The sequence below is a fragment of the Jaculus jaculus genome, chromosome X, assembly GCF_020740685.1.
Source record: "Jaculus jaculus isolate mJacJac1 chromosome X, mJacJac1.mat.Y.cur, whole genome shotgun sequence".
Lineage (NCBI taxonomy): Eukaryota > Metazoa > Chordata > Mammalia > Rodentia > Dipodidae > Jaculus > Jaculus jaculus.
In genome coordinates, this window is record NC_059125.1 from 96,320,017 (window position 1) to 96,464,195 (window position 144,179).

At 39.4% G+C, this 144,179-nt stretch overlaps 2 protein-coding genes and 1 pseudogene across 5 annotated transcripts; 2 read left to right on the forward strand and 1 right to left on the reverse strand.

The window, feature by feature from the left end:
- Positions 1-37,680: 37,680 nt before the first annotated feature.
- Positions 37,681-38,278, reverse strand: LOC101615442 (annotated as a pseudogene).
- A 4,008-nt stretch (positions 38,279-42,286) lies between these two features.
- Gprasp1 (G protein-coupled receptor associated sorting protein 1) lies at positions 42,287-111,784 on the forward strand. 4 transcript variants are annotated; one of them, XM_045140044.1, is made up of 5 exons: positions 42,381-42,418; positions 44,297-44,388; positions 106,403-106,527; positions 106,812-106,888; positions 107,184-111,784. In XM_045140044.1, exon 5 carries the CDS (start codon positions 107,493-107,495, stop codon positions 111,462-111,464), a length of 3,972 nt encoding a protein of 1,323 aa, XP_044995979.1. In that variant the 5' UTR covers positions 42,381-42,418; positions 44,297-44,388; positions 106,403-106,527; positions 106,812-106,888; positions 107,184-107,492; the 3' UTR covers positions 111,465-111,784. The 4 variants fall into 4 exon arrangements, with proteins under 4 accessions (XP_004659030.2, XP_044995979.1, XP_044995977.1 ...); XM_045140042.1 differs by having other exon boundaries at positions 106,403-106,479; XM_045140043.1 differs by lacking the exons at positions 42,381-42,418; positions 44,297-44,388 and adding exons at positions 105,355-105,391; positions 105,778-105,866 and having other exon boundaries at positions 106,403-106,479.
- Positions 44,387-46,583, forward strand: Armcx5 (armadillo repeat containing X-linked 5). The gene has a single exon (XM_004658974.2). It carries the CDS (start codon positions 44,556-44,558, stop codon positions 46,257-46,259), a length of 1,704 nt encoding a protein of 567 aa, XP_004659031.2. The 5' UTR covers positions 44,387-44,555; the 3' UTR covers positions 46,260-46,583.
- Positions 111,785-144,179: the final 32,395 nt, after the last annotated feature.

Consider the following 144,179-nt stretch of genomic DNA (forward strand, 5'->3'; position numbering starts at 1 on the left):
AGCAGTACTATGCAGGGATTACAAGTAGCACCTGGAGTTATTGGTGCAGATTTCACAGGAGAACTTAAAATTATGGTGTCTTCTCCAAAAACAATTTTTACAATATTTCCCGGTCAGAGAATAGCTCAATTGTTGCTCCTTCCAATGATAAGAACAGGAAGGGTCACTAATGTTCAGGGTCGAGGGACTCAAGGATTTGGTTCATCAGATGCTTACTGGGTTCAACCTATCAGTAAGGAACATCCAAAACATCCAGAGCTGATGTTACTATTTTGTCTGGCAATCATTGGCCTGTTTCTTGGCCTAAGCATCCTACAGGGACTCAATTGAGAGGTATTGGATAATCCTCTTGTCCTGAGCAGAGTGCTGCAGAATTACTTTGGGAAGATGAGGAAGGAAATACTGGGTATTGTAAACCTTACATTATAGACAGTTTGCCTTTAAACCTTTGGGGAAGAGATGTTTTGAGTCAAATGAAATTGTTAATGTGTAGTCCTAATGAAGTTGTTACTGCTCCAATGCTTAGACAGGGTTACTTTCCTGGTAAGGGACTAGGAAAATGGGGACAAGGTTACTCATCACCTATTCAGGTAGCTTCTAATGCAAATCATCAAGGGCTGGAGTATTTCCCCTAGTGGCCACTGGTCAGGCTGTGCCGCCCCACGCAGAGCCTATTTGTTGGAAATCTGATGATCCTGTATGGGTGGATCAGTGGCCTTTGACATGGGAAAATCTGATAGCTGCTCAAACGTTAGTTCAAGAGCAATTAGAGGCAGGGCATATAGATGAATCATCTTCACCCTGGAATACTCCAATTTTTGTCATTAAAAAGAAATCAGGAAAATGGTGGTTACTACAAGATCTAAGGGATGTAAATGTTACTATGCTTTTAATGGGAGCATTGCAACCTGGTCTGCCTAGTCCTGTAGATATTCTGGCTGACTTTTCTAAAGTGATCATTGACTTGAAAAATTGATTTTTTTTACTATACCTTTACATCCACAAGATTGTTGCCATTTTGCTTTTAGTGTTCCTTTTAGTAATTCTAAGGAGCCTATGAAAAGATATCAATGGAAAGTTCTCCCTCAGGGTATGGCTAATAGTCCAACTTTATGCCAGAAATTTGTGGCTAAAGCTTTAGCTTCTACAAGAAGCAAATTTCCTCAGATATATATTATTCATTATATGGATGATATTTTATTAGCTGGAAAGGAAAAGACAGATGTTTTGACTTGTTTTTCCTATATGGAACAACAGCTTACTATGTAGGGATTAAAAATTGCACCTGAAAAGGTACAAGATTCCCCTTTTTCTTATCTTGAGTTTTATTTATACCCAAAACAAATTAAACCACAGAAAGTTACTCTTAAAACACAGAACCTTACCACCTTAAATGATTTTCAGAAATTGTTAGGAGATATTAATTGGATTAGGCCTTATTTAAAACTTACTACTCATGAATTAAAACCTTTATTTAATATACTATAGGGGAACTCTAATCCTTCTTATTTTCGTTCTCTTACACCTGAAGCTTCTAAAGCATTAATTACAGTACAAAAGGCTATAGAAGAACAATTTATAACTTATATTGACTATAGTAAAGAGAAAAGTTGTGATTACTTGTATTTCCTACCCCATATACTCCAGCAGGATTGTTGTGGCAAGGAGCTCCTATACTATGGGTACATCTTGCATCTTCTCCTCCAAGAACTGTCACTCCTTATTATGATGAGGTTACTAAAGTAGTGATGGAAGGAAGAGCTGAATCTATTAAATATTTTGGTATAGAACCACAGGTTATCTGTCAGCCTTATAATTCAAAATAGGTTTCTTGGCTTTTTGTCTTTTCAGATACTTGGGCACTATCCATGGCAGGTTTTGCAGGAAGCATTGATAATTATTTCCCTAAACATAAATTAATTCAGTTCTTCATGCAACATCAAGTCATTTTTACTTGCAATACACAATTTTCTCCTATTAAGAATGCTATGTTGGCCTTTACAGATGGAACTTCTTCTGGCCTATCTGCTTATTCTTTAAATGGACAAACATATCCTTTTAATACTCCTTATAAGTCTGTGCAATTTGTAGAACTGGAAGCCTTTAAAGCCCTATTGAAACATAATATTTACACTGATAACCAATATATTGCCCACTCGGGTCCTTATTTAGAAACCTGTAGTAGAATAAGCCTTTCTTCTACTGTTTAAAATTTGTTTGCACAGGTTCAACTTTTGATTCCCCAGAGCTTAGCACCTTTATATGTAGGACACCTTCGTGCTCATTCTGGCCTCCCCAGACCCTTAGCTCTGGGAAATGCTATTACAGATGAGGCTACTAGAATTTTTTCTGTGGAAGAAGCTATTAATGCTCATAAGCTTCATCATCTTAATGCTAATACTCTACGTCTTAAATATAAAGTTACACATGAACAAGCACGACAGATAGTTAAAAGTTGTCAACAATGTCTTACATTTTTACCTGTGCCACACCATGATGTCAATCCTCAAGGTTTGACTCCTGGCCATTTATGGCATATGGATATAACTCATGTTCCTGAGTTTGGAAAAATGAAATTTGTACATGTTTCTATTGACACTTATTCTGGTTTCATTTGTGCTTCTGCTCAAATGGGAGAAGCTGCTAAACATGTTATTGCTCATTGTCTTTATTCTTTTAATATTTTAGGAATACCTAAACAACTGAAAACAGATAATGGACCAGGATATACAAGTGCGGGATTGAAGCACTTTTGTTCTTCATTTAATATTGAGCATGTTACTGGAATTCCTTATAACCCCCAAGGGCAAGGTATCATTGAACGAGAAAATGGAACATTAAAAATCTGGTTACAAAAAACTAAAAAGGGGGAAATGGCACAGGGATCAGTAACAAAATGGTTAAATCATATTTTATTTATTTTAAATTTTTTACTTTTGGATGCAAAAGGGTTTTCTGCTGCTGACCGTTTTTGGTATGCTCAAACCAAGACTAATTATGCTAAAGTAATGTGGAAAGATCCATTGACTAACAAATGAAGTGGACCTGACCCTGTATTAATATGGGGACGAGGATCTGTTTGTATTTTTTCACAGAAAGAAAATGGAGCCAGATGGTTGCCAGAACATTTGGTCCGGTATGCAGGCCACGAGATCAAACAAGAGGACACTGCTGATCCTGATAATATGGAGTCATCTACATCTTTCTTACAGTGACCTCTACTGGACCTATGTTCCTGACCCTCCTATATTACATCCGGTGACCTGGGAGAAAAAAGAAATCATAGTTCTAGTCAGTAACACTTGGCTGCTAAGCATGCCATCTAGTAAAAATATAAAGTTACATCAAGTAATTATGATTTCATATTCAGGGCATGGTCTAGGTATTCCACTATGCTTTTCTACGACCAGCATAGTGGGATGTTTTGAATTAAAGGAAAAAAACATTACTGTAAAGCATGTACAAGAGCATGTACAAGGTATAAAGAAGATTAAGCAGGTTCAAACAAACAGAATTTCTATTTGGCTTCCCTATGGAAATCAAGTTACAGGGGATAGTCCACCAGAGGACTTTATTCCCTGTGAGGGAAATACACCTTGGTTCAATAACTCTATACATTGGAGCAAATGTGTAGGAAAAAAAAATTATCAGGTATAATGTTTCTGGATCCACTAGATATGTTAAAGATTGGCCAGGATCAGCAGGTTCTATAGGGAATAAAACTGTATGGGTCAATGACTGGACTCCTGGACTGTCCTCAGGATTGTGGTGGTCAGACAATGGACATCAGCAAACTTACATGTGGAAAATTGCTGCTGCTATGGGAGGTGTCAAGGTTACACCTGCCAGCAATAATTCAAATAGTCTTCCGAAGGGAACTGTTATGGCCTGTGTTACACCACCTTATGCCCTGATGTTAGGAAATATAAATATTACTTGGCATCATGGGTCTGAAGGAATGTTTAATGTTACCTGTGATAATTGTAGTCTGTCCAATTGTGTTTCTCATGATTCTGAAACTGTAATGATTGTCAAGCAACCTGCATTTGTTATGATTCCTGTTAATCTTTCAAAGCCTTGGTATTCTGACAAGGGTATTCAAATTCTAGAGTAGGTTAAAAATAGTTTAAGTAGACAAAAGAGAGTTGTAGGTTTAATTATTGCTGGAATTGCTGCATTTATTACATTATTAGCCTCTATTACTACTGCTGCTGTTGTTCTTACACAAGAAGATAATACTGCTTACTTTGTTAATAACCTAGCTAAAAACGTTTCTGTTGCTTTGGGAACTCAGGTAGCCATAGATAGTTAGAAGAAAAGATAGATGCCTTGTTTGATATAGTGACCTATTTAGGAGAGAAAATTCAAGGAATGAAGATCAGAGCTCGATTGGAATGCCATGCACATTATCAATGGATATACATCACTTGTAAAACTTACAATGTTAGCTATGAAGATTGGGAAAAGGTCAAAATGCACTTGGAAGGAATTTGGCACCATGATAACATTTCATTAGATTTGGTTAGTTTCCATTCAGAAATTTTAGCTATACAGAACAGTCATCTTGATTTTGATGCCACTAAGGCAGCTAATGATTTACTTGCTGCAATTAAGTCTGTGTTGCCTAGTTGGGACTCTCTAAGTTGCTGGATAGGCAGCTTTGCAGCTGTGGGATCTTGCCTTCTGCTTCTCTTATGCCTATTGCCTATTTTCTTCAAGTGTCTAATGAAGTCTATTGCAAAAGTTCGCACAGAGGTCCGAGGTGTGCACTACAGAACACATCCTTGGTTCCCTCAGACCTTATACTAATTCTTCCTGAATTTATTTGGCTGGTAGCCTGAGATGGGTAAGATCAGGGGAGGAGGCATCCAACCTAAGACAGATCATGTATTAAAAGATAATACGTTTGTCCAATGATGGACTCCCCTCCTTTAGGAGCTTCATAGGATTCAGACCTATGCATATCAGCTCACAATAAAGTGAGTACAATATGGGCACCAACATGGGTGTGAGGCAAAGCACTGCAAGGGAAGGTCCCTTTTTGACCACTTCTGAATTCGCTGAGAGAAAAACCTGACTTGCATGGAGGTTGGTTCCACACTTAATATGATAAAAAAGGCCCTGCCTCCCCTCCCCAAAAGGTACCAAGGGCCAAGATTGTGGTACAAAAAAATGCCAGCCCACGGGAGGGGTCAGGTCACTACTCCCCCAGTTGGTAAAAGCCCACTGCTAAGTAGCAGGTCTCCCCCTCTTTTGCATAGAAGGGAGGAGGTGGTGGGAGCTGTAGCTGCTCTTTGACCTTGGGAGCTAAGGATATCCTTCTGGCCCTGGCAACCAAAATCAGGCACAGCCATTTCTTTTAATAAATAAAGAAGGGGGAGATGTCGGGAGCTGCAGAGGAACTGCAAGCTACAGGTGGTCTTTAATCTCTTAACACAAAGGCCTTATCCTGCAGCCTAGGTGAGAAGGCAGCCCAGGTGAGGTGGCGCCAGTCACAAAGGCATTATTTAACATAAGACATAGGCACCAGACATAGGGGCATTACCACATGGCCCTTGCAAAGCTGACCCTAGGCACATAGGCATCTTCGAGAAATTTTTATCTTCTGCATATAAGTTTGTGTCTGCCTGAATAAACCTGAGCCTTGATCAGAACTTGTCTTGGCTTCATTCCTTGTGTTCTTGTCTCAGATTCATTCCCACTCCCTCCTTCGGGGTTTGTTTTGACCTTTGTGCTGCAGGCAGGCACATGAGATAGCTGGGTCCTATGGCAATTCTACTCTTAGGTTTTTGATAAACTTTCATACTGACTTTCATCATGGTTAGACTAGTTCATATTACCACCAGCAGTGTCTGAGAGTGCCTTTAATTCTCATCTACACCAGCACTCTTGTTGATTGTTCTTTTAATGACTTACATTCTATCTGGAGTGAGGTGGAATCTCAAAGTAGTTTTCATTTACATCTCTGAGGACTAGTGATGTTTAATAGTTTTCTTTTATCAGTTGGCTATTTGTATTTCCACCTTTGCAAATTTCTTTAACTCATTTACTTGTTGGTCTTATTGTTTGGTATTGCTAATATTGCTTTTGCATTCTTTGTGTAGTTTAGATATTAATCTTCTGTCAGATGCATAACTGACAAAAAATTTCTCCCATTCTGTAGGCTATTTTTTTTTTCACTAAATTAACTATTTCCTTTGCAGTACAGAAGATTTTTGACATTGAAGTTTGGATTTCTGATCCTCCTAAATTCTGAAACAACAGAAGTGGGCCAACACATTGATTTTCTTTTAAATTTTATTTAATTTTTAAAAACCAGTGCCCTGTATGTGTGTACACAAATGTCCTAGTGCATTTGGTCAGAGGCAACCTCTGGTGTATTCTTACCTTCCACCTTCTATGAGGTACGGTCTCTCATTGTTGACTACATCTTTCACCAGGCTTTCTAGCCCACAAGACTTCTGTAAATCCCATGTGTACACTTTCTATCTTTGCATAGGTGTGCTGGGATTATAAATGTGTATAAATTTGGATTTATATGGTTTCTAGGGATCCAAATGCAGGTACTCATACTTGAATGGCAAGTACATTATCCACAGTGCTGTCTCCATATTTTAGTTTAGTTTAGTTTTTGTTTTTCAAAGCAAAGTCTGACTCTAGCCCAGGCTGGCCTGAAACTTACTATGTAGTCTCAGGTTAGCCTTGAACTCACAGTGATGCTCCTACCTCTGCCTCTAAAGTTCTAGGACTAAAGGTGTGTGCCACCACCCCTGTCTTTCTTATTTTAGTTTTTATTTTTATTAATTTATTATTATTATTATTATTATTATTATTATTATTATTATTTGGTTTTCCTAGGTAGGGTCTCACTGTAGCCCAGGCTGACCTGGAATTCACTCTTGAGTCTCAGTGTAGCCTTGAACTCACAGCAATCCTCCTACCTCTGCCTCCTGAGTGCTGGAATTAAATGTATGCACCACCACACCTGGCTTATTTTATTTTTAATATTGATTCATTCATTGAGTTTAGCTTTTAAGTTCCTTATAGATAGTATATGTTGATCCCTTGTCACATGTTCCTGCTATAGATATTTCCTGACATTCTTTAACTTTCTTTTAATTCTGCTAATTGCTTATATTACTTTGCCAGAAGCCTCTTACTATGATATAATCTAGTCTGTCTACTTTATTATTTTACTGCCTGTGCTTTTAGAGTCCCATCTAAAAATCACTGGCTACATCATTGTCTGTATTTTGTCTTTCATCAATACAGGTACCTCAAATGAATGAAGATAATGTTTCCGTTATGTTCTGTTGTAGATATTTCATATATTCAGGTTGAAGAGTTAGGTCTCCATGGTTATTTGTGTCAAAATCATAAGATTTACAATGACCTAGGAAACAAATTCTTGGGGCATGCCAGTGAATGACTTTCTAGATTATGTTAATTGGGATGTGAGGGCTCAACCTAACTTCAGTGAAACCATTCAATGGTGTTGGGTCTGATACTTAATTAAATAGAGAGGTCAAACTCAACATCAGCATTCACCAGCTGCTTATGTTCCTGATGCAATGCCTTCAACAGTATGATGGACAGTGACCTCAACTCCCTTAAGTTGATTTGTGATGAAGTGTGGTGACAGAAACGAGAAAAGTAAATAATATACAAAGTGGGGGCATTGCAGTGATAACTCTGATTATGTCATGTGTAGGCCTTTTGAACTGGTTTGTTTGTGCAATGTGGAATAGTAGAAGTTTGGAGTAGAAAAATCCCTAGAATTCTGATATCAGACCTTAATGAACCATTCTGATGGGAGCTTGGAAGATGACCAGGCAAAGAAAATACACATATGATAGACACCTGGCTCACGAGGCTTTAGAGATCTATAAGGAGTTATCAGGAACTAAACTACTAGTTTATATTTTATTATGGCAAAGAATATGGATACATTCTGTCTATATACTGAGAATATAGGTGATGCTGTATCAAAAAATAATAGATGAATTTTTGGGTGCAGAAATTTTAAGATAATATAGTGTAGCAGGCAGCTTCAGGTGTGCTGAGATGAACTTCCAGACAGGCACGGTTATGGCGGAAGGGATTTATTGAATCTTACAGATCCAGGGGAAGTTCCACAATGGCAAAAGAAGCTGCCCTGCTTTCACAGGACCAAACACACAGAGAAAAGCACAAGCCTAAACAAACCAAAAGCTACATAGCACAGCGCACTTCAAGAACTCCAACTTTGCATATCTATAGATTGAACTCTGAAACCTACTACCACAACTTAAGATCTGCCCAGTGACACTGCCTCAGGTCAGGTGACTGCCAATGCAAACTACAAACTAATAAATCACTGAATATATTGGGGGCCATCTATTCAAACTACAACAGTCTGCCCCTGGGCACCAATAGTTTCCTAACCTTCACACATTGAAAATTGTATTCAGTTCAATTTCAAAGGACCCCACAGTCTTGACCAATTTAAGATAGTAAGTCCTATAAAATCAAAAAAGTTAAATGCTTCCAACATATAAATGCACAGAGTAAAGATTTTCAACTGGTATAATACATAGCAAGGAGAGACTAAAACAACACAAACGTAACCATTATAAAAAAAAAAAACATCAAACTTCTGCAGTTCAAGTTCAATGAAACCAGAGACTGACAGTGTCCCGAATTTCCAATTTCACCCCTCCAGCTGGACAGAGTAGCCAGGGAACACTTTCATCCCATGCCAACAATGTGCTCTATAGTACCTCTTTCATACTCTCGGTATATACAAAACATCTTCAGGTCTGATTAATGCAAACCATGGCCCATCTTCCAAAAGCTCTTCCAACCTATTAGGGTATCCCACCCTGCCTCAAACCACATCTCACCAGTAGCTCTTGGAACCATGTGCAACTCACAACCATTCCATGCATTTTACATGCTTCTTCAACCATTACCAGGTTGTAGGACCCAGCAATAGTCTTAATTCAGGGACAAAATAAATTATAACCTTGAAAAGCAGGTTCCTTCTCCAGTCAACTCTTTCCAAAAGAGTTTCATTTCTATGACAGTCTTTCCTCAGGCATCCTTTCCATTGTTTTAATGTACTTGGGCCATCTTCCTTAAGATTGCTAATGTGCTTGACATTTGCAGGTTCCATAATCTAAGGCCAGTCTCAGTGCCTGTAATTTTAACTGCTTGAGGTTTTCCAGCTTAAAAATCTTAAATCTCTCTGTCCAGTTATCTTTAGCCAATCACATCAGTCCATTACAAATTTAACCTTGAGATAACTCTCTGGGCCTGGGCAACAGAACACAGCCAGCCCATATGCCAGTAGCCCAGTTCCAAAAAAGTCCTCTGTAGACTTTCCTTCCCATAAGAAAGTTCATAAGCCAAGCCTCGAAGTTCAATACTGTGTGCACTGAGAATTCTCAAACTGTCATCAGAATAGTCCATAAAACTTGACCTACCACTCCAGAAGGCATCTACAATTGCAAGCACCAAGTCCATGCCCATTCCTCCAAAACAAAAATTCCAAAATACCAACATTCACATGGTCAGTTCATCTCAGCCTAGTCCTGGGTACCAACTTCTGCAGCAGACAGCTTCAGGTTCACTGAAACAAACTTCTAGACCAAGCATGGTTATGGAGGAAGGAATATTTATTGAAGCTTACAGATCCAGGGCAAGTTCCATAATGGCAAAAGAATCTGGTCTACCTTCACAGGTACAAACACAGAGAGAAAGCACAAGCCTAAAAGCCACAAGCCACACAGCACATCACACTTCAGAAACTCCAGGTAGACACACTTGGCATATCTTTAGATTGCAATCTCAAACCCACCACCACATCTTAAGATCTGCCCAGTGACAACAACTCAAGCCAGGTAGCTGCAGATGCAAAGTACAATCTAATAAAACACTGAATATATTGGAGGCCATCTGTTAAAACTACCCCATATTGCATTCAGGCCGTGTTATGGCTAATGCTCAAAGGATTTATGTAGATCTGTAATGGGAGAGCACAAAAAAAAGTGAAAAATATGAAGTTTGGCAAGGAGAGAAGTATAAGCACTTTTACAGTTTCTGACTTAGAAGGCAGCTGCAATTGTTAAGGGGAATAGCATCATTAGGGAGAAATATACTATGTCCTGGGACAAAGGAAAAGTCCTGAAGAGAAGGCTGCACCTTACAAAGGTTCCATCTTATGGAAACACAAAGTCACTTGAAAGTAGAGAGCCTAAACTGAGATTACCACTGATATAGTTCTCTGCTAACAAACAAACAACAACAACAACAAAAAAAAAAATCAAGGGAAGTGTTTACCAAAGTTCAGCTTAGACAACAACTGTAGTCAAGGAGACCAGGTTCCATTTCAAGATGGGAGCATAACTTACATTTTTTATAATAAAATTTTCAAGTGTAAGGGGGTCTTAGAGGCTTGCACAAGGTTCCTAATTAAGGCAATGTGACAGTCAGATTCCCAGCAAATATATTCTGACAGACCATCATATGATGCTGGAAAGTTAAAGCCTAAGTACAAGTGGACATCTAAGAATGTAGAGATGATTGGACCATGGGAATTTCACTGAAGGAAAGATGAAGGCTTGGAGTTTAGCTTGCCAAAGAGAGGCTGAGTGTGATGCAGGATGCAGAGATGAATGGATATAGCTACATAAATCCAGTGAAGCCCAGATGATTTCATCATCAGCCCTAGACACTGGACACAGAGCACATTTCCAATTGCCCAGTGCTGAGCAACTAGCCCATCATCAATGGTGGTAATCTCTAACAGTTGCAGTGAAAGTGGCTGTAGTCTCTGGGCCCAAGACCCATACTCGTTCACATTTCTTTCTGCACTAAATGTTCTATTCTTCATATCCATCTTCTATGTTGTGAAATATCAGTTAATTCCTTCCAAAATCAGCCTTGATCAAGCTCCCAGGATACAGGTAGAAAGCATTCAGCCTCCTTGCCTAAATATCACATGAATTTCTACTAGCCCAGGACCTTATAAGGTCTTTGTTTTCCCCTCTGAAACCTTGTAAGCTGAGCCACCACAATACACATTACTCTCTGTTTTCTAGCCTTTCAGACATTCACCAAAATGGCCCATTAAACTCTGCTGATAGCATTGTAATGCTTCTTGAGTACAAAGCTCCAAATCCCTCCATATTCTTCCCCCAAGCAAGTTCCAAAAACACTAAAATGCATAGTCATTTTTCCTGCAACAATGACCCCACTTCTTAATATCAATTTCCTTTAACAGTTGCTTTCTTGTTGTCAGGTCAAAACATACAACCAGAAAGAGTTTATGGAAGGAAAATGTTTAGTTGTGTGTTGCAGTTTTTAGGGACAGGCATTTCATCATGATGGGGAAAGTATTGCCAGAACAGACAGCTGGTATTCCCACATCTCCACATCAGCAGGGTGGAAATAGAGAGTGAGCTTAGCATGGCAGAGTGGGCTTGGCTATAACAACCCAATGTCCACCCCTAGTGACACACCTACTTCAGCAAAGTTCATCTCCCAAAAGCTCCACAAACTGGGCATTAACTATCCCCACATGATGCTATGGAAGACTTTGTACATTCAAGCCACCAGAGAATGAATTTCTAATTGAGGAAGAAAGGCCAAACCTAACTTTGGTTAGCATCATTCCATGAGCTTGTGTCTTAGTTTGAGTAAAATGAGTGAATAAGCTGAGCCTCAAAGTTCATTGCTCTGCTTTCTAACTGGATAAGATGTAACAAACTCTTTCATGTTCCTGCATCATGCCATTTCTTCCATAATTGTAAACCCAGACTGTTACTTAAGATAAACCATTTCTTTTTAAAGTGTATTTACTCAGGAATTTTTGTCACAGGAAGTAGAAAAGACAATATAGCTTTTGATCCATTTGGAATTATTTTTTGTTTATGAAGGATGGAAAGAATCTAGGTTGACTATGCATATTCATATCCAGTTTTGCTAGCAAAATTTTTTGAAAAGGATTGCTTTTCTCCACTGTATATCAAAAAGCACCAGTGTACATAAGTGAAATGATTGTGAGTTTTACTTTCTGTTCCATTGGTCTGAATGACTTTTACGAACTTTTTATTAACAACTTCCATAAATATAGAAAATGTACCATGGTTATAATTATTTCCTACCATCTTCTCTTTTTTCTCTCCCAATGTAACCTGCACAGAATCCCTTATATCCAACATACCCCTTTCTCTCTTGATGTCATAATTTTTCTTCCCTGTTATGCAGACCTTGTGGAGGTAGTGCCCAACAACTGTGGGGTCATGAATGCCATAGCCACTTTGTGTTGGACAGACAGTATGGCAAAAGATTTATCCCTTTATATGGCTCTTAAACTTTTTTTTATATTTTATTATTATTGTTGTTAACAACATGTTTCCTATGGCTACATCATCTGTTGGTACACTCTTTTTCCCTCATCCCTACCCACATTCCATTGGGGACACTCCTAAGTGGGGTTGCAGGTATTCCACATGGGATTGTGGTTTATGCTTTGTGGGAGCAGCACTCATTTATTTGCGGGGGTGGGGGGAGGAATGCCTCTGGGCATGATGTCTCAACCTGTGGCTATTACAATCATTCTGTCCCAAATTCCAAAAAGGTTCCTTGAGCTGTGGTGGGAGAGTTATAAGTCTGCTTCAGTGATGAACTCTTAGGAGCCTCTGGATCTCTGTTTTGGTAAGTGTTGTGTATCTTCAGGATCTGTCTCCTATACGCTGTTGCTGAATTTCAGGTTCAGCATGGAATCAGCACTCATGCTCATCTCCCCAATTCCCCTATGGATTCAGCTGTGGCTTGGCTGAAGTGTGAGGGGTGGTTTATCTCCTTGGGTCTCACTACCTTCTGAAAAAGGAAAACAGATTCTCCAATGGAGAGTGAAGTTAGCTTAGTTTAAATGGGATACATTTAATAAATTTAGGGAGAATTTGTTATCTGTAGCCACTCTTATCCAAAGACTAGTGAGAGCTTGACACTGGAGAGCATAATCTTTGTCTGCATAGGATTTTGATCTGGTTTCCAATTCCAGACAGGGGTTCCTTTACACTAAGTGCATCTCTTAGCCAATCAGAAACATATTCCTTACCCACCAAGGCTTTGTGCCACTATCCCATTGGATTGTACATCCTGTCCAGGTGTTTGCTTCTGAGTAACTTAGACTTCTGGTTGCTCAGACCCTTATTAGCCACTTTCCCCCAGTAGCTCATGTAGTGCTTTCTAGCACTGGACATGGTAATGGTCAGGATCTGGCTTTCTTCTGGTTTCCAAGCAGGTCTCTTCTATGCTCTATGTCAGTGGCATACAGTGTCTTCAACAAAAGTGTCTTTCCTTTTGCCTTAGGCAGGTAATCAAGTGCTTTGACAGAAAACTGTCTTGGTTTGGGGAACTTATAGGTTTCTCCAATCAACAGCTCAATGTGGGTAGCTACTAATCTCTGGTACTGGGAATTACAAGCCAGACACAGAAGAAAAAAAAAATTCTTTTAAACTTGGAGTTCATCCCACACATCCCAGGGCCCTGCTTTACAGGTGCTTCTGCTTTACTCCTTTTTTCTCAATTTTTATTAACATTTTCCATGATTATAAAAAGTATCCCGTGGTAATACACTCCCTGCCCCCATTTTCCCCTTTGAAATTCCATTCTCCATCATATCCACTCCCCATCTCAATCAGTCTCTCTTTTATTTTGATGCCATGATCTTTTCCTCCTCTTATGATGGTCTTGTGTAGGTAATATAAGGTACTATGAGGTCATGGATATCCAGGCCATTTTATGTCTGGAGGGAGCACATTGTAAGGAGTCCTACCCTTCCTTTGGCTCTTACATTCTTTCTGCCACATCTTCCGCATTAGACCCTGAGCCTTGGAAGGTGTGATCAAGATGTTACTCAGTACTCCAGTCACTTCTTTCCAGCACTGTGATAACTGTCTGAGTCATCCCAAGGTCACTGCCATCTGAAAAGAGAAGATTCTCTACCCAAAGTGAGAGTAGCATTAAAATAAGGGTATGAATATTAAGAGAAGTGCTTATAGGGCAGTTTCATAAGCATAGTATATACATTTATCCAGACATCAGCAGATGTTAAACCCCAGGGTTCATGACTACCCCTTTTTTAAGTTTGCTGTATCAGGGATGTATTCTTTCCCATGGAGCAGGCCTCCAGTCCAATTTGGGGGCAGTTGCTTTGCACCCATTGGCTCATTTGGCCTGGCTGGCCAATTATAAGGCTTTCAGTGTCCACTGTTGAGCATCTTCACTGGTGGTATCACTTTCTCCCATTGAACTGCATGTAGATTGGCTTCTTCCAGCTTGCTGTCAGCTGGTCTACATGGAGGAGGTTATTGGCTCAGTTCCAGCAGGAATTCTCAGTGGCCTTGCAGCCCAAGTATGTACAGTATTCAGCAATAGGGTCTTACCATCTATTCCTTATGGGAGACCAAGGGCCTTGGCAATGGCCTATAATGTTTTGAGGGCATCAGGAACCTCCCTGGCCAACAACTCACTGGAAGGTATCCCCTCCCTGGCACTGAAAATTTTCTGGCAATGATCTACAGCTCATGAGTGATCCATTGTCCAAAAAAGTATGGTTACATATGGTTTATTTATATCCTCTTAGATTTTGATTAGCCCTCCCTCCACCTTTCCTTTACTCAATCTCTTCCCCTGACCTCACTTTGGGCCTTTTCACCCCCATTAATCTATACTTCTACTTACATATATACAATACCAACCTATTAACTACCCTCCTCCCTTCCTTTCTGTTCCATTTATATCTCTTTTTTAGCTTACTGGCCTCTGCTACTGAGTTTTGTCCTTCTCACACAGAAGCCTAATCATCTGTAGCTAGGATCCACATAGGAGAGAGATTATGCGGCGCTAGGCTTTCTGGGCCTGAGTTACCTCATTTAGTATAATCCTTTCCAGATCCATCCATTTTCCTGAAAATTTCATAACTACTTTTTTTTTTTTACCACTGAGTAAAACTCAATTGGAAAAATGTGCCATATCTTCCCGCTATTATGAATTAAGCAGCAATACACATGGTTGAGCACATACTTCTAAGGAAATGAGATGAGCCCTTAGGATATATGCCTAGGAGTGTTATAGCTGGCTCATATGTTAGATCAATCTTTAGCTGTTTTAGGAACCTCCACACTGATTTCCACAATGGCTGGACCAGATTGCATTCCCACCAACAGTGTAGAAGGGTTCCTCTTTTTCCACATCCCTGCCAACATTTATGATTATTTGTTTTCATGATGGTAGCCAATCTGACAGGAGTTGAGATGGCATCTCAATGTACTTTTAACCTGTATTTCCATAATGCCTAGGGATGTAGAACATTTTTACATGCTTATGCACCATCCATATTTCTTCTTTTGAAAACTCTCTATTTAGCTCCATACCCCATTTTTTAATTGGCTTGTTTGATTTCTTATTATTTAACTTTTCATGTTCTTTGTATATCCTAGATATTAATCCTCTATCAGATATATGACTGGCAAAGATTTTTCCCCATTATGTAGGTTGCCTCTTTGCTTTATTCACAGTGTCCTTTGCAGTACAAAATCTTTGTAATTTCATGAGGTCTCAGTGGTTAATCTGTGATTTTATAGCCTGAGCAATTAGGGTAATATTCAGAAAGTCTTCGCCAAGACCAGTATGTTGAAGGGTTTCCCCTACTTTTTCCTCTAGCAGTTTCAGAATATCCAGTCTGATGTTAAGGTCTTTAATCCATTTGGACTTAATTCTTGTACATGGAGAGATAAGAATCTATTTTCATCTTTCTACAGATACATATCCGGGTTTCCCAACACCTTTTGCTGAAGACGCTGTCTTTTCTCCAATGAGTATTTTTGGCATTTTTATCGAATATCAGGTGCCTATGGCTATTTGGACTTACATCTGGATCCTCTATTCTGGTCCATTGATCTACATGTCTGCTTTTGTGCCATCATCATGCTGTTTTTGTTACTATGGCTCTGTAGTATAGGTTAAAATCAGGTATGGTGATACCACCAGCCTTATTTTCATTGCTCAGTATTATTTTAGGTATTTGAGGGTTTTTTCTGATTGCAAATGAATTTTTTGATTATTTTAGTCTATTTCCATGGAGAATGTTATTGGAATTTTGTGGGGATTGCATTAAATGTGTAGATTGCTTTTGGTAAGATGTTCATTTTCACAATATTGATTCTTCCAATCCAGGAACAAGGGATGTTTTTCCATTTCCTAGTGTCTTCTGCAATTTCTCACATGACTGTTTTTTAGTTTTCATTATAGAGATACTTTACTTCCCTGGTTAGGTTTATTCCGAGGTACTTTATTTTCTTTGATGCAACTGTGAATGGGAGTGATTCTCTGATTTCATCCTGTGTATGTTTGTTGTTAGCATATAGGAAGGATACTGATTTATGTGTATTTATATTGTATCTTGCTACATGGCTACAGGTGCTTATCTGCTCTAACAGTTTTCTGGTAGAGTCTTTATGGTCCTTTATATATAGAATCATGTCATCTGCAAATAATGATAACTTGATCTCTTCCTTTCCAACTTGTATCCCTTTTATGTGTGTCTCTTGCCTTATTGCTATTGCTAAGACTTCCAGTACTATATTAAATAAAAGTGGGGACACTGGACACCCTTGTCTTGTTCCTGATTTTAGTGGAAAAGTTTCCAGTTTTTCTCCATTTAATAATATGTTGGCTGTAGGCTTCTCATAAATAGCCTTTATTACTTTGAGATATTTTGCTTCTATTCCCAGTCTCTGTAGGACTTTTATCATGAAGGGATGTTGGATTTTGTCAAATGCTTTCTCTGCGACTAATGAGATGACCATGTGATATTTGTCCTTCAGTCCATTTATATAATGTATTACATTTATCGATTTGCATATGTTAAGCCATCCCTGCATCCCTGGGATAAAGCCTACATGGTCAGGGTGAATGATCTTTATGATTTATTCTTGTATCCTGTTTGTTGAGAATTTTTGCATCTATGTTCATGAGAGAGATTGGTCTGTAATTTTCGTTTTTTGGTTTATCTTTGCCTGGTTTTGGTATCTGGGTGATGCTGGCTTATAGAAGGAGTTTGGTAGGATTCCTTCTTTTTCCATTTTTTTGGAAAAGCTTAAGAAGCAATGGTGTTAGTACTTCTCTGAAGGCCTGGTAAAATTCAGCTGTGAATCCATCTGGGCCTGGACATTTTTAGTAGGAATATTTCGGATAACTGCTTGGATCTCCATGCTTGTTATAGGTTTATTTACATGATTAATTTCATCTTGATTTACTTTAGGTCGATGATATAAATCAAGGAAATCATCTACTTTTTCAGATTTTCATACTTTGTGGGGTATATGCTTTTCTAGCATGTCCCTATTGTTTTTTGAAATTCTTTGGCCTCTGTTGTGATGCTACCTTTTTCATCTCTAATTTTATTAATTTGTGCCTCTTGTATCTTTCTTTTGGTCAGATTTGATAAGGGTTTATCAATCTTGTTTATCCTTTCAAAGAACCAACTCTTTGTTTCATTGATTCTTTGGATTGTTTTTTTTTTGGTTTCTATTTCATTAATTTCTGCCCTAATCTTAATTATTTCTTCCCATCTACTGATTTTTGGTTTGCCTTGTTCTTCTTTTTCCAAGGCTTTAAGGTGAAGCATTAGGTCATTTGCTTGAGACCTTTCTAGCTTCTTAATATAGGCCCTTAAAGCTATAAATTTACCTCTTAGGACTGCCTTCATTGTGTCCCAGAGATTTTGGTATGTTGTGTTCTCATTATCATTTGATTCTATAAATTTTTTGATTTCCCTCTTGATTTCTTCATTGACCCATTCATCATTTAGTAGTGTGTTGTTTAATTTCCATGATGTTGTGTATGCACTATTGCCTTTCTTGCTATTGATTTGTAGTTTAATTCCATTGTTGTCAGATAGAATGCAAGGAATTATTTCAGCTTTCCTGTATTTGTTAAGATTTGCTTTGTGTCCTAATACATGGTCTATTTTAGAGAATGTTCCATGTGCTGCTGAAAAGAATGTATATTCTGCAGCATTTGAATGAAATGTCCTGTATATATCTGTCAGGTCCATTCCTTCTATGACCTTATTTAATCCAGATGCCTTTCTGTTTATTTTTTCCCAGGATGACCAGTCAATTGATGAGAGTGGGGTGTTGAAGTCACCCACTACTACTGTGTTTGTTATTATCTGTGACCTTAGTTCTTATAGCATTTGGTTGATGAATTTGGGAGCCCCCATGTTAGGTGCATATATGTTTAAGCTTGTAATGTCCTCCTGTTGGAGCATGCCTTTAAACAATATAAAGTGGCCTTCCTTATCTTTGCTAACTAATGTTGGACTGATGTCTACCTTGTCAGATATTAGGATACCAACCCCTGCTTGTTTTCTAAGTCCATTTTCTTGAAACACCATTTCCAAACTTCAAGCCTAAGATAGCGTCCATCCTTTGTGGAAAGGTGGTTTTCTTGGAGGCAACAAATTGATGGATCCTGCTTTTTAACCCAGTCTTCAAACTTATGTCTTTTTGTTGGGGCATTGAGGCTGTTGATATTAAGAAATATTATTGAAAGGTGTGTATTCATTTTTGCCATTTTTTGTAGTTCTTCTGGTTTTACCTTTGCTCTGTTTTGTTAACTAGTATTTGAGTATTGTTTGTTTTTTTCCCGGTTCCTTATATGTGTGCTTTTCTTTTTCTTCAGCATGGAGGATTTTTTAAACTATTTTCTGTAGAGCTGGTTTTGTCTTCAAATTGTCCTTTAGCCTGCTTTTGTAGTGAAATGTCCTTATCTCTCTGTCTATTTGAATGGATAGCTTTGCAGGATAAAGTAACCTTGGTTGGCAGTTGTTATATTGCAGAACTTGGAATACATCACCCTATGACCTTCTGGCTTTTAAAGTTTATGTTGAGTAATCTGTTGTAATCCTGATAGGCTTGCCTTTATAGGTAACTTGATTATTCTCTCTGACTGATTTCAATATTTTTTCTTTGGTTTGTGTGTTTGGTAGTTTGATTATAATATGGCAAGGAGAGGTTCTTTCCAGGTTGTGTCTGGCTGGTGTTCTAAAGGATTCCTGTATCTGCCTTGGCACCTCTTTCCCAATTTGAGGGAAGTTTTCTTCTATGATTTTGTTGAAGATGTCTACTATGCCTTTGGAATGAAATTCTTCTCCTTCTACTTCTCCTTCTACTATGTCCTGAATTCTTATGTTTGATCTTTACATAATGTCCCGAATATCTTGAAATTCCCACTCATACTTTCTATTAACTTGTCTTTCTCTTTAATGGACTCTACTAAATCTGCTACCTGGTCTTCTGGTTAGATATTCTTTCCTTTCCTTCATCCATTCTACTGGTGAGATTTTCTACCGAGTTTTAAATTTCATTAACTGTTTTCTTTATTGCTAGTAATTCTAACTGGTTTTTCTTTATTATTTCTATTTCCTTATTTATGTCTAGTATTGACCTTTTTATTTCATTAATTTGGCATCCTGTGTCTTCTTTGCTTCCTTTGATTTATTCTTTGAGTTCTTTGAACATAGATATAATCATTCTTTTGAAATCTTTCTCAGGCATTTCCTCTAACTTATTCTCACTGGAGGTTATTTTTGATGCATTAATACTTTTTGGTGGATTTATATTGTCTTGATTTTTGGTGTTTTTTTGTTATAATGTATATATTTTTGCATCTTGGATTATTTAATGATTGGATTTTCTAGTTAGCTGGGTATTATTAGATGTATGAATCAATCTGGTGTTATATATCTTTATGGTAGAAGCTTAAGGCACTAGGTGTGGCTCTCAAGACTCTCAGAGTATCTACAAAAGTGAATCTAGGTGTTAGGTTTGCCTACTATGAGAGTATTCAAGTAGGCTGAGTGGAACCAAATGCAGATAGTGTCTAAAATTTAACTAAACGATATACACTTTCAATGAAAACAGCACAAAGTATTTATCCAAGAGTAGGTATTATGACAACCAGATCCTCTGTCTGTCCCTTAGGCTGTGTGGTGCCTCAACCACTCCCTTAATCCTGACAACAAGGAGGTTAAGATTTCTGGTCTGTAGAGGGTTCCAAGTCAACTTGTGACCAGGTGAGACCCTTCCCTAATGTATAATAGAATAGGAAACAAAGCCAATATAAATCAAGAAGCAACAGATAACAAGCCCAAAATACAGCTTATTTAAGAATGGAAAATCTGACCATCCATCAGATTTAAAATATAATTTATCCTTATACGGAAGGTGCAATTAGCACTTCTGGTTCAGGCCATATAGCAGGTTTATTAGGTATGTCCTGACCTGGTGTAATCCCAATTACCTTTTGGGATGATTTTGGCCTCAGTTATGCTTGGGTCCTGCTGTTGGTTGAAGTAGGCATGGCCATGTCCCTGGACCACTGCTCTGTTCACTGGAGCTGGGCACTGGCGGTGGGGGAGGGGAAGCTGTCAATGCTGCTCTAGTTCTCTCAGTGTTCAATGTGTTCTTCTACCTTGTGATCTGCTGCTCCGTTGTTCACTACCATTCTCCCTTCACGTTTCTTGAGTTTGCAGAGAGCTTCAGTGTGAGTGGAAAATCCCTTCACCTGGCTTTTTCTGCTGTTCAAGCCAAGCCTGGACCCAGGCTGGAGCTCCACCACCTCGGTCCTGTGTGTGGACCTGCCAGTGCTGCTTCTGCCAGCCTGTGTGGGCTCTGGATGCTCTGGATCTCTCCTACTTCTTCGCTGCCTTTTCAATTTCCCATACACCTCACTTTTTGGTAAAAGTATGTATTTTGCTGAGGTTTTTTTTTTGGCTCCCCCCCCCCCCGCCCAGGCTGCTTTGGCATGGTACCTATGCTGCCATCTTAACTGGAAGCCTCCCTTTACTCCTTTTGATGGTTGTATCCTTTAGGCTATCTGCAAGGATAAAGTTTTCTATAGTACTAGCTCATTTTGGATATATTTTTGTGTTCATCCCCCCACCTTTCCCCCAAGTCTTTCCATCCTTGTTGTCTGGGCCTTGAGCTGTCTATCAAGTATGTCAGAAACTCAAGCAGGTCAGGTTAGGATCTGCATATATGTGACACCGTGCGGTGTTTATCTTTCTGTGATTGATCTGTTCCAAGCCTGTCCATTTTTCTACAAATATCATTGTATCATCTTGGCTTTTACATTCTTTTGGACACATCTTCTATAGCCGTCCCTGAGCTTTGGGGTTTGGGATGGAGATGTCTCACTTTATGTTGAACCCTTCCTTATCTCTTCCTGCTCAGAACTTTGAGGAGGATTTTTTAACTTTTTATTGACAACTTCCATACTTATAGATAATAAACCATGATAATTCCCCACCCCCCCTCCTCCATTCTTCCCCTCTCAAATTTACCTTTCATCAAATACCCTCCACCTTTCAATTAGCCTCTCTTTTGTTTTGATATCATATTTTCCTCCTATTATGAAGGTCGTATGTAGATAGTTTCAGACACTATGTGGTCATGAATATCAAGGCCCTTTTGCGTATAGAAGATTGTATTGTAAGCAGTTCTCCCCTTCCTTCGACTCTTCCATTCTTTCTTCCCCATCTTCTGCAAAGGACCTTGAGCCTTGGAAATTGTGAAAGAGAAGTCTCAGTGCTAAGCATTCCACTCTCAGTTCTTCTCAGCACTGTGGTTACTTTTGAATCATCCAGTTGTCTCTACCATATAAACAGAGAAGCTTCTCTAGCCAAAAGTATGAGTAGCATTAATGTGTACATAAACATAGGTATTTAGAGGACAAATTTGTGGGCATAATATATCAATTTAGCCATAGGACATTAGTAGTTTCTCTCTTAAAGTTTATGACCTCCTTAACCTTGGGCTTTTAAATAGGTTGTCAGTTCTAGGTGTGAGTTCTGTCCAGGACCTGAAATCCAATCAGGGAGCAGATAATTTCCTCCATAATAAGACACACCATCATTGCACAGAGTGGCTATTTTATGTCATTTTTATTTATTTATTTTTTATGTTTGAGAGAGACAGAGAGAATTGGTGCACCAGGACATCAGCCATTAAAATTGAACCCCATATGCTTGTGCCAGCTAGTGGACCTGTGCAAACTTTTGCTTGCCTGACCTTTGTGTGTCTGGCTAATGTGGGATCTGGAGAGTCAAACATGGGTCTTAAGGCTTCACAGGCAAGTGCCTTAATTGCTAAGCCATCTCTTCAACTCCTATGTCATTTTTAGTTTCATAAATATATTATATTTTTTTCTATTACTCTAAAGAAAACTATAGGCATTTTTATAAGTGCTGCATTGAATCTATAGTCTGCTTGGGGTAGTATGGTACTTTTACCAGTGTTGATTCTTTTTAAAAATATTTTAAATTAATTAATTTATTTATTTATTTACAATGAGAAGAGAGAGAATAGGTGATCCAGGGCCTCGAGCCACTGCAAACAAACTCCATATGCATATTCCACTATGTTCATCTGGCTTTACATGGGAAATTAAGAATCAAACCAGGGTCTGTTAGAGACAAGCCCTGAGCAACTTCTGACCTTTCCTCATCCCCCCACCCCACCACACCTAACTAATTAATACCCTGCCTGGCAACTGCAGAGACTTGAGAACTGTACCGTGAATTCTCGGAGTAACCACAAACTGTCCTAGGCCAAAGGCCAAGAAGATTCTGTAACTTTCCACCACCTGCCTCCTCCAGCCCCCCCCCCCCAAAACCCTAACCCTAACCCTTTAAAAGACCGCTCTGGCTCAATAAAATTGGACTCTTGACAAGTGTACATTTGCTTGAGTCTCTTTCTCTCTCTTGCCCATCTTGTTTCAGGTTAAGGTCCTCCTCGCCCCCATGAATAACTAGGTCCTGCGGGACAGGACAAGGGTCATTAGGCTTTTCAGGCAAGTGCCCCTATTGTTGATTCTCCTAATCAATGAACACAGATATCTTTCTATTTTTGTAGTATTGTTAATTCCTTTCTTTTGTGCTTTGTCCTTCTGGTTGATGTGTTCTATCAAATAATTGATTTGTATATCTTTTACTATTATTGTATACCTGGAATGAATACCTTTATTGAAGAAACTAATGTTCTTATACCCTTATATCATGGTATGCACTCATTTTATATGGGGTTTCTGATGTATTGCTGAAATTGATTTGGGTTTTGTGGTGCTAGGGATTGAACCTAGAGCTGCATGCATATTCTAGGCAGTATCCTATAACTGAGGTATCCCAAACCTTTTTTAATCTTTTATTTTGAGTCTTGAGTCTAAGTTTATCAGGCTGGCTTTGAACTCACTCTGTAAATGAGGCTGGCTGTGAGCATTAAGTCATCTTCCTTGGGCTTTCAGAGGATGTAGGATTACAGGCCTGTGCTTCCACAGCTGGCTTGATTTATAGAGAATTTGTGCACTTGTGTTCATTGGGATATGAGTCTATAGATCTCCCTCCCTCTCCCCTTTCCTTCTATCCCTATCTCTCCCTCTCCCCTTCCTTCTTTATCTCCCTCCCTTTTTTATGTTTATTTCTTTTGGCAGGGTCTCCTAATATACCCCAGACTAATTTTGAATTATAATCCTTCTGCGTCAGTCTTTTGAATACTGGGAACAAAGGTATGCACAATCATGCCATGTTATAGTTTCTTTTCTAAAAACTATATGTAGTTTTTGGTATCAGGCTGACTTTGGCTTTGAAGAAACAATATTTGCAAAGTGCCTTCAATTAAAATTATTTAGAATAGTTCCAGAAAAATTGGGATTGACAATTCTTTCAGTATTTTGTATAGCTCTATTATAAACCATCAGGCTATAAACATTTTCATATAGAATTTTTTTTATTTCTTTATGTTTCAATTTGTATAGTTTGTATATACTCATGAATTTATCAATTTCTTCAAAGATTTCCAGTTTTGGTTTCAGGAGATAGCTCAGCAGTTAAAGATACATGTTTAAAAAACCTACAGTCCCTGTTTTGACTCCCCCATACCCACATAAAGCCAGATGCACAATATGGTGTAAGAATCTGGAGTTCATTTGGAGCAGCTAGTGAGAGGCCCTAGTTTGCCTATTCATTCTCTCTCTCTTCCCTCTTTCTCAAGTGAATAAATAAATAAGTCTCTTTCCTTTCTCTCCTCCCTCAACTAAATAAATATATCTTTCAAAACAATTTCTAGCATTTGGCATATAACCATTTATAGTATTTTTCACTTTTAATTAATTTTATTGAATACCAGTGGTATTAGAATAATAAAGTAGATACATTCAAGCAAAATACATTATGGTAGACCAACATAGTGGTGTTCCTTAATGTACTGATGCTTGTTAATGGGTTTATAGTCATTAAAGGATGTCGGGAGCCATTCTGGCTGGACTTGTATCTATAGCTCTGGGCTTTTGGCAGCAACACTTTAGTAAAACTATAGCAAGGCTTTAGCCATACTATAGCACCTACATGTAAGCAAGATTATGTATATTCAGTATCAGAAGCCATTTGGCTGGCCTTAATGGTCTTTTGTACTGAGAAGTGATTGAAGTGCAAAAACTCTGTAACAGAAAGGGTTTTTTTTTTTTTTTTTTTTTTTTTTAAGAAACTTGTGTGAGACTCATGGAACATTTGTCCATGAAAAAAAAAAAACTGTTTGTAAGAAGATATAAAAAGGAATGCTGTGAAATAAACCTTGCTTCAGTACTGGCTTGAGTCCTTGCTTCAGCCCTGGACTGGAGTCCTCACTTTTAGTCTTTCTTCTGTCTTTCCTTAATCCTCACACCCTATCAGGCTCAAACACTTTCAGCTGGCAGGCTCAAGCAAAAAGGAATATGATCATTATTGGAAAACGTCCTAGAAAGTGTTGACTCTGTAGAGTGATGGCTTTTAAAAAATATTTTTGCTTATTTATTTGCAAGCAGAGAGACAGAAAAAGATGGGGGTGGAGAGAGAGAATGGGTGTACCAGAACCTCCAGCTCTTGCAGACGAACTCCAAATGCATGTGCCACTTTGTGCATCTGGCTTTATGTGGGAACTCCTGTTGTTAGGCTTTGCAGGCAAGCTCCTTAATCACTGTGCCATTTCTCAGCTCCAGTATTTTCTTTTATGTATTTCATCTGACATATCTCATTTTCAAGTTTTTTATTTTGTTTACCTATTATCTAGTTCTTATGTCTATTTTTTCTTTGTGTAAATATTTGTTAACTTCATGTTTTATAAAAACAAATCCTTTATTTTGCTGACATTTTGTATTCTTTAAAAAGTCACTTGATTTTTGCTCTGTGATTGTTAAATTTGCCATCTCTTTATTAACTCTGGATTTGGTTTGTAATGATTGTTTTTTCTTTCCTTCCTTCCTTTCTTCCTCCCACCCTCCCTCCCTTCCTCCCTTTCTGTCTCCCCTTCTTCCTTCTTCTTTTTTTTTTGACTTTGCTTCTTCCTTCCTTTTTAAAGATAGTGTATCATGTAGCCCACCCTAACTACAAACCACATTACTGGGAATAAACTTGAACTTCTGATCCTTTTACCACCATCTCCAAAGTTCTAGAATTACAGGTCTGCACCACCATCCTGGGATTTGTTCCTTTTTGTTTGTTCCTTTTTTTTTTTTAAACTCTTTGAAGAGAATTGTTAGTCACTTATTTGAGATTGTTCTGAATGTCTTGATGTTTGCATTTATTGCTATAGAACTCTCAATACTTCTTTCTATGTATCACATAAACCTTTATATCTGTGTCATTTTCACTAATTTCAAGAAATTGTTTGATTTTTCTTTCATTTTTTCATTACAAATTAGCAAAGAGCATGTCATTCAGTTTCTATGTATTTATACACATACATTTTTCTTAGAGCTTTTGGTTTATACTTTTATGATCCATCATGCTCAGAGAAGATGCATGATATGTTTTGAGCTTTTGAAAGTTTATTCCAAGTTGATTTGTGGTCTAACATATGATCTGTCCTGCAGAATATCTTATGTGTTAATGAGAAGAATGTGTATATTGCTACTGCTAAATGATCTGTAAATATCTGCTAGTGTTTTCTAACATGGCTCAACTCAGTTGTTTCTTTGTTGCTTTCCTGTCTTATTGATTTGGACATTGAGGAAACTAGTATGCTGAGGTTACTCACCAAAATTTTAGTAGAATGCATTTCTCTCTTTAGATGTCATATTTGTTGCTTATATTGGCATGGTGTGGTCCCGTGTTTTATTGATTTTTAATTTTTTTGTTGTTTTTTTTGAGGTAGGGTCTCACTGTAGCCCAGGCTGACCTGGAATTCACTATGGAGTCTCAGGGTGGCCTCAAACTAAGGCAATCCTCCTACCTCTGCCTCCCAAGTGCTGGGGTTAAAGGTGTGCGCCATCACGCCCAGCTTCCCTGTTTTATATACATATAAATGTTCTTGTTGAAATGACCTTTTATCAATATATAATGACTTTTAGTCTCTGTATAGTTTTCCATTTTTTTCTGACAAATTGTCTCAAATTTTACACGTTATAGACAATAAATGACACAATATTACAGAAAAGCACAAAAAGTAGCTGATAACTCATCGTTTAAAATCAGAGTAGTCACATGAGATGTCAGTAAAGACTTATTTCTACTATAAATAAATTAAAATTATACATAGCTTAGGTAGTGAAATGCTGTTTTCTTCTTTCTTGAGATGTGACACACATGTTTTCTCATTGAAAACAGGCCACCATAGCTGGTACGTGACAGGAAATCCATGTTCTGCAAAAACTCAGGCTGAACTGGGTCAGTGGAACAGTCTTAGCAGGAGAGATTCTGATAAAAACAAGAAATTGTGGAATCTGTACCTACCCCACAAAAAATACAGCACACTGGCTTATACAGAGCTCTTACCTACCCCAACAGGAAACCCTACACATGCAGAAGAACTCTAAACATGCTGTGGTGGTTTGATTCAGGTGTTCCCCATAAACATAGGTGTTCTGAATGCTAAGTTCCCAGCTGATGGAGATTTGTGAATTAACTCTTCCTGGAGTCAGTGTATTGTTGGAGGTGGGCCTATGGGTATTACAGCCAGTGCCAGTGTTTGGGATACTCTTCTGTTCCTGTTATCCATCTAATGTTGATGAGGATGTGATGTCTACACTGCCCATGCATTGTTATCCCCTGCCTTCATGGAGCTTCCCTTCAAGCCTATGAGCCAAAAGATAACTTTTTTTTTTCCCACAAACTACTCTTGGTTGGGTGATTTCTGCCAGCAATGTGAACCTGAATGCAACAGTGAAGTTGGTATCAAAGGAGTGAGGTTGCTGCTAGATACCTGACTGTGTGGCTTTGTCCTTTTGGAGCTGATTTTCAAGAGGAATGTGGAAGGATTTGAAACTTTGGCCTAAAAGATGCCTTGCAGTGCTGTAAGTGCAGCTTGATGGACTATTCTGGTCAGAGCTGAAAATCATGAAGGCAGCAGGAATAAGGACCATGAGGTTTGGCATAAAAGGGAAAGATCTTTGCTTGGACTGGGCTAAAAGCAGTTTGTGTGAGAGGCTTATGCAGGGTTGCATTGCATAGAAATGGACTGGTTTGAGCAGAGGGATATGGCACAGAAAAACAAAAAAGAAAACTTTGGGCCAAAATTGCTGCCTGTTCAGCTATATTTGTTTGAGAAATTGAGATTGGGCCAGCTGAAATGCATTGGAACAACACAAATAATAGTTTTTGTTTTGTTTTTTTTTTCTTTCCGAATATAACCCCAATTGCTCAGGAACTAAAACCACAGATCACCTGCTGGGAGCTCATGAAATTAAAAAGCTTTTGTACAGCAAAGGACACTGAGAATAGAGCAAAGAGGCAACCTACAGAATGGGAGAAAATCTTTGCCACCTATACATCTGGCAGAGGATTAATATCTAAAAATGTAAATAATTCAAAACCTAAGTCATAAGAAATCAAACAAGCCAATTAAAAAATGGGCTATGTCACTAAATAGAGAGTTCTCAAGAGAAGAAAAACAGATGGCATATAAACATCTAAAAAAAGTTCTACATACCTAGCCATCAGGGAAATGCAGGTTAAAACTACATTGAGAGTCCATCTCCCTCCTGTCAGAATGGGTACCATGATGAAAACAAATGACCATAAATGCTAGGGAGGATGCAGAAAAAGAGGAACCCTTCTAAACTGTTGGTGGGAATGCAGTTGGGTCCAGCCATTATGTAAATCAGTGTGGGGGTTCCTGAGACAGCTAAAAATAGATTTAACATATGATCCAGCTATAGCATTCCTAGGCACATTCCTAAGGACTCATCTCACTACCTTAGAGACACATGCTCAACCATGTTTACTGCCACCACCCTGTTCACAATAGCTAGGAAATGGAACCAGCCTAGATGTCCCTCAGCTGATAAGTGGATAATGAAGATGTGGCAAATTTATACAATGGAGTTCTACTTGGTGGTAAAGAAAAATGAAATTTTCAGGAAAATGGATGGATCACACTTAATGAGGTAATTCAGGCCCAGAGAGCCAAATATCACATGTTCTCTCTTATATGTGGATCTTAGCTACAAATGATTGGACTTCTATGTGAGTAGAAATAAAACTCAGAAGCAGAGACCAGTAAGCTAGAAAAGGGATATCAAGGGAATAGAAAGGGAGGGAGGGGGAACTTAGTAGGATGGCATTGTATATATTTAAGTAGAAGAACAGATTGACTGATGGGGATGAAAAGGCCTCAGTGAGGTCAGGGAGAAAGATTAACTAAAGGAAAAGTGGAGGAAAGGCTAATTAATATCTAAGAGGATGTAAATAAGTCATATGGAAATCTACTTTTTCAGACAAAGGAACACCCCAAAGCCAAAGATTGTTAGTAGAAAATTTTCATTGCCAGGGTGGAATACCTTCCAGGAAGTTGTTGGCCAGGGAGGTCACTGATGTCCCCAAAATATCACAGGATATTGTCAAGGCTCTTGGTTCCCCACCAGGAATAGATAGTAAGACCCTATTGCTGAAGACTCTGCATACTTGGGCTGTAGTGTCACTGAGAAATCATGCTGGAGCTAAGCTGAAAACCTCCTCCATGTAGACCAGCTGAGAAAAACCTGGAAAAGCTATGCCACATGCAATTCAATGGGAGAAAGCGAAATCAGCAGTGGAGATACTCAACAGTGGACACTGCAAGCCTTAAATTTGGCCAGCCAGGCCAATTGAGCCAATGGGTACAATAGTGGGTAAAATTGGACTGGAGGCCCTCTCCATGGGAAGGAATATATCCCTGATACTGGAAACCTACAACAGGGGTGGTCATGAGACCTAGGGATGTAACATCTGCTGGTGTCTGGCTAAATGTATATACTATGTTCACCAAACTGCCTGGTAAGCTCTTCTCTTAATGTTGACACCCATATGTTAATGGTACTGTCGTTTTTTGTTAGAGAAGCTTCTCTTTTCAGATGGCAGTGACTTTGGGATGACTCAGAAGGCACCATGGTGCTAAGAAGAAGTGACAGAGGAATGCTCAGCACTGAAAATTCTCTATCCCACCTTCCAAGGCTCAGGCTTCATTGTGGAAGAGGTGGTGGAAAGAAGTTAAGAGCCAAAGGAAGGGTAGGAATCCTTACAATGTGTTCCTCCAGACACAAAATGGCCTGGATATCCATGACCTTGCAGTGCCTAACACTACCTGCACAAGACCATCGTAATAGGAGGAAAAGATGATGACATCAAAATAAAAGAAAGACTGATTAAGAGGGAAAGGTTATAATGGAGAGTGGAGTTTCAAAGGGGAAAGTGGGAGGAGGGAGGGAATTACTATGGTTTATTGTCTAAAATTATGGAAGTTGTCAGTAAAAAAAAATATAAAAAAAGAATGCAGTCTTTTGAAGGGGTCTCTTTGCTGAAGGAGTGTCTTATTCTTCAAAGTCTGCTTTATTCCCCCCTGGATTAACAAATTGGCATCCCACCTGGTATTATATAGTATAAGAAATGAAGGAGAGAAAGGGTCATTGAATTTGCAACACGGTCTTGTGTTTTGGAAATGGCCCTTAGCAGTGTGAAGCAGGTTTGCTGGATGCTTGCACAGAGACCCTCTGGAGCCATGAGGATGACCATGGGTTGCAGTGGAGACCCATGGAGTTGTCAGGACCATAAGATGGCTACTAAGGAAAGATGCTGGCCCTGATGAAGTTTTCCAGTACTGTGAGTAGCCTAGCTGGAGGAGTGAAATTAGGAAGTCCAGAGACTTGTTGCTGGTTAGAATTATTGGACTTGGAGATTTGTCACTGACTAGAGTTTGTTGGACTTGGAGCTACAGAGTTCGGTATTGGCCTTGTTGTTTTAAATCTTGTATTGGTTGAATATTTCTTTGCTATGCCCAGTGCTATTATGTTTTAGTTGTTGTTTTGTGGGTTTTTTTTTTTTTTTTTTTTTTTTTTTTTTACTTCTATGGCTCAGTTAAAAGACCTCAGACTATGAGGATGTTTGACATCATTGGGATTGATAAAAAAAAAAAAAAGTGGTTCAAGAACTCTTGTAAGTGTGTCATGGGGGAGGGATGATCTGCATGAAAAAGTGTTGTGAAGAAGGCAATAAAATGGTACTGGAGCCAGGGTTTTCTAGCTTCTATCTATGCTTCCCTGTTGCTTAGTTTTGAAGATGCAGCTGTTAAAGCATACAAAATTTGAAATTGTGTCCTGCCTCGATGAATTACCCAAAACTCAACATGACTTTAACTCCTATGTGGTGGACATGTGTACATACATGGTGAGCCTTTGTTTCCTCCTTCACCCATGTGTGGAAAGCTGTAAGTAAAAGTTTTAGAAGGGTAATAAAAGCCTTAGTTTACTGTTCTTTCTTTTCAGGAAAACATGATCAGCTTTTCTGTCAATGGGATGTTCAAGGAAGGTTGGTAAAAAATCTCACAAACATTCTTGTGGCCCCCTTCTCCTGGCTGAGTTCCCTTTCAATACATTCCCAGTCACATTTTTCCCCATAGGTTTTCTTTCTTGTCTCTTCCTTTCTGATTTATTTCTTTTTTCTTCAAAAGATACCAATCTGACCTACATCTGTATACACCTACCCTGCACATATCAGTTATCAAGGACATAAGCTGTAGATTTTGATGGCTCTTTTCCGTGACCTTATTTTGAGAACTTTGACCTAGTAGCTCCTCAGCTTCCTCATTTACAGAGCAAATAATATCCATCTCTTAGAGAACAGCAAAGTGGGAATCAAATCAATTTGTCAAGGATCCTAGCCTTTGTTGGAGGGTTGATTATTTACTTTGTTTCCCTCTCAGTCCCTGGAACTTCCTCATGACTCTCAGTAAAAAATTGTCCCAGTCTGACTTCCTTCAGGGTGTCACTAAAGGATCTGGAAAGACTCTGGGGAATGCTGTATTAGCTTTTAAAGCATTTGTAAATCTAACATATCATTATATTTCTTGTCACCGAAGTGGAAGGGAAGTTTGAGGGATGTGTTCGTGCTTTCACCCGGACCTTCATCTTAACATCTGACAGCTATTCCAAGTGAGTGCTATGTTGTGAGTGGCAGTAGGGACCCCCAGCCAAAATAAGTTGGGCCACAGGCATGATAGTACAGTTTTAGGGACTTTTCAGTACCACAGAAAACTGACAGATAACTACATGGAAAAATCTAGGTTTGTGGTTAAAGAACATGGATTCTAGAGTCAGATTGACACCAGCCCTGGCTAATTAGCCATGGGTCATTGACCAGATTGTAAGACTTCTCTATGACTGACTGCTCTGTGAAAACGTGAAAGTGTCCACTTCTTTTGTAAAGAGTAAATGCTCTGAAGTTAAGCTTGCACTCTAATGAGGCTGCCCTCTGAGGCAATTTCTCAAAGTAGCTCTGTGGCAGAGATAAAGGACACAAGCCGTGGAAGCAGGAAGATAGATGAGCAGGGTTTTGAAAGGAACCAGATAACTTAGTAGCAGTGGAAGCAAGATTTCTCTTGAGAGTGTGGGGTTGTTCATTTGTCAATTATCTGAAGATCATTTTTTTTCCCTTTAGTCTGTGTATTGTGAATGATGAGATGACTGTGAGCAATGTCAGTCCAAACAAAATGAGTTCCTTCTCCAGTACCCTGTTCACAACCTCCTCCAACTCAGTGGTCACCCTCACAGAGGATCAGCAAGAAGTGGGACCGGATTCCTCAGTCCAATATGAGTGAGTGCTGGGAATCTCTGAAAATAACTTAAAAGATGTGGGGACTTAAGAGAAATGTTCAGTTAATCTGTTAAAAACAGTTATTTGGAGATTGCAATTTTGAATAATGGAATGAATGTAAATACTTTAATCCATTAATTTTATAGTGACAATGTAAGTAATTTTAAACAATGTAAAGTTCAGAAAATATATAAGAAATTATTGAAAGTAATAAGAAAAACTGGACATGTTGAGGCATGCCTTTAATCCCAGCATTCAGGAGGCAGAAGAGGGAGGATTGCTGTGAGTTCAAGGCTAGCTTGAGTGTACATAGCAAATTCCAGATCAGCTTGGGCTATAACAAGACCCTACCTTGGAAAACAAAAACAAATAAGTAATAAGAAAGGTCAGCATTATTTCAACATATAAAATGTGTGTGTATATATATATTTATTTGAATATATGTATGTGTATACATATACATATATATATATATATATATTCAAAATTACATTGTTTTACTATGCACTAGTCACAAACTGTCATAAAACAAAATTAAGAAAATAATTACAGGCTGGAGAGATGGCTTAGCAGTTAAGCACTTGACTGTGAAGCCTAAGAATCCTGCTTTGAGGCTCAATTCCCCAGGACCCACGTTAGCCAGATGCACAAGGGGGCACATGCGTCTGGAGTTCCTTTGCAGTGACTGGAGGCCCTGGTGAGCCCATTTTCTCTCTGTCTCTCTCTCTGCCTCTTTCTCCCTCTGTCTGTCACTCTCAAATAAATAAAAATAAACAAAATATTTAAAAAATAAAATAATTCCATTTGTGATAGCAAAAAATATAACATGCCTAGAGACATACTTAATAGATACAAAAGATATTGTCTGAAATCCATGAAACATTGTAGAAATAAATTAAGACTCAACAAATGGATGAGTATCCTCTCTTCCTGTAAGATTTAATATTATCAAGATAACAATGCTCCCACAATCTTTATTACTATTCAGTACCCAAGAAATCTATTCCAAAATCTCAGTCTTCTTCTTTGTAGAAATTTACAAGTCAATCAAAAGTTCAAATGAAAATACAGTGAAATTATAATTGAAAAAGGACAGAGTTGAAGGTCTTACTGTAAACTTACCATTAAACTACATAAATAAATTAATATGAAGTGATAAAAGCCTAAGAATAGACATACAGAATAATGGAGTAAAATGAGAGTCCAAAAATTACAAATGTTGGTTGTGGTGGTGCACAATCTTTAACCCCAGCACTCAGGAGGCAAAGGTAGGATGAGGATTGCTGTGAATTTGAGGTCAGCTTATAACTACTGAGGGTGTTGCAGCTCAGCCTGAGCTAGAGTGAGAACTTACCTTGAGAAAAAAACCAGTAAATAAATAAATTTATCTTCACTTTTATAATCAATTGATTTTCATTCAAAGTACTAAAAAGATAAAGAAAGGAAAAGAATAGCTTTTTTAGCAACTGTTATAGGGACAACTAGACATACACTCAGGAAAGGCTAAATTTTATCCCCATCACATACCACACACAAAAATTTGACTGGTAGGGTAGCTCGATTGGTGGAGTGCTTGCCCAGCCTGCACAGAGCCCTGGGTTTGATTCCCAGTAGCACAAAAACACGAGGTAGAAACAGTAGTATCAGAAGTTTAAGGTCATCCTCTGATACACAGCAAATTTGAGCCCTGCATGAGCTATGTGAGACCTATCTCAAAGTAAATGAATTAAAATAAGTCAGAAGCTTACAAGCTAGATCTAAAGCTACAAAAAAATTATAAGAAAATAGAGGATCAAATATTCATGACATTGAATTAGACAGTGGTTTCTGACACAAAAAGTGCAAGCAAAATATAAAATATAGATAAATTTCAAAACCTTTTCAACTTCAAAAGGTGCTACCAATGAAATGAGGAATCCAAGGATCAGAGAAAATATTTGCATGCTTTATTTTTGAAAAGAAATATATCTATATCACGAACACATGAAGATTTCTTAGAATCCAACAATAAAATGATGACACAATTAATATGAAAAGATGAAAATAAGCTGGGTTGTCCCAGTGCTCGGGATGCAGAGGTAGGAGGATCACAGTGAGTGTGAGGCCACCCTGAGATGACATAATGAATTCCAGGTCAGCCTGAACTAGAATGACACCCTACCTCAAGAAGCCCCCCCCCAAAAAAAAAGATCAAAATAGCTATTTATTTCAAAAAAGAAACACAAATGTCTGAAAAGTACATGGAATAGTACTCAGCATCATTAGTCATTGGAGAAAGGCAAAAAAAATTACATAGACACCACTTCACCCACCAACGTTATGTTTATTTTAATGGAAATAAAAATATTGGTAAAGATGCAGATAAATGAGAAATTTTATGTATTGCTGATAAGAATGGAATATGATTCAGTCACTGTGGGAAAAAGTTTGGTACTTCCAGAAAATGTTCAACATGGGGTAACTATATAACCCAACTATTCCTGAGAGATGAAAAGACTTTCATATAAAATCATGTACAATAAGGGTTGTACCAACATTATCTGTGATAGCCAAAAGTGACAAGAATCCAAAAGTTTAGCAATTTATGAATGACTTAATCATTGTGATGCATATACACAAATGAGATATTCATCAGGAATAAAATAAAATGAAGTTCTGATATATGCTATAACATGGATGAATCTTGTAGACACTTTGCCCGAGTGAATTAACCCAGTCACAAAAATATTGTACAAGTCCATTTATTAAAACAAGAAAATCTCTAGTGGCAGATTAATAGTTACTACAGTCTGGAGGATGGGGTAAATAGGCAACGAATGCTGAAAGGGTAAGGAGTTAAATTTGTTCTTTGTTTTCTGTTCAAGATGATGAAAATGGTCAGAAATTAGGTAATTTTCAGAGTTGTACAATCTTGTGACTATATTAGAAAACCAATGAATTGTGCACATTAAAATAGCAAATTTTAAGGATATGTCTTGGATCTCAATTTAAAAATAATTGAACAATTTTTATTAAATTTCCATTCGATATTTTCTTGAGCATATTTCAACATACCTATTTTTCTGCTTTGAATTATACTGAGCATGAATAGTGGTGACAGACACTTTGGTTTTTACCACGTCTGTTTTCACCTTTCCAGCGGAGCTCATTCTGATTCCCAGAAAAACATTAGAACTGGTTCTGGTGGCACACATGTGGTGGGACTGTCTCTTCTGTAGTAGTAATGGTGGTCACCTTTTCTTCTGCCACTTCAGTTGCCTTGAGGACAAAAAAATAGTACCATACCAGCACTGCTCAGATATTCACTATGCTCCAGGTGAAGTCTGGGAATCAAGTGGGTAAAAGATAAATGTCTCTGGGCCCTTAGGAAGGTGAGGGTGGGTGGCCTGGGGATGGATCTCAGAGAACCTGGCTCTTCTGATATCCCAATTCCGTCCTTCCAGAGTGCAAGATCTCAAAGAAGTTCTTCAGACAGATGTCCTAAAAGGAACCCTTAGATGTCATCTCCCTCTTCACCCACACAATTGTTTTTTTTGTTTTTTATTATGTTAATTTCTGAGTCTTACCCATTACTGGAATGAGAAGCCTGATTAACCAAGAAGTCAAAGTTAACTTGTAGGCTAAATAAAATATCCCACCCCAGGGCCAATTGCTTCTTGTGTTTTTCTTCTGAAAGTGCCAGTTTATTTTCAGAATAAAGAGTGAAATTACGTGTTGTATACTGGATTGCTCTTCTTTATGAGCCAGCAAAACTAGCTCTGAAAGGCTCCACTCCTACCCCATTCTCCCCTTGCTGTGTTTATGCAGATCCATCAGGCTTATTTCCATGTTTACTTTGTAAATAAATTCTCCTGACAAAGGGCGTAGGCTGCTTCCAATGATGGACCTTTGGAGACTGTGACTGTCAGATTCTCTATCTGGAGGCCTATCCAAACATACATGTCACCTGGTATACAGAGATGCCTCCTGCCTAGTAGGGCTGTGGAGGAGGGAAGTAAGGTGAGGGGTCACATATTTTACTTCTTGTTCATTTTTTTAGAGAGAGAGAGAACTGGTGTGCCAGGGCCTCAGCCACTGTTATTGAACTCTAGTGCACATATACAACCTTGTGCTTGCATCACCTTTGTGCTTGTCTTATGTGCGATCTGGAGAGAGATCAAACATGGATCCTTAGGCTTCACTGGCAAGAGCATTAACAGCTATGCCATCTCTCCATCCCCTTTAGTTCTTGTTCTTAAACATTTAAAGATTTTCATAGCCCATACTTTTATCTATTTTATGATTTTAATATTGGCTGATGTCAGTTGGGCCTTGTACAGCTCTCCCCATGGTTCTGTCTTCAACCCACCTCCCATCTACCGCCCTTCTCAAAGGTGCTGTGCAAGTAGTATCACACTAATTAGTACCTGCATGGTGCTTAGGTTAAACTGGATTCCTGACTTCAACACAGCACAGAATTTTAGGACAAGTTGTAAGAAGTAGAGTACCCCTTTGTTAAAAGAAGTTTTAATATATAGCTTCTAAGCATGAGGGTTAAGAGAAAGAGATGCTCAAGATGTAATGCAGATGCAAGAATGTGGGTGTTGCCGTTATCTTTATGTTGCTGAGACAAAACATCTGGCCAAAACCAGCTGATAGGAGGAAAAATTTTGGCAAGGGTAAACTAGGAATAACACCCCAAAGTCTGTCCCCATGAACTTCCTCCAGCAATACTTTATCTCCCAAATTGCCACTAGCTGGGGAAGTAGCATTCAAAACAGATGAGCTCATGGGGCATGTGTGATTCAAATCACCATAGTGAGTGTGGGCTTTTCAAAGGACAGTTGCTTTTTAATACTTATATATATATAAGATTTGGGTGACTTGAAATTATGATCTTCAGTGAGTAGCAAAGGAATTTAAATGGGATCACAAGGTATTTCTTGAGGTATGCCAGACAGGATTTTGATGGATAAGATCAAACTTTAGGTCATAGGGATGTGAGAAGTTAGAATACCTTCACTATAAACAAAGTTAATTGTAAGATTGCTAGAAAATATTTGGACAGGAGTGAAGCCCTACCTGAAGTCAAGGTTATATATATTTAGATTTTAAGTCTGGTTTATTACTATTTTAGCATTTAAAAAACTTTAAAAAAATACATTTATTCATTTGCAAGGAGAGAGACAAAGAGATGGTGAGCATCAGGGCCTCCAGCTGCTGCAAATGCACTAGCTTTGTGCATCTGGCTTTATGTGGGTATGAGGAAATTGATTTTATCGAGAATTTTTAATACGTGACTATACTGTAATTTGATCATAATCCCCTCCAATTGTCATTTCTTGTCTTCTTCTCCTACCCCTATTCCACTGACATATCAACATGTTCAAAGGGAAAGGGCCCCCAGATGAAATGGCCAACATGGGCCTGCTTCAGAGGAGTCTGACTCAAAAACCCTGGGAGAGGTGCCTACACAGGAAGCTAAGGTTACTGAATGTGAGGTGTTTCAGGAGGAAAGGGTGAGGAGGGTCAGTCATGGTGTTGGTGACCTATCAATACTTCATGTGAATGAAGGGCTGTGGCACACTTGGTCTTTCCAAAATATATCTTCTTCTGTCATGAGCCCAAGTCTCTAAACCTGCTGAGCTATTAATAGCAGAATGATCCCACCTGTTGCCTGGAGGTGAAACATAGGGCCACAGGTTGTTCTGGGAACCTGCTATAGAAGATGACTTATACAAGGATGTCACTGCCAGGCCACTGTTTAAATCCACTCCATGCTCTTCCATTATTGCTCTGTAGTTCAGAAACATTTCCTTAACACCTATAAAATCCGTGAATGTGAGCAGCATGTCAAAAATGTCACCAACCACTTCAACTTTATGATGCTAAAGTGCTGAGGTGAAAGCTGCCATGTTGAATCCCGATGTACACTCCTTGATATATTTCTCAACCAGGAAAATGTATTCATTAAAGATGGGCATGTAGGTGAGTTTATTTTCTTCTGTGTCTTCAAATTCTTGGTTGATGAATTACTTTGCAGTAGCAGGAACTCCTGATAATGTCCTCTAAACATCCAACCACAGCATCAAATTCTGCATCAGAGGTAGAGAAAGACAGCATGAAACTCTCGTCCTCCAGGGCATCCATGGCCAAGGCACCACATCCATTTGTGTCCACAAATTGACTGGGCTGGGCCTTCACTGTACTCTGCTGAGCCCCCAACCACAGCGAGGGCATGGAGGAAGGAGGCCTTGAATATTTAGCCACCATGGGCCTGGATGACTATTACCCATACATACATTTTTTTTTCCTGGTTTTTCAAGGTTGGGTCTCACTGTTCCCAGGCTGAACTGGAATTCACTATGTAGTCTCAGACTAGCCTCAAATGGACAGTAGTCCTCCTACTGCAGCATCCTAAGTGCTGGGATTAAAGGCAATGCAATAACATGGCCAGCAGGGAGAGAAACAGAGAGAGAGAGAGAGAGAGAGAGAGAGAGAGAGAGAGAGAGAGAGAGAGGGAGAGAGAGATAGGTGGGGGGGGAGAGGTAGGTGGGGGGGGAGAGAATGAGCACACCAGTGTCCTTAGCCACTGCAGATGAACTCCAAATGTAGGAGACACTTTGTGCATCTGGCTTTATGTGGTTACTGGGGAATCAAAGTGGGGTCATTAGGCTTTGTAGGCAAGTGCCTTAACTGCTGAGCCATCTCTCCAGCACTATAAGTACATTTTTAACATTCCCTATGTCAGTGACCTCCACAGTAAATGTTAATTATGCTGGAATTTCTGATTTTCACCTTGCTTCAATGGGACTCAAATTCGGATGCTCCTTTCCCTACCCATGTCCCCATAATTTTTCCTATCTTTATGTTCTGCATCAATCATTTCTGATAATTTTTGCTTTTCTTTAGATTATATTATATATTTCATTGTGGAGTGAGCCCACAGTTATGGGTAAGATAAATGTCTCTGCATATCATGACCCAACATGTGGCTCTGACATTCTTTCTGCCCCCTCTTCTGCAAAATTTCCCTGAGCCATGTTGGGTTCATTTTTGGTCTGCTTCAGTGGTACGGTATTGGGGGATTCTGGGGCACTGGTTCTCTAATTTGGTAGGAGTTGAATTTTCTCTGTGTTGATCTCCTTCCCCCTTGTGCTGGTATCCGGTTCATCAGGAAAGCAGCACCCTTGCTTGTTTCGCCAATTTTTCTTAGTTTCAGCCGGGGTCCTTTTGAGGTGTGATGGGTGGCTCTCTTCTTAGGATCTACATCAATCTGAAAAAGAGAAGCAGATTCTCCAACGGAGAGTAAGATATTTTTCGAACAACTTTAAAAAATTTCCTTTCCCCTTCTCCTTTGTGTCTTCCCGAAAACTGAACCTCATTTCTGCTTTTGTCCTTTCCCCGCTACTCATCACTTAAAAAAATAATTTATTTTTATTTACTTATTTGAGAGAGACAGAGAATGGGCACTTTAGGGCCTCCTGCCATTGCATATGGAACTCTAGACACACACTAAGCTTTGTGAAGCTGACTTTATATGTGAACTGAATTGAACTCAGGCAATTAGGCTTCCAAGAAAGCACCTTTAATCACTGATTCACCTCTCCATCACTTCTTGTTCACCTCTCATGGTCTCCTATCTCCAATCACTCCATACTCAGTTTCACATCTTATTTACATACATTCAAACATTAAAAGGATCCACATATGAGAGAGAACATGAGATTTTTGTCTTTCTGGGTTTTGGTTATCTCAGTACATACATATTTTTCTGATTCTACCCATTTATCTGTAAATTTTATAACTTCATTTTTCTTTATAGTGGAGTAAAACTACTATCTATCTATCTATCTATCTATCTATCTATCTATCTATCTATCTATCTATCTATTATTCTACACACACACACACATCACATTTTCATTATCCAGTAATCAGATGATGGGCATTTATGTTGATTCCATTTCCTGGATATTGTGAACAGAACATCAATGAACATAGATGTGCAAGAATCTCTGTGGTATAATGTAGAGTCCTTTGGGTTCCTTTCATTTTCTTAAAATCACTTTTTCTAGGATGATGAAAATGCAGTCATTTTCAGCAACTTCAAAACAATAGGAAAGAAATTTAATTTTCTTTGAAAGGTGGAACATTCTTTTTAAAAAAATAGAGAAAGCGAGCAAGTGAGAGAGATAGAGAGAGAGAGAGAGAGAGAGAGAGAGAGAGAGAGAGAGAAAGAGAGAGAGAGAGAATTGGCAAGCAAGCCAGAGCCTCAGCCACTGCAATCAAATTGCAGACTTTTGCACCACCTAGTGGGCATGTGCGACCTTGCCCTTACCTCACCTTTGTGCATGTGGAATCTAGAGAGTCGAACATGTATGTGTCCTTAGGCTTTGCAGGTTAGCACCTTAACTGCTAAGCCATCTCTCCAGCCCTGGAAGACAGAACATTCTTAAAGCAACATATAAATTCAGTCAAGAGTCTGGTCACAGGAGACCTGTTTTAATATTCTTTTATCACTAAGTGGAAAAGGAAAAAATCTGGAACATCCCCGAAACAAGTAGGTACCTAAGAAACAAAGTTGTTTTTTTTTTTTTTCTTAAAATCTTTATTTTGAATGGCTAACCTCTCTTTTCATTAAATGTTTTGTGAGTATCAAGACAGATGTTTTATATCACACATGAATATTTTTTAAATATGGTGCTCTGAGTGGAAAGCAAAATTATCTTTTGTAGTAATAGCAGTAATTTTAGCAGGTTATCTCGTAAACTAGATTGTGAATCATTCAAGAGGAATGAATGATTAAGAGACTCTCAGAAACCTGCCTTTCAAATATGGAGGGTAGACTATCTTCATTAATGCAATTTAAGAATTAGAAACATCCCTAAACCAGCAAAAGCTCCTCTTTCACCGTATTGTACTAACATTGTGGCCAAAGTTAAGTGTTTAACGTGTGTAGAACTGAATGAATTGTAGCTTAAAAAAAAAAAACATAGTCTAAATGTTTGAAATACTTTCTGATTCTAAGGCTTATTTTAATTCTCATTTTTGAATAGGTGATATAAATATAAGGTTTTCAATTCAAAACATAATAGCTCTTACAGTAACAAATTTTGTGGGCAAGAAACATGGTGGTGGGGTCTGGAAGGGATCCAGAGTGAGGATTGGAGTTGGTTCATGGGTATAAAGATATTTTGATATTCATCCTCTTCCATGACATCATAGCTGTTTCTCAGGTGCCTAAATTCAAATTCAGGCCATTTGGGTATTTAGGAGAGATGCACTCCACCTAGAGACATTTTGATACTGTTTCTCTATATTGCTGCTTTTCTTACATCTTGTTACCGAATACATTTCACTACAAGAGATATGCTGGGCAGTAAGGACGAAATACGTAATGATAAAAGAACAAGGGGAGGAGTTTGAAATTGATCTGTCAGGTCAGAGGAGCTTTCTGCTACCCCGTATATTTCACGTAGAAAATGAAGTGCTCTGAGAAATATCACTAAAAAGGTTTCTGTCCGAGAGGGAACGTTTTAGAATTTGTTGAAGTACATTGGGATATTAAGGTATCTCTCGCCCAAAGTTGCTGACTTATTCTCCACCTCTAATCCGCCCATTTTGGACAGCTACGGAGCTTAGAAAAATCTTGTAGCGCTAGTCACGTTAGACACTGTGATATCCGTCCGCCCTTTCAGACCGCTCATTTCTGGACAGTGAGAAAGCTGTTTGCATTTTAATTCGGAAAGAAACGGTAGGCTTGCAGAGGTAAATTCCTCAAGGAGGAAAAGTAATGCCCAGGCATTTGATATTGTGCTCTCCTCTCTAGTCTACGCTGATTTACCTAGGTCACAATAAGACATCTACGTAACGTGTAGAAAGAAGCCCGCCGACATAGGTGGAAGTGGCACTAGGCAAAGCTTGGTATCACTCCGCTTCCCTAAGCCGGATCTTAAACTACACACTACCTCCTCCCGTGGCTGTGGCTGAGTCCCGTATGCGGAGGAAAATGGAGCTAGATGTCGCTGGGTCACTGCGTGCTTGTTACTAAGGAGCCCTGGGAACGGGAAAGAGAAGAGAGTACCAAAAAGAGGGTAGTTTGATAATCACAACCCTTTATCTGGTAAAGCAAGCATTTTGTAAATTCCAAGTTCCGACCAACCCCCAAACACATTCGTCGCCATTATCTTGGCTCCCTGCGTCTCACTGCCTGTATCCCCTTCTGTATGGCACAGCACCTCTTCGGACAAGGAAATGAGAAAACGGCTTCTGATCCAAGCTGAACAGGTCAGTGAAAAGGCGGGGGCATTGCTAGGGGCTGTGATGGGGTTTCCGAAATCTATTGGTATCTTAATAGGCGGCGGCCAGAGGAGTGAGGAACTAAGGGATGATAAAATGATTCATACTCTCACTCTCTCTCTCTCCCTCGCCTCTCTCTCGCTCTCTAATTTCTCGCTAGCTCGCTCGCTTTCCTCCCCTTTCTCGCTCTCCACTTTCTTTCTTCAGAGGATGAGGGAAAGAACATAAAAGGAGATTGTTAATGTGTGATAATCCAGATCTTTGATTCGAAAATTTTTTTGTGTTCTAGTTACTGGTCTAATCATTAATAATCACATATCGCTCACTGTGTTTTCATTTGAATTTTGGCTATCATGCATTTTATACGTGTAAATGTGTACCCAAGTTTGTATTATTCTTCGTTCCTATAAGTACCTGTAGGTGGCAGCAGATCTCAAAGAGAGAGGGAGAAGATAAAGAAAATTGACCTCGTTTTTGTAGTGGGTACAGCTCCAAGATCAGACCATGTAGGGAACTAGGGAAATCTTCAGATCTTCTCTTTGCCAGCTTTTCAGATATATCATCCTTTACTTCCACAGCGCAAAAAAAAAAAAAAAGATAGTCTTTGGGGGATGGAAGAGAATTCTAAAACCTGTAAGGAATTTGGAAATATTTTAACTGTTTTCTTAGCTTCCCTGGAATGTCCTTGTATTTCATCCCTACTAACAACAGTGCTACCTTTCAGGGATGTCTTAATTGCCTCTGCATGGAAATTATCATACTTTGAGCACCAATCAGAGGAGCTTGGAGATTTCTGAGTTGGGGAATTAAGTGAATTAGAAAATTTTCTGGCAAACAGGCACCTGGGTCCAAAAACCATATGTGCACTAGGTGTTGTTTACACAAAAACTAATTATCCATGTTATGTCACCTGTGAATCTCTGTGGATAGGTCTGTTCCTGTGTTTGTATAGTTGTCTGTTACTGTGAAGGTCTGTAAAATAACCCAGCTTGAAGCTAGGGAATAACGAAGAGAAAATTATATCTAAGGTTAATGTGAGGGTACACAGAAAGGGGTGACTGAGTCTAGAAAATTACATCTTTTCTGCTTTGTCAGATTTTCAATGACCCCTGCCCGGTTTCTTGCTGATTTACTGAAAAGTCTTGCTATAGTTTGGAAATACAGAATAAAAGACCCCCTTTTCCTACTCGTGCTAGTCCTGCTCTAATCCTTTATTGTGATGTAATTTTGAACTAGAAAAATATCAGAGCAATCACTGCAGAGGAAAATGGTGGACCGTAAGTCAGGGAGGAGGGGCAACTCTGAAGTTGAGCAATAGGAGGAGGGAACCATGAGGAACTAGTACTGAAAACCTAGACAAAATGTATGGAAAGGTAAGAATAGGGGCCAGGTACAAAAATCTGTCTACCTAGAGGTCAGTTTCTATATCTTTCTCTTTATTTATTCATAGATCTGTTAATGTGCCTGCTATAGGTCTTGTCAACATTAGAATAAAAAATGGAAGAGAAAATCAGATCAATACAGGTTGGAGTAAATGTGGATATTACCTGGGTTGACCTGTAGGATGAAATAGAAGTGATTTCATTGGATCCATCAGGGTGAGGAGCCAATCTAGGAATTCCTCAGCCTGTCACAAGCTTCTTAGTTTTTCCACACTTCCTGATCTTGTTAGTGTCAGACAAGGAGACTGGTAGCAACAACCAGTACTTAGAGGTATAAAAGGCAGGGGGTGAAAGATAGTTTCGTAGTTATCTACTTCTACATAGCAATGAATTTCCATACTTTCCTGTCTCTTTGTGCTAAGCAACATGAAGAGAAAAAAAAATTGGAAGAGACTTAAAGTCCCATTTCCTTCCTCCACTCCAGGTCCAACTTCAGTGGCAGAACTGGTGGCCTTGGAGTGGCTGAAGATCACCACCTTCCACAGAGACAGGCACAGCCATTCTTCTTTACCTTGAGTGAGCTTCCTCAGCATGTTATCCATATCGTTGGGAGAATCTGTAGTTGGAAAGGGAGTTGAGTGACTACTGGACTTTGTATGAAAACATCAACTTGGAACAGACCTTCACTGAAGGCTGAGATAAAGATAGGAGTATATAATTTGGCCTTGCCTTTAACTTGAACTATGAATGCCTCTACAGCTAGGGCAAGTCCTAGAGAAGAGACTGGGGGTGCCCTAAAACCTGGAACCAGTGACATTGCCAATGCTATAGTAAAGACTAAGTCTCAGACCAAGGCAGTGATTGAGGATGAACCAAAAGCAGAATTAGTGAACCATGCAAAGAGTGGAGATATAGCAATGACCAGGACACAGATAGTGATTTGCAGTGAGCCTGTGGCTATAACATGGGAAATGAGCCAAAGAGAAGATATGACTAATAGAGTCATAGTTCAGACTAAAGCAGAACTCCTGACAGAACCTGGTATATTATCCAAAACCAAGTCAGAGTCCATGCCTGTGTCTAGGGTCATCACTTTAACCAAGTCTAAAGTCAAAGGTGGCAGTGGCAGTGAGATATATATCAGGTCTTGTGCCAAGGCTAATGATAAGGCTAATATTGGTTGTAGCTCTGAAATAAAGGAAGTGGCTACCATCAAGTCCAGGGTTGGGGACAAAACTACTAGTGTCATTAAATCCACTGATGAGGATGAAGAAAATGTGTGCTCCTGGTTTTGGACTGGAGAAGAGCCCAGTGTAGGTTCCTGGTTTTGGCCTAAAGAAGAAACTCCTCCTCAGATTTATAAGCCTCCACCTAAGATTCAGGAAAAGCCCAAGCTCTCACACAAATGCAAATTTACTTTAAAACAAAAAGCAACAGCTTGGGCAAGGGCCAGGTATATTGTTCTAGTGCCAATTGAGGGAGGGGAACAATCCTTGCCTCCAGATGGGAATTGGACCCTGGTTGCAACCTTAATTGAAACCCCCCTTGGAATTCGGCCTCTGACAAAGATTCCATCTTACGATGGACCTTACTTTCAGACTTTAGCTGAGATAAAAAACCAAATTATGCAAAGAGAAAAGTATGGGCCTAATCCAAGGGCCTGCCGCTGTAAATCACGTGGCTTTAGTTTAGAGCCTAAAGAATTTGATAAACTTGTTGCCTTACTTAAGTTAACTAAAGATCCTTTCATTCATGAAATAGCTACAATGGTAATGGGCATCAGTCCTGCTTATCCATTTACTCAAGATATAATTCATGATGTTGGTATTACTGTCATGATTGAAAACTTAGTCAATGATCCCAATGGTATAAATCACACTAAAACTTTAAGTACAGTAAATAATAGCTCTGATTCTTCTCAAGATCTAAAAGAGAATGAAGCATATATACATCAAATTTGTAAGAACATATTCTCTTATTCTTTGAACGCTCCTGTGCAAATGACTGAACTACAATTATTAGAGAACCTGAGTGTAAAATTTGAGACTCACCACATTATTGCCAGTTACATTCCAGATTTCCTCACATTGATAAACAAAGGAAGTGTCAAAACCAAGTTTTATGTTTTGAAAGTATTTTTGTACTTGTCAAAAAATCAAAGCAATATAAGAAAACTGATCAGTGCTGAAGTACTATCATCATTGGTTGTACTCTTCAACAAGAATGAGTCAAAGGCTAATATTTTTAATGTCATTGAAATATTTGAGAATATAAATTTCCACTTCAAAAAAAGGACAAAACTGTTTACCAAGGAAAAGTTCACTAAATATGAACTTATTTCCATATTTCATGAAGCAAAAGAGTTTGGTCAGAAACTCCAAGACTTAGCAGAGCACAGTGACCCTGAAGTGAAAGAGAAAGTTATACGATTAATACTCAAACTTTAAATAACTATATCTTTTCACAAAGCCTTGAACTTTTTTGTGCTTGTAATATGAATCCAGTGAATATTAAGTAAATGTTTGGCACTTAGACTCTGTTGATTAAAGGAGACAATTTTATGGATGCCCATCATCTTGAGAGCTTAACATTTGTTGCTTTTTATTGTGCTATATATAATATAAATTAAAGTATTTTAATATTCCTGTAATGAACATGACAATGAACCTCTTTATGCTGGATAAGCTATATTTCTGTGCTTCACATTAATATAAATGTAGTTTCATATTTTATTTACATGTCTTTTAATAAAGTTGCATACTAAAACTGGTGATAACATTGTCCTAGTTCTTCAGTTGAAATCTAGTCAGAGAGATAAGTAATGATGGCATGCTGGTTTATCTATGACATATGGGGCAAACAAACAGGTTCATATTGGCAGATCATTTAGGTTCAACATGTTCAAAAGAATTATTCTATATTGAAGAACACAAGACTACAAGCTGCCTGTTGATTCTAGCTGAAAGGGCTTTAAGTTTGGAATGAAGTGCAAGTGGGAAGTGAATGATGACAGAAGGGCACACAGATGCTTTCATTATAGTGTGAATCCAAGATCTTGTGCTTAGCCTTTCAAATAGGATATGTTATTAGAATGCTATGAAGCTTTTTAACACCAAGATTGTTTCTGGTTTCCACCTCCATTCAGTTAAGCCAAGGACTACTGAGAAGTGTGGTTCCAAAGGATCCTAGCCCCACTGTGCCCTCATTGACTTACTTCCTTACCAGAGATAACAGATTTACTGCTTCCTATGAGATTTTTTTTTGTTAACTTTTTATTTATTTTATTTGATAGAGACAGAGAGAGAAAGAGGCAGATAGAGAGAGAGAGAGAATGGGCACACCAGGGCCTCCAGCCACTGCAAACGAACTCCAGACGCATGTGCCCTCTTATGCATCTGGCTAACGTGGGTCCTAGGGAATCGAGCCTTGAACCGGGGTCCTTAGGCTCCACAGGCAAGCACTTAACCACTAAACCATTTCTCCAGCCCTCCTATGAGATTTTTTCCCCTTTCAATCTAGGGCCTCAGAGGAGGGCCCAAAGACCATCTACAGCAAATAATCTAATAACATTTGTTCTAACTTGTTAACTATTGGTTCTCATCACATTTTCTCTGATTTAGACATGGTGATGCATACCTATTTTTAATAGCAGTCCTTGTTTGTGTCATTCATGGTTAGAACATTGCTACATGTATAACACAACCACAGAATACCAAAGTCCTTTAGGAGTATACAGCTGGAAAGAAGTTAATTACCCTCAGTTCACTATCCTACGTACTTTTGGTGTACTGGTTTAAAACCATATTGTTTATTCTATCTCATGTTTTCTTGTTTGCACTTAACAAAAGCTAGCACCTGTGCAGCTGTGTGTGGCATAGAATAACAGTATAGATTGGGATCTGGGATCACCTCTGTCTCTTCTACTCCCAACGTTCTTTGCTATTATTCTCTTTCAAGTTACTGCCCAGAGTTGGGAATGATAGATATTAGGATACTTGTAGAAATGTTGATCTTTCTCTTGACCTACTTCCCTGTTAATTTTTCATGTATTTGGGTGAAGGTTTAAACTAAAAGCAAATTTCAATATGGTGAAATATGCCTTTAGTTTGATTCCCCAGGACCCATGTAAGCCAGATAAACAAGGTGGCACATGCATCTGGAGTTTGTTTGCAGCAGCTGAAGGCCCTGGGATGCCCATTCTCTCCCTCTCTGTGTCTCTCTGTCTCTCTCTCTCTTCCTCTTTCTCTCATAAATAAGAGAGAGAGAGAGAGAGAGAGAGAGAGAGAGAGAGAGAATGAGAATGTATGAATATGGAAGCACTAGGGCCTCCAGCCACTGCAAATGAATTCCAGATGCGTCTACCACTTTGTGCATCTGGTTTTACATGGGTACTGGGGAATTGAACCCTGCTCATTATGCTTTTTAGGCAAGCACCTTAGCTGCTGAGACATCTCTCCAGTCCCTGCCTCCAGGTTTAGTAGTAGTTATGCCTTGTTTAATTTCTGTCAGTTGTGAAACTGTCCTCATATATCTGTAATAAAAGTGAAGAACAGTGGGCCTACTTGTATATTATGAAAGGGGAAAGTAGTGTAGTTTTTTCTGGCAATGTGCAGTTTAAATTCAGAAGCTTGGGCTGGAGAGATGGCTTAGCGGTTAAGCGCTTGCCTGTGAAGCCTAAGGACCCCGGTTCGAGGCTCGGTTCCCCAGGTCCCACGTTAGCCAGATGCACAAGGGGGCACACGCGTCTGGAGTTCGTTTGCAGAGGCTGGGAGCCCTGGTGCGCCCATTCTCTCTCTCCCCCTCTATCTGTCTTTCCCGCTGTGTCTGTCACTCTCAAATAAAAAATAAAATAAAAAAATTCAGAAGCTTTTTGAAGTTCTTGGTAAATTGTTTTTAATCCACAGATCTCCCCTAGCCTACAATACCAGCGGTGAGTACTTCACTCAATGTTGTAGGTATTCACAATGCAACTGGACCAAATCTTTTGGAAATATTCTGTCTCAACTGTCCTGTGGAGTACAAACTTAAGTCAGTTGATGGCCATGGCATTTTTCAACATCAGCTAAAGAAAGGATGAGTTTATGTCAAAGCAAGAAATTGGTCTTCCTGCATTGGATCCTAGTTTTGAGAGACAAAATCATCTCCTATTTTCTTCTGATTTGTCAACTATTGATGTGCACTTAAATTTTTTTTTTCTCCTTTGGGCTACTGTGTGGCTAATGCTGCAGTGAACATTGGAGTACAAGTATCTGCTATAGTCTCTAATTTCAGTTCATTTTAGTATATACCTAGAAGTGAAATTGCTGGGCTGTATGATAATTCTGTTTAGCTTTTGGGGAATTGCCAAGCTGTTTCCACAGTGGCTACACCATTTTATATCCCTATCAGCAATAAGGAATCATTCCAGTGTATCCACATACTTGAGAATACTTGGTATTTTCCACTACTTCTTAGATTTTTTTTCAAATACTTTATTTACTTATTTGAGAGAGAGAGAAAGGTAGATAGAGGGAAAGAGGGAGAGAAACTGAGCATGCAAGGGCCTCTAGCCCCTTTGTGTATCTGACTTTATGTGGGTACTGGGGAATCAAACCTGGGTCCTTTGGCTTTTGCTGGATGTGTCTTAACCGCTAAACCATCTGTCCAATTCTAGATGCTTTTTTTTAAAAAAAGCAAAAGACCCATAAGTTTATGTTTTAATTTAGTAACATTCATTGTTTCAGTACATGAATACATTTTTCCTTTGGAAATCAAGGTAAACATAATGGTTTATGTTAAATGGTTTCCTTAAACATTTATCTTATCTTTGTGCTAATTTTTTTTCAAAGTCCTTTCTTCCAGCTGTTTGAAATACATTATTATTATCCATAGGTACTCCATTGTACTGTAGCACACTAGAATTTCTTACTGCTAACTGAAAGTTAGTAACCATTCATTAACCTTTCCCTATACTCTTTCTGGTCTGTAATAATCATTCCATTCTCAACTTCTATCAACTCAACCTTTTTAGATTTCACATAAGATACAGTATTTGTCTTTCTATGTCTAGTTTATTTCAATTAACATGAAAATCTTTGTTTTAGCCAAGTTGTTAGAAATGACAGAACTTCATTCTTTCTGTGGCTGAATAATATTTCACTCTATATGTGAACCAAAAGTTCTTTATCCAGGGCTGGAGAGATGGCTTAGCGGTTAAGCGCTTGCCTGTGAAGCCTAAGGACCCTGGTTCGAGGCTCGACTCCCTAGGACCCACGTTAGCCAGATGCACAAGGGGGTGCACGCGTCTGGAGTTTGTTTGCAGAGGCTGGAAGCCCTGGCGCGCCTATTCTCTCTCTCTCCCTCTATCTGTCTTTCTTTCTGTGTCTGTCGCTCTCAAAGAAATAAATTAAAAAAAAATTTAAAAAAAAGTTCTTTATCCATTCATCAATGTTTAGCTATTTTGGTTGATTCCATTTCTTTACTACTATGAATAGTGCTACATTAAATATGGGAGTGCAAATATCTCCTTACTATGCGATTTCATTTTCATTGGAAGTATACCCAGTAATGGGAATACCAAATCATGATAGTTCTATTTTTAAATTTTTAGGATCCTCAATACTAGTTTCCATATTGGCCATACTAATTTACATTCCTATGAATAATGTAAAAGAATTTCTTTTCTTTAGAATGTATCATCTTTAGTTTTTTTGGTAATAATTCTTGATTATCTGTATAGCTTTATCTTCTTTTGATAAAGGACTATTTAGGTCTATTGCTCACTTTAATAATTTTTTAAAATTATTAAAATATTTTATTTATCTATTTGCAAGAGAGAAAGAGGCAAAGCGGGGGGGGGGGGCATGCCAGGGCCTCTAGCCACTGCAAACACACTGCAGACACAAGTGCCATCTTTATCATCTGGTTTTAAGTGGTATTGGGGGGTCCTTAGTCTTTGCACGCAAGCACCTTAACTGCCGAGCCATCTCTCCAGTCCTATTGCTGATTGTAATTGGATTTTTTCTAATGCATATTTGGGGTTCTTAATATATTCTGGATATCAACCCCTTGTCAAATGTGCACATTGCGAATATTTCTGTCATTTGGTAGGCCGTGTCTTTATTCTGATTGTTTACTTTACTGTGCAGAAGCTTCTTGCTTTGATGTAATTCCAATCCATCTGTTTCTGCTTTTATTCCTTATGCTTATAGAATCTTGTCCCAAAATGTCTTGCCCATTCTAGTGTTCTGAAGAACTTTTCTGTTTTCTTCTAACAGTGTCACAGCTTTATATCTTACATTTAATTCTTTAATCCATTTATAGTTGCATTATATCATTGGTGAAGTAGTTTGTTTTGTAATTGGTAAGAGATTATTCTGCTTGAGGATAATTCAATTTCTTCCTAGCATCATTTATTAAAAAGGTTGTCTTTTTTCTGATGTGTTTTCTTACTAACTTTTGAACACCAGTTGATTTTAGATGTGTAGCTTTACTTCTAGATGTAACATTTTTTTCCAGTGCTCTTTGTGTACTATCTCATGGCTTTTTTTTTTTTTTTTCATTATTGATGCTTTCCTGTATGCTTTGAAGTCAGGTAGCATAGCACCTCCTTATTTTGTGCAATGTGTCTTTGATTCCTTTGGAATTATTCTAGTTCCATGTAAATTTTAATAATTTTAATGGTGTATTTTGTAGTTCTGTATAGAATGTCATTAGTTTATTTATTTTTAATTAATTATTTATTTATTTTAGAGAGAGTGAGTGAGAGAGAAAGAGGCAGATAGAAAATGGGCATGCCAGGGCCTCTAGCCATTACAAATAAACTCTAGGTGCATGTGACACCTTGTGCATCTGGCTTCATATGGGTAATAGGTAATCAAGCTTTTAGTTTTTTATCTTTTAAATAGGGATTGAATTGAAGTATGTGTGTTTTTGTGTATGTGGATGTGTGTTTGTTTGTGTAGAATATGTGTGGTGGGTGTAGTGTGCTGTGTGATGTGATGTGTTTTTAGTGCATGCACATATGTGGAGGCCAGAGAGAATGTCAGTTCTCCATTTTTTCATCTACCTGTTTCATTGATTCTTCTAATCTGTCAACACAGAATGGCTTTCCATACATTTGTGTCATACTCAATTTCATTCATCAGTGTCTATAATTCTTATGTCTTTGACATGTTTGGTTTAACCTATTTCTGAGTATCTTATTTTTGTCACTATTATAAATGGAATTGTCGCCTTCTTTTTCCTTCTTTATTTTGCATGTGTGTGTTTTGAGTGGTGGTTTCTAGGATTTCCCTCTCCACTTTCTGAATACTGTGGGCTGCTACACCCTTCCAGCATTTATGTGGGTGGTGGTTATCTGAACTCTAGTCCCCATGTTCGCATTTAGCATGTGTTTTAGCCACTGAGTTATTTCCCCAGCCCTTGAGTTACTGTCTTGATTTCTACTTCAGGTCATTTGCCATTGGCTAAAAATTTTGCAGGCTAATTTTGTATTCTTCACTTTACTGATTGCCTTTATTCATTCTCATAATTGGGCTTTTTACCCAGAGCTTTTGCTTATATATCTGCATAAAATGACAATTTAACTTCTTTTCCAGTATTTTTTTTTAAAAATAATTTATTTTTATTTGCAAACAGAGACAGAGAGAGAGAGGAGGGGAGAGAGGAAAGGAAAGGAAAGGAAAGGAAAGGAAAGGAAAGGAAAGGAAAGGAAAGGAAAGGAAAGGAAAGGAAGGAAGGAAGGAAGGAAGGAAGGAAGGAAGGAAGGAAGGAAGGAAGGAAGAAAAAAAGAAAGAGGAGGGGAGGGGAGGGGAGGGGAGGGGAGGAAGGAAGGAAGGAAGGAAGGAAGGAAGGAAGGAAGGAAGGAAGGAAGGAAGGAAGGGTGTGCCAGGGCCTCTAGCTGATGCAGATGAACTTCAGATGAATGTGCCAGTTTGTGCATCTGTCTTTAGGTGGGAACAGAAATTGACCCCAGGTTATTAGGCTTTGCAAGCCAGTGCCTTAATCTCAGACCCATCTCTCCAACCCCTTCTTTTCTAGTTTTAATGCCCATTCATTTGTTTCTCTGTTCTAATGGCTCTGGCTTGGATTTGGCTTGGACTTCTAGCACTATGCTGAATAAAGAGGTAAAAGTGAACATCCTCAATCTTGTTATAGATCTTAGAAAGCTTTTAGCATTTTCCCTTTGAATTTAATGTTAATAATCAGATTGTTATAAATGGCTGTTATTATGTTGGGGTATCTTCCTTCTATATCTACTTTACCGTGCTATTGTAATGAAGGGATGCTGAATTTTATCAAATACCTTTCCTCCATGTATTAGGAAGATTATATGGCTCATATATATATATGTGTGTGTGTGTGTGTGTGTGTGTGTGTGTGTATAATTAGTTTTCTATTCAGGAAATACAGGCAGTTTGGTACCATTATTAGGCTCATCCGTGACCTACCCCCTCCCCATTGACCCCTGTATGTGCATGTTCATGAATGTGTGTGTGTGTGTGTGTGTGTGTGTGTGTGTGTGTGTGTGTGTTATGTTCATATGTATGAGTGTGTGAGTGCAGGAACATGCAACATGGAATACCTATGGAGATCAGAGGAAATCTTATTTTTGCTTTTTGAAATGCATCAAGACTTCCCTTAAGGGCATGTTCTTAGAAAAGAAGGTTTCCTGTTCCTGCATGTAGACATGGACTAAGATGGGAGGGTTCATGCTATTGTCACTTAGACTTTTCAGGAAGATTTTAGTAGCATGTTTTTCATTTTTTTGCTTACTTTTTATACATCTATTATAGACTTTTGCTTTGTGGTTAACATGAATCTTAACAAAACATTTTTCAGTTATAATAAGCTATTCTGAAGTGATATTTATTTAACATGATCATAAAGATACTAACAGAAACAAAAAAGAAGAGAAAATATATTAATATGAAAACTACTCTTGTATTCCATTTCTTCTTACATTTTCAATATTTTATATAAAATTTTACTGTATTGGCTATATTTTCTATATTAATGTGCTATTATTTTAAATAATTTTATTTTTATTATTATACTAATGTTACCACTACTTTATATACTATTGTGACAATATCAGAAATTACTTTAAAATTTTTTTTGTTTTGTTTATATTTATTTATTTGAGAGCAACAGACAGAGAGAGAAAGAGGGAGATAGAGAATGGGCATGCCAGGACCTCCAGCCACTGCAAACAAACTCCAGACACATGCGCGCCCTTGTGCATCTGGCTTATGTGGGTCCTGGGGAATCAAGCCTCGAGCCAGGGTCCTTAGGCTTCTCGGGGAAGCACTTAACCACTAAGACAGCTCTCCAGCTCTCAGGAATTATTTTTACAAAATGAGAAAAATTTAAATTTATTTATGTGTATATGTTGTATGTGTACATGTCAGGGTCTCTTGCTGCTACAAATGAACACCAGATGCTTGTGCCATTGTTTGTCTTTGGCTTATGTGCTTAGCTTTGGGATTGAACCTGGGCCAGCAGGCTTTGTACATAATCTTCAACCACTGAGCCATCTCCCCAGCCCCAAGAGTTTTTAAATTTAATTTTAAATTATTTTTATGAGAGAGAAGGAGAGGGAGATAATTGTCATGCCAGGGCCTCCAGCCACCGCAATCAAACTCCAGATGCATGTGCCACCTTGTGTGCATGCATGACCTTGTTCAGCTGGCTTATGTGGGATCTGGGAAGTTGAACATGGATCGTTAGGCTTTGTAGACAAGTGCCTTAAGTGCTAAGCCATCTCACCAGCCCAAGAGGTTTATTTTTTGAATAATTACTCTTATGATTAGATTTTTATGCTTCCCCATATTTTCTTTTCACTCAGTAATGTATTTTCTGTCTACTTTGAAGAATTTATCTGGCATTTTTTGTATAATAGGTTAGATCAAGATATATTTCTCAGTTTGTGTCTGGAATTCATTTCAAAGAATATTTTGGGTGGGCTTAGTATTCTTAGTTGATAGTTATTGTCATTTTCTTCAGTACTATGAGAATCTATTACCATAGGTCTCACTTGGGAAGTCTGTTGTCAGGCATTTTGGAACACTTCTTTGTGTTATTTTTTTTTTTTTGTCTGCAATCTTGAAAATAACTTATCCTTTACTTATAACATCTGGATATAAGATGTTTTGAAGTAGATTTATAGAGATAATTTTGATAGTGATCTCTGACCATCTTTTACCTGTACATTTCTATCCTCTCTAGGTTTGGGAAGTTTTCTATTATTTCTGTGAATAAGTTTTCTATCCTTTTATCATTTTCAAGACTTTCTTGAATCCAAATATCTCAAATAATTGCTCTTTCAATGTCACAAATTTTCTTCCTTCCAAAGTTTTTGCATTCCTCTTCATTCTTGTTTTCTCTTTTCCCTCCAACTCTGTATTTTTCATATAGCCATCAAGCTCACTCATTCTTCTGCTTAATATATCCTGCTATGTATGCATTCTTTCATTTTTAAAATTATTGAGTACATTTTTCAACTCAGTAATTTCTGTTTTGTAGTTCTGAATTGCTTCCATGTGTGTAAAGCTTCTTACTAGAGTGTTGGAATGTTTTAGTGTCTTTTCTTTTAACATGTTGAGTTTCCATAACTATTTTAAATTCTCCATCTGAGTATTTGCAAATATGTGTTACTACGTAGTTGGTTTCTGCATCTTGTGTTGACCATTAAGTGAAATGCCATAGTTTTCAAAAGTTGTATAGTCCAACAAACTGGCCTTTTATTATGAGAGGTTGAGAGAGAGAGAGAAAGTAAATTGGCAAGCCAGGGCCTCCAACCACTGCAATCGAACTCCAGACATGTGTGTCCACTTATGTATATGACATTGCATGTTTGCATCATGTGCATTTGGCTTATGTAGGACCTGGAGAGTGGAACATGTGTCCTTAGGCCTTACAGGCAAGCACCTTAACTACTAAGCCATCTTTCCAGACCTAAAATCATTAAAAAATTATTTATTTATTTGAGAGAGTCAGACTGAAAGAGGCAGACACAGAGAGAGAGAGAGAGAGAGAGAGAGAGAAACAGAAAGAAAATGAATGAGCATAGGCATGGCAAGACCTCCTGCTACTATAAACAAACTCCAGACACATACACCACTTTGTCCGTCTGGCTTTATGCAGGTACTGGGAAGTTGAAACTGGGATATCAAGCTTTGTGAGCAAGTAACTATAACTTCTGAGCCAAATTTCCAGCCCCATAGTGCCAAGTTCTTAAAAGAAACTTTCTTTTCTTTTTTATTTTATTTTTTTTTTTGAGGTAGGGTCTCAATCTAGTTCAGGATGATCTGGAATTCACTATTTAGTCTTAGGGTGGCCTTGAACTCATGGCAATCCTCCTACCTCTGCCTCCTGAATGCTGGGATTAAAGGTATGCACCACCACACCCGGCCAAGAATCTTTATTTTTTAAAATAGTGTGTATATTATAGGAACCAAAACACAAGAAACAACAGACAAAGTCATCCATATTCACAAGTGTTTCAGTGGGTCATGTTTTTTAAGTCTCCCTGGAATTTTGTGTTTAAAAATATTCTCATCAGTTTATAATCTTATGTCCCCTTCTCCCTATTCCATTTCACTGAAGGCCCTTCTCATTGGGCTTCTCAGTAATCACAAGGCAAGGCCTCTGTGGGAGAGACAGTGCCTCAGAGTAAACCTGCCCACCCTGTGGTGCTTACATTGTATCCATCCCCTCTTCTGTCATGTTCCCTGAATTTGAGATAGCCTGTTTCTTTTCTCTTAGCCTGTATTCACTTCCATCACTTCGACATGAAATAATGCCCAGCCACAGATTTTCCAGAAGTATTCTAGTGCTATTTCATCATTATTTATATTATATCAAAGCTCAGGTTCATCACAGATCTGTAGTTATTGTATTGTTCATAATGAACCAGAGAAATTCATTTTTAATAATTTTTTATTAATTTGAGAGAGATATAGAGAAAGGAGGAGAGAGAAAAAGAGGGAGAGAGAGAGAAAATGGACATGGCAGAGTCTCTAGCCACTGCAAATGAACTCCAGAAGCATGCACCACCTTGTGCACCTTGCTAATGTGTGTCCTGGGGAATTGAGCCTACATCCTTAGGTTTCACAGTTAAAAGCCTTAACTGCTAAGCCATTTATTTCTCCTGCCCAGAAGTATCTTTTAGGGTAAGTCTGCCCCCATAAGCCTCTATCAGTGGCCAGAGATGCACTAGATGGCTTGTCTTCCATGATTACCCTATCTTTAAGCATTATAGGACTCTGTCCCCTGAGCAGGTCATAATCACCATGCAAGGAGGCTCCTGTGCAGCAATTACAACAGCTTGGCACCCAGCTTCTGATTGCTCCCTAGGGGAAAAATCACTCTATCCATGTTGTGCTATCTGTGGTTAGAGAAGGAGCATACTGGATAGTGCTATGGCTACTAGTGCAACAATTCTTTATTTTTTTTAAATTTAATTTAATTTAATTTAATTTTTTCTCAATTTTTTAAAACATTTTCCATGATTATAAATAATATCCCAAAGTAATACCCTCCCTCCTCCCTTTTCCCCTTTGAAATTCGATTCTCCATCGTATCCCCATCTCAAAAAGTCTCTCTTTTATATTGATGTCATGGTCTTTTCCTCCTCTTATAATGGTCTTGTGTAGGTAGTGTCAGGCACTATGAGGTCAAAGATATCAAGGTCATTTTATGTCTGGAGGGAGCACGTTGTAAGGAGCCCTACCCTTCCTTTGGCTCTTACATTATCTCTGCCACCTCTTCCGCATTAGAGCCTTGGAAGATGTGATCAAGATGTTACTCGATACTCTAGTCACTTCTTTCCAACACCATGATACCTTCTGAGTTGTCCCAAGGTCACTGCCATCTGAAAAGAGAATATTCTCTACCAAGAGTGAGAGTAGCATTAATATAAGGGTACAAATATTAAGACAAGTGCTTACTGGGCAGTTTGATAAGCATAGTATATACACTTATCCAGACATCAGCAGATGTTACACCCCTAGGGCTCCTGACTACCCCTGTTCTAAGTTTTCAGTATCAGGGATGTATTTTCTCCCTTGGAGGGGGCCTCCAGTCCAATTAGAGGGCAGTTGGTTTCCACCATGGCAGACATGCCACTATTGCACCCATTGGCTCATTTGGCCTGGCTGGCCAATTATAAGGCTTGCAGTATTCACTGTTGAGTATTTTCAGTGTTGGTATCTCTTTCTCCCATTGAACTGCATGTAGAATGGCTTTTTCCAGCTTTCTGTCAGCTGGTCTACATGGAGGAGGTTATCAGCTCAGTTCCAGCAGGATTTCACAGTGGTGTTGCAGCCCAAGTATGTGGAGTCTTCAGCAATAGGGTCTTACCATCAATTCCTGGTGGAAATCCAAGGGCCTCGGCAATGGCCTATAATGTTTTGGGGGCATCAGGGACCTCCCTGTCCAACAACTCCCTGGAAGGTATCCCATCTCTGACACTGGAAATTTTCTAGCAATGATCTCTATGGATCCTGAGTGTTCCATTGTCCAAAACCGGAGGATTCCATATGATTTATTTATATCCTCTTAAGATTTTAATTAGCCCTCCCTACACCTTTCCTTACTCATTCTCCTCCCCTGACTTCACTATTCCCACCCGTTAATCTATTCTTCTACTTACATATGTACAATAACAACATATTAAGTAACCTCCTCCATTCCTTTCTCTTCCCTTTGTATTGATTTTTTAGCTTGCTGGACTCTGCTACTGAGTTTTTTCCTTCTCACACAGAAGCCCAATCATCTGTAGCTAGGATCCATTTATGAGAGAGAACATGCGGCGCTTGGTTTTCTGTGCCTGGGTTACCTCACTTATTATAATCCTTTCCAGATCCATCCATTTTTCTGAAAATTTCATAACTTTATTTTTCTTTACTGGTGAGTAGAACTCTATTGTATAAATGTACTATATCTTCATTATCCACACATCAGTTGAGGGACATCTAAGCTGTTTCCATTTCCCAGCTATTATAAATTGAGCAGCAATAAACATGGTTGAGCTTGTACTTCTAAGGAAATGAGATGAGTCCTTTGGATATATGCCTAGGAGTGCTATAGCTGGGTCATATGGTAGATCAATCTTTAGCTGTTTGAGGAACTTCCACACTGATTTCCACAATGGCTGGACTACATTGCATTCACACCAGCAGTGTAGAAAGGTTCCTTTTTTTCCACATCCCCACCAGCATTTATGATCATTTGTTTTCATGATGGTAGCCAATCTGACAGGAGTGAGATGGAATTTCAACGTAGTTTTAATCTGCATTTCCCTGTTGACTAGGGATGTAGAACATTTTTTTAGATGTTTATATGCCACCCATATTTCTTCCTTTGAGAACTCTCTAGTTAGCTCCATAGTCTATTTCTTAATTGGCTTGTTTGATTTCTTATTATCTAACTTTTTGAGCTCTTTGTATATTCTAGATATTGATCCTCTATCAGATATATAGCTGGCGAAGATATTTTCCCATTCTGTACGTTGCCTCTTTGCTTTATTCACAGTGTCCTTTGCAGTACAAAATCTTTGAATTTCATGAGGTCCCAGTGGTTAATCTGTGGTTTTATATCCTGAGCAACTGGGGTTGTATTCAGAAAGTTTTTGCCAAGACCAATATGTTGAAGTGTTTCCCCTACTTTCTTCTCTGGCCGTTTTAGAGTTTCCAGTCTGATGTTAAGGTCTAATCCACTTAGACTTAATTCTTTTTTTTATTTAAAAAAATTTTTTTGGTCATTTTTTATTTATTTATTTGAGAGCGACAGACACAGAGAGAAAGACAGATAGAGGGAGAGAGAGAATGGGCGCGCCAGGGCTTCCAGCCTCTGCAAACAAACTCCATCTACTATGCCCTGAATTCTTATATTGGATCTTTACATAGTGTCCCGAATATCTTGAAATTCCCACTCATACTTTTCTATAAGTTTGTCTTTCTCTTTGTTGGACTGCATTAGGTCTGCCACCTGGTCTTCTAGCTTAGATATTCTGTCCTCTCCCTCATCCATCCTACTGGTGAGATTTTCTACAGAGTTTTTTATTTCATTAACTGTGTTCTTCATTGCTAGTAATTCTGACTGGTTTTTCTTTATTATTTCTATTTCCCTATTTATGTCTTGTATTGCCTTCTTTATTTCATTAAATTGGTGTCCTGCCTCTTCTTTGATTCCTTTGATTTCCTCTTTGATTTCCTCTTTGATTTCTTCTTTGATTATTTTCATGTGTTCTTTGACCTCTTTGAACATATTTATAATTATTCTTTTGAACTCTTTCTCAGGTATTTCCTCTAACTCTTTCTCACTGGAGGACATTTCTGATGCATTAATACTTTTAGGTGGATTTATATCGTCTTGCTTTTTAGTGTTTCTTGTGTTATAATGTATATATTTTTGCATCTTGGATTAGGTTAATGCTTGGATTTTCTAGCTAGCTGTGTATTCTTAGCTGTATCAATTGATTTGATGTAATATATTTTCAGGGTAGGACCTTAAGGTATTAGGTGTGGCTCTTAAGACTCTCAGAGTATCTACAAAGATGTTCTTAGGGGTTGAGTTTCCCTGTTATAGGAGTATTCAAGCAGGCTGAGTGGAATAAAATACAGGTAGATTCTAAAATTTAACTAAACACTGTACACATTCAATCAAAAACAGCCCCGAGTATGTATGCAAGAGTAGTTATTATAATGGCCAGATCCTCTATCAACAAAGAGGTTTAGATTTCTGGTTTGTTGAGGTATCCAAGTCAGTTTGTGACCAAGTGAGTCCCTTTCCTGGTGCAATCCCAGTTACCTTGGGTGATTTTGGTCTTAGTCAAGTTGCTGCCTGGGTCGTCGGGCTGCTGTTCTGATTTCTGGAGCTGGGCACTTGCTTTTCCTACGGGGCAAACCGAGCCGCTGCTGCTGCCTCTGCTGATGTCGTAGCTGCCACCACCGGAGCCACCACCGCTGCTGAAGCTGCGGCTGCCGTGTCCACCGCCGCTGCTCCCCCCCGAAGCCGCTGCTGCAGGATCTGCCGCCGCTGCCGCTCCTGGGTCCGCTGCTGCTGGGGCCGCTGGTACCGGTGTTGGAGCCGCTGAAGTTGCTGCCGAACTCTGCTCCTGCTTGGGTCCCGCCGTCAGCCCAAGTTGGCGTGGCCGGTCCCGAGCCGCTGCTGTGTTCGCTGGAGCTGGGTTCAGGCGTTGGGGTAGGGGAGGGGAGGGAGCCGCGGCTGCTCTGGTTGTCACGCTGCTCCACGTGTGCTTATACCTCGCGGTCTTCTCCTCCACTGCTCGCTGCCGCTCTCCCCTCACGTTTCCCGAGTTGCGGAGAGCGCGGTGTAAGGGGAAAATCCCGCACCTGGCTTCTCCTGCGGCTCGAGCCGAGAGTCTGGCGGTTTTCGGCTGTGCCGCGGTTGCGGCGATTGGCCGAGCTGCCGGAGCCGCCCTTCACGCCTGTGCAGGCTCTGGATGCTCTATAACTCTTCCACTTCTTCGCTACCGCCTCAATTTCCTATACACCTCACTTTTTAGTAAAAGTGTGTATTCTGCTGAGTTTTTTTTTGGTCTTTTCCCCCCTAGGCTGCTTTGGCGTGGTACCTACGCCGCCATCTTAACCGGAAGTCCCCTGCAAACAAACTCCAGACGTGTGTGCCCTCTTGTGGATCTGGCTAACGTGGGACCTGGGGAACTGAGCCTTGAACCAGGGTCCTTAGGCTTCACAGTCAAGTGCTTAACCACTAAGCCATAGACTTAATTCTTGTACATGGAAAGAGGGGAGAATCTATTTTCATCCTTCCTCAGATACATATCCAGGTTTCCCAACACCATTTGCTGAAGAGGCTGTCTTTTCTCCAATGAGTATTTCTGGTATTTTTATCGAATATCAGGTGGCTATAGTTACCTGGACTTACATCTGGGTCCTCTATTCTGTTCCATTGATCTACATATCTGCTTTTGTGCCAGTATCATGCTGCTTTTGTTACTATGGCTCTGTAGTATACGTTAAAATCAGTTATTGTGATACCACCAGCCTTATTGTTGCTCAGTGTTATTTTAGATATTCGAGATTTTTTGTGATTCCAAATGAATTCTTGGATTGGTTTTTCTATTTCCATGAAGAATGCCTTTGAAATCTTCATGGGGATTGCATTGAATGTGTAGATTGCTTTTGGTAAGATTGCCATTTTCACAATATTGATTCCTCTAATCCAGGAACAAGGGATATTTTTTCCATTTCCTAGTCTCTTCTGCAATTTCTTACTTGAGTATTTTATAGTTTTCATTGTAGAGATCCTTTACTACCTTGGTTAGGTTTATTCCAAGGTACTTTATTTTCTTTGATGCAATTGTGAAGGGGAGTGATTCTCTGATTTCACCCTCTGTGTGTTTGTTGTTAGCATATATGAAGGCTACTGATTTCTCTGTGTTTATTTTGTATCCTGCTACATGGCTGTAGGTTTTTATCAGCTCTAAAAGTTTGCTAGTAGAGTCTTTAGGGTCCTTTATATATAGAATCATGTCATCTGCAAATAATGAAAAGTTGATCTCTTCCTTTCCAATTTGTATCCCTTTTATGTGTGTCTCTTGCCTTATGGCTATGGCTGAGCCTCCCAGTACTATATTAAATAAAAGTGGACACCCTTGTCTTGTTCCTGATTTTAGTGGAAAAGCTTCCAGTTTTTCCCCATTTAGTAATATGTTGGCTGTAGGATTATCATAAATAGCCTTTATTATATTGAGATATGTTGCTTCTATTCCCAGTCTCTGTAGGACCTTTATCATGAAGGGATGTTAGATTTTGTCAAATGCTTTCTCCATATCTAATGAGATTATCATGTGATTTTTGTCCTTCAGTCCACTTATATAATGTGTTACATTTATAGATTTGCGTATATTGATCCATCTCTGCATCTCTGGGATAAAGCCTACTTGGTCAGTGTGAATGATCTTTCTGGTATATTTTTTATTTGTTTTTTTTAATTTTTAAATTTTTATTAACATTTTTCTATGATTATAATAAAATATCCCATGGTAATTCCCTCCCTCCTCACTCCCACACTTTCCCCTTTGAAATTCCATTCTCCGTCATATTACCTCCCCATTACAATCATTGTACTTACATATATACAATATCAACCTATTAAATATCTTCTTCCCTTCCTTTCTTTTCCCTTTATGTCTCCTTTTTTAACTTGCTGGCCTCTGCTACCAAGTATTTTCCTTCTCACACAGAAGCCCAATCATCTGTAGCTAGTATCCACATATGAGAGAGAACATGTGGCACTTGGCTTTCTGGGCCTGGGTTACCTCACTTAGTATAATCCTTTCCAGGTCCATCCATTTTTCTGAAAATTTCATAACTTCATTTTTCTTTACCGCTGAGTAGAACTCCATTGTATAAATGTGCCACATTTTCATTATCCACTCATCAGTTGAGGGACATCTAGGCTGGTTCCATTTCCCAGCTATTATAAATTGAGCAGCAATAAACATGGTTGAGCTTGTACTTCTAAGGAAATGAGATGAGTCCTTTGGATATATGCCTAGGAGTGCTATAGCTGGGTCATATGGTAGATCAATCTTTAGCTGTTTTAGGAACCTCCACACTGATTTCCACAATGGCTGGACCAGATTGCATTCCCACCAGCAGTGTAGAAGGGTTCCTCTTTTTCCACATCCCCACCACCATTTATGATCATTTGTTTTCATGATGATGGCCAAGCTGATAGGAGTGAGATGGAATCTCAATGTAGTTTTAATCTGCATTTCCCTGATGGCTAGTGATAGAGAACATTTTTTTAGATGCTTGTATGCCATTCATATTTCTTCCTTTGAGAATGCTCCATTTAGCTCCATAGCCCATTTTTTGATTGGCTTGTTTGAATCCTTATTATGTAACTTTTTGAGTTCTTTATATATCCTACATATTAATCCTCTATCAGATATATACCTGGCGAAGATTTTTTCCCATTCTGTAGGTTGCCTCTTTGCTTTTCTCACTGTGTCTTTTGCAGTGCAAAATCTTTGTAATTTCATGAGGTCCCAGTGATTAATCTGTGGTTTTATTGCCTGTGCAATTGGGGTTGTATTCAGAAAGTCTTTGCCAAGACCAATATGTTGGAGAGTCTCCCCTACTTTTTCCTCTAGCAGTTTCAGAGTTTCAGGTCTGATGTTAAGGTCTTTAATCCATTTAGACTTAATTCTTGTGCATGGTGAGAGAGAAGAATCTATTTTCATCCTTCTGCAGATATTTATCTAGTTTTCAAAACACCATTTGCTGAAGAGGCTGTCTCTTCTCCAATGAGTATTTTTGGCATTTTTATCGAATATCAGGTGGCTATAGCTACTTGGGCTTACATCTGGGTCCTCTATTCTGTTCCACTGATCGACATATCTGTTTTTGTGCCACTACTATGCTGTTTTTGTGACTAGGGCTCTGTAGTATAGGTTAAAATCAGGTATGGTGATACCACCAGCCTTATTGTTGTTGCTCAGTATTATTTTAGATATTCGAGGTTTTTTGTGATTCCAAATGAATTTTTGGATTATTTTTTCTATTTCCATGAAGAAAGCCTTTGTGATTTTGATAGGGATTGCATTAAATGTGTAGATTGCTTTTGGTAAGATTGCCATTTTCACAATATTGATTCCTCCAATCCAGGAACAAGGGATGTTTCTCCACTTTCTAGTGTCTTCTGCAATTTCTCACTTGAGTGTTTTAAAGTTCTCATTGTAGAGATTCTTTACTTCCTTGGTTAGGTTTATTCCAAGGTACTTTATTTATTTATTTATTTATTTTTGATGCAATTGTGAATGGGAGTGATTCTCTGATTTCATCCTCTGTGTGTTTGTTGTTAACATATATGAAGGCTACTGATTTCTCTGCGTTTATTTTGTATCCTGCTACATTGCTGTAGGTTTTTATCAGCTCTAAAAGTTTGCTAGTAGAGTCTTTAGGGTCCTTTATGTATAGAATCCTGTTATCTGAAAATAATGAAAAGTTGATCTCTTCCTTTCCAATTTGTATCCCTTTTATGTGTGTCTCTTGCCTTATTGTTATGGCTAAGACTTCCAGTACTATATTAAATAAAAGTGGACACCCTTGTCTTGTTCCTGATTTTAGTGGAAAAGCTTCCAGTTTTTCCCCGTTTAGTAATATGTTGGCTGTAGGATTGTCATAAATAGCCTTTATTATATTGAGATATGTTGCTTCTATTCCCAGTGTCTATAGGACCTTTATCATGAAGGGATGTTGGATTTTGTCAAATGCTTTCTCCATATCTAATGAGATTATCATGTGATTTTTGTCCTTCAGTCCACTTATATAATGTGTTACATTTATAGATTTGCGTATATTGATCCATCTCTGCATCTCTGGGATAAAGCCTACTTGGTCAGAGTGAATGATCTTTCTGATAAATTCATAAATTCTTGTATTCTGTTTGCCAATATTTTGTTGAGAATTTTTGCATCTATGTTCATGAGGGAGATTGGTCTGTAATTTTCTTTTTTATGTTCTATCTTTGGTATCAGGGTGATGCTGGCTTCATAGAAGGAGTTTGGTAGAATTCCTTCTTTTTCTATTTTATGGAAACGCTTAAGAAGCAATTTTTTGATTAGTTCTTTCCTGGAGGTCTGCTAAAATTCATTAGTGAATCCATCTGGGCCTGGGTTCTTTTAGTTGGGAGATTTTTGATAACTGTTCGGATCTCCATGCTTGTTATAGGTATTTTTAAGTGATTAATCTCATCTTGATTTAATTTAGGTAGGTCTTATAAATCAAGGAAATCATCCATTTCTTTCAGATTTTCATACTTTTTGGAGTACATCCTTTTATAGAATGTCCCTATGATTTTATTAATTTCTTTGTCATTGTGATGTTATGTTTTTCATTTCTAATTTTATTAATTCATGTGTCTTCTCTCTTTCTTTTGGTCAGATTTGCTAAGGGTTTATCAATCTTCTTTCTTTTGGTCAGATTTGCTAAGGTTTTATCAATCTTGTTTATCCTTTCAAAGAACTAACTCTTTGTTTCATTTATTCTTCGGATTGTTTTTTTAGTTTCTATATCATTAATTTCTGCCCTAATCTTTATTACTTCTTCCCATCTGCTAATTTTGGGTTTGCCTTGTTGTTCTTTTTCCAAGTCTTTAAGGTAAAGCATTAGGTCATTTATTTGTGACCTTTCTAATTTCTTAATATAGGCACTGAAAGCTATAATTTGCCTCTTAGGACTGCCTTCATTGTGTTCCAGAGATTTTGGTATGTTGTGTTCTCATTATCATTTGACTCTATAAATTTTTTGATTTTCCTCTTGATTTCTTCATTGACCCATTCATCATTTAGTAATGTGTTGTTTAATTTCCATGATTTGTGTATGCTCTGTAGCCTTTCTTGCTATTGATTTGTAGTTTGATTCCATTGTGGTCAGATAGAATGCAAGCAATTAATTCAGTTTTCCTGTATTTGTTAAGATTTGCTTTGTGTCCTAATACATGGTCTATTTTAGAGAATGTTCCATGTGCTGCTGAAAAGAATGTATATTCTGCAACATTTGGATGAAATGTCCTGTATATATCTGTTAGGTCCATTCCTTCTATGACCTCATTTAGTCCAGATGCCTCTTTGTTTATTTTTTCCCAGGATGACCTGTCAGTTGATGATAGTGGGGTGTTAAAGTCACCCACTGCCACTGTGTTTGGTGTTATCTGTGACCTTAGTTCTAATAGCGTTTGGTTGATGAATTTGGGGGGCCCATGTTAGGTGCATATATGTTTAGGATTGTAATGTCCTACTGTTGGAGTGTGCCTTTAATCAATATAAAGTGGCCTTCCTGATCTTTCTTAACTAATGTTGGACTGAAGTCTACCTTGTCAGATATTAGTATAGCAACCCCTGCTTGTTTTCTAGGTCCATTTGCTTGAAACACCGTTTTCCAACCTTTCACCCTAAGATAGTGTCCATCTTTTGTAGAACGGTGGGCTTCTTGGAGGAAAAAAATTGAAGGATCCTGCCTTTTAACCCAGTCTGCAAACTTAGGTCTTTTAGTTGGAGCATTGATCCCATTGATATTAAGAGATATTATTGAAAGGTTTGTATTCATTTTTGCCATTTTTTTGTAGTTCTTCCAGTTTTACGTTTGCTCTCATGTGTTAACTTGTGTTTGACTATTGTTTGTTTGTATCCTGGTTCCTTATATATGTGCTTTTCTTTTTCTTCAGCATGAAGGATTCTTTCAAATGTTTTCTGTAGAGCTGGTTTTGTCTTCAAATAGTCCTTTAGCTGGCTTTTGTCATGGAATGTCCTTATTTCTCCATCTATTTGAATGGATAGCTTTGCAGGATAAAGTAATCTTGGTTGACAGTTGTTATCTTTCAGAATACTTCATTTGGAATACATCACCCCATGCCCTACTGGCTTTTAAAGTTTGTGTTATGTAATCTGCTGTAATCCTGGTAGGTGTGCCTTTGTAGGTAACTTGATTTTTCTCTCTGACTGTTTTCAATATTTTTTCTTTGGTTTGTATGTTTGGTAGTTTGATTATAATATGGCGCAGAGAGGGTCTTTCTGTGTTTGTCTGGCTGGTGTTCTAAAGGATTCCTGTATCTGCATTGGCACCTCCTTGTCAATTTGAGGGAAGTTTTCTTCTGTGATTTTGTTGAAGACGCCTACTATGCCTTTGGAGTGAAGTTCTTCTCCTTCTACTATGTCCTGAATTCTTTATGTTTGATCTTTTCATAGTGTCCTGAATGTCTTGAAATTCCCATTCATACTTTTCTATTAGTTTGTCTTTCTCTTTGTTTGACTGTATTAAATCTGCCACCTGGTATTCTAGCTTAGATATTCTGTCCTCTCCTTCATCCATTCTACTAGTGAGATTTTCTACAGAGTTTTTAATTTCATTAACTGTGTTCTTTATTGCTAGTAATTCTAACTGGTTTTTCTACTTCCTTATTTGTGTCTAGTATTGACCTCTTTATTTCATTAAATTGTCATCCTGTGTCTTCTTTGCTTCCTTTGATTTCTTCTTTGAGTTCTTTGAATATATTTATACTTATTCTTTTGAAATCTTTCTCAGGCATTTCCTCTAACTCGTTCTCACTGGAGGTCATTTCTGGTACATTAATACTTTTTGGTGGATTTATATTGTCTTGATTTTTGCTGTTTCTTGTGCTATAATGTATATATTTTTGCACCTTGGGTTATTTAATGATTGGATTTTCCAGTTGGCTGGGTATTATTAGATGTATCAATCAATCTGATGTTATATATCTTCAGGGTAGGAGATTAAGGCGCTAAGTGTGTCCCTGAAGACACTCAGAGTATCTACAAAAGTGACTGTAGGTGTTGGGTGTGCCTGCTATGAGAGTATTTAAGTAGGCTAAGTGGATCAAAATACAGGCAGATTCTAAAATTTAACTAAACAATGTACACTTACTATGAAAAACAGTACAGAGTATTTATCCAAGAGTAGGTATTATGACAGCCAGATCCTCTATCTGTTCCTTAGTGTGTGAGGTGCATCACCCACTCCCTTAATCCTGACAACAAGATGGTTAAGATTTCTGGTCTGTAGAGGGTTCCAAGTCAGCTTGTTACCAGGTGAGACCCTTCCCTAATATATAACAGAAGAGTAAACAAAGCCACTATAATTCAAGAAGCAACAAATAAAAAGCCCAAAATACAGCTTATTTAAGAATGGCAAATTTGACCATCCATCTGATTTAACATATAATTTATCCTGATATGGAAGGTGCAATTAGCACTTCTGGTTCAGGCATATATACCAGGTTGATTATGCGGGTATTGACCTGGTGTAATCCCAGTTACCTTTGTCCCTCTTTGGTGCTCTGTCAGTTCAAGTAGGCGTGGCCAGGTCCTTGGACTGCTGCTGTGTTCTGGAGGGCTGGACACTGGCAGTGGGGAAGGGGAGGGAGCCGACGCTGCTCTAGTTTGCCCGCTGTTTCATGTGTTCTTCTACCTTGTGATCTGCTCCTCCCTTGTTCACTGCCATTCTCCCTTCATGGTTCCTGAATTTGCAGAGATCTCTGGTGTGAGTAGAAAATCCCCTCACCTGGCTTTTCCTGCGGCTCACACTGAACCTGGCAGCTGGCTGGTGCACACCGCCATGGTCTCTCACGCAGACCCACCCTGCCGGAGCAGCTTCTGCCAGCCTGTGTAGGCTCTGGATGCTGTGGTCTCTCCTACTTCTCTGCTGCTGTTTCAATTTCCTATACACCTTATGTTTTAGTAAAAGTATGTATTTTGCTGTTTTTTTTTTTTTTTTTTTTGGCTTTTTCCCCCCAAGGCTGCTTTTCCATGGAACCTATGCAACCATCTTAACTGGAATTCTAGTGCAACAATTCTTGGTCACACTCACATCCTACAGCTCACTGAAAACAGTGTAACACAGGAGTAAGACAAAGGTCCACATTGCTTTGTGTGTTGCCTGCTGCTGAGGTAGACATATGGCCCTATAATACTAAAAGCAGCCTTAAGTTTTTCTTATGAAAATAGAAAGTGATTGGCTGGGCCACAAGTCTCTACCTCTCTACCTCTCTACCTCTCTACCTAAACAGCAAAATTGATCCTGGGGAGCTATTAGGAGTGGGGAACATTGACATGGACAGGGATGGTTAGGATCTGCTCAGTGTTAGGTTTCTCCAGTCTAGCACTTTCATGCCCTCTTCCCTTAATGGGAGGAATTTTTTCTTCTTCTGCTACCCGAAGTTAGAAGAGAAGTAGTGAAGGTAGTTGGTTGCCTATGCTGATGTTAAGCTGGCTTGTATGTGAGTCTCACTGTCACAGGAACTCTCATAGCCTTGTGTATTGAGGTACATGCCTTGGCTGTCTATAATACAAGATGAAATCCAAGTTTACTTTACTATGATGTATGTCTCCATCTGATGCTAGGATATGTCTGAAAGCCCTATTTGTGAATACTCACCTGTGGATAGTTGTCTTTGTGTTCTATCTGGTCAATGTTCTTCCTGTTGTATACTTTCCATTGGGCTCCAAGACAATTTCTGTGCTCACTTATCTGCCCTGTGCCTTAAATAGAGTCTCTCCTTGCTCTACTGTCAGACCTCAAACATGAATTCCAATACCAGGTACATCAGAGTGAAACCAAATAACTTGATAGATCCTCATTGTTTTATACATTGTTATAAATAGATTTACCTTTTCTGAGTCAGGTCTTATTAAAATAAGCTAAGCTTATCTGGAACTATGTTGTCTAGGCTAGTCTAACTTGAAATCATTTCTTAGCACACTAAGTGCTGGGATTATAGGGCCTTCACTTCCATGTTCAGCTTTGATTTTTTAACAGATTATCCATTGCTGCCATATGGGAAAAAATAGCTGATAGTTGTGGTTGAGTGTGTAACATGCAATTTTATTAAATTATTAAATTGTTTTATTATTATTAAATTGTTTATTAATACTAGTAGTTTTCTTTTAGATTCTTTAGAATGTGCAGGGTTATATATGGAAATATGTTCTGTTCCTCACTCTTTTCCTTTCTCCATCCCTTCCTTCCATTGTTTTTGAAATGGGTCACCAGGAAGTCCAGGCTTACCTTAAGCTCTGTATGTAGTCAAGGATGACCTTGGAGCTGCTTATCTCTCTATCTCCTTCTCCCAATATACCTGTTTTTTATGGTGTAAATGAACAAATCCGCACTTTTGTGCATGTTACACAAGCACTCTCCCAACCTTTTACTGAGGTGAAACCCCAGCAATTCCTTCCTGTCGTATTTAGGTGTCTTTTATTTCTTTTTCCTGTCTAATTGTTCTGGCTAGAACTGCCAGTACACTGTTGAATAATAATGATGAAGATGAGCATGCTTGTCTTATTCTTGACCATCCTGAGAATTTATTTACCATTACTGTCCTTTTAAAAAAAAATTCTTATTTCAACTTGCAATTCAAGGTTATAGTACCTCATACTAGGAAAAATATGGGAGCAGGAGCTTCAAGCAATTGTCATGTTCAATCTACAATCAGGAAGAACAAAGGGATGAATGCTGGGTTGTCGAGATTTTCTCTGCCAAACAAATTAACCCGTTATGTTTGAGTTCAGTATCATTCAAATTCTCAGGTCATGTATAGAATATAGCCCGTTTTTTATAACAGCATGTGTGGCAGTCAGGTTTTCAATGCTGGTAGAAATCACACAACCAAGAGCAGCTTCTGGGAAAAACAGGATTATTTTGGCTTACACACTTGAGGGGAAGCTCCACAATGGCAGGGAGAAACGATGGCATGAGCAGAGGGTGGATATCACCCCCTGGCCAACATTAGGTGGACAACAGGAACAGGAGAGTGTGCCAAACACTAGCAAGGTGATGCTGGCTATAACACCCATAAGCCCTCCCCTAACAATACACTGCCCCAAAGATGCATTAATTCCCAAATCTCCATAAACTGGGAACCTAGCATTCAGAACACCTAAGTTGATAGGGGACATCTGAATCAAACAACTATGTTATGTAACATGCCCTCTAAGCCAGTTACTGGCAGAGTCCTTATTAACCCCTGAAACCTCATAAGCCAGACCTCTATTGCTCACATTTTTTTTTGTTGTTGTTGTTTATTTTTGTTTTTATTTATTTATTTTTATTTTTTATGGCAATCTACTTTTCATCTTTTATACAATTGATACACTATTTTCCATAACCATTGCACATTTTTACATTCTCATGAACAGTTCACAGGGTTCCAATTTCTCTACAACATCAGCAACACTCATTGTCTGGTGTTTCTTTTTTCATTTTTTTATTGGTTTTCTATTCTGCAAGTACAGGCAGTTTGGTACCATTATTAAGCTCTTCCGTGACCTTCTCCCTACACATTGGCCCCTCCTTGTTGAGGTATATGGGTCATGCATTGTGGGGTTAGCCCACAGTTATTGGTACAATAAATGTCTCTGCATATTATGACCCAACATGTTGCTCTGACATTCTTTCTGCCCCCTCTTCCGCAAAATTTCCCTGAGCCAGGTTGGGTTCATTTTTGGTCTGCTTCAGTGATGAGGTGTTGTGGGCCTCAAAGACTCTGGCTCTCTGATTTGGTAGGAGTTGCTTTTTCTCTGTGTCAGTCTCCTTCCCCCTTGTACTGGTATCTGGTTCATCAGGAAAGCAGCACCCTTGCTTGTTTTGCCAATTTTCCTTAGTTTCAGCTGGGGCCCTTTTGAGGTATGATGGGGTGGCTCTCTCCTTAGGATATGCATCTATCTGAAAAAGAGAAGCAGATTCTCCAACGGAGAGTAAGTTAGCATCAGGACAAATGAGATACCTCTTATGGTTTTTAATAGAGAGTTTAATAGGTGTATGCCCTCTTGTAGCTCTTGATTGATGGTAGCTTGTTATTGGAGAGTGGGCTTATGTTTGTATATGGTTCTGACTTGTTTCCCAGCTCCAGCTATGGGTCCCGTACCACTGAGGGGATCAGTTAGCTGAATCAAGAGCAGTTGGTTCCCCACCATGGCTGTGTCCCACTATTGCACTTGTGTGGGCATCACAACAGGTTATTTACTGCTAAGTAGGTTGGACCATGTGTTGCTTGGACAGATATTGGTCGTTTCCCCCAGTCACCCATGTAGCACCTTCTGGCACTAGACAAGCTGACTGTCTGGGGACTGACTCTCTCCTGGCTTCCAGCCATGCCATTCCATTTTACATGTCAGCTGCATATGGTGTCTTCAGCAATAGGGTCTTACCACTAAGCTTAGGTGGGTCATTAAGTACTCTGACAGAAATCTGTCATTCTTTTAGAAAACCTTGTAGGTTTCTCTGATCAAAAGCTCATTGTGGGTGATAGCCCCATGCTGGTACTGGGATTTACAGGTCAGTGTCCCCTAAGAAAATGAGGGGAAAAAGGTAACTAATATATAGGAGTTAGAGAGGAGAGAGAGAGAGAGAGGGAGGGAGGGAGGGAGGGAAGATGTAAAGGATTTAGGTTAGACTTGATGCTACCCTCTCCAGTATCTTGTGGTTCAGGTGTTTCCTGTAATATTCTTTTATTTTTTAATCAATTTTCATTAACATTTTCCATGATTATAAAAAATATCCCATGGTAATGCCCTCCCTGCCCCCCCCCACTTTCCCCTTTGAAATTCCGTTCTCCATCATATCCCCTCCTCATCTCAGTCTCTCTTTTATTTTGATGTCATGATCTTTGCTTCCTCTAATCATGGTCTTGTGTAGGTAGTGTCAGGCACTATGAGGTCATGGATATCCAGGCCATTTTATTTCTGGAGGGAGCACGTTGTAAGGAGTCCTACCCTTCTTTTGGCTCGTACATTCTCTCTGACACCTCTTCTGCATTGGAAGGTGTGATCAAGATGTTACTCAGTACTCACTTCTTTCCAGCACTACGATACCTTCTGAGTCGTCCCAAGATCACTGCCATCTGAAAAAGAGAAGATTCTCTACCCAAAGTGAGAGTAGCATTAATATTAGTTTATAAATATTAAGAGAAGTGCTTACTGGGCAGTTTGATAAGCATAGTATATACATTTTTCAAGACATCAGCAGATGTTACACCTGTAGAGCTCATGATTACCCCTGTTTTAAGTTTCCAGTATCAGGAATGTCCCCCCCCCCCATGGAGCGGGCCTCCAGTCCAATTAGAGAGCAGTTGACAGACGTGCCACTATTGCACCCGTTGGCTCATTTGGCCTGGCTGGCCAATTATAAGGCTTGCAGTGTCCACTGTTGAGTATCTTCGCTGGTGGTATCTCTTTCTCCCATTAAACTACATGTAGAATGGCTCCTTCCAGCTTTCTTTCAGCTGGTCTACATATAGGAGGTTATCATCTCAGTTCCAGCAGGATTTCTCAGGCCCAGAAAGCCAAGTGCCACATGTTCTCCCTCATAGGTGGATCCTAGCTACCAATGGTGTGCTTCATAAGATTCTTTTTGAGGAAATTTCTCTCTCTGTAGTCCAGACTGCCCTAGAACTCACTACGGAGCTCAAGTTGGCTTTAAACTTATGGAGGTCCACCTGCCTCACCTGCCCCCAAGTGATGAGATCATAGGTATAAGCCACCAACCACATCTTCCTTCCATAAGCTTCTTACACACCAGGTTTTTTTCTTTAAATAAATATCCCTACAAGAACAAAGTCTTGCTTATATTTCTTTTTTATTATTATTAGTTTTATATTCAGCAAATACAGGCAGTTTGTTACCATTATTAGGCTCATCCGTGACCTACCCCCTCCCCATTGACCCCTCCTTGTTGAGGTATATGGGTCGTGCATTGTGGAGTTAGCCCACAGTTATTGGTATGATAAATGTCTCTCCACATCAAGACCCAACATGTGGCTCTGACATTATTTCTGCCCCGTCTTCTGTAAAATTTCCCTGAGCCATGTTGGGTTCATTTTTGGTCTGCTTCAGTGATGAGGTGTTGGGGGCCTCTGGGCCTCTGGCCCTCTGATTTGGTAGGAGTTGATTTTTCTCTGTGTCAGTCTCCTTCCCCCTTGTGCTGGTATCTGGTTCATCAGGAAAATAGCACCCTTGCTTGTTTCACCAGTTTTCCTTAGTTTCAGCCGGGCCCATTTTGAGGTACGATGGGATGGCTCTCTCCTTAGGATCTGCATCTATCTGAAAAAGAGAAGCAGATTCTCCAACAGAGATTAAGTTAGCACCAGGACAAATGAGATAACCCTTATTTTTTTTATAGAGAGTTTAATAGGTGCAGGCCCTCTTGTAGCCCATGATTGATGGTAGCTTGATATTAGAGAGTGGACTTATGTATGGATATGGTTCTGACTTGTTTCCCAGCTCCAGCTATAGGTCCTGTACCACTTAGGGGATCAAGAGCAGTTGGTTCCCTCCCATGGCTGTGTGCCATTATTGCACTTGTGTGGGTATTACAACAGGTTATTTTCTGCTAAGTAGTTTAAACCATGAGTTGCTTGGACAGATATTGGTCATTTCCCCCAGTCGCCCATATAGCACCTTCTGGCACTAGACACACTGACTGTCTGGGGACTGACTCTCTCCTGGCTTCCAGCCATGCCATTCCATTTTACATGTCAGCTGCATATGGTGTCTTCAGCAATAGGTCTTACCACTAACCTTTGATGGGTTATCAAGTACGCTGACAGAAATCTGTCATTCTTTTAGGAAACCTTGTAGGTTTCTCTGATCAAAAGCTCATTGTGGGTGATAGCCCCATGCTGGTACTGGGAGTTACAGGTCAGTGCCCACTAAGTAAATGAGGAAAAGATAACTAATGTACAAGAGTTAGACAGACAAGAGAGAGGGAGAGGGAGGGAGGGAAGATGTAGAAAATTTAGGTTAGACTTCATCCTTCCCCGAATAGAGGAGGATGGACTGGTCTTCGGTCAAGGGTGTACAAGTAGCTGCGCTCCTCTGCTAGAACCTCCAAACAAGCTCTCAAGGCCCATGTTTCTTTAAGCACTTTTTTAAAATTTTGTTATTGACAACTTCTATACTTACCGATAATAAACCATGGTAATTCCCTCCCCTCCCCCATTTCCCCTTCACATCTCCATTCTCCATAATATACCCTCCCTCTCTCCATTAGTCTCTGTTTTATTTTGGTGTCATTATCTTTTTTATCCAATTATGAGCCTCTTGTGAAGGTATTGCTAGGCACTGCAAAGTCATGGATGTTGAGGGAAATTTCTGTCTGGACAGTTACATTGTAAGGAGTGCTACCCTTCCTTTGGTTCTTACATTCTTCCCACCAGCTCTTCTGCAATGGACCCTGAACCTTGGAGGGTGTAGTAGAGATGTTTCAGTGATGGGCACTCCTCTGTCAGTTCTTCTCAACATTATGTTGCCTTTGGGGTCATCCCAGTGGTCACCGCCATCTGAAAAGAGAAGCTTTTTGTAGCAGACAGATTCAGGTTCGCTGAGATGAACTTCCAGACCAGGCACAGTTATGGAGGAAAGGATATCTATTGAAGCTTCAGATCCAGGGGAAGTTCCATAATATCAGAAGAAGCTGGCCTGCCTTCACAGGCCCAAGCAGAGGGAGAGAAGCACAATCCTAAATTTCAAAAGCCACACAGCACACTTCAGGAACTCCAGCTAGGCACACTTTGCATATCTTTAGATTGAAATCTGAAACCCACCACCACACCTTAAGAGCACCCAGTGACATTGCCTCCAGCAGGTGGCCACAGATGCAAACTACAAACAAACAACTGAATATATTGGGGGCTACCTCTTCTATTCAAACCACTACACTTCTCTAACAAAAATTGAGGGTAGCATTAACATAAGAATATGAACATTAAGTGTTGTGCTTTCAGGGCAGTTTTGTGAGAAAAATATATGCATTTAGCCAGACAAGTACAGGCTTTATACCCCTAAGGGCCATGACCTCCCCTCCCATAGGCTTTTTGATTAGGTTTTTAGTACCAGGCATGTATTTCCTCCCATAGAGCAGGTCTGTAGTCCAACTAGAGAGCAGTTAGTTTCCTCCAGGTCAGACATGCCACTGTTGCATCCGTTTGGTCAGATATTGAGGTCCTAATCCACTTGGACTTGATTCTTGTGCATTGAGAGAGACAAAGATCTATCTTCACCCTTCTACATGTAGATATCCAATTTTCACAGAAGCATTTGTTGTAGAGGCTGTCTTTTCACCAATGAATATTTTTTGGCATTTTTGTCAAAAATCAGATGGCTGTAGATGCCTGGATTAACATCTGGTTCCTCCATTCTGTTTCATTGATGTATGTATCTGTCTCTGTACCAGTACTATGCTGTTTTTGTTACTGTGGCTTTGTAATATAGCTTAAAATTGGGTATGTTGATTCCACCAGCCTTACTTGTGTTGCTCAAAATTGTTTTGGCTATTTGATGTTATTTTGTGCTTCCAAATGAATTTTTGGATTTTTTTTTCTATTTTCATAAAATATGCCATTGGAATTTCAATGGGGATTGCATCAAATGGGTAGATTGATTTTGGTATGACTGACTTTTTCTCAATATTGATTCTTCCAATACCAGAACATGGAATGTCTTTCCATTTCCTAGTGTCTTCTGCAAATTTTTACTTGAATGTTATAAAGTTTTCATTGTAGAGATCCTTCACTTGCTTGGTTAGATTTATTCCAAGGTTCTTTCTTTATTTTTTTGAGGCAGTTGTGAATGGGAGAGATTCCCAAAGTTCATCCTCCACATGTTTGTTGTTAGAATATAGGAAAGCTACTGATTTCTGTGTGTTTATTTTGTATCCTGATACATTGCTAAAAGGGTTTATCAACTCTTAAGAGTTTGCTGGTATAATTTTTAGAGTCCTTTAGTATAGAATCATATCATCTGCAAGTAATTATAATTTGATCTATTTCTTTCAAATTTGCATGCCTTTTATGAGGGTCTCTTTCCTTATTGCTATAGCTAGGAATTCCAGTGTTATATTAAAGAAATGTGAGGTCAGTGGTCACTCTTGTCTTGTTCCTGAATTTAGTGGAAAAGCTTTAAGTTTTTCCCCATTTAGTATTATACTGGCTGTAGGTTTCTCATAAGTAGCTTTTATTATGTTGATATATGTTCCTTCTATTCCCAGTTTATGTAGGACTTTTACCATGAAGCGATGTTGGATTTTGTCAAATGCCTTTTCTGCATCTATTGAGATGATCATGTGACTTTTGTCCTTCAGTCTATTTATATAGTGTATTACATTTATCGATTTGCATATGTTGAACTATCCCTGCCTCTCTGGGATAAAGCCAACTTCATCAGGGTGAATATATATTTTTGTATTCTGTGTGGTAATACTTTTGTTAAAAATTTTTGCATCTGGGCTGGAGAGATGGCTTAGCAGTTAAGCGCTTGCCTGTGAAGCCTAAGGACCCCGGTTCGAGGCTCAGTTCCCCAGGTCCCACGTTAGCCAGATGCACAAGGGGGCGCACGCATCTGGAGTTCGTTTGCAGAGGCTGGAGGCCCTGGCGCGCCCATTCTCTCTCTCCCTCTATCTGTCTTTCTCTCTCTGTCTGTCGCTCTCAAATAAATAAATAAAAAATTTAAAAAAACAAAAAAAATTTTGCATCTATGTTAATGGGGGAGATAGGTCTGTAATTTTCTTTTTTTGTTTTTCTTTGTCTGATTTTGTATCAGGGTGATACTGGCTTCATAGACGGAGTTTAATAGAATTCCTTCCTTTTCTATTTAATGGAAACTTTTCAGAAGCAGTGGTGTTAGTTCTTCCATGAAGGTCGATTAAAATTCCCCAATGAGTCCACCTGGACCTGGACTTTTTTTTAGTTGGGAGACTTTTTATAACTGCTTGGATCTCCATACTTGTTGAAGGTGTATTTAAATGATTTATCTCATGTTGATTTAATTTTGGTAGGTCATATAAATCGTGGAAATCATTTCTTTCAGATTTTTCAAACTTAGAGGCCTATATATCCTTTTTCAAGGTTTTAAAAATTAGTTTTGTACTCAGTGAATACAGTCAAATGGGTACCATTGTTAGCCTCCTCCCTGTCATTCCCCCTGCACAGGGACCCTTCTTTTTTGGGGTATATAGGCCGTGCATTGTGGGGTTAGTCATCGGTTATGGGTAGGAGGAAATGTCTCTGTGTATCATGACCCAGTGTGTGGTTCTAACATTGTTTCTGCCCCCTCTTCCACAAATTTCCCTGAGCCATGTTGGGTTCGTTTTAGGTTTGCTTCAGTGATGACATCTTGGGAGCCTCTGTGTCTCTGGATATCTGGTTTGGTAGGAATTGATTGTGATCTGTGTCTGTCTCCATTATTCTTGTGCTGGTACCAGATTCATGAAGAAAACAGCACTCTTGCTTGTTTTCCCAATTATTCTTAGTTTCAGCTGTGGCCCTTTTGAGGTATGAAAGGATGGTTCTCTCCTTAGGATCTGCATCTATCTGAAAAAGAGAAGTGTATTCTATGATGGAGAGTAAAGTTAGCACAAGATAAATTGAATAACCATTATTTTAAGAGAGAATATAATAGGTGTAGGCCTTCTTCTAGCTCATGATTGGAGGAAGCTTGATAATGGAGATTGGGCTCATTTTTAGATATGGTTCTGACTTGTTTCCCAGCTCCAGCTATGGGTTCCATTCCACTGAGCAGATCAGTTAGCCAAATCAAGCAAGAGCAGTTGGTTTCCTACCCTGTCTGTGTACTGCTATTGCACTTGTGTGAACATCACATCAAGTTGTTTGCTGCTAAGTAGGTTATGCCATGAGTTTCTTGGACATATATTGATCATTTCCCCCAGTCGCTCATGTAACACCTTCTGTCACTAGATGTGCTAACTGTCTGGGAACTGACTCTCTTCCAGCTTTCATCCATGTCACGCCTTGTTATGTGCCAACAGCATATGGTGTCTTCAGCAGTAGGGTCTTACCGCTAACCTTTGGTGGGTCATCAACTACTCTGACAGAAATCTGTCTTCTTTTAGGAAACCTTGTAGGTCTCTGATCAAGAGCTCATTTTGGGTGATAGCCCCATGCTGGTACTCACGAAGAGAGGGAAGAAAAAGATAAGCATTTTAAAGAGATAGAGAGGTAAGAGAGAAAAGGGGAGAGAGAGAAAGAGCGAGAGCAAGAGCGAGAGCGAGAGAGAGAGAGAGAGAGAGAGAAGCTGTAGAAGATTAAGGCCAATCTTCATCGTACCTCTACAGGGCCTTGTGATTCAGGTGTTCCTTCTAAGGGCCGCGTGAAGGTTTAACCATTTGGTCTGTCTTTTAGGATGTAGAATTTTATGATAGCATTGCTGTTTGGGTCCAGATTTGTGCCCCCCCCATCCCTTACTCTCCCCTCCCTTTCACCCACCTTATTGTCCAGTCCTCAAGATGCTTGCTAGGTATGTCGGCATCTTGGTAGATTCAGGTTAGGAGCTGTAGATGAGTGAGACAATGCAGTGATTATCTTTCTGTGATTTGGTGAGTTCACTGAGAATGATCTGTTCCAGGTTTGACCATTTTTCTTCAAATTTCACTGTGCCATTTTCCCTTACTGCTGTGTAGAATTCCATCATGTAGATATACCATGTCTTATTTATCCATTTGTCTGATGATGGACATCTGGGTTAATTCCAGCTCTTAGCTATCATGAATTGGGCAGTTATAAACATGGTTGAGCAAATCTGTCTGGACTGAGGCTTGAAGGTTTTAGGGTACATGCCCAGTAAGGGAATAACTGTGTCTGTTGGTAACTCCATAGTCAGGTTTTTTAGGAGTCTCCATATTGCTTTCCAAAGTGGTTGTACCATCTTACATTCCCACCAACAGTAGATAAGGGTTCCTATTTCTCCACATCCTCCACAGGAATTATTTTCATGTGATTTTTAAATGTTTGCTACCTTGCTGGGGTAAGGTGGAATCTCATAGTTGTTTTAACTTTCATTTCCCTGATGATTAGGGATGATAAACATTTCCTTAAGTGTGTGTTTGCCATTTGTATTTCTTTCTCTGAGAACTCCCTGTCCGGTTCTTTGCCCCATTTTGTAAGTGGGTTGTTTGACTTTTTATTGTTTAGGTTTTTGTGTTCTTTGTAGATTCTAGTGATCAGGCCTCTGTCATAAACTTAGAGGCCTATATATTCTTAAAATATGTCCCTATTATTTTCTGAATTTCTTTGGTGTCTGTTGTAATGGTGACTTTTTCTTCTCTCATTTTATTAAATTAGTCTCTACTCTCTTTCTTGTGGTCAGATTTGCTAAGAGTTTAGCAATCTTGTTTATCCTTTAAAGTAATCCAATCTTTGTTTCATTGATTCTTTGGATTATTCTTGGTATCTGTTACAGTCAGGTTCACATTTCTGGTGGAAATCACCTAACCAAGAGCAGTTTATGGGGAAAAAAAAATGTTTATTTTGGCTTATAGGGTTGGCAGGGGAAGCTCCATGATGGCAATGGAAAACAATGGTATGAGCAGAGGGTGGACATCACCCCCAGGCCCATATAAGGTGGACAACAAAAAGAGGAGAGTGTGCCAAATACTGACAAGGGGAAACTGGCTATAACACCCTTAAGCCCACCCCCAATATACTCCCTCCAGGAAGTGTTAATTCCCAAATCTCCATCAACTGTGAACCTAGCATCAGAACACCTAAGTTTATGGGGTACACTTGCATCAAGCCACCACATTCTGCCATTGTCCTCCATAAACTGATAACCATATGTGATGTGAAATGCAATACATTCATCCAAACTTAAACGTCCCCATATTTTTTATCAATTCCAATGATGTTCATACATCCCCCTAATCCAAGGTCTTTTAACTGAGCCATAATACCAAAAAGAAAAACATCAAAAAAACATAACAGCACAAAATAAATATTCATACTACAAAAGATGGCACTGCTCATAGCATAGAAATATTCAAGCTATACAAGATTTAAAACAACCAGAGCAGACATCAAACTCTGTAGCTCTAAGTCCAACAATTCTAATCAATGACAAGTCTCTAGGCAATGACAAGTCTCCACGTAACCAGCAACAAGTGTCTGGTATTCCAATTCTGCCCCTCCAGCTAGGCTTCTCACAGTTCTGGAAAATTTTATTGGAGCCGGCAGCTTTCCTTAGCAGCCATTTCGTGGTCCTGGCATCTTCAATGGCTCTACACTGCAATTCATGGGTCATCCTCATGGCTCCATCAGGTCTCAGTGTAGGCATCCAACAAACCTGCTTCACACTGCCTATGGCCATTTTCAAAACACAAGGCTGTGTTGAAAACCCAATGACCCTCTCTTTTGCATTTCTTATACTCCACAATACCAGCTAGGGTGCCAATTTGTTAATCCAGAGGATAAGAAAACAGACTTTTAAGAAGAGAATACTCCTTGAGCACTCAGGCCCATTCAAAAGAGTCTATACATTCTTCCTGTTGCCCCAGTACAGGTCAGCTGGCCAAATCTCAATGGTTGTAATCTCTCAAACAATTTTCAGGTGAATGGACAGCAGTTTAGGCCCTAAGATTTCACTTTTTTCTGTGTCATATCCCTCTGCTCACAGCAGTCAATTTCAATGCAGTGCAACCCTGCACAACCTCTCGGGACACAGACATAACATCAAGTCTCTCAAACTGCTTCAAGTGCAGTCCAAGAAAAGCTCCGTCTCACCCTTATAAGCCACCCCTCATAGTCCATAATTCTTCCTGCATTCAGGCCTTTCAACTTTGGCCAGAATAGCCCATCAACCTGTACTTACAGCACAGCAAGGTGTCTCTTAGGCCAAGGTTTCAAATTCTTTCACATTCCTCTTGAAAATCAGCTCCAAAAGGCCAAAGCCACACAGTCAGGTGTCTAGCAGCAACCCCACTCCTCAGTACCACTTTACTGTCATAGTGAGGTTCGCATTGCTGGTAGAAGTCACCCAACCAAGAGCAGACTGTGAGGAAAAAAAGGTTTATTTTGGCTTACAGGCTCGAGAGGAAGCTCCACGATGGCAGGGGGAAACGATGGCATGAGCAGTAGATGGACATCACCCCCTGGCTCACATAAGGTGGACAATAGCAACAGGAGAGTGTGTCAAGCACTGGCAAGGGGAAACTGGCTATAACACCCATATGTGCGCCCCCAACAATATACTCCCTCCAAGAGGTGTTAACTCCCAAATCTCCATCAGCTGGGGACCTAGCATTCAGAATGCCTAAGTTTATGGAGGACACCTGAATCAAACCACCACAGTTTCTACTTCCTTAATTTCTGTCCTAAACTTTAATTTCTTACTATCTACTGATTTGTGTTTGCCTTGTTCTTCTTTTTCCAAGGCCTTAAGGTGAAGCATTAAATTGATTACTTGTGCACTCTCTAATTTCTTAATATAGGCACTTAGAGCTATAAATTTTCCTCTTAGGACTGCCTTTATTGTCTCCAAAAGGTTTGGGTATGTTGTATTCTCATTATCATTTGATTATATGAATTTATTTATTTCCTTTTTGATTTCTTCAATGACCTATTCATCATTCAATAGTGTACTGCTTAGAGTCCATGAATTTCTGTATTCTCTCTCATGTTTCTTGTTGCTGATTTGTAGTTTAATCCCCTTGTGGTCAGATAGGTACAAGGGATTATCTCAGGTTTCCTGTACTTGTTAAAATTTGCTTTGTGTCTTAATATATGATCTATTTTGGAGAATGTTCCATGTGCTACTGAGAAAAACGTATTTTCTGCAGCATTTGGATAGAATGTTCTGTAGATATCTGTTAGGTCTATTTGTTCTATGACATCATTTAATCCAGATGTCTCTGTTTATTTTTTGCAGGGATGACCTGTCAATTGATGAGAGTAGGGTATTGAAGTCACCCACTACAATTGTTTTTGGTGTTATCTGTGACCTTAAGCCTAACAGTATTTGTTTGATGAAATTAGGAGCCCTCATGTTAGGTGCATATACATTTAGGATTGTAATGTCCTCCTGTCGGAGTGTTCCTTTAATCAGTATGAAGTGACCTTCTTTCTCTTTCCTCAATAATGTTAGTTTGAAGGCAATCCTGTCAGATATTAGAATAGCAACCCCTGCCTATTTCCTAGAGCTATTTGCTTGAAATATTGTTTTATATTCTTTCTACCTAAGATAATATCTGTATTTATTGAGAGATGTGTTTCCTGGAGGCAACAAACACCAGGATACTGCCTTTTAATCCAGTCTTCAAGCCTGTGTCCTTTGTTTGGGGCATTGAAGCCATTGATATTAAGAGTTATTATTGAAAGGTATGTGATTATTTTCACCATTCTTCTTGTTTTGTAGTGCTTCCTATTTTCCCTTTACTATCTTGTTTTAACTGTTATTAGAGTATGTTTTATTTTTTCCTGTTCCATCATGTGTGTGCTTTGCTATCTATTTAGTATGAAAGATTCCTTCAGTTATTTTCTGTTGAATAGGCTTATTTGTCATTAATTCCTTTTGTGGTAGAATGCCCTTATTTCTCCTTCAATTTGGATAGATAGCTTTGCAGGATAAAGTAATCTTGTTTGACCGTCATTATCATTCAGAACTTGGAATACATCATTCCAAGCCCTTCTAGCTTTTAAAGTTTGTGTTGAGTAATCTGCTTTGATCCTGATGGGCTTGCCTTTATAGGTACCTTGCTTTTTCTCTCTAACTGCTTTCAATATGTTTTCTTTGGTTTGCATGTTTAGTAGTTTAATTATAACATGGTAAGAAGTTCTTTCCAGTTTTTTTCTGTTTGGTGTTCTTAAAGCTTCTTGTATGTGCATTAGCATTTCTTTCCCAATTTGGGGGGAATTTTCTTCTACTTTCAACTTTCTCCTTTCCCCTTCTACTATACCCTGAATTCTTCTTTTCATAGTGTTCTGGATACCTTGCAATTCCCAATCATACCTTCCTATTAGCTTGACTTTCTCTTTGTTGGACTGTATTAGATCTGCCACCTGGTCTTCTAGTTTAGATATTCTGTTCTCTCCTTCAAATCTACTGATGAGACTTTCCACAGAGTTTTTATTTGACTGACTTAGTTTTTCACTGCTAGAATTTCTGCCTGGTTTTTCTTCAGTATTTCTATTTCCTTGCTTATGTTTTATAGTGATCTCCTTATTTTATTAAGCTAGTTTCCTGTGTTTCCTTGGAATTCCTACAGGAGTTTGTTTACTTGTTTAATTATTTTGTTTTCTTCTTTGATTCCTTTGATTTCTTCCTTGATTTCTTTGACTATAGTTATGATCTTTTTTAAAAAAAAAAAAAACAACCTTTGTCATGCATTTCATCTAAAACAGTTTCATTGTGGGCCATTTCTGATGGATTTATAATTTTTGTGGGATTGTATGGTCTTGATTCTAGGTGTTTCATGTATTATAATGTTGCAGATTTTGCATCCTGAGTTGATTAGATGCTTTGGTTTTCTAATAATTTGTGGTGCTTTTAGATTTGGAAATCCAACTTTATGTACCTTCAGAGTAGAAGTTTAAGGTACCAAGTGTAGCTCTTGTACTGCAGTGCAACTATAGAAGTAATCCTAGGTGTAGAGTTTGCCTGCTATTTAAGTGGGCACGGTGTAGCAATTTACTGGAAAATTCTGAAATTCAGGTGAGCAATATACATATTCAATAAAAACAAACAGAGTATGCAAGTGTAGGGATTGAAACAAACAGATAACCTTATAAAGTCCAAATCCATAAGGGTATGTGTTGCTCTACACCCTTAATCCTGTCAGCTGGGAGGTTGAGATTTCTGTTCTGAAATGAGTTCCTGGTCAGTCTGTGTCAGAATCAGACCCTGCCCCCAATAATAACAGAAGAAAAAGACAAAAGCCCTATGAATTTGAGAGCATCATAGACAACAATAGTCAACCCCTAAATACAGGTTAATTTAAAATGGTAAAGCCCACAACAAATATGTAACCCATGACCTACCCTGGCATGAAAAGAGAGTATCACTTCCAGTGCAGGGCTATGTACCTACTTTTTGTCAGTCAGCATCCTTATCTTTTGTGGTGTGTCCACCTCAACCTCTCTGTGTTGTGATGTGAATGTTGTGTTCAGATCAGCTCTGCTGGATACCCTGCCACTGGGAACTGAATGTGTTTTCCAAAGGGCCACAGTGATGTTGGTTGGGGTATGGAAGAGTACAGGAAGCCTGGAGTTTTACTGGAACTGCTCAGCTGGTCACACCTGTGTCCCATTCAGCAGCTTCTCTGCTGTCTCATTTCAGGTTTCTTGACTTTGTAAGGAGGCTGATGAGGTTGGAAAATACCCTTGTTTGGTCTCAGCTCCTGCAGGTGGGCGCTGGGCGGGTGTACCAGGCAGATCTTGTCTGGGTCCACAAGCTCCTTGGTGGGATTTTGGCCAATTTCCTCCTTTCTGATAGACCTTACTCTCTCCTGATTCTCCACTATAGCTTAATAAAACTCATACACATTTACTTTTCAGACGAAGAGTGTATTTTGCTCAAATTTCTCCCCAGGCTGGGTTGGTGTGACTCCTATGCAGCCGTCTTACCCAAAAACTACTGTTACTGTTTAATATTGTGTCATTTGTGAGATTTTCATGAATGTTTTATCATTTTAAGGAAGTTCCTTTGTAAGCTTAATTTTATGAAAATGTTTTATCATGAATGTATAGCACATCACATGCCTTTGTTTAACAGCAGTGGAGATGAACATATGAAGTGTTTTTTTTTTTTTAAGTGTTAAAATGTGTTCCAATATATTTTATGTTGCTAGAGCAGAATACTACAGAATGGGTAAGTTTTAAAGAATGGAAATTATTTCATTTATGTTTCTAAATATTGGGAATTCAAATATAAGTGGGAAAGATGGATATTGTAAGACTTTTCTTCCTCCATAATTACATGATAGAAGGGTATGTGAGTCTGAGTTAGATAGAAAGAAACGGGTTGAGGGGATTCAAAATATAACAGACCAACTCTCGAAATAAATAACCCAAATGATGACAATATTAATCCATTAAGCAAGATACAGCCTTCATAAACCCTTAGAGGTCCTATTTCTTTGTTTGTTTTAGGACAGGGACTTACTCTATAGCCTAAGATAGCTTCCAAATCCTGCTTGAGCCTCCTGAGTTCTAGGATTACAGGTATGCATGTGCCACCATATCTGGCTTGATATTTTACTTTTTTTTGTTTTACTTCTTTTTAAGTTTTTTTAGAAATTTATTTGACAGAGTGACAGAGATAGGGAAAGAGCATGGGTGTGCTAAGACCTCTTACCACTGTAAACAAGCACATGCTTATTTTTTGCTGCAATTTTTATTTCTTTCCTTGAGTTAGCTATTATTTCATGAGGTTTAAGAAATTATGGTTGTCATTTTCTAGTTTCTCAAGATTTAACTTTAGGTATGAGAGAAAGAGAGAGAGAGAGAGGGGGGGGGGAGGGAGGGAGGACGGGAGGTGTGTGCACCAGAGTCTCAGCTAATGAAATCCAGTTTGGGATACAGCCTGGCCATAGAGGCCTCTATATGTGTTCTAGACTGACCTAGGAGGAACAGTTCCCTAGGCATTTGTGTCTGAGCAGGGAACCCCTTCAGGTTTAGGCCCTCTTTTTTTTTTTAATGAATATGGACTGTCACGAGATGGAGCCTTGATGGGTGAGGTCTTCTTCTCAGGGCAACTTTCCTGTTGTCCCAGCGCAATTCAAGAAATTTCTCCAAATGGTGATGAGCTCTTTTGACTCTTACATTACAGCTGTTTTAAATTAATTAGTTAGGGAGAGACAGAGAAAGAGGCATACAGAGAGAGACAATGGGAGTGGGGAGAAGGGAAGGAGAGAATGGGAGCAACAGGGCTTCTTGGCCACTATAAACAAACTACAGATGCATGTGTTTCTTTGTGCATCTGGCTTTACGTGAGAACTAGGGAATCAAACCCAGGCCATCAGGCTTTGCAAGCAAGTGTCTTTAACCACTGAGCCATCTCTCCCGCCCTCAAACAGATGCATTCTTAGCACCAGCCTGGATATTATCCCCTCTTCCATTTTTTAGAACAAACACATTAGTCATTCCCTTTCAAATAAATTTTAGTTAAGCTCTCAGGACACAGGAAGAATGCAGCTGTATTATTTGCCATGTAGTCACACAAATGGCCCCTAGCACAGATCCCCTCTAAAATCTTATGAATCATGTTTTCACTGCACATTTCTCTAAGCATTCTGGTTTTCAAAGAACCTACTAGAATACCCCAACTTCTTTCATATTTCTCCCAGGAACTAGTTCCAAAGGCCATTTAACTACATGGTCAGTTTTATCAGTATCAAATTCCTGTATTATTTTCTTGTTGCTGTGACAGAACACCTGACAAGAAGCAATTCATTGAAGGAAGGGTTGATTTTGGTTCACATTGTCAGGTTATAGTCTATCCTAATGGGGAAGGCATGATGGCACATGTATGAAGCAGCTAGTTAACTTGTCTCCATGAATAGAAAGCATAAAGATGATGATTTTGCATATGGGAGCTCCATGAACTTTCAACTTCAGTTTCCTGTAAACATAAATGTTATTTTTTTGTACGTGTGGGTTTAGAGTATACGGTGTATGCACATATGTGTGCAGATATGCACATGTCATGTGCATGGACCAGAGGAGAATTTCCTGTACTCTTCTTTTATTGCTTATAAGTGTACTTCTTTGAGATGTGTCTCTGTCAACCTGGAGTTGCCATTTTCAGTGGGAGCTAGTGGGTTTTCTGCTGTTCACCCTCTTGCAGACTAGGATTACAGTGGTCTATAGTTATGGGGATTTTGTTGTTGATTTTTTCACATGGATTTTGAGGATTTGAACCCTTGTGTTCTCACGCCCTACAAGGCTCTCATGCTGAAGTGGCAAGGATTCTTAACCATTGAGCAATCTCCCTATCCTTCATTAAAAAATATATTTACAATATCTTTGCTTTATTATTCCTCCTTTCTTTCCCTATATGTTTTAAAAGCCAAATGCATAAAAATGTAATTCTAAATCTATGTTAACAGGTCCACATTATATACAAATAAGTTCATGATAATAACAGCATAAAGAGAACTAAGCTAAAAAGGAACAGAATTCTATGTAAACACTGAAACTAAACTGGTATTAATCACACTTGAATGTCACATAGTTAAATATTAACTATTATATAGTTTAACCATTTAGAACAACACTAAAACCACTAAGAGAAATGAGAATGTGAAACTTGGTGTGGTAGGACGTGCCTGTAACTTCACCACTTGGAAGATGGAGGCAGGAGGATTAGAAATTCAAGGCAAGTTCAAGGCCAGTCTGGTTATCCTGTCTCAAAAGCCAAAAGAAAAGAAACAATGTGAATAAAAGCAATATAATCATGGGCTGGAGAGATGGCTTAGCAGTTAAGCGCTTGCCTGTGAAGCCTAAGGACCCCGGTTCGAGGCTCGGTTCCCCAGATCCCACGTTAGCCAGATGCACAAGGGGGCGCACACATCTGGAGTTCATTTGCAGAGGCTGGAAGCCCTGGCGCGCCCATTCTCTCTCTCTCCCCCTCTATCTGTCTTTCTCTCTGTGTCTGTCACTCTCAAATAAGTAAATTAAAAAAATTTAAAAAAAAAAGCAATATAATCAAAAATTGTCTGTTTTGTACATTATGCCATTTTATATTACCATGGGTGATGTATAAAGGTTCTCATTTCTCCATGTTCTTGCCAACACTTGTTATTTTTCATTTATTATGAAAAATAATGACTGGGTTTGGTGGTGCACATATTTTATCCCAGCACTTGGGAAGCAGAGGTAGGAGGATTGCTGTGAGTTTGCTTAGCAGTTAAGGCGTTTTCCTGCAAAGCCAAAGGACCCAGGTTCAATTCTCCAGGACCCACGTTAACTAGATGAACAAGGTGGCACATGCGTCTGGAGTTCATTTGCAGTGGCTGGAGGCCCTGGCGCGTCCATTCTCTCTCTCCCTCTTTAACTCTCTAATAAATAAATAAATAACAATAAAATATTTTTAAAAACAGAAAAAGTAATAATAATGCATAATTAATTGATGAGTGTTCACAGTTTGTGTTTTCTTGTGTAGAGAATAATGATGTTAAGCATCTTTTCATGTATTTGTTTCATGTATATATTTCTATCTTCTTTAGAGAAATCTTTAAGTCTTTTGCCTAGTTTTCAATTGTCTTTTAAATGGACTATTAAGTGTTATTTTAAAATTCTGAACCATGCATGTTGATGCAAGCCTATAATTCCAGCATTTGGGAGGCAAAAGCAGGAGGAGGATCACTGGAAGTTTGAAGCAGGCCATGTCTTCATATCAGTATCATTGAAATTGTAACAATCCCCCTTTCTCAGCCTAATACGTGTTGGGAGTACAGACATGCACCACCACACCTTGTCCAATACCTTTTTCCCCTACTATTAATATTCTTGGCTTTTTAAAATACAACTTATTTCTGTTTATTCTTGTCCTGCCTTCTGCATCCCCTCCTCTTTCCCCCAATTCCTATATCTTCCCTTCTTCTGTTTACGTGTCACATGTTTCATATTGCCTGTATCTAATACCATTGTTAAATATTTTACTTATTTATTTGTAAGTAGAGAGAGAGAATGGACATATCAGGGCCTCCAGTCACTGCAGATGAACTCTAGATGTATATGCCACTTTGTACATCTGGCTTTACATGGATACTGGAGAATCAAACCCAGGTCATTAGGATTTGCAGGCAAGCTCCTTAACTACTGAGCTATCTCTCCAGTACCTCCAACACCATTTTTAAAATGACTGTTTCCACATTAAATGACCTTGATAGGTGTTAGCTGGTGTTTTGTTATTGTGACCAAAATATCTGATATAAACTTAGGAAGGATTTATTTTGTTCACAGCTTCAGAGGATTTGGTCCATCATGGCATGAAAGGGGTGGAGAAACAGCTCACGTCGTGGTGGATAGGGAATTCTGATACTAAGCTGGCTTTCCCTTTTTTCTCATTTTATTCAGTCAAGGCCCCCAACCTTTAGGATGGTGCCACTTATATACAGAATGGGTCTTCTCTCTCAGTTAATCTCTGGAAAGATCCTCAAAGAAGATATTCAGAGGTATCCTTTCCCAATTTCCAGTGATTCTAAATCTAGTCAAGTTGAAAATGTAGATTAACCATCATAATACTTTTGTCTACCACCATTTAGATATGTACTCATGGGATTATTTTATGATCTTCATTGCTTCCCAATGGTTGTATCTATTTATTTTAGTACTATATTGTTTAACTTACTATAGTTATGTACTTAGCATTGAAATTAGGAAATGTGAACTATCCTTTTGGTCTTTTTCAAGATGACTTTTATCCTTTGGGGTACTTAAAGATTACATATGACCGGGCTGGAGAGATGGCTTAGCGGTTAAGCGCTTGCCTGTGAAGCCTAAGGACCCCGGTTCGAGGCTCAGCTCCCCAGGTCCCACGTTAGCCAGATGCACAAGGGGGCACACGCATCTGGAGTTCGTTTGCAGTGGCTGGAAGCCCTGGAGCGCCCATTCTCTCTCTCTCCCTCTATCTGTCTTTCTCTCTGTGTCTGTCACTATCAAATAAATAAATAAACAAAAGATTACATATGAATTTTTGGATAAGATTTTCTGTTTTTTAAAACAAATTGGGATTCTGACAGGGATTGTGGTGGTTTGATTCAGGTGTCCTCCATAAACTTAGTTGTTCTGAATGCTAGATCCCCAGCTGCTGTACATTTGGGAATTAACACCTTCTGGAAATGGTATATTTTGGGGGGGCAGGCTTATGTGTGTTATAGCCAGTTTCACCTTGGCAGTGTTTGGTACACTCTACTGTTCCTGTTGTCTGACTGACGTTGGCCAGGGGATGATGTCCACCCTCTGCTCATGCCATCATTTTTCCATGCCATGATGGAGCTTCTGCTCACGTCTGTAAGCTAAAATAAACCCTCTTTTCCCCTACAAGCTGACTGCAACAGTAATTTTGGTACCAGAGGAAGTGGGATTGTTGCTGTGTGGCTTTGGCCTTTTGGAGCTGATTTTCAAGAGGAATGTGGGAGGATTTGAAAACTTGGCCTAAGAGATGCCTTGAAGTGTTGTAAGTAAAGCTTGGTGAACTATTCTGGTCAGACATGAAATACCAGAATGGAGTAAAAACTAAACACTGTGAAGTTTGGCTTATGGTGGTGAAAAGTAACTTTGCCTGGACTGAGCCAGAAGCAGTTTGTGTGAGAGGCTTGCTGTTATTCCTGTGTCCTGAGAAGTTGTGCAGGGTGCTTTATATAGAAACAGACTGATGTGAACAGAGATGTGGCACAGAAAATCTTTGGATGAACTGCTGCCTGTTCAGCTGCAATTGAGAGATTACAACCTTTGAGATTGGAACAGCTGACCTGCACTGGGGAAACAGGAAGAATGACGACTCTTTTGAAGGGGTCTGAGTGCTCAAGGAGTGTCCTGTTCTTCAGTCTGCTTCCCCCCCCACCCCGGATTAACAAGTTGGCACCCTACCTGGTATTGAGGAGTATAGGAAATACAGGAAAGAGAGGATCATTGAGTTTGCAATGCAGTCTTGTGTTTTGAAAATGGCTATGGGCAGTGTGAAGTAGGTTTGATGGATGCCTGCACGGAGACCCAATGGAGCCATGAGGATGAACTAGGGATTAGAGTGGAGACGCAGTGGAGATGCTGGGACCATGAGATGGCTGCTGAGGAAAGCTGCTGGCCCCAGATTAAGTTTCTATGACTGTTAGTAGCCTAGCTGAAGGGGTGGAAATGAAACTCCAGAGACTTGTTGCTGGTTGGAATTTTTAGACTTGGAGATTTGTCACTGACTAGAATTGTTGGACATGGAGTTACAGAGTTTGAGGTTTGCCCTGGTTGTATTAAATCTTGTATTGGTTGAATATTTCTTTGCTATGCCTAATGCCATGTTTTGCATTGTGAATGTGTATTCTGTGTCATTATGGTTTTTTTTAGGAATTTTTTGGTATTATGGTTCAGTTAAAAGATCTTGGACTATGGGAATGTTTAAACATCATTGGGATTGATAAAAACTATGGGGATGTTCAAAGTTGGACTAAGTGCATTGCATTTTACATCATGTATGGTTATCCATTTATGGGGGCCAGCAGTGGTATGTGGTGGTTTGATTCAGGTGTCCCCCATAAACTTAGGTATTCTGAATGCTAGGTTCCCAGCTGATGGAGATTTGGGAATTAACACTCTTTGATGCGGTGTATTGTTGCGGGTGGGTTTATGGGTGTTATTGCCAGTTTCCCCATGCCAGTGTTTGGCACACTCTCCTGTCCTGTTGTCCATCTGATATTGGCCAGGGAGTGATGTCCACCCTCTCCTCATAGCATCATTTTCCTTATCATCATGGAGCTTCCCCTTGAGCCTGTAAACCAAAATAAACTTATTCTTTTCCCACAAGCTGCTCTTGGTTGGGTGATTTTTACCAGCAATGCAAACCTGATTGCAACAGGGATTCTATTGATTTTTTTTTTTATAGATTGCTTTGTTTAGTATGAACATCTCTTGTATGTGTGCATGGGCATGCTTGTGTCTGCCTGTTCATATGCATGAATGTGTGTTGAGGCCAGAGAATAAGCTCATTTGGTCTCCTCAGGGATGCCATGAATTTCCTTTGAGACAGGGCTTCTCATTGGCCTGGATCTCTCCAGTTAGGATAGTGTTGCAGTTACCTTCATGTTGTTGAGATCTGATCAAAAGCAACTCTTGGGAGGAAAGGGTTTATTTCGTCTTACAGTGTCAAGGAAAAACTTCATGATGGCAGGAGAAATCCTGGCATGAGTATAAGGTGGATATCACCCCGTGCCACAGCTGATGATAAACAGCAAGAAGAGAGTAAGCTGAGCTCTGGGAAAGGGAGCTGGCTATAAAACCCCTGAACCTACCCCCAGAAACACCTCCTCCACCACTCAAATTGCTATGAGGTGGGGACCATGCATTCGATCAAAAAGAATTTATAGGGAACATCTGACTCAAAACAACATATTCTACCCCTGACTCCAAAACACTGTGACCAGCCCAAAATGTAAAATGTATTCAGTTCAACTTTAAAAGTCCCCATAGTGTCCCAACACTTGTCAATCTCCATAGTCCAATGTCTATTTAGTGTGAACCTATAAAATCAAAACACAAGTTACATACACATAATGGTACAGAATGAACAGTTCTGCTGCAAAAGAAGGGGTACCAAGAAAAGATCAAACCAATACAAAGTCTGAAATGAGCAGAGAAAACATCAAATCCTGCAGATCCAAGTCGAAAATGTAGGACCTCTGACAAAGCATATGGGGTTCAAATTCTGCCTCTCTAGCTAAGCTGCTTACAGACTAGGGTAAACTCCATCCTCTTCCAGCAACTCTCTTTGGTAGCCATAGTTCTGACAGCTCCAATCCTGGGTTCTCCACTGCAAAATATGGTCCATCTATGCCATGGCCTTCCAGGGTCTCCACAGAGGGACTGTGTTCTAGTCATATCCTTGTTGCTGAGATGAACTTCCAAACAGACATAGTTCATGGGAGGAAGGGATTTATTTGAAGCTTACAGATCCAAAGGAAGTTCCAAGTTCCATCAAAGGCAAAAGAAGCTGTTTAGTGCGATACATCTAAACAGAGAGAAGCACGTGTAGCAAGTAAAACACCAACAAACAGCATGAACCCCAAAACTTAAACTGCTGTATGCATACATTTGACCTGGAATTCAGATCCACCTCCAGTAACAGCCCCCTTCCTTGTAGCAGAAATCTGCCTGCTAGAGGCTAAAGCTGCAAATTCAATTCTTTTTCTTTTTTTAAAATTTATTTGAGAGTGACAGAGAGAGAAATGGAGAGAGAGAGAGAGAGAGAGAGAGAGAGAGAGAGAGAGAGAGAGAGAGAATGGGCATGCCAGTGCCTCCAGCCACTGCAAACAAACTCCAGATGTGTGTGCCCCTTTGTGCATCTTGCTAACATGGGTCTTGGGGAGTCGAGCCTCAATTTGGGGTCCTTAGGCTTTACAGGTAAGCACTTAACTGCTAAGCCATCTCTCCAGCCCTGAAAATTCAATTTTAATAAAATACCTAGGTTGATGGGGCCATGTATTTGAGCTACTACAGACTACAAAAACCCTGCTTCACATAGCCTAGTGGCTATCTCCAAAGAAAATAAAAACATGCATTGCAAATCCAATGACCCTCTCTTTCTTGCGTTATTCATTCTTCAGCTCACCCTCTCTTAGCATATTAATTATATTTTTTTCCACTTAGGGGGTGTTTTCTCTAAAATTTATCATATATGTTGGCAAGTATTTAATGTCCGGTTTCAATTGACTCTGTACTGCTTCACAGAATCTGCCCTATTATAACAATATCATTCATTTCAAATATAAGGTAAATCACAGAATGCAGTATTTCTATTTTTTTAGGCAAGCCCAACAGTCTGGCCTTTTTTATGCAAGAAAGAGATTAAGAGAAAGAGAATTGGCACACTAGGTCCTCAAGCCACTGCAATTGAACTCAAGGCACATGTGTCCTATTGTTCACCTGTGCAACCATGCACTCTTGCATCACTGTACATCTGGTTTATGTGAGAACTGGAGAGTCAAGCATGAGTCCTTGGGCTTCACAGGCAAGTGCCTTAGCCACTAAGCCATCACTCCAGCCCTAGTATTTCTTTTTTTATTTGGAAAAAAACCTGTTACCTGTTTTAAAAAATAAAGAATAAGAAAACAATGTGATGGAGAGATTGCTTAGTGGTTAAGGCACTTGCCTGCAAAACCTAAGGACCCATGTTTCACTCTCTAGATCCCATGTAAGCCAGACTCACAAGGTGACACAAGCATGCAAGATGTCACATGTGCACTAGATGGCACATGTGTCTGAAGTTCAATTTCAGTGGCTGGAGGGCCTGTCATGTCAATTCTCTCTCTCTCTCTCTCTCTCTGTCTCTCTCTCTCTCTCTCTCTCTGTCTGTCTTGCTCTCTCTCTGTCATAAAAAGTATCTATTCAACTGTCATTTATACATTATTTATCATTCTTCATTTTCTTGTTTTGATCTGCATGTAACATTTCTTATAAGATCAACTTATAAGATAATCAAATTTTCTTAATTATTACATTGAGAAAAACCGAGATTTCTGGTTGGTATTAATATGCTCTTTCCTTTAACATCTTAGATATTTTATTATACTCTCTTCTTGTTTATAGTTTTTCAGCAGAAGTTCATGGAATGCCTATCCTTGTTCCTCTAAGTACCTTGACTTTTTATTAGTTCTTCACCCCTGTAAAAAATTCTCTGCACTCTGCTTATTCATCCCTCTCCACATTGTTGGAATTATCATTACAAAAACAAGAAAAATATTGAGGGTTAGTGAGGATTTGAAGAAAAGGCAGTGAGGGCTGGAGAAATGGCTTTGCAGTTAAGGTTCTTGCCCACAAAGCCTAAGAACCTAGGTTCAACTCCACAGTACTCACATAAGCCAGATACACAAGATGGCACATGCATCTGGAGTTTGCAGTGGTTGGAGGCCCTGATGCACCCATCTTCTCTATATCTGCCTTTCTTTCTTTCTCTCAAATAAGTAAACAAATAAATACAATATTGAAAAGGGAATGAACATGTACCATTAGAAGAATGTAAATCAGTACCATTATGAAAAATGGTATGGAGGGTCCTCAAAACAAAACATCATAAAACAACCGGATGTATATCCAAAGGAAATGAAATTTGTATCCTGAGTCTACATTTCTTTTTTTTAAACTTTATTTATTTATTTGAAAGTGAGAGGGAGAGAAAAAAAAAGGGCATTTCAGGGTCTCTAGCCACTGCAAAGGAACTCCAGACACATGAACCACCTTGTGCATCTGGCTTATATGGGTACTGGGAAATCGAGCCTGAGTCCTTAAGCTTCACAGGCAAGTGCCTTAACCACTAAGCCATCTCTCCAGTCCCTTTTTTTGACTTAAACCATATTTAAGTTATGTTTTGTCTATGTCAGAATCATGTAGTGGGAATGGTAGGCATTGAAGTTTGTTAAATAAATTTCAAGAATACTTTGGACACAACTCATGTATTTTCTGCTTTATTAATTTTCAAGTCTATGATGGTATCAGACTCATTTCCAGAGCACCAATTCTCACTCCAAATACATACTTGAATTAAGATTAGAAATTCAAATACTGTATATTCAAGTTTCACAATCATAAGATAGTTTAATGTATCACTTTCCAAGGAGAATTATTTTTAACTTTTTATTTCATTTATTATTATCATTATTATTAGTAGTAACAACTTATTTTGTATAGCTATATCATGTGTTAGTACCCTATTGTCCCTCGTCCGTGCCCCCACTCTGCTAGGGATGCTCCCCAGTGGGGTTGCAGATATTCCCTGTGGGGTTGGGGGTTATTTCTGGGGTCCAGCCCTGTCTTGAAGGAGGGCCCCCCGAAGAGAAGTGTGGAAGGGAGTGGCACAATAATGACTCAAAGTCAAGTTCTGATGCAAGCTGACAGGCTAATGCTGAAGGCAGCTGAGTTTTTCCATCTTTCTCTCTCTCTCTGCTTTTTGTTTCTATTTTTTTCCTTTTCTATTTTTTTCTTTTTCTCCTTTTTTTGCCTTTTTCTCTGTTTTCTGGTTTTCCCTGCTTCTCTCCTTCTATGCTTCTCTGCTGCCACAGCTCTTAGCCTCAGTCTTCTATTTTCTGATCCACGTCATGCAAGAACAAACTTCAAGAAAGGTACAGTTTCACAGAATTCATAGAAACTTTTTTTTATTCCTTTTCATCAAACAATCCCACAATTATTCACCTCAAGTAAAGTCGTCAGGCCCCTATAATGATTAACTGTTTTCACACTTTCCCCATGTATGTGTGGTCAAGCACTTGCGATTTCCTGAACTTCTGCTTTCAATTACTATATTAAAGGTGAGAGGCAAAACAACCACAACCATCATTAATCACTGATCTAGTAGATCCATTTATCCCTCAATCATTTATTTTGAATTTTCCTTTCCATGTCTCTCCAATACTTAGACTTTGGTTCCCCCAATTGAACTCTTTCTGACTTCGGTTGTTTTTCTGTAAGGATTCTTGGTAAAGAGTCATAGTTTGCTGCAATGAGCACCATTTAGAAAAAATTAGCCATAGAACAATTTTTACGTCGTTCCATGGAGGTTCATTGTTTCCTCTTAAGTGTACTGTACTCCATACCTGACTTTAATTAAGGCCTTTAAGGAAAACAATTATCTCCCACCCATTTTCTTGTTTTTCCAATTCTATGACAGAGCCTCCTTCAGATACATTGACCAACACTTTACTAACACCAATTTTTACTGGAAAAGTAAACTTAGAGATTGGGACACCAAGTGAAAGACAGAGAAAGACAAACATACAGAAAACCAGATTTCTGTAGCGTAGAGAGCCAAAGATTTTTCTATAGAGGGGCCACATTGGACTTCAAGGAAGAGACAGCTGGGCTTAGACTGTGTCATGTAGCTCTTCAGTGCTCGATTCCTCATGATACTGAAATGTCATGCTTTCCGTCCCCGGCAGGTTATGCTTGTGGAAGCAGCAGTCAGTTATTTTGTGGGGCAGGGAATGTCTTCAGGCATGATGTCTCAACCTGTGGGTCTTACAATCTTTCTGCCCTCTCTTCCACAAAATTCCCTGAGAATGGTGGGTGAGTTTTAAGTCTACTTCAGTGATGATTTCTTAGGATCCTCTGGATACCTGCTTAGGTAAGTGTTGAGTATCCTCCGGATCTGTCTCCTACACCCTGGTGCTAATTATCAGGTTCATCATGGGAACAGCATTCTTGCTAGTCTCCCCAATTCTTTCTAAAAGAAAAAAAAATTATTGCAGTACTATTTAATGGCCAAAAAATGGGAACATGAATGAACCTGGAAGGAGTAACCCAGAGACAAATACTATACGGTCTCACTTATATGTAATATGTAATAAAGTTGAAGTCACAGAATTAGTGTGGCTAGTGGGTGTTAGTCAAAGGTTACAAAATCCAGTTAGATAGGAGAAATGTGTTAAGGAGATCAATTGTAACTTACGGTGACTATAGTTAACAACATTTTATATTTGATATAATCATTCTTCAGTGTGTATATACTTCATGTACATGAGAAATATATTAGATTTTGTCAATGAACAAAAGAAGAAACCAAGTGTGTTGGTACATATTCCAATCACAACACTTAGGACACTGAAGCAAGATGACTATGAGTCTGAGGCCAGCCTGAGTTACATAGGGAGACTCTTTCCAAAAAGAGAGAAAAAAATAGATAACCAAAACTAAATCCAAACATTTATATCCAAATTGAACCTAGAATGAACTCAATTTACAGTGATGTAAATCCCTTTTTTTTGTTTATTTTTATTCATTTCTTTGAAAGCGACAGAGAGAAGTAGGGTGAGAGAGAGAGAAAGAGAATGGGCGTGCCAGGGCTTCCAGCCACTGCAAACGAACTCCAGACGTGTGCGCCCCCTTGTGCATCTGGCTAACGTGGGACCTGGGGAACCGAGCCTCGAACTGGGGTCCTTAGGCTTCACAGGCAAGCCCTTAACCACTAAGCCATCTCTCCAGCCCTCAAATCTCTTTTTGACACCCCCCCAATCATGATAATTGAATTATATATGGATTTTTAAAAATTAGGGAAAAGTAGGCAGAGTTTATCATGGTGGGAAAGTACTGGCAAGAACAGACAGCTGGTGTCACACCTTCGCATCAGCTGGGGAAAAGTAGAGAAAGGAAGTAAGACTTTGTTGTAACACCTCAGGTGACACAGTTCTACCAACAATGCTTCAACTCAAAATTTCTACAACCTTCCCCACCAGTGCCACCACTAAGTGTGGATTAAGTGTTCAAATATATAGCTCTGCGGGGGCCTTTTTTCATGTAAACCACTACAGATGTGCATGAGTATATGTATATGTCGTGGTGTGTGTGTGTGTGTGTGTGTGTGTGTGTCTAATAGCAGGTGTCTTCCTCAATTGTTCTGTACTTTGTTTACTAAGATAGGGTCTCTCACTAGACGCCAGGCTTCACCAATTTGGCTACTTTGGCTAGCCAGCTTGTACTGAGAATTCTCTTTTTCCTCCTTTCAAACACTGTATCATACTGCAGTTCTACTTTTATCATTATGAGGAACCTCCACACTGATTGCTAAAGCAGCTGTACCAGCTGACACTCTTACTAGCAGTGATTAAAGGCTCCCTTTCCCCATATCCTCACCAACGTTTGTTAAATTTATTTTAATGATGATAGTCATTCTGACTGAAATGGAATTTCAAAGTATTTTTAATTTGCATTTGTTTATTAGTAAATTTGTTGAACACTTTGTCAAATATTTATTGACCTCTTTTTTGTGTATTCTCAGGCTGCCCTCAGACTCACAATTGTCCTCCTACCTCTGCCTCCACGAAGTGCTGAGATTAAATGCATGTGCCACACAGTTGCCTCTATTGACCTCTTACATTCCTTCTTTTGAGACTACTCTTTAATTTATAGCCCACTTCTTTTAGATAGAGAGCAAGTGAGACAGAGAGAAGCAGAGAGAGAAGAGAGATAGAGAATTGGTTCAACAGGGCATCAGCCACTTCAATAGAACTCCAGACACTTGTGCCACTTAGTGGGCATGTACTATCTTGCATTTGCCTCACCTTTGTGCATCTGGCTTAGTGGGATTTGGAGAGTGAAACATGGGTCCTTAGGCTTTGCAGGCAAGCTCCTTAGCTGCTAAGCTATCTCTCCAGTTCTATAGCCCACTTCTTCATTGGGTTGTTTGTTTTCTTGATTTTTGGTTTTATTGAGTATTTTGTGTTTTCCACATATTAATCTATTTCAGATATCTATCTAGCAAAGATTTTCTCCCAATCTATAAAGTGCCTCTTGACTCATTTGATGTTTTCTTATGCTGTACAATAACTTTATAGTTCCATGACATCATATGTTTTAATTGTTTGCCTTCCTGGACAACTGGGGTCCTAGTGAGAAATTCTTCCTTGAGCTAGTTGTAGTAGCACATACCTTTAATCCAAGCACTTAGGAGGTAGAAAGACTATTGGGTGTTTGAGGCCAGACTATGATTATGCTGCAGTCAGGTTCACATTGCTGGCAGAAATCAACTAACCAAGAGCAGCTTTTGAAAAACAAAAAGGGGTCAATTTGGTTTACAGACTCGAAGGAATGCTCTACAATGGTAGGGGAAAACTATGGCATGAGCAAAGGGTGGACATTACTTCCTGTCCAACATCAGGTGGACAACAGGATCAGGATACTGTGCCAAACACTGGTAATGTGACAGTGGCTATAATACGCATAAGCCCACCCCCAACAATACACTACCTCCAGGAGGCATTAATTCCCAATGCTCCATCAGCTGGGAAACTATCATTCAGAACATATAAGTTTATGGGGGACACTTGATTCAAATCACCACATTCTGGCCCTGACCCCCATAAACTGTTAACCATTTGTGATGTAAAATGTAATGCATTCAGTCCAACTTTCAAAGTCCTCACATTTTTTATCAATCCTAATGATGTTCAAACGTTCTCATAATCCAAAGTCTTTTAACTGAGCCATAATACCAACAAAGAAAAATCCCCCCAAAACCCATAATGGCACAGTTACATTCACACTGCAAAAGATGGCACTGGGTATAACAAAGAAATATTCAACAAATACACAATTTAAACAGGACAAACATCAAACTGTGTAACTCCAAGTCCAACAACTCTAGTCAGTAACAAGTCTCCAAGTTTGATAATTCTAACCAGCAACAAGTCTCTGGAATTCCAATTCCATCCCTCAAGCTAGGCTACTCAGAGTCCTGGAAAACTTCATCTGCCGCCAGCAGCTTTCCTTAGCAGCCATCTGTGGTCCTGGCATCTCCAGTGGGTCTCCACTGCATTCTCATGGCTCTATCAGGTCTGCATGCAAACCTGCTTCACGCTGCCCATGGCCGTTTTCAAAACACAATACCATGTTGCAAACTCAATGACCCTCTCTTTTCTGTATTTGTTATACTGCACAATACCAGGCAGGGTGCCAGTTTGTTAATCCAGGGGTTAGTAAAGCAGACTTTGAAGAACAGGACACTCCGTGAGCACCCAGACCCCTTCAAAAGAGTCTATGTTCTTCCTGTTGCCCTAGTGCAGGTCAGCTGTTCCAATCTCAAAGGTTATAATCTCATAATTGCAAGTGAGCATGAAAAACTTTCAGCACAAAGATTTCATTTCTGTGCCATATCCCTCTTCTCACAGCAATACATTTCTATAGAATGCAACCCTGCACAACTCCTCAGGACAACAGGCATAATATCAAGCCTCTCACACAAACTTCTTCTACCCCAGTTCAAACAAAGATCCTTTTCACCCTTATAAGCCAAACCTCACAGTCCATATTTCTTACTATATTCAGGTCTTTTAACTATGACCAGAATAGTCCATCAAGGTGTACTTAAAGCCCTGCAGGGCATCTCTTACATCAAGGTTTCAAATTCTCTCACATTCCTCTTAAAAATCAGCTCCAAAGGGCCAATACCACATAGTCAGGTGTCTAGCAGCAAGTAACTTCAGTCCTTAGCACCAACATTACTATTGCAGCCAGGTTTGCATTGCTGGTAGAAATCACCCAACCAAGAGCAGCTTTTGGGAAGAAAGGGTTTATTTTGACTTATAGACTCAAGGGGAAGCTCCATGATGGTAGGGGAAAACGATGGCATGAGCAGAGGGTGCACACCATCCCCTCGCCAACATCAGGTGGACAATAGGAGAGTGTGTCCAACACTGGCAAAGGGAGACTGGCTATAATACCTATAAGTTTGCCCCCAACAACACATTGCCTCCAAGAGGCATTAATTCAAAAATCTCCAACAGCTGGGAACCTAGCATTCAGAACACGTAGTTTATAAGGGACACCTGAATTAAACCACCACAGATTACATAGTGAATTCTAAATCATCCTGGGATAGAGTGAGACCATACCTAAAAAAGAAGGAAGGAACAAAAGAAAGAAAAAGAGGAAGGAAGGAAAGAAGGAAGAAAGGGGGAGAGAAAGAAAGTCCTCTAGCTAGTTCAGAAATATAGACCTTATGTGGAGGTCTTTGATGTATTTGGAATTAATTTTTATAGGGTGAGAGTTAAGGAGGTAGTGCCATTGTTCTACATTCAAATAAATATTCAACTTTCCCAGAACCATTTGCTGTTTTTTTTCTCCAGTTTGTATTTTATAATCTTTGTCAAATACCAAGTGACAGTAGTGACATGGACCTACACGTGGATCCTCTATTTTATTTCATTGATCCACATGTCTGTTTTTGTGCTAGAACCACGCTTTTTTAAAACTATGTGTGGAAGTTACCTTCTCATTGCTTTCATAAAACACCCAGCCAAAAGCAGTTGATGGTAGGAAAAGATTTATTTTGGTTTATAGTCTCGAGGAGATGCTTCATGATGGCAGGGGAAAGGATGGCATGAGTAGAGGCTGGGCAACAACTGCCACAACAGGTAGAAACAGCAAGAGAGTGAGATGAACACTGGCAAGGGAAAGCTGTCTATAACACCCATAAGTCTACCAAGTCTGCCTCCAACTACACACTTCCTCCAGCAAGGTTCCAATTCCCAAATTGCCATCAGCTAAGGACCTAACATTTAGAACACATGAGCTTATGGGAGACACTTAATTTAAACTACCCTACTATGTCTCTGTAGTATAACTTGAAGTCAGGTATGATGATACCTCCTGCAGTATTCTTTTTTCGCAGTATTGTTTTGGCTGTGCTAGGGTCTTTTGTCCTTTCATATGAATTTTTTTCAAGGTAAGGTCTCACTCTAGCCTAGACTGTCCTAGAATTCACTATGTATTCTTAGGCTGGCCTCCAACTCACAGCAATCCTCCTACCTTGGACTCCCAAGTGCTGAGATTAATGTTGTGTAGAAATAGTTATTTTAGAGATTATTTAGTAATATATCTTTATTCAACAAATATATAGTTGAGGATTTGTTTTGTAAATGGCCCAAAGAGGATTTCTAATCCCAGTGTTGCTATTAGAACAGTTATATTTCCCTAGGGACAAGTCATTGTTCATGGGCTAGAGAAATTGTGTCTGATTTCATTTTCCCTTGGAATGATTTCTTGTGAAGCGGTTTTATTGTTGTTGTTGTTATTCTGAGACACAGTTTCATGCTATATAGCCAAGACTGGTCTGCAATTTTCTAGGTATATCAAGATGGCCTCAAATTTGAGGTAATCCTGTGGTTTGTGCTGCCAGAGTGCTAAGATTACAGGTGTGTGCCACCTTGCCTGGATCTTGAAGCCTCCCTCCCTCCCTCCCTCCTTCCTTCTCTCCCTCTCCCCCCCTCTCTCTCTTGCTTTTTTTGAACTAAAGTCTCACTTAGTTTAGTCTTCTTTCTTTATCTTTTCTAGTTCTAGAGATAGCCTTCATTTCATGGTTTCTGGTTTCCTTCCATCTTGAAAGCCAACAGTGGTTGGTATTTTTCTCATGCTGCTTCTCTCAGACATTAACTCTTCTGCCTCCCTCTTTGTCCAGGATAATTTTATGGATTAACAATCTTAGTTCTATAAGCAAACTTAATTCTCCATTGACAAGTAACATAACATGTTTTTCTATTGTGGAGAATAGAGTGTGGAAATATTTGTGTGGGGGGGGGTCTGTTGTCAAACCATGGGATATATTTAAATTAGTTTTAAAATGCATATGTGTAATAGCATCAAATTTGTACTTAATCTCATTGTCCCATGAAGCAAGCAGAAAAGCAGATATTCAAGTGGAGAAAAAGAATGTGGGTGGGGTAAAAAGATTCAGAAACGTCCAGGTTTCTTTCTTGAGTGAATAGATGTGCAGGGGGTCCATAAGCTATGAATACCCACCAAATGTAGCAGGTGGTTATGGCTGACAGACAAGCAGGTTGGAATCCTTGCCACATTAACACTTTGGACTTGCCTGGCAAGAGAAGACTCCAGAAAGAACCATTGCTAGAGAGCCAGAATACTCAGACACTTAGCAAGGGCAAGGAGAGGCAGAACTGTGACCCTCCACATTGTAAAAGGGAGGAAATCCATAGCTCAAGTCAAATGTGCAAGAATCCCTTTAACCAAACAATTTTCCACCTGGAAGGGAGCAGGGGTTGAGTGTGGCAGAAAAACTGATGTGACTTAAATCTGATGCTGATGTTCCAAGGAAGGAGGTGCAGTTTGGTTTCCATTTGGAAGAAGGACAGTGGTGAGTCGTATATGGGGACCCTCCTGTCTGTTTTTTAGGGGTACAAATGTCTAACAAGTGTCATGGCTCCATGAAACGTCAAAAGAAAAACATGAGAGAGCCAGCAAAACCTCTCTTAGCCATCTGTTGCTAAGTTACCTGTTCCCTCCCATGCCGCAGTCCTAACACCCCCTCTTCCACTGGCTTGGGAAGGAGGGGGAGAGGGAGTGTAGGAGCGCAGTCTGGGATGTTGATGCAGCTAGGGGCTACTTGGTATCCATCCGCTGCTCCCTCCATTTTCACAGCTCCAGACCTCACTGTACTGCTTCTCTTCAAGGGCCACCCCCCCTCCGAAGCACTATCTGTCCGCGCCCCCCACAGTGTAGCAACACCAGAGAAGTGGTGGTGGTCGTCACGTTAGTGTGCGCGGGGGTCTGCTGCGCGGCGGGCTGGTGGGGGGGCCGCCGCTCATCCCGGGCTGCGTGTGGCCCCGCCCACCTCCTGGTCGGATCTATGGTGGGCCTGGGAGGGGGCGTCGAGCCCACTGCACCATATCCCTCCGCCCCCTTCCCGACACCCTCGAGGCGAGCGGTTCTTGCCGCATCCTGCGCAGCCCCTGCCCGCTTTGGTGCAGAGGCGTGGGGGCGGGACGCCTGTCTGCCATTCTGCCAGCGCAGAGAGCGGTGGGAGCCCCGGCGAGAAGCAGACCGACTACCGACGGGACGAGGGGTTGAGGGGAGCCCCGCGACCTGGGCTGTGCGCCTGTACAGGCAAGTTGGGGGAAAGTGCGCAGTGCTGTGCGTGGTCTCGGGCAGGGTGTCTCGCACTGCAGCCCGGCTGACGGCGGGTCCCTGGGCCGTGACAGCCAGCACGCGCGTGCGGAGGAGGCGAGTGGGTTGGAGCGGATCCCCGGAGAGGTGCGCAGCGCCTGGGATCCCTGATGGTGAGGAAGCGGTGACTTGCACCAGACGGATCAGGCCACTGGCGGAGGTTGGGGGGTGTGGGGGATCGTGGTGAGGGCCGCTCCATCCGAGGGTCGGGAGGCCAGCGGCGCCCACCGCTTTTCAGCCAGCTTGGTTCTGGGGTTCCCAGGCGCCCCGCCCCGCCCTCGGCGGTGTCTGCGCCCTCCCAGTTGTGGCGGACTTGGCTGCTGGAGGAATGGTGGCGCGGGAGCTGGGGAACGGGTGGGCGCCCCAGTAGCCCACCGGGTTGGGTCGGGACTGGTTTGCGCGCTCTGAGGGCAGCCCAGCTGGTGGATGCGTCACCTCTGCCACTCTGCTACTGCTTCAGGAAGGAGACCTGTTGGGCTCTGTGTCCTGGGTGCTGTCCCTTCACACTGGCTCTTGCTTGATGTTCCTCTCTTGTCTGCGCGGTAGATCGGGAGTATTCTGACAGGCCCCAGAGAGCATCTGTACACCAGAAGCTTGAGAAAAGACGAGCAGGAAAATGACCTGGATTTCTGGAGGTGTGTGGGGATGGGAGTGAGCACTGTCTGTGAGTGGAGACCCGAAAGGGGTGGGGTGACTGACCAGAGCAGGTAGGGGAGAGAGGTGATTGTGCAGAGTTATAGTGCCTCCTAATCCTGTTTCTCACAGCCTTCCAGATACTTCACCGTCCCCAAGTGGGGGTCTGAAAAAAATGGTTTACAGGTTGGTGACTGCGTCATAAAAACAGGGACCACTTCACAAGCAGCTTTCTAGAATATGCGGTGCCCTTCCTCCATTTTATGCTGCGCAGGGCAAGGAAATGTGGCGCACCTAGTGGTGAATCCTCAGAATTGGAAAAGACAGTGATGGGAAGAGTATGACATCAAGAGGTGTTCTTATCTCTGGAACCCTGCAACTAGGCCTCAATACAACAAGAATGTTCCATATGCACGACCCTAAATGGTTGAAAATACATGATATGGGGGGCTCCTATCCTTGGTGTTGGTTTGTTCACCAAGCCCAGCTGTTGCCATCATTTCCTGATTGTCTTACATTTTCCTCTCTTTGTCCATAGGCCTGCTTTAATGAAGGCTGGTCAGTTCTGCAAGAAAGGAAAAGACAGAGGAGATTGGCTCAAACCTCTGGACCTTGGTGAGAAAAGGGACAGTGCCTGCCATAGCTACTGAGGAGGAACAGCAGGTAGTTTTAATCAAAGTAGGCATAGGATGACTTCTGTTCTCTAAAATTCCCTGCTGCCTCAGCATCCCTTTTCTGTTTCCTGCCACAAATGCCAGGAACAATGAGGTAGGTATAAGTTGGACTGTGACCAGAAGAGAGAGCACAAAAAATAGGACCCTGGAGATGGGAGACGTTAGACAAATTTGACCCTTAGAAAGAATGATGCTTGTTTCTCATAGGGATCAGAGTGTGTGCCTATCTAACAAACATCTTTATTCCATTCTCTTCTCTGTGTTTGTCTTTAGGACCTACTACAGTCGTCTTTAGTGTGTAACATCACTTGACTACAGATACGAAGGGGAATTGCACCACATCACTGAAGGTTGGTATGGGAGTCAGTAATAGTAACCATCCACTAATGGAGTCCAGATGTGGTTAGGGTTAGCTCAGGGGCTTCCTCTGCCTCTTCATTTTTAGCACATGCACTTTCTCCCAACACCTATCAGTTTTTCAGTGGGCAAGAGTGACAGAGTGACTTTCTCATAGCCTAGCTGTCACTGTCACAGCCCTCCCCTCTTCCTCCCAGGAACCCTGAGTATGTGTCTCTTTGTGTAAGTCTCTGCATGAGGCAACAAAATTGGATAAAATTCACTTCCCCATCTTTTCTCTCTTTGTAGATCCTCCTCTACGGATAGCTCTGCTGGTACTAGAGTTGCTGATGATCACCACTCTCAACAGGTCTGCACCCACCTAGATCGTGTCCATCTTCTTCAACCTTGATTTTTTCTCTTCTGTACGGCATCCGTACTAATGACTGAGATTGTGCTTGGGTAGTAGCCCTATTGACTGTTGGATTGGCAAGCTACTCTAATTCATGTTTTTAGTGTTATAGCCTAGCTCACGAAATATCAGTGTGACAAGCCAATTCTGTGACATATCTGTGGTGAAGGCTTGTTCTCAGTAAGGGGCTTTCTGTACCTTATACCATGACTGGGGCAGAGATTGAGCCTGGTGCCCAGGCCAAGACCGAAAACAAGGGTACTGATGAGGTTGGTGTAGCTGAGGGAGATAATGAAGTCCCTATGGTGGTCAGACCAAAGGTTAGGACACAGACAATGACTGGAACAAGGCCTAAAATGAAGTCCAGAGGCATGCCAGGAGCAAGGTCCAAAAGTGAACCCAGTACAGGAGATGTGACACATACCAACTATAAAACCAAAGCAGTCTCTAGTTCCAGATCAAAGAATGATGCCCAGGCCTGGGCCCAGAGTAAGTTTTGGGTAGATTCAAAATCAAAAACTGGGGAAAAATCTTCAGCCAGTGCTGCCAACTGTCCACTGGTTGGTACTGATTGTGGGTTGGTTGGTAAAGCTAAGTGTCCACCTGGGGGTAGAGAACTTATTAATGTGGACACTAAGAATTTTCCCAAAAAGAAGGCCAATTCTCAAATGGGATTCCAGCCATCATGTGAGTTAGAGGAGGCAACTAATATTGGGTCCTGGTGCTCTGCCAGACCTGTACCCAAAGAAGAGACCTATCAGACTTCTGATTTCAAATGGGTAGACAAACCCTTTGGAAGTGCCTGGTTCTCAAGTAGAGATGAAGGAAGTACCAGATTTCATCCTAGGAAAAGCATGAAGGCTAGTTCCAGGTCCAGGCACATGGCCAAACCAGAGGCAAATCCCATTTCTAAGCACAAAAACAATCAGGAGTTCTATATGATATCTAGTTCTGAATCTGACGATGAGTCTAATAAGACATCCTGGTTCTGGGGCAAAGAACAGTCCAATCCCTGGTCCAGGTCAAGGGAAGAGGCCAATAACAGGTCCTGGTTTAGACCTAACAGAGAAGTCTATGCTGAATCTAGTTCTGGGTCTGAATATGAAAATCAGACGAAGTCTTGGTTGTGGCCTGGAGAAGAGGCCAAAGCCAGATCTAAACTCAGAACCAGAAAAGGGGCCAGTAGCAAGGCCAGGTACCAAACCAAGCAAGAAATTTGTACTGATGTCATGCCAGGATCTAATGATACAATCAAAAAAGAGTCCTGGTTGTGGCCTGAAGAAAAGGCTAGTGATTTTTTAAGGCCCAAGACAAAGAAAGAGACCAGGTCCACATTAATGGCAAAGGAAGAATCCAAAACCAAAGCTAGAGCCAGGGCCAAGCAAGAAGCCAGATCAGAAGAGGAGGCCCTTATTGGGTCCTGGTTTTGGGCAACTGAAGAGTCCACCATGGTAGATGAGGTGAGCATCAAATCTAGTCCACATGTGGAGGATGAGCCCATTGTTGGAAATTGGTTCTGGACTGAAGAAGAGGCTTGTGTGGGGAATGGGACTAGTCATAAATCCAGACCAAGTGCTAAGGAGGAACAGGTTGTCAATTTCTGTTTGGACACTGGGAACAAAAACAATATTGAAATTGGAGCTCAGGCTGCCTCTAAACCTATGGTAGCAGCTAATGATGATGAGACTATTGTTGGATCCTGGTTCTGGACTGATGAAGAAGTCCAACCAGAGAATGAGGAAGAGAACGTTTTTGGATCTTGGTTCTGGGGCATTGATGATCCCAGTGGAAGATGTGCTGCTAGAGTCAGCTGTGAGTCCACACCCAGGTGTGAGGAAAAAGAAGTTACCAATTCCTGGTTCTGGGCTAGAGAAGTTGATACAGAGGCTGAGGTTGAAGAACAGACCAGGTCAGGATCTGAAGAAGGATCAGTATTTCTGTCCTGGTTTTGGTCTGAAAAGCAGCCACATGTGAATTCTGGAGCTGAAGCAAGCTGTGACATCAGGACAGGAGCTGAGGAGGAGGAGCCCATAATTGGGCCCTGGTTCTGGGGCAGAGTAGATGCTGGTGTGGATGCTGAAGTTAACAGTAAGTCTAGTCTGGTGGATGAGGAAGAGCCCATTATATCTTCTTGGTTTGGGGCTGGAGAAGAGGCCAGTATAAAGTGTGGGGTTGGTGCCAGATGCAAACTTATGGAAGAAGCTGACGATACTGATGGACGGTCTTGCATTTGGGCAGAGGAAGAACCCTGTGTGTATTCTCCCAATACAGAAAGCTTGAAGTCTGCACTAGAGGAGGAAGATTCTGTTGACTCATGGTTATGGTCCAAAAATTACACAAGGCCAGAGACTGTTGTAGGGTCATCCTGGTTATGGGCTGCAGAACAGGGTAATATAGATAATGAGACAGGAGAAGAGATCAAGCTACCTACTGTAGAGGAGAATATATTCAAGTTCTGGAAAGAAAATGAAAAAGCCATTATAGAGGCTACTGACAGAGAGGAGTCAAGGTCAGAAGCTGAAGAAGAGGACATTATTGGTCCTTGGTTTTGGACTGGGGAAGAAGATAGGCTTGAGGCACCAGCTGAGACTAGAGAACAGAGCAAGATAGGAGCAGAGGAGGAAGCCACTGTGGGGTCCTGGTTCTGGATGGATGAACCTAGTCCAGAGGCTGAGTCTCAGGCATTAGAAGAAATCAGGTCAGAGACTGAGGAGGAGGAAATTTTTGCATCCTGGTTCTGGGCTGGTAAAGAAAACAATACAGAAGCAGAGCAGTGTTGTGAATCCAAGCCAAAGGATGATGAAGAAATGATTGTTGAGTCCTGGCTCTGGTCTGAAGACGAGACCACTGAAGAACCTGAAACTGTGGCTACCTGTGAATCTAGGCTAGAAAATGAGGAAAGGCCACTTGAGTGTGAGTCAAGAACCACAGATGAAGTAAATAGTGAGACTGATAATGGAGCAAACTGTGACAACAGTACAGAATCTGAGGCCATAGTGGGATCCTGGTTCTGGGAAGGAGATGAGACACATTTTGAATCAAATCCTAGCCCTGTATTTAGGGCCATTTGCAAATCCAGTTCAGGTGAACAGGACCCTGATCCTTCACGCAGACCTCAGAGCTGGGATGAGGTCACTGTTAAGTTTAAGCCTGGTCCATGGGGTAGGCTTGGTTTCCCATCTATAAGCCCCTTTAGATTTCCAAAAGCAGCAGCTTCTCTATTCTCTGACATGTTTGGGGGAAAGCCCAAGCGCAGAGAACGTGGTTCACGTGGAGGGCGGCGGGGATCTTCGTATCGCCCTGAACCTGAGTTCCCATTTCAGTATGATCCTTCCTACCGGTCAGTCCAGGAAATTCGAGAGCATCTTAAGGCCAAAGAAAGGTCAAAACCTGATAGATGGTCCTGTAGCTGTGTACAGTGTGATCTTAGAATTGGTTCTGAAGAGTTTGAAGAGCTTCTTATACTAATGGACAGAATTCGTGATCCTTTTGTCCATGAAATATCTAAAATTGCAATGGGTATGAGAAGTGCTTCCCCATTTACCCGTGATTTCATTCGAGATTCAGGTGTTGTTTCACTTATTGAAGCTTTGGTGGATTATCCATCCTCCCGAGATAGGACAAGTTTTTTGGAAGATATGGTTGATGTAGCTCCACCTTATCCAGAACTAAACATTATTCAGACCTATGTCTGTCGAGTGTGTGAGGACACCATTACTAAAAGCCTTGATTCCTATGAGCAGCTGTCTGGATTAACAATGATTAGACATCTCACTACCACTACTGACTATCACACACTGGTTGCCAATTATATGCCTGGTTATCTCACCTTACTAGAAACAGGCAATGCAAAAACAAGATATCATGTTCTGAAAGTGCTACTGAATTTGTCTGAAAACCTTGCCATGACAAAAGAACTCCTTGATACTGAAGTAATGACAGAATTCATGGGTCTCTGTAACAGGAAAGATACATATGACAATATTGAAGTTGTTCTTGAAATATTTGAGAATATCAGTAAAAATATAGAAAAAGAAGCATTCTTTGCTGATAATGACATAGATGTTGAGCCACTTATTTCTAAATTCCATGATGTCAAGAAATGTGCTAAGGAACTGCTAAGCAAAACTGAACGTAAAAATTTCCTTGAAGTAGCAGATGATGATGACTTTGATTAAGCACTTACCTCTGATTGTTCTTATGACCCTGTGTTATGATCCTCAAATAATGCTTTCGTTTTCACAGTTGCTTCCATGTTTCAGTGTATATCTTTAATGCTTATCTTACTTTATACAACTCTGTGTAACTTGAGTCATTTTTTTCTGATGCCAAATGAATATTCAAACTGAAAACAAGTTTGTTGTTTCTTGTTTTGTCAATTGTGATACTGAGTAATTGAATTTATTGTGAACTGAGCCATTGTAAATAAGATATATGCTTCTACTTGTTCAAGTGTTTATCCCAGTCTTGTGTTCCAATAAAATTCTGTTAAAGTTAATCACTCTTTTCCTTGGACTTTGAAATACAGGTAAAAAATCACACATGCATTAATGCACACACAATGTGAGAGTGTTATGTTCCAGTATAGGAGCTTTTTCTAAGCTGTAATCTCAAAGTTTACAATAGACTACAACTCAGAGCATATTTCAGATAGGACTCACTTAAGTTGTACTCTGACATGTAGAAAATCATGGTGTGAAGAAAAGTGGGGGGTAGAGAAAAGTGTGCTTATACCTGTGACATGTTCATCTTCCTGGATTGAGCAGGAAGAGTTTATTGAAGGATTTATAGAAAATGAGGTAAGTTTTGAAGAGCTGAGTTAGATTTTTACATTCAAGATGTGGTCTATGTTCAAAATACAATTAATGAAATCTAAAGTATAAAATAACATCACAAAGCACAGAAATTAAATTGAGGATGATAATTCAGTCATAGTGCCTTTAGAAAGTGTTAAGGCACAGCCATACAACCATTAAATGTATATATGGTTTAAAATAAACTAAGATGAGTTCTGATGCATTTCATAATTTGTAAAGAAGACTGGTGTGCATGGAAAGAATGATCACTTTTAAAATGTAAGTGGGATAAATATAAGGAAATGTTTATCTTTAGTTGAGACAGGGTTTCATGTAGCTCAGACTGGCCTCAAATTTGACATGCAGCCATGCATGATCTTGAATGTCTGATTATCTTGTCTACACATCTCCAAAGCCTTATTACAGGCTTATGCCACCACAGCGGGTATTATGCAACACTAGTAACTAAACCCAGGTCTTTGTGCATGATAAGCAAATACTCTTATCAAGTGAGCCCTATCCTCAGCCCCATACAAGATATCTTAATTCATGAAAAGTGTATTATGTTTGGATAGGAGCCAAAGTTAGGGAATAATCAAAAGTGGGTCCAGGATAAGGAAAAATATATTAAATTTTTCTGGTAGTAAAAGAACCAATAACAGGGACCCTATTGATTTGTTATGTGTCAAATCACAAATTTTTTATCTGATTCTAGTATATGAAGTTCAATGAAAGTAGGAAACATCACTTTAGTCTTGCTTAAAAAGCCATAAATGTTAACATGGACTGTCTTCATAGTAGAAACTGGAATTGTAATATTCTTTTTTTATTGATGTTTTTCAAGATCTGTGTCCATGTGTGTTTTCCTATTTCTGAACATTATACAAATTACTAAAACTTCATGAGCCACATCTTCACAGAACTTTGCTCTCCAACCGAGTGCTTTTGGAGAGCAAGGTCCAGAGTTCATGCTGGAAGATTTTGCTCCTAATTCAGTCATCCTGCTCTGTCTACACTGGAGTCAGACCATCAAGTTCTTTTGGCAAGCACCTCAACCCCAGAGGCAAAACTTTCTGCCATCCAAGGTGTAGGGCTGCTTGGATGTGCGGACTGCTACTCATGTGGGGCTGTTGGTAGGTCATATGACTATCGTTTTGCAAGCAGAGAGCAGTATTTAGTAGCCTAGAGAAGAGACAGTAAGGGTATACACTTGAAAATTGAAATAGACAGATAAAGGTTATGTAAAAGCATGTAGGTGGGTGAACTGATGATGTCTCTGCATGCTACATTAGCTTGAAAACCAAATTTTTAGGTGACCAGAATTACAATATTTATTGGTAGAGGAAATAGTCCCTCAGTCCATCATGATATCATCAGGTCAGTCTTTTGTCCAGGAGGTCAAAGAAGCTGGGAGTCATCCTGTAGGAAGCATTCTTGCACAGAAACAGCAGTTGATAATGGAAGAGGTGAATACTAGGAAATGGCATCCCTGGAAGGGGGTGGCTGAAACTGAATGTCAGTGATTAAAATGCCTTGGACTCTTCCACTTTTTCCCTGTCTTATTAACATCTCTCACCACATTTCTAGACTCCTACCTAGCATGTTTCTTTCGGGTTAGGGAGGTAAGTTTATGTGTAGAGATGGCTTATGAGCTCAGAGACAAAAGAAACAGTGCAGTGACAATTTGTGAATTCCTGTGGAACTGGATCAGGAAAGGCCAGGGGTGGGAATGTGAACTTTCTTGTTGACTGTCACTCTTCCTCTTACCATGTGGGCTCTGTCTGTCTTAATAACAGTATCTAATCAGTGAAGATGTCTGAAATCAGCTCCAAAGTTGGGAAGGAGGAAAAGACAACACATCTGCCTTTCCTTCCATGGTTCCTTCCAGTTGCCAGGATGAGAATAATCCTGCAGACTATGAAGGTGCCCAAATAGGACAGATGTAGAAGCTGAAAGTGATAGAGATACCAATAGAAGTGTTCACATTTTGGGTAACTAATTTTCATGACTACAGTTCAAAACGCTATTATCATTTTATAAAAATGCAGAAATTCAGGAACAGGGAAGATGGCTTAGTGATTAAGGGCACTTGTATTCAAGCCTGTGAGCCTGGGTAAATTTCCCAAGATGCCCACGTAAGCTAGATTGAAAAAGTGGTAGAAGAGTTTGAAATTTGTTTGCAGAGACAAGAGGCCTTGACATGCATGTGTGTGTGTGTGTGTGTGTGTGTGTGTGTGTGTGTGTGCCACACACACACACATAAAGTGCATAATTTTGTTGTAACGTTTTTAAGGTATGTTATTAGTACATTGCATTGTCTGGGGGAAGGAACATATTTAACCTAAAAAATCCGAAACTGGGTGGAAAACACCCTTTCCTGCTAGCTTTGAGACTTCCTCTTAACTCCCAGAAGAGAGATTCTCTTATGTTGACACAAGTAGGTACCATGACACAAATACCTTGTGGTTTGTGAAAACTCAAATTCATTTCTCTTCCCTATCCACAATCAACATAGACTTAACTTCCTTAAAACCAAAGTTCTGTTGGGATCAGGTCCCCTAACATTGATTTTGCTAGTATGCCAGTTCATTTGGACTTTGTAGTAACATTATTGAGATGGTGTTCTTCAAAATAACAGTGATTTCTTGTTTAAAAGATTAAAGATCTTTGGATAGATAATTCTGCCATTTTCTGAAAATCAGGGTTCACTTGTGAAAAATACCTATGCTTACTCTGTACTGTCCTTATTCAGAACATTAAAAGAAAACATCATGTAAAGTTTATATTGGCTGTCTGATTTCAGTAGTACACACAAGAAAGGAGATTGAAAATTCTTGTATATTGTTCATGATTGCCTGATGGAAACACCATGATTGGCTATGAAAAGTATCTTTAATCAAACAAAGTATAATTTTGCTTAGAGGAAAAGTAAATTATAACATCTCATATTTATCAACCATCTAATGAAGTTTTAGAGACTTTTTCCCCAATTAATCTTCCATAAGATGCTAATATCTAAGGCATAATGATGTTATATGTTGTATTATATAATGATTCTGTGCTAACTTATTGAGGATCATCAAAACTACTTTTCATAGAAGCTGCACTATGTTATAGTCCCACCAGAAATGTTATAATTTTTCCAATTTCTCACCAATATTAGTTATGTTGCTTCATTTTTTTAATATTGGTACTATAGTGGATGGGAAATGATAAGCCTCATTATGGTTTTATTTGCATTTCCCTAATGAGTGTTGGTATTGAGCAACTTTTATGTACTTGTTGGGTGATTTGAAATGTTTTGGAGAAATCTATTTTTCTTATGAAGAAATATCTTTTTAAGTGTTTCACCTATCTTAATTGGGTATTGTTGAGTTGTACACTTCCACTATATATACTGAACACTGAAACTATATCAATTATCAAACATATTACTAAAACATATTTCACACCATTATAGTACCATTCTAATGCACAAGTATTTAATTTTAACTTCTTTTTTTTTTCTTTTGAAGCATATGCTGTTCATGCCATGCCAAGATGTCATGCAAACTTCAGGTTTGTGAAGTTTTATGGTTTCTTCTGAATTTTATAGTTTTAGTTCCCTGTGTATCTAACTCATCAATTTTGAGTTAATTTTATGTATTGTATAAGAATAGCATCTAAATTCAGCCATTGCATGTTGTGGTAGTTTGAATGCATGGCCTGATAGACTCAGAGATTGTTTTTTAAAATATTTTATTTGTTTATTTATATATCTGTTTGTTTGTTTGCTTGAGAGACAGAGAGAGAGAGGGAGGTAGATAGAGTAAGGGAGAAGATGGCTGTGCCAGGAACTCCAGCCACTGCAAACAAACTCAAGACGCATGTGCCACCTTGTACATCTGGTTTACATGGGTCCTGGAGACTCAAACCTGGGTCCTTTTGGTTTTGCAGGTAAGCACCTTGACCACTAAGCAATCCCTCCAAAACAACTCAGGTATTTTTGATTAATGGTTGAGCTTGTGAGCTGGAAGGATGGCTTAGCAGTTAATATGCTTGCCTTCAAAACCTAAGGACTCATGTTCTACTCTCCAGGTCCCACGTAAGCCAAACATACAATGGCACAAGCACTCAAGGTCACAGATGTGCATAAGGAGGTGCATGTGTCTGGAGTTTTATTACAGTGGCTGGAGGTCCTAGCACACAAATTCTCTCTCTCTCATAAAAAAGGTTAGTCTGGTGGGCTTACTGCAAAGAAAATAAATAAATAAAAGAGGTCTGGAGAGATGGCTTAGCAGTTAAAGTGCTTGTCTGCAAAGCCTAAGAACTCATTTTTGAATCTGCAGGCCCCACATAGGCAGACACACAGTGACACAAGCACACAATATCTCACATGTGCCACAAAAGGGCACACATGTGAGAAGTTCATTCACAGCAGACTGAAGGTCTCTCTCTCTCTCTCACAAAATTAAAAACAATAATAATAAATTATTGAGCTTGTAACTTGGTCTTCACCAACCCAGCTGGAGGAGGTATCACTGGAGATGGATCTTAGAGTCCAGACCTAAGGTGTGTTTGGAGATGGATCTTGAGTCCTGCCCTAATGGAAAAAGAGCAGTTTGGAGTTCTGGCAGTTCATACTTTTTGGTATGGTGCTGGAAGTTACTGGTGTTTCTCTGCTTGGATCTATAGAATTGAGCCAGCTTCTTCCACCATTGATTATGTTCCCCTGGAATTTGTAAACCTGAAATAAACCCTTTCCTTTATAAGATGCCTCTGGTTGGGTATTGTTTGTCCAGCAATGTGAAGCTGACTACAACAGTAAAATTGGTAGGAAAAGGGGAGTCATTGCTGATAGACACTGACTGTGTGGCTTTTGGAACTGATGTTCAGGGGGAAGGATTTGAAACCTTGGCCCAGGAGACACTTTGCAGCACTGTAAATACAGCTTGATAGATTCTGGTCATAGTTGAATGACCTGAATACTAATTAATACATGCACACAACTAAAGACTTGAGGTTTGGCTTATGATGGTGAGAAAGAGCTTTGTCCAGACTGGTGTAGAAGCAGTTTGTATGAGTAACTTGCTGTGTTCTGCCTACCTGTGTTCTAAAAAGTTGTGTGGTGTTGCATTGTATAGAAATGGACTAGTGTGAGCAGATGGGTATTGTATAGGAAGAAGTCAAGTCTTCCGGGTGAAACAGCTGCCCATTGAGCTGCAATTGTTTGAGAGATTGCAAATATTGAGATTGGGTCAGTTGATCTACATTGGGACAACAGGAAGAATGTGGACTCTTGAAATAAGCCTGAAGGCTGCAGGAGTTATTTTGCTCTTCAAAGTCTGCTTTATTTCCCTTTGGATTAACAAATTGGTAGCCCATCTGGTACTATGGAGTGTAACAAATTAGGACCCCAACTGCAGAGATAGAATTTGAACTCCAGAGACTTGTCACTTGTTAGAATTATTGGACTTATAGAGTTGTCACTGGTTAGAGTTTTCAGACATGGAATTATAGAGGTTGATATTTGCCCTGTTTGTTTTAAGTCTTGTATTGTTTCAATCTTTCTTTGCTATACCCAGTGCCATCTTTTGCAATGTGAATGTTTATTCTGTGTCATTATGTGTTTTTTTTTGGGGGGGGGGTCACAGTTACAGCTCAGTTAAGAGATACTGGACTATGCGGGTGTTTGAACAGCATTGGAATTAACAAAAACTATGGGACTTTTAAAGTTATACTGCACTGTATTTACAATCACGGATGATCTTAAATTTATGGGGGACAGGGACATAAATGTGGTTTGATTCAGCTCCCATAAACATGTGTTATGAATGCCTGATCTTCAGCTGATAGGAATTTGGGGATAGGAACCTTGTTGGAGGTGTATTTGGGGGGTAGGCATATGTGTGTTATAACCAGATTTACCTTGCCAGTGTTTGGTACAGTGTCTTACTGCTTTTGTCCACCTAATGTTGCCCAGGAAGTAATTTCCAGCCTCTGCTCATGCCACATTTTTCCCTTCCATCATGGAGTTTCCCCTTGAGTCTTTAAGTCAAATTAAACCTTTTCCTCCTACAATCTGCTTTTGGTCAGATGTTTTGTGCCAGCAACAAGAAGATGATTGCAACACATGTGTATATTCACTTGTGCCAGTATCATTTTTAAAGACTATCCTTTCCTTTATTGAATAATCTTGGTACTAATCTCAAAAATGAATTATCCATAATGTGTGGGTTTTTTTTTAAGTGATGCTCAATTTTGTCCCATTAATCTGTGCATCTAGATGCCAGCATTAAACTATCTTGATAACTGTATAGTTTTGAAATTGTGAAGACTTAAGTGTGGTAATCTGAATGTGAAATATCCCTCATAACCTCATGGGTCTGCAATGAAGCCTCATACTCAATCCCAAGCTGGTGGCAATTTTGTAGGTAGAGACTTTTCTGGAGAAGGTGTGTTGCCAGGGTTAGGCCTTGAAATTTATTAGTCCAGGTCTACGGGGTGTTAGTGAACTCAGTCTTGCTTCTGCCTCCCAGCTGTTATGGCTAAATGTGATACCTAGCCTCTATCTTACCACGCTTGCCCTGCCATGATGAAATTTCCCCCAAGACTGTATATAAGCCAAAGTAAACTCTTTCTTACCATCAGTTGGTCTTGATCTGGTGTTTTGCCCCAGCCATGAGAAGGTAACTGCACCACTGAGGCTTCTAATTTGTCAAGATTGTTTTGGCTGATTAGGGAAACTTAAAATTGCATGTGAATTTGAGGACTCAATTTTCCATATAAAAGGGCATGTAAATGACACTTGTGTAGTGCCTACTGGCACATACTTGTAAACTTCACACTTGTAATGATGAAGCAAGAAGATTGAATTTAAGCCAGTATAAGTTTCATAGCAAGACCTTGTCTCAAAACAACAAACAGAATTTGGTTTTTGTAGGGCTTGCATTTTACATTTAAATCAATTCAGAAACTATTATTGTGTTCAAAATAATTGACTTCCAATCATATCTAAGCACATTATATTTCCCATTTATTTAGGTGTTCTTTACATTATATTTTCTGATAGATCTTGCATCTCTTTACTCAAAGTAAATTCTAATATTTTACTGCTTAGATGCTATTGTAAAGATGATTTATTTCAAATTATTCATCACAGGTTTATGGAGACTTGTGTATTGATTTATTGGGTCTAGGAACTTCCTTGTAAATTCTTAGGATCTCATACATATAAGATTATTTCATTAGTGAATGTGAGCTGTATTAATCTATTAACAAACTCATTCTATGAACCCAAATTTATCCTATACCAAACCTAGGCAAGGACACAACAAAAAGTAAAAATATATCCCAAGTAACCATAAGAAATGTAAAAAAATCTTAACAAAATACTAGTAAACCAGATTCAAAAGCATTGATAAAAGATCATTCATCATGACTAAGGAGAATTTATACCAGGAACATAGAATGTTTCAACATATGCACAGTCAACATCATATCAATAGAGTCAAATATAAAATAGTTTATGGACTGGAGAGATTGCTTAGTGGTTAAGGTGCTTGCCTGCAAAGCCTAAGGACCCAGGTTTGACTCTCCAGATTCCAGGTAAGCCAGATGCACATGGTGGCACATACATCTAGAGTACAGTTGCAGTGGCTAGAGGCCCTGGCATGCCCACCCCACCTCTCATAACTGAATAAATAAAAGTAAGTGCTTTTTAAAAGTATTTGATTATCTTAATTGATGCAGTAAAAACTATCAGTGAAATTCAATATCCCTTCACTATTGACAGTTGTGAATAGTGAAAGCATAGAATGAAAATACTTTAAGAAACTAAAAGCTATATATGAAAAATATACAACCAACATTATTTAGAATGAGATAAAATTAATAGCTTTTTCTTAATGATTTACAACAAGATCAGAATGTCAACTTTCATTGCTTTTATTCAATATAATACTCTAAATTTTCATCACGAGAAACCCAGTATGCTATCCACTGTGACATAGAGCCCCCTTTGTATTCTAAATTTTAATCAGAACAATTAGACAATTAAAGGCATACAACTATGAAGGAAGTCAACTTATCTGTTTGTACACAATATGATTATATCTCGAGAGAAAATCAGACTCCAAGAAACTATTCAAACTGATAACCAAATTCAGAAACGTTATATACAAAATCAGTACAGAAATATTAATAGAATTATTATAAATCAATAACAAACTGAGAAATCATTAAAGTAGTTATATTCGTAATAGCTACATAAATAATAAAATACCTAAAAAACAAATTAAATAATAAAATAAGCCAGGTATGAGGGCTTACACCTTTAATCACAGCACTTTGGGGAGGGGGGGGCAGAGGTAGGAGGATCACTGTAAGTTCAAGGACAGTCTGAGACACTACACAGTGAATTCCAGGTCAGTCTGGGCTACAATGAGACTTGAAAAACCAAAATAAATAAATAAATAAATAGTGCTGGAGAGATGGCTTAGCAGTTACAATGATTCACTGAGAAGCCTGAGAACACAGGTTCAATTCCCCAAGATCCATGTAAGCCAGATGCACAAGGTGGCACATGCATTTGGAGTTTATTTACAGTGGATGAAGTACCTAGAAAAACCCCTGCTCTCTCTCTCTTCCTCTCTCTCTCTCTCTCTCTCTCTCTCTCTCTCTCTCTCTCTTTCAAATAAATAAAATAAAAAGAAATGAATAAAGGAACTCTAACAAAAATTGCAAAATTTTGATGAAAGAATTTGAAGTGATGAAAAATGGGAAAACCACACATGTTCATGGATTAGAAGAAATAATAAAGTGTCATTTTACTCAAAGTGATATATATATACTCCAGGTCATCCCTATCAAAATTCCAAAGACACTTTTCATGTAAATAGGCAAAACAAAGCACCAAAGACTGAGTAGATGAGGCAATCTTGAGTAAAAGACAAATCTAGAGCCATCACAATGCTTGGTTTCAAGATTTGCTACAAAGCAATAGTAACCAAAATAGCATAGTACTTTTATTAAACAGGCACTTATACCAATAAAACAAAGTAGAGATCCAAAATGACATTCAAATAATTCTTTTTTTCAAGTTTTTAAAATATTATTTTTATTTATTTATTTAAGAGAGAGAGAAGCAAATGGAGAGAGAGAATGGGCATGCCAGGGTCTCTAGCCACTGCAAACAAACCCCAGATGCCTGTGCCTCCTTGTGCATCTAGCTTACATGGCTAATGGAGAATCAAGCCTGGGTCTTTAAGCTTCACAGGCAAGCACTGTAACTGCTAAACCATCTCTCCAGCTCCAGTTGTTTTTTGGTAATGTTTATTTTTTATGTGGATAGAAACAAAGAGGCAGACAAAAAGAGAGGGTGAGCATGTGCACCCCAGGCACTCCTGCCACTACAAACGAACTCCAGAATCCTGTGCCACTTTGTGCATCTGGCTTTACCTGGGTGTGGGGAATTGAACCTGGGCTGTCAGGGTTTGAAAACAAGTACTATTAATTGCTGGGACATCATTCCAGTCCACATTCAAATAATTCTTGACAACAGTGCTAGAAACACGTTGAATTAAAGACAACTTCTTCAATAAAAGGTACATGTATGTTTGGCATCCTATGACCTGAGGTTTTTCAGCAATTATTATATTAAATAAGCTATCTATGCCTTTTCCTTTATCTTCATCTTTAAAATCACTAAACATGGACTTCCAGTTAAGATGGTGACTTAGGAACCATGCCAAAGTATCCTAGGGGAGAAAAAGCCAAAAGAAAAAGAAAAAAAATACCAGCAAAATACACTCTTCTACTAGAAAGTGAGGTGTATAAAAAGTTACCAACTGCAATAGAGAAGTAGAAGAGATCCAGAGCATCTAGAACCCACGTAGGCAGGCAGAAGCAGCTCCAGCAGCAGCACCAGGTCTGCAGGGCCACAGCTGAAAGGCTTGGCTTGAGCAGCAGGAAAAGCTAGGTGAGGGGATTCTCTACTCACACTGGAGCTCCTCACAAACTCAAGAAATGTGAAGGGAGGACTGCAGCAACCAACAAAGGAGTATTTCCTGAGGTAGAGGATCACATGCATCAGCGGGAGAACTAGAGCCACCATTTACAGCCTCTCCTACCCCACCACCAGCTCAAGAGCTAGCAAGCACCAGAGACCTGGAGAAGGGAGCTTACAGCACCAGTGGCCAGAGCAGAGATACAGCAACCCAGCCAGCCAAACTGAACCCATAGCACATCAAAGAGAGATCCAAGCAGGAGCACAGCATAACTGAGACCAAAATCATCCCCAAAGGGAACTGGGATTACACCAGTCAGTACCCTCCAAATAAGCCTGGTATATAGGATTGAATCTGAAGTGCTAATTATACCTTCCATGTCAGGATAAATTATGTTAAATCTGATGGATGGTCAGATTTTCCATTTTTAAATAAGCTATGTTTTAGGCTTGTCATTTGTTGCTTCCTGATTTATAGGGCTTTGTTTCATTTTCTGTTGTTCATTAGGGAAGGTTCTCCCTTGGTCACAAGCTGACTTGGAACCCTCAACAGACCAGAAATCATAGTCTGCTAGTTGACAGGATTAATGGTGTGGGGTAACACACATCCTAAGGAACTGTGACTTTGTTAGAGAATCTGGTTGTCATAATACCTACACTTGCATAAATACTCTGTACTGTTTTTCATTGTAAGTGTACATTGTTTAAATTTTATAATCTGCCTGTTTTTTGTTCCCCTCAACCTACTTGAATACTCTCATAGCAGGCAAACCCAACAATTAGGGTCACTTTTGTAAATACTCTGAGAGTCTTGAGAGCCACACCTAGCACCTTAGGCTCCTGCCCTGAGGATATATAACATTATATTGATTGATACATCTGATAATACTGTAACTAGTTAGAAAATCCAAGCATTATGTTAATCCAAGTTGCAAAAATATGTACATTATAACACAAGAAACACCAAAAATAAAGACAATATAAATCCACCAAAAGTATTAATGCATCATAAATGACCTCCAGTGAGAATGATTTAGAGTAAATGCCTGAGAAAGATTTCAAAAGACTGGTTATAAATATGTTCAAAGAAGTTGAAGAGGAAATCAAAGGAATGAAAAAGGAAATCAAAGGAATCAAAGAAGACACAGGAAACCAATTTACTGAAATAAAGAGGTCAATACAAGACATAAATAAGGAGATTGAAATAATAAAGAAAAACCAGTCAGAATTACTAGCAATGAAAAACACAGTCAATAAAATAAAAAAACTCTGTAGAAAATCTCACCAGTAGAATGGATGCAGAAAAGGACATAATATCTAAGCTAGAAGACCAGGTGGCAGATCTAATACAGTCCAACAAAGAGAACGAGAAACTAATAGAAAAGAATGAATGGAAATTTCAAGATATTCAGGACACTATGCAAAGATCAAACATAAGAATTCAGGGTATAGTAGAAGAAGAAGAATTTCACTCTAAAGGCATAGGAGGCATTTTCACCAAGATCATAGAAGAAAAATTCCCCCAAAATTGGGAAAGAGCTGCCAGTGCAGATACAGGAATCCTTTAGATCACCAAACAGGCAAAACCTGGAAAGAACCTCTCCTTGGCATATTATAATTAAACTACCAAGCATACAAACCAAAGAAAAGATATTGAAAGTAGTTAGAGAGGAAAATCAAGTTGCATACAAAGGCAAGCCCATCAGGATCACAGCAGATTACTGAACACAAACTTTAAAAGCCAGAAGGGCTTGGAGTGATATATTCCAAGTTCTGAAAGATAACAACTGTCAACCAAGGTTACTTTATCCTTCAGAGCTATCCATTCAAATAGACAGAGAAATAAAGACATTCTACAACAAAAGCAGGCTAAAGGAATATTTGAAGACAAAACCAATCCTCCATGCTGAAGAGTAAGAAAAGTACACATATAAGGAACTTAGATAGAACAAACCATACTCAAATACTAGGTAATACAAGAGGACAAAGGTAAAACTGGAAGAACTATATAAAATGGCAAAAATAAATACACACCTTTCGATAATATCTCTTAATAACAATGGTCTCAATGCCCCAACCAAAAGACATAGGTTTGCAGACTGGGTAAAACAGCAGGATCCTTCAATTTGTTGCCTCCAAGAAACTCACCTTTCTAAAAAGGATGTACACAAATTATTTTTAAAAAGGGGCTGGAGAGATGGTTTAGCAGATAAGTGCTTGCCTGTGAGGCCTAAGGACACCGGTTCGAGGCTCGATTCCCCAGGACCCACATTAGCCAGATGCACAAGGGGGCGCATGTGTCTAGAGTTCGATTGCAGTGGGTGGAGGCGCTGGTGCACCCATTCTCTTTCTCTCTGCCTGTTTCTCTCTCTGTCTGTCACTCTTAAATAAATAAATAAAAATAAACAAATTTAAAAAAAATAAAAAAGATGTACTCTATCTTAGGGTAAAAGTTTGGAAAACAGTGTTGCAAGCAAATGGGCCTAGAAAACATGAAGGGATTGCCATCCTAATATCTAACAAGGTATACTTCAGTCCAAAAATAGTTAAGAAAGATAAGGAAGGTCACTTTATATTGATTAAAGGCACACTCCAACAGGAGGACATTACCATCCTAAACATATATGTACCTACCATGAGGGCTCCGAATTTCATCAAACAAATGCTATTAAAACTAAGGTCACAGATAACACCAAACATAGTTGTAGTGTGTGACTTTAACACCCTATTCTCATCAATTGACAGGTCACCTGGCAAAAAATAAACAGAGAGGCATCTGGATTAAATGAGGTCATAGAACAAATGGATCTAACAGATATATATAGGGCATATCATCCAAATGCTGCAAAGTACACATTCTTTCAGCAGCACATGGAACATTCTCTAAAATAGACCATCTATTAGGACACAAAGCAAATCTTAACAAATACAGGAAAACTGAAATAATCCCTTGCATTCTATCTGACCACAATGGAATAAAACTACAAATCAATAGCAAGAAAAGCTCTAGAACATACACAAAATCATTGAAACTAAACAACACACTACTAAATGATGAATGGGTCAATGAAGAAATCAAGAAGGTCATCAAAAAATTCATAGAGTTAAATGATAATGAGAATACAACCTACCAAAACCTTTGGTACACAATGAAGGCAGCCCTAAGAGGGAAAACTATAGCTTTAAATGCTTATATTAAGAAATTAGGCAGTACTCAAGTAAACAACCTAATAATTCACCTTAAAAGCTTGGAAAAAGTAGAACAAGGAAAACTAAAAATTAGTAGATGGAAAGAAATAATAAAGATTAGGGCAGAAATTGATGAAATAGGAACCAAAAAAGAACACAAAGAATCAACAAAACAAAGAGTTAGCTTTTTGAAAGGAAAGATTGATAAACCCTTAGCAAATCTGACCAAAAGAAGCAGAGAAGAGACACAAATTAACCAAATATGAGGCAAAAAAAAAGGCAGCATCACAACAGATACCAGATAAATTCAAAAAAATCATAGGGACATACTATAAGAACATATACTCCACAAAATTTGAAAATCTGAAAGAAATTGATGATTTCCTTGATTTATATGACCTACCTAAGTTAAATCAAGATGAGATTAGTCACTTAAATAAAGCCATAACAAGTATAAAAATCTAAGCAGTTATCAAAAATCTCCCAACTAAAAAATGTCCAGGCCCAGAAGGATTTACTGGTGAATTTTATAAGACCTTCAGGGAAGAAATAACACCAATGCTTCTTAAACTTTTCCATAAAACAGAAAAAGAAGGAATCCTACCAAACACCTTCTATGAAGCCAGCATCACCCTGATCCCAAAACCAGGCAAAGATACAACAAAAAAAAGAAAATTACAGACCAATCCCCCTCATGAACATAGATGCAAAAATTCTCAACAAAATATTGGTAAACAGAATACAAGAATATATCAGAAAGATCATTCACCCTGACCCAGTAGGCTTTATTCCAGACATGCAGGGATGGTTCAACATACGCAAATAGATAAATTTAACACATTATGTAAATGGACTGAAGCAAAAAAAAATCACATGATAATCTCATTAGATATGGAGAAAACATTTGACAAAATCCAACATCCCTTCATGATAAAAGTCCTACAGAGACTGGGAATAGAAGGAACACATCTCAACATAATAAAGGCTATTTATGACAAGCCTATAGTCAACATATTACTAAATGAGGAAAAACTGGAAGCTATTCCACTAAAATTATGGAAAAGACAAGGCAGTCCACTGTCTCCACTTTTATTTAATATAGTACTGGAAGTCTTATCCATAGCAATAAGGCAAGAGACACACATAAAAGGGATACAAATTGAAAATGAAGACATCATGTTATCATTATTTGTAGATGATGTGTTTCTATACATAAAGGAACCTAAAGACGCTACCAGCAAACTGTTAGAGCTGATAAACACCTATAAACATGGAGCAGGATACAAAATAAACACACAGAAATCAATAGCGTTCCTGTATGCTAACAACAAACACACAGAGGATAAAATCTGAAAAGCACTCCAATTCACAATTGCATCAAAAATAAATAAATAAATAAAGGACTTGGAATAAACCTAACTAAGGAAGTGATGGTTCTTTAAAATGAAAACTCAAGCGAGAAATTGCAGAAGACACTAGGAAATGGAAAGACACCCCTTGTTTGTGGATTGGAACAATGAATATTGTGAAAATGGCAATCTTACCAAAAGCAATCTACACATTTAATGCAATCCCCATGAATATTCCAATGTCATTCTTCATGAAAATAGAAAAAAATTCATTTGGATGCACAAAAAAATCTCGAATATCTAAAACAATATTTAACAATAAAAATAAGGCTGGTGATATCACCATATTTGATTTTAACCTATACTACAGAGCCATAGTAACAAAAATAGCATTTTCCTGGCACAAAAGCAGACATGCAGATAAATTAAACAGAATAGAGGACCCAGATGTAAGTCCAGACAACTATAGCCACCTAACTTCAACAAAAATGCCAAAAATATTCATGGAGAAAGACTGCCTCTTCAGCAAATGGTGCTGGGAAAACTGGATCATCTGTAGAAGGATGAAAACAGTTCCTTCTCTCTTTCCATGCACAACAATTAAATCCAAGTTGATTAAAGACCTTAATATCAGACCCAAAACTCTCACATGACTAGAGTAAAAAGTATCGGAATCCATTCTACATATTGATTTTGGCAAAGACTTTCTGAATATAACCTTAATTGCCCAGGCAATAAAACCACAGAATAACCCACTGGGACCTCATGAAATTACAAACATTTTGTATGGCAAAGGACACTGTGAATAAAGCAAAGAGGCAACCTAAAGAATGGGAAAAAAATCTTCGCCTGCTATATATCTGATAGAGGATTAATATCTAGGATATACAAAGAACTCAAAACATTAAATAATATGTAGTCAAACAACCCATTTAACAAACAGACTATGGAACTAAGTAGGGAGTTCTCAAAAGAAGAAATACCGATGGCATATCAGCATCTAAAAAAAAAAAATGTTCTACATCACTAGTCATAAGGGAAATGCAAATTAAAACTACATTGAGGGCTGGAGAGATGGCTTAGCGGTTAAGCGCTTGCCTGTGCAGCCTAAGGACCCCGGTTCGAGGCTCGGTTCCCCAGGTCCCATGTTAGCCAGATGCACAAGGGGGCACACGCGTCTGGAGTTCGTTTGCAGAGGCTGGAAGCCCTGGCGCGCCCATTCTCTCTCTCTCTCTATCTGTCTTTCTCTCTGTGTCTGTCGCTCTCAAACAAATTAAAAAAAAAAAAAGTTTAAAAAAAAAAGTCAAAAAAAAAACTACATTGAGATTCTGTATTAGTCAGGGTTCTCTAGAGGAACAGAATTACTAGAATGAATTATTTTATAAAGGGAATTCATTGGATTAGCTTACAGTAGTCCAACAGCAGAGGCTGGAAGCCCTGGCGCGCCCATTCTCTCTCTCTCTCTATCTGTCTTTCTCTCTGTGTCTGTCGCTCTCAAACAAATTTAAAAAAAAAAAAAGTTTAAAAAAAAAGTCAAAAAAAAAAAACTACATTGAGATTCTGTATTAGTCAGGGTTCTCTAGAGGAACAGAATTACTAGAATGAATTATTTTATAAAGGGAATTCATTGGATTAGCTTACAGTAGTCCAATAGCAGTTGCAGGCCCGAGAATCACCGAACCTGGTAGCTGCTCAGTCCACGTGGCCAGATGCCTCAGCAGTCCCGACCCGGCACTGCAGATGGTGCCGGAAAGCCTGGAGGCTTCCTGAGGAGCCGCTGGGTTTCGATCCACGTGGGTCTTCAGTTGATGTTGGTCTTTAGTCCGTACTGGTCTTCAATCCATGCTAGAAGGTAGGGAGCAGCTCCGGCAGCCAAGTGGAAGGAAGGAAGGAAAAGGGAACTCTTCTACCCAAAGCTTCCTTATATCAAGTCCCTCTCTGAGCAGGGCCACCCACTCTGGGGGAAGGGCTCACCCTGGGAGAAAGACCTCCTCCTTTAGTTGATCCTTCCTAGAAGCAGCCTGTGGATTACTAAACAGATCAAGCTGACAGCACCTTAACGATCACAAGTCCACCCCTTGTCAACTTGGCATCAAATCATGTCTCCTTACATCATACTTAATTTCCAAATGAAGCCGGGCGTGGTGGCGCACGCCTTTAATCCCAGCACTTGGGAGGCAGAGGTAGGAGGATCACCATTAGTTCAAGGCCACCCTGAGACTAGAGTTAATTCCAGGTCAGCCTGGACCAGAGTGAGACCCTACCTCGAAAAACAAAAACAAACAAACAAAAAATTTCCAAATGAAAACAGTAACAAGCTCATAATTCCGCCTAACATCACATAACTATCCCACGTACAACCGGAACCGCACCTTTACTGTTGCAGTCTGGTTCGCATTGCTGGTAGAAATCACCCAACCAAGAGCAGCTTCTGGGAAAAAGAGATTTATTTTGGCTTACAGGCTCGAGGGGAAGCTCCATGATGGCAGGGGAAAACGATGGCATGAGCAGAGGGTGGACATCACCCCCTGGCCAACATAAGGTGGGACACAGCAACAGGAGGGTGTGCCAAACACTGGCAAGGGGAAACTGGCTTTAATACCCATAAGCCCGCCCCCAACAATACACTCCCTCCAGGAGACATTAATTCCCAAATATCCATCAGCTGGGAACCTAGCATTCAGAACACTTAAGTTTATGGGGGACACCTGAATCAAACCACCACAGATTCTGTCTCACTCCTTTCAGATTGGGTACCATCATGAAAACAAATGACCATAAATCCTGGTGAGGATGCAGAAAAAGCAGAACCCTTCAACATTGTTGGTGGGAATGCAATCTGGTCCAGCCATTGTGGAAATCAGTTCCCTGGGAGGTTCCTAAGACCACTAAAAATCTACCATATAACCCATGTATAGCACTCCTAGCCATATATCCAAAGGACTCATCTCACTACCTTAGAGATACTTGCTAAACCATGTTTATTGTAGCTCTATTCACAATACCTGGGAAATGGAACCAGCCTAGATGTCCCTCAACTGATTAGTGGATAAGACAGATATGGCACATTTATACAATGGAGTTCTACTCAGTGGTAAAGAAAAATGAAGTTATGAAATTTGCAGGTAAATGGATGAATCTGTAAAGGATTATACTAAGTGAGGTAACCCAGGCCCAGAAAGCCAAACATCACATGTTCTCTCTCACATGTGGATACTAGCAATAGATGATTGGAGTTCTGTGTGAGAAGGAAGAAAAGTCAATGGCAGAAGCCAGTAAGCCAGAAATAAAATATAAAGGGAATACAAAGAAAAGGAAAAGATGTGTGTGTGTGTGTGTGTGTGTGTGTGTGTGTATCGTACAAGAATATACTAATGGGGGTGAAAAGGCCTATGTAAGGTCAGGGGACGATATTAAGTAAAGGAAAGGTGGAGGGAGGGCTAATTAAAATCTAAGAGGATATATATAAAACATATGGAAACCTACTGTTTTGGACAATGGAATGCTCAGGATCCATAAATTGTTACTAGAAAATTTTCAGTGTCATGGATAGGATGCCTTCCAGTGAATTGTTACACAGAGAGGTCCCTGATGCCACCAAAACATTACAGGCCATTGCCAAGGCCCTTGGTTTCCCACCAGGAAGAGGTGGTAAGACACTATTATTGAAGACTCCATATACTTGGGCTGCAAGGCCACTGAGAAATCCTCCTGGAACTGAGCTGATAATCTCCTCCATGTACACCAGCTACAGAAAGTTGGAATAACCCATTCTGCATGAAGTTCAACGTTAGAGAGAGAAATCACCAGTGAAGATACTCAACAATGGACACTACAAGCTTCATATTTGGCCAGCCAGGACAATGGAGCCAACGGGTGCAGTAGTGGCATGTCTGTCATGGTAGAAACCAACTGCCCTCTCATTGGACTGGAGATCAGTTCCATGGGAGGGAATAAATACATCCCTGATACTGTAAACCCACAACAGCAGTAGTCATGAGCCCTAGGGGTATAACATTTGCTGCTGTCTGACTAAATGTATATACTAGGCTCATCAAACTGCCCAGTAAGCACTTCTCTTAATTTTCATACCCATATATTAATGTTAATCTCACTTTTGGTATTGAATCTTCTCTGTTCAGATGGAAGTCACCTTGGGATGACTCAGAAGGTATCATGGTGCCGGGAAGAAGTGACAAAGTAGTGCTCAGCCCTGCAATATCTCTATCACACCTTCCAAGGTTCAGGGTCCATTGCAGAAGAAGTGGTGGAAAGAATTTAAGAGCCAAAGGAAGGTTAGGACTCCTTTCAACGTGCTGTTCCCAAAAATGGCCTGGATATCCATTGACCTCACAGTGCCTGACACTACCTACACAAGACCATCATATTAGGAGGAAAATATCATGACATCAAAATAAAAGAGTGACTGATTGAGAGCGGGAGAGGGTATAATTTAGAGTGGAATTTCAAAGTTGAAAGTGGGGGGAGGGAGGGCATTACCATGGGATATTGTTCACAATCATGGAAGTTGTTAATAAAAAATAAATTAGTTAAAAATAATAATAATAAATAAATAAATTTTAAGAAGAACAAGGTCACTAAACTTTGAAAAGAAAATTGTTTTTATCCTTAAGTTTTAGAGGCTGTCTTTTTTTTCTGATTAGTCTATTTTATAAGACTTTTCTTCAAGTTTAGGAATTTTTTTCAATTCTGTTTTAGAGCTTTCAATTGTATTTTTCCCCTAGGAAGAAGACATAACAGAATCTAATGAATTTGAAATTATGTCCCAGTTTTGTGCCTGTGTATTGCTCATAGCTCTTGAAACCTTCTTGCTGCCAAAATTCATCTCGGTCCTGGCAATAACATAAAAACCAAGTTGTCAAAGGCATGTAGAGTAGGATTGTGAGGGGATGGCATTTGTATTGACTTCTTTGTAAAATGTCTCTGTATGCAAATACTTGTGAATTATTGATAATTTTTATCACCATTTGCTCTGACCATTTGGTTGCCCACTAGGGCTCACTGTTGTGACCAAACACCTGACAGGAAGCAGCTTAAGGAAGAAAATGGTTTATTTCAGTTTACTGTGACAAATCGATCATGGCAGGGAAGGTTAGCAGCAGGAGAAAGAGGCCAGACCTTCATATTGCTTCCACAGTCAGGAAGCTGAATATGAACAGGAAGTGGGTCCAGACTGTAACACCTCAAGTCATTTCCCCAGTGACCCACTTCCTTAGCAAGGCTCTGCCTCCTGAAGAATCATTACATTGCTGATATGCCTGAATGAATATATTCCACACTACTGTCACCCTATCAGAAGATGGCTTGAGCCACAGATCAAACATGCCACATTTGAGTCCTTTTCACTTGAATTAATATCACCTTAGTCATAGTTACTGTGATGGTTTGAATCAGGTGTCCTCCATAAACTTATATGTCCTGAACACTTAGGTCCTCAGCTGGCAACAATTTGACAAGTGAAACCTACTGGAGGCAATGTATTGATGGGGGCAGGCTTATAGGTATTACAGCCAGCTTTGCCTTGCCAGTGTTTGCAAAACTGTCCTGCTGCTGCTGATGTCATTCTGATGTTGGCCAGAAGGTGATGTCCACCCTCCGCTCATGCCATCATGGAGCTTCCTCTAGAATCTGTAAGTCAAAATAAACCCTTTTCTCCAACAAGATGCTCTTTGTTGGGTGTTTTCTGCCAGCAATGCAAACCTGACTGTAGCAGTAATATATAAAAATTCTATTCCTAAATTGGTCTTGTTTTTGCAGTTGCTGACTATATTTATATACATCATATCCTTAATATCCTAAATTTATAATTATTGTTTTTTTATATTTGTAATTTAAATCATATATGGGAAAATAAGTTACAAACCAAAAATATAGTAACAAACTATACAAATACTCTGTGAAAGAACAGACTTCAAAACTGTAGTAATACCTGCCTTTTACTTATATAACTGTATCCCTTTCAACCTCTGTTCTTTATTTCTTGGCAAAATTTCAAGATAATTTCTAGAATACTTTCATTTGAGTCTTACATATTAGTGTGAGCATTTTTTGTAGGGCAGATTTGGTAGAAGAATGCAGCGTGCTTACTTGTTCTCTTTTCAGCACTTAGTATATATCTTTCAGATTATCCCTTTCTTGGGATGAGTTGCCTTTTCTTACTACTTATAAGATTTGTTGTTGCCATTGGGTTTGACAGTTTAAATAAAATATGTGCAGGCAGCATAGTGAAATAGTAATAGGAGAAATATAGATTAAAACATATTTTAGGGTGTTCAGGTAGGCATGGCAGTGTAGAGTGAATAGGCCAAAACCCTGTCTCCTTTTAGCTCCATGATCTAGGTTCCCTGCATGGTCAGTGTGCAGATGTGTGTGGTGGTGGGGAGTGAGAAGGCCAGGTCCTTGCTTCCTGGCTCCTCCAAGCCCCCTGTTCTGGATTCTCTGTGCCTATCTGTGTTCTGGTGGGTGCAGCGGTGTGGAGTGAATAGGCAAGACCCCTATCTCCTGGCTCCTCCCAGCTGCCTGGTCTGGGTTCCCTGTGTTGGTCTGTGTGTGGGCGGGCACAGAGCATTGTGAATAGGCTACATCTCTGTTCCCTGGCTCCTCCCAATTCCCTGGTGGTCCTCATAGGTCCCATTGTGCCTTGCTTGGAGGCCTGGTCCCTATGGGAGCTGTGAGAGCTGTGGGATCAAGCCTTTTGCTCTGGTATCCTGATTGGCCACTGGGTACCAACACTCCCTTGTGCATCTGGCTAATGTGGGTCCTGGAGAATTGAACCTAGGGCCTTTGGCTTTCCAGACAAACACCTTAACTGCTAAGTCATCCCTCCAGCCCTGAAAGATCACATTTTTTTATAGTCAGTCAGCCATGGAACAAAGATCTGAGGAGAAAAAGGAGATGCCACTTGCCTGCCTTGTCAGGACTAGAACCCACATCTAATCCTGTCTCATCTGAGATAGCTCAAACAATCCTCAACAACAGTGCTGCCTGATTCATCCTCAGCTTAGCACATATGAGTTCTGGCCTTTCCTGAGTCAGTCCCTTGAGTTCACCGACCATTCATGTCTTCTCCTCTTTACACATCTGAGTCTGATGGCAAGGCTCATCCTATTTGTATGTCTGATCCATATACATGAGCCTAACCACATGTGTAACTCTTTTTCTTGGCCCTTCATTCTCCTGGTGCCTGACTTGTCTAATCCCTGCTTTGGAAAGCTCGTTCCCCTTCCAATAGGGAGGTGTCATATTTGCCTGGGTATTTTTTTTTCTTTTCATTGTTAAGAACATACTGAGTATGGATATATCATATGTTATTACCATCTTTCCCTCCTCCCTCTCCCCCTTCCATAGGGGGTCCTTTTATGTGAGGTTTGTGGTATTCCTCATGGGGTTGTGAGTAATAAATTTTGGTAGCAGCAGTCAGTTATGGGGGGACAGTATATGTGGGCATGACATCTCGACCTGTGACTCTTACACTCTTTCTCCCCCCTTCTGCAAAATTCTCTGCAGCTTGGTAGGTGTGTTTTAAGTCTACTTCTATGATGAGCTCCCAGGAGCCTCTGGATTTCTGCTTTTGTATGTGTTTAGTATCCTCAGAATCTGTTTCCTTCACCCTGGCACTGCTTGTCAGACTCACCATGGAAGTAGCACTCTTGCTTGTTTTACCACTACCTCTGTGGTTTCTTCTGGGCCTTGACTGAGATGTGAGGGGTGGTTTATCTCCTCGGGTCTTGCTACCTTCTGAAAAATAAAATCAGATTCTCCAACAGAGAATAAAGTCAGCCTAGGTTAAATTGGATATGAATTATTAATTTGGGGAGAGTTAGGTGGATGTAGTCCCTCTTTTAGCCAAACACTAGTGGGAGCTCGACATTATCTTTGTCTCTATAGGATTCAGACCTGGTTCCCAGTTCCAGATATGGGTTGCTTTCTACTGGGCAGATCTCTTAGCCAATCAGAAAGCCATTGGTTACCCACCAAATCTGTGTGCCACCATTGCACTGGTGTGTACTTTTTGCCAGGGTGTTTGTTTCTGCGTAGAATGGAGCACTGCTTGCTCACACCTTGTTGGCTACTGTTCCCCAGTAGCTCATGTAGCACTTTCCAGCACTAGATGTGCTAACTGTCTGGGGTCTGGTTCTTACAGATTCTAGCCAGGTCCTCTATGTTCTGTGCCAGGAGCATATAATGTTTTCAGCAATAGGGTCTTACCTTTTACTTCAGGTGGTTAATCAAGTGCTTTGACATAAGCATGTCTTGTTTTGGGGACCTCACAGGTCTCTTCAATCATCAGCTCAATTTTTATTGTTTAGTTTTTTGAATTCTTTGTAGTTTCTATACATTAGGCTTCTGTGAGTGGTATAGCTGATAAAATTTTTTCCCATTCTGTGGGTAATCTAGTGACTCTGTTTATGATATGTTTCTCTGTGCAAAAGCTTTTTAGCTACATTTGATCCCATTGGCTGCGAGATTCTCTAGTTTCCTGGGCTAATGGAGTATTGTGCAGAAAGTCAATCCCCACTCCTATACTGTAGAGAATTCTTCCTACTTTTTCTTACTGTAGTTGAAGAGTTTCAGGTCTTAGATTGAGGTCTTCAATCCATTTGGAGTTGATTTTTGTGTATGGTGAGATGAGTAGGTCTAGTTTCTTTTTTTTTTCTTCTTGTTTTATTAGTTTTGTACTCAGTGAATACAGTCAAATTGGAACCATTGTTAGCCTCCTCCCTGACCACCCTCTTTCACAGAGACCCTCTTTGTTGTGGAATATGGGTCGTTATTTGTGGGGTTAGCCATCAGTTATGAGTAGGAGGCAATGTCTCTGTGTATCATGACCCAAAGTGTAGCTCTGACATTCTTTCCGCCCAGTCTTCCACAAATTTCCCTGAGCCGTGTTAGGTTCATTTTAGGTCTGCTTAAGTGATGAGGTCTTGGGAGCCTCTGTGTCTCTGAATATCTGGTTAGGTAGGAGTTGATTATTCTCTATGTCTATCTAGTTTCATTTTTATTCATATGGTTATCCAATTTGTCCAGCACCATTTGTTGAAGATGCTGACTTTTCTTTGGTCTACATTATTGGCAACTTTGTCAAAAATCATGAAGCTATAGCTACTTGGCTTAAGGGTCGGGTCTTAAGTTCTGTTCCATTGATCTATATTTTTGTTTTTATACTAGTAGTATAGCTTTTGATTGGGTATGGTGATAACTCCAGTGATTTTTCTTTTGCTGAGGAAATGTTTGGATATATGAGGCCTGCTTCCATTCCACATAAATTTGGACATAATTTCTTTCTATCTCTGTAAAGAATGTTGCTAGAATTTTTATTGGTATTACATTAAATGTGTATATTACTTTTCGTAGAGTTGCCATTTTCACAGTATTAATTCTACCTAACCAGGAGCATGGGGGTCTTTCCATCTACTGAACTCCTCCTCAATTTCTTTCTTGAGTTTTTTTTTTAATTTAATTTATTAGTTTTCTTTTCAGTGAATACAGGCAGTTTGGTACCATTATTTAGGCTCATCTGTGATCTACCCCTCCCATTAGACCCTCCTTGTTAATGAAAATGGGTCGTGCATTGTGGAGTTAGCCCCCAGTTATTAGTATGATAAATGTCTCTGCAAATCATGACCCAACATGTAACTCTGAAATTCTTTCCGCCCCCTCTTCCGCAAGATTTCCCTGAGCCATGTTGGGTTCATTTTTGGTCTGCTTCAGTGCTGAGGTGTTGGAGGCCTCTGAGGCTTTGGCTCTCTGATTTGGTAGGAGTTGATTTTTCTCTGCGTTGATCTCCTTCCCCTTTGTGCTGGTATCCGGTTCACAGGAAAACATCACCCTTACTTACTTCGCCAGTTGTCCTTAGTTTCAGTTGGGCCCCTTTTGAGGTATGTTGGGGCAGCTCTCTTCTTAGGATCTGCATCTATCTGGAAAAGAGAAGCAGATTCTCCAACAGAGAGTAAGTTAGCACCCGGAAAATTGAGATAACACTTACTTTTTTGATAGACAGTTTGATAGGTGTAGGCCCTCTTATACCCCGTGATTGATGGTAGCTTGATATTGTAGAGTGGGCTTGTGTTTGGGTATGGTTCTGACTTGTTTCCCAGCTCCAACTAAGGGTCTAGTACCACTGAGTGGATCAGTTAGCCAAATCAAGAGCAATTGATTCCTCACCATGGCTGTGTACCACTATTGCCCTTGTGTGGGCATCACATCCGGTTATTTGTTGCTAATTAGGTTAAACAATGTGTTGCTTGGACAGATCTTGGTCATTTCCCCCAGTCGCCTATGAAGCGCCTTCTGGCACTAGACACGCTGACTGTCTGGGGACTGACTCTCTCCTGGCTTCCAGCCATGTCATTCCATTTTCGCGTCAGCTGCGTATGGAGTCTTCAGCAATAGGGTCTTACCACTGGCCTTTGGTGGGTCATCAAGTACTCTGACAGAAGTCTGTCATTGTTTTGGGAAACCTTGTAGGTTTCTCTGATCAAAAGCTCATTGTGGATGGTAGGCCCAAGCTGGAAGTGGGGGTTACAGGTCAGTGTCCACTAAGAAATTGAGGAAAAAGGTAACTAATATACAAGAGTTAGAGAGGAGAGAGATAGAGGGGAGAGGGGGAGATGGAGGGAGGGAAGATGTAGGAGATTTAGGTCAGTCTTGATCCTACCCTCTCCAGTGTCTTGTGGTTCAGGTGTTTCCTGTAAGGGTCTAGTGAAGGTTCAGCCATTTGGTCTGTCTTTTAGGAAGTAGAATTTTATGGTACCATTGCCGTTTGGGTCCGGATTACTGTTTTCCACCCTTTGATTCCATCCCTGCCCTCCCATCCATCTTATTGTCTAGTCCATGAGGTGCTTGCTGGGTATGTAAGCCATCTTGGGCAGATTCAGGTTAGGTGTTGCAGATGAGTGAGACTATGTGTCGATTTTTTTTCTGTGACTGGGTAAGTTCGCTGAGAATGATCTGTTCCAGGTTCAACCATTTTTCCTCAAATTTCTTTATGTTGTTTTTTCTTACTGCTGTATAGAATTCCATTGTGTAGATATACCACATCTTTGTTATCCATTCTTCTAATGATGGACATCTGGGTTGATTCCAGCTTTTAGCTATTACGAATTGAGCTGCTACAAACATGGTTGAGCAAATCTCTCTGGCTTTTGGTTTGAAGGTTTTAGGGTAGATGCCCAGTAATGGTATAACTGGGTCTGTTGGTATTTCTATAGTCAGCTTTTTCAGGAGTCTCCATATTGCTTTCCAAAGTGGTTGTACCATCCTGCATTCCCACCAACAGTGAATGAGTGTCCCTGCTTCTCCACATCCTCGCCAGCATTTATTTTCATTTGACCTTTTGATGTTGGCTATCCTTATTAGGGTAAGGTGGAATCTCATAGTTGTTTTAATTTGCATTTCTCGAGTTTTTTTTTTATGTTGTCATTATATAGGTCTTTCAAATCCTTTGTTGGCATTATTCCAAGTTTTTTTGTTTTGTTTTGTTTTTGTGACTATTGTAAATGGAACAGCCTCACTGATTTCTTTCTCTGTATATTTTTTCTTTATATATAGAAAAGGTATTGATTTTTGTGTGTTGATTTTGTATCCTGCCTCTTGGCTGAAGGAATTAATCAACTTAGAGATGGAGACTTTCGGGTCCCTTATATATAGGAAGGATCATGTCATCTACAAATAGGGCTAATTTAACTTCTTCCTTTCTAATTTGTACCACTTTTACTTCTTTCTCCTGTCTTATTGCTTGGGCTAGAATTTCTAGTACTATGTTGAAGAATAATGGTGAGAGTGGGCACCCCTGTCTTATTTCCTATCTCATTGTGAACTCCTTGAGTCTTTCCCAATTAAGTATTATTTGGGCTTTAAGTGCTATATGTAGAGACATTTTAATGTGTTGAGATATAAACCATCCATACCTATTCTCTCCAGGGTTTTGATCATGAAGTTATGTTTTATTTTGTCCAAGGCTTTCTCTGTATCTTTTGAAATGATCATGTGTTTTTCTTTGATTAAGTTTATTTATTTGGTGTATTATGTTGACTGATTTACATTTGTTGAACCACCCCTGCATCTCTGGGATGAATCCTTCTGGATCAAGGTGGATAATGCTCGTAATGTGTTATTGAATTCAGTTTATGAGGATTTTGTTCAGGATATTTGCATCTAAGTTCATTAGGGACATAGGCCTATAGTTTTCTTTTCTTGTTGGGTCTGTGTTTGTTTTTGTTATTAGGGTAATGCTAACTCCATCAAAGGAGTTGGGAGGATTTTCTGTTCTTAAATTATGTGAAATAGTTTGGTAAAAAAATGGTTTCAGTTCTTCAATGAAGTTTGATATAATTCAGCTGAAAAGCCATCTGGTCCTGCACTTTTTAGGGAGTTTTTTTATTACTTTTTCAATCTTGATGGATGTGATAGGTTTATTTTGGAGATTAATCTACTCTGAGTTTAGTTTTAGTAGGTAGTATGTGTCTCGGAATTCAACCATTTCTACCACATTGTCCAATTTTGTGGAGTAGAGGTTTTATAAATATGTCCTGATGATTCTTCCAATTTTATTGACGTCTGTAGTGATCTCTCACTTTTCATTTCATATTTTGTTAATTTGAGACCTCTCTTTCTCTCTCTCTCTCCCTTTCTCTCTCTCTCTCAAATTGGCCACAGGTTTATCAATCTTGTTTAGTTTTTCAAAGAACTAGCTCTTCATGTCATCAATTTTCTTAGTTTCCAATTCATTAACTTCTGCTCTGATCTTTATTATTTCTTTCTATCTAGAGTTCTTAGGATTGGACTCTTCTTGTTTTTCCTAAACCTTTAGGTAGATGGTTAGTATTATTTGGGGATCTCTCTGTCTTTGTTATGAAGGCATTTAGCGATATGAATTTCCCTCTTAAGACTGCCTCCATTGTGTCCCATTAGTTTTGGTAGGTTGTGTTTTCATTTTCATTCAATTCTAGAAATTATACCATGTCTATTTGTAATTTCTTCTACAACTCATTCTTTCCTTAAAAGTGTGTTATTCAGCAAGGGGGCACACGCATCTGGAGTTCGTTTGCAGAGGCTGGAAGCCCTGGCGCGCCCATTCTCTCTCTCTCCCTCTATCTGTCTTTCTCTCTGTGTCTTTCGCTCTCAAATAAATAAATGAATAAAAATTTTTTTAAAAAAGTGTGTTATTCAGTCTCCAGGAGCTGGTGGAATTCTTGATGTCTCTTGTTGTTAATTTATAACTTTAGAGCATTGTGATCTGATATGATACAAGAAGTTACTTCAGTTTTCACGAATTTATGGAGACACACTTTATGGCCTGGTATATGGTCTATTTTGGAGAAGGTTCCATGGGCTGCTGAGAAGAATACATATTCTATAGAATTGGGGTGGAAAGTTCTATAGATGTCCATTAGGTCTAGTTGATTTACGGTATTGTTGAGCTCTATTATTTCCCTGTTGATTTTCTGCTTGGATATCTGTCTATTGATGACAGTACAATATTGAAGTTCCTGAGTATGATCATGCTACAGTGAGAAGTTGTCTTCTTTGTCCTTTTTGATTAATTTTGGTTGAAGTCTATTTCACAGATATTAATATAGCAACACCTGCTTGTTTCTTATTTTGATTTGCTTGAATATCATTTTCTATCCTGTAACACTGAGGAGGTGTCTGTCTTTAGTGGTAAGGGGTTTCTTGAAGACTGCAAATGAAAAGGTCCATTTTTCTGACCTATTAGCTTGTGTCTTTTGATGGGTGAATTATGACCATTAATATTTAAGATTATAACTGTGAGATTCAATTTCCCTACCATTATGGAATGCTTAATGGGGTTTGGGGATTTCCTGGAATTTGTACCTTTTTGAGCCTGCTCTAATTTTGGTTATTGTAATCTTTTTCTCATATGCATTTGAGATTGGTTGCTTGACTGTTCTGTGTGGATTATACCCTGAAGTATGAAGTATTCTCTGTAGGTTTTGCTTTGTGTTCATATTATCATAGAGTTGACTTTTTTCTTGGAAACTTTTTCTTTCAACATCTATTACGAGGGACACTTTTTCTAGGCACAGTAGTTTGAGTTGTAAGCCATAGATTTTTAGACTTTGAAGTGTTCCATTCCAGTTCTTTCTGGCCTTCGGGGTTTCCATTGAGAAATCTGAGGTAATTCTGATGGGATTGCCTTTGTATGTAGTGATTTGTTTCTCTCTTTCTGCTTTTAGCACTCTCTAATTGTTTTCATTAAGATTTCTTTTTAACTATGATGTGCCTTAGAGAGTTTCTTCTTTCATCCTGTATTTTGGTGTGCTGTGAGCTTCTTGGATGTGGATGGGCCACTCTTTTGCAAGATTGGGAAACTTTTCTTCAATAAATTTGTTTAATATATTCTCTATGTTTCTGGCCTGGATTTCTTCCCCTTCTGGTATACCCATGATCTGAATGTTTGGCCTTTTTAGCATATCTCATAGTTCCCTTGTATTCTGTTTACATGAATTTTTAAATTTAGCAAGCTTCTTGTATGTGGATGAGCCACTCTTTTTCAAGATTGGGAAACTTTTCTTCAATAAATTTGTTTAATATATTCTCTGTTTCTGGCCTGGATTTCTTCCCCTTCTGGTATACCCATGACCTGAATGTTTGGCCTTTTTAGCATATTTCATAGTTCCCTTGTATTCTGTTTACATGAGTTTTTGAATTTAGCAAAGTTTTTGGACTCCTGATCAATTTGTTCAGTCTTGTTTTCCTGCTCAGAGGTTCTATATTCAACCTGAGTGCCTCTGTTAGTGAGGGGTTCTAGAGATGTATTTAAAAGCTCTATTTTATTTTTATTTTCTGTTGTGTTATTTTGCATTGTGTCCATTTCCTTTTTGATTGAGATTTCACTTTGAAGTCTCATTTTCTTGATGTTTCCTGGAATTCATTCTTGAATTTGATCATGTCTATTTGTTGACTCTCCTTCAATTCATTTATATCTCTTTTATGACCTCTCTGGTTTTCTTCAATTAAGTTAAGCCTAGTGACAAAAGCTGAATGCTCTAAGAGACAATTCTGCACAATTTCATTTATGCAATTTTGGGGTTTTTTAATCCTTTCCCTCCAGTTCTGCAATTCTTTTGGTCACATAGCTTGTTTTGATTTCATTTGGGGATTATATTTCTGTCATTTTTTTTTCTATATTTTATTGTTGGCTTCCATTGTGGGACTAGGCCTCCTTGGTGGAGATCTCTCAATTTTATGATTTTTATTGTTTTTTTGCGTTATAATCTACCCATCTTGGGGAAATTCTTATTTTATTGAGGAGGAATTAAGTATTTGTCCTTGTAGGATCTTCCATGAGTATTATGTTTTAAATGTGGACTGGATTTCTGTAGGATGGGGATACAACCGCAGATGTACAGATTATAGAGAATGCTAGTCCATCAAAGTTACCTGGGAAACTGGGAGGTGGGAAACTGGGGGCTCTCCCCTATTCACTCCACTTGCATGCACTCTTCAGCACAAGGGATCCAGGGGTTTGGAACCAGGAGCTGGGAAGCTGAGGAGCCAGTGGCAAGTGACCAGCTCCCACAGTGTTCTGTGTACGCTATGGCTCTAAGGCACAGGGATTTGGGGACCCATAGGTGATCAATCAGAAAGCTAGAGGCAAAGGCCTGTGTCAGCAGCACACATACAGGGACCAGGCCATCCCAAGCCAGCAGCAAGTGTACCAGGACCAGGGAACTGAGAGGTGGGGAAGGAACGTGGAGCTCGGCCCTACTCACTCTGCAAGCACACCCTCAGGAGAAGGGGTTCCGGGAGTTGGGGACCTGGGGCAGGTCAATCAGGAAGATGGACCAACAGGCTTTCTTCAGCAGCATGCCTGCAGGGTATGAGGAGCATATCCAGTCTCTTAGCCTTTTCTGATCACCTGTGTAAAGGTGAAGGGTTTTAACTCTCATGCTTTGCTTCTCATGTGTGTGTACATGTGGTTCTTCTGAATCTTTTGGACTGGATTTTCAAGTTTTGTCTTCCAAGTGTGTGTGTGTGTGTGTGTGTGTGTGCATGTGTGTTTGCTTGTGTGCACATGCATGTGCACACCCTTGCCATAGGCTTCGTCCCTGGTGATTTCTATATGGGAAGATTTTCTTCATTTCTCCTTTCCCTTACCAGCCAAACAATGAGAATTCCCTTCTGGCTTGAGTCTTCTAGCTTTCCTTATCCTGGATCCTAATTATTTCTAAAAATAAAACTCGTAATTTATACTTTATCCTTCTTAGAATTCACTTTTTCAACTCTTTGCTAAATTGGAAAAGGACTCAAAAGTTCATGGTTATAGGTCTGGGATTGCCTGCATAATCACTTCCTGGACCCAAAAACCCTGTGTCAATAGGCTGTATACATTTTCAAAAATATATTTTAAGTATTTTAAATATTTATTTATTTATTCATTTATTCATTTATTCATTTATTTGAGAGAGTGAAAAAGGCCAGCCACTGCAAATGAACTCCAGATGCATGTGCCAACTTGTGCATTTCACTTACATGGGTACTGGGGAATCAAACCTGGATTCTTAGGCTTCACAGGTAAGTACCTTAACTGCTAAGCCATCTCTCCAGCCCCAGTGTGTTCATTTTTATTATATGCTTTTATACTCCTCAAAGTTGATAGTCCCAATTGACCTATCTTGACATGTGCCTATTTTTTGTAATCCTACTCAACTTTATCAGTTTATTTGGGTTAAATATATATTAAGTGTGGCTGTGGCAAGCACATTATTTCTTTATATATTCAAGACAAGGCTGAAAGGGATTTTCATTTTATATACAAAGAAACTCTTCAGGAGGGTGAGAATGCACGTGTCTATAAGCCTCACAGTATTATTCATATTTTCAGCAACTCTGTTGTTGATTTTGTGTTACAAAAGTCTTAAATGCTTAATGTAAATAAACTCCAACAACACAAAAGTATATAACCCCTGTGTCTTACCACCTCCTTACTATATAAAATATTTTGCACATTGTTTTATAAAATTTATTTACTTTATTTGTTTTTGACATTTTTACATATGTATATAATGGTTTTTGATGAATCTACACCAATTACCCTCTCTTATCTCCCTCTACCTGCCATTCTTCATCTCCATTAATCCCCATTAATCCCCATGATGCTTTTATGCCTCTTTACCCATATTGTTAAATTAGGGTTACTTGCATGATCATTAATCTTCTTAATATTTTATGTTAACTATATATTTAGTATACTTCACCTTGATTTTTCATTTAGTAATACTTATGCTTACCTATCTTTCATGTACAAATATAATCTCTTCTTTTGAAAGACTACTTATTTTTCCCTTTCTATGGGCGTTGTGTTGAACTATTTCCATGAGTAAATGGTCTTCTATTTCTTTTCTATTTTCACTAGTGTGTATGTACATGGTGAAGGAACATAGCACATCAGGGCAAGTAAAGCAAAATGAGGATATGAAGAGATATATAATAAAACAAGAAATAATATATTAAAAGTATATTAGTACATAATGAAAGAAACTTCCTAGTTTTCACCTATACTATTGGTGATGTTTCTCCTTTTGATTA

Excerpts from the sequence above, each read along its gene's own strand:
- Armcx5 (XM_004658974.2), top strand. The coding sequence starts at position 44,556 with ATGAATGCCTCTACAGCTAGGGCAAGTCCTAGAGAAGAGACTGGGGGT.
- Gprasp1 (XM_004658973.2), top strand. The coding sequence starts at position 107,493 with ATGACTGGGGCAGAGATTGAGCCTGGTGCCCAGGCCAAGACCGAAAAC.